The sequence below is a fragment of the Mytilus galloprovincialis genome, chromosome 8, assembly GCF_965363235.1.
Source record: "Mytilus galloprovincialis chromosome 8, xbMytGall1.hap1.1, whole genome shotgun sequence".
Lineage (NCBI taxonomy): Eukaryota > Metazoa > Mollusca > Bivalvia > Mytilida > Mytilidae > Mytilus > Mytilus galloprovincialis.
In genome coordinates, this window is record NC_134845.1 from 45471362 (window position 1) to 45578438 (window position 107077).

General features: G+C 31.6%; 2 protein-coding genes across 8 annotated transcripts; one reads left to right on the forward strand and one right to left on the reverse strand.

Moving 5' to 3' along the window:
• Positions 1 to 23303: 23303 nt before the first annotated feature.
• On the reverse strand, positions 23304 to 46657 carry LOC143042036 (protein Jade-1-like). The gene is made up of 17 exons (XM_076214256.1): positions 46527 to 46657; positions 44582 to 44661; positions 39326 to 39409; positions 38435 to 38499; positions 37340 to 37497; positions 36801 to 36842; positions 35510 to 35670; positions 35073 to 35131; positions 33308 to 33397; positions 31074 to 31136; positions 30161 to 30279; positions 29701 to 29806; positions 29012 to 29188; positions 26977 to 27113; positions 26464 to 26584; positions 25842 to 25967; positions 23304 to 24961 (listed from the first exon to the last, which is right to left on the reverse strand). The coding sequence occupies exons 2-17, from the start codon at positions 44622 to 44624 to the stop codon at positions 23414 to 23416; spliced, it is 3099 nt and encodes a 1032-aa protein (XP_076070371.1). The 5' UTR covers positions 44625 to 44661; positions 46527 to 46657; the 3' UTR covers positions 23304 to 23413.
• A 10574-nt stretch (positions 46658 to 57231) lies between these two features.
• On the forward strand, positions 57232 to 106601 carry LOC143042038 (uncharacterized). 7 transcript variants are annotated; one of them, XM_076214263.1, is made up of 9 exons: positions 57232 to 57371; positions 60722 to 60755; positions 63027 to 63120; positions 81502 to 82233; positions 92482 to 92581; positions 95863 to 95956; positions 96318 to 96526; positions 98533 to 98706; positions 102693 to 106601. In XM_076214263.1, the coding sequence occupies exons 1-8, from the start codon at positions 57233 to 57235 to the stop codon at positions 98703 to 98705; spliced, it is 1575 nt and encodes a 524-aa protein (XP_076070378.1). In that variant the 5' UTR covers position 57232; the 3' UTR covers position 98706; positions 102693 to 106601. The 7 variants fall into 7 exon arrangements, with proteins under 7 accessions (XP_076070378.1, XP_076070385.1, XP_076070382.1 ...); XM_076214270.1 differs by lacking the exons at positions 57232 to 57371; positions 60722 to 60755 and adding an exon at positions 61366 to 61412; XM_076214267.1 differs by lacking the exons at positions 57232 to 57371; positions 60722 to 60755; positions 63027 to 63120 and adding an exon at positions 67357 to 67386.
• The last annotated feature ends 476 nt before the right edge of the window (positions 106602 to 107077 follow it).

The window sequence follows — 107077 nt, forward strand, 5'->3', positions numbered from 1 at the left end:
GTACTGACTACTATTAAAGATGGGCTTCAAAAATATTGTGATGAGATATATTCTATCAGTGGTGTTAACCAGATGTGGATTCTCAAAAATTCGAAAGATCTTTTTTGCAGCAACATAAAAACTTTTGATTTTTCTACACTATATACTACTATTCCCCATGCTCAGTTGAGAGATCGACTTCACCATCTCATAAAACAGAGCTTTTTCTATAAAAATGGGAATCGTAGATACAAATTTCTTGTTTTGGGTTACAATTATTCATATTTTGTGAAGAATCACACTGAATCTTCCAGAAAGTATACTGAAGATGATATTATCAAAATGCTGGACTTTTTGATCGACAATATATTTGTTGAGTTTGGAGGATTTATTTTTCAACAGACAGTCGGTATTCCAATGGGTACTAATTGTGCACCCCTGCTGGCCGATTTGTTTTTGTACTCGTATGAAGCAGAATTCATTCAGAACCTTCTAAAAGACAAAAAGAAAAAGCATCTTGCGAAATTCTTTAATTTTACTTTCTGATATATTGATGATGTTCTATCATTGAATAACCCATATTTCAGCCAATACTTACATCTCATATATCCCAGTGAAATTGAAATTAAGGATACTACTGATACTAGAAGGACTGCTTCATACCTTGATCTTTTCCTCAATATTGACGCAGATGGACGACTTCACACGAAAATCTATGATAAACGATTTCAACTTCCCAATTATCAATTTCCCATTTCTCAGCAGTAATATACCCTCTGCCCCTTCGTATGGTGTTTACATATCACAATTGATACGTTATTCTCGTGCTTGTTCACACTATACGGAGTTCATATACAAGAGTGTGCTCCTTACGCAGAAACTGCTCCAACAAAGTTATGAGGAGGACAGATTAAAATTGACACTCCGTAAATTTTATGGACACCATCACCAATTGGTGGATCCATACGATGTGTCTTTGACCAAACTAGCTAAGGACATTTTTACGTTGTTTGTCATTACGTCGTCTAATCTCTTATTACCAAACGTGACTTATTCCCGATTGTGACTGTTTTGCTGAGTGTTAATTCGCATTACCATAAGACGTGTTACGGTACTTATCTATCCTAAATTCATGTATTTAGTTTAAATGTTTAATGTTATATTTGTTATTCTCATCGGATTTTGTCAAATGTGTTGACGTCTTTTGTATTATACTCATGTGTTATGGTAAAGAAAATTAATCACCGCCATCATTTATAAGTTTTCATTTTGTTCAACGTAATTTGTACGATCTTTTACGTTTGAAGTTAGATTCAAAACAAACCGGATAATATAGTTAATTCCTACCTTAGTTTGCTATTAATAAGTAACAGAAAACCCTGGCCGTTTTTGGCACAACTTTTTTGAACTTTTGGTCCTCGATGCTGTTCAACTTTGTACTTGTTTTGGCTTTCAAACTTTTGTATCTGGGCGTCACTAGTAAGTCTTGTGTGGACAATATGCACTTCTGGCGTAATTTTTTTTTTTTTTTTTTTTTAAACTTGTTGCCTTTTGTTAGCTTTTATTTGTGTGTTTATTTGTCAATTGTGTTCTCCTATTCATTTATATTGTAGTCCTGTAATGTTGTGTTGTCACTTTTAATGTTATATTTCACATGGCCATAAAAGAGGGAGGTTTAGCATGCCACAAAACCAGGTTCAACCCACCATTTTTTCCTTTAAAAATGTCCTGTACCAAGTCGGGAATATGGCCATTGTTATATTATAGTTCGTTTCTGTGTGAGTTACATTTTAACGTTGTGTTTCCGTTGTGTCGTTTGTTTACTATAATACGTGTCACGGTACTTATCTATCCCAAATCCATGTATTTGATTTTGATCTTATATTTGTTATTCTCATAGGATTTTGTCTAATGCTTAGTCTGTGTGTGTGTGTGTTACATTTTAATGCTGTGTCGTTGTTCTCCTCTTATATTTAATGTGTTTCCCTCAGTTTTAGTTTGTTACCCCGATTTACTTTTTTGTCCATGGATTTATAAGTTTTTAACAGCGGTATACTACTGTTGCCTTTATTTACATTGTCATTACGGAACCTTGTACCTTGACTATGCGGCATGGGCTTTTACTTAAATTCTTATTTTCTTCTATCTGCAAATTATATTTTAAGGCTCATTTCCACTTGCAAATTATATTTTAACGCTGATTTCGTGTCATATTTTTTTTTATTGATCTTATGACCAGTCTTCTATCATTGTCGTCTATAGATACATTCTTCTTCGTTTCCTATGTTAATCACATGAAACATTAAAATTATTAAATGAAACACTGCAGCGGTTTGTCTCCCTGTCGGAACAGTTTGCATTAACGACTTTGTATAGCACTCAAACGCTTTTTATAGTCTCCAACATGGAAATAAGAACAGCCTAATATGTTCCAATGTCTGTAATTATGTAACCCTCTTTCGCATTCATTCACTGTAGATTCTTAAGCATCCATGTACATGTAAACCTCCTGGTCACATTCGCTGCTTATCACGGCTAGGTATAACATATACACTAATGGATGGATAAAAACCCTCTTTCTATAAAACATTCTAATTTCAGAGCATGGGGAACAATCGATAGGTCTGCTCTAGAAAATATTACATCTTGAGCTGCAGAAAGATATCCTTTCTTGTCATCAAAAGGATTTGGAAGTCCTTTTAGCTGAGTTGCAGTACCATTAGCAATGTGTATTGTCGTGCATGTTGAACAATTGCTAATGTACAGTATGTTTTGGGACGGCGAATCTAGGATACTCCGAATAATAGAAATTACTTTTTGGGGGTTTTCGAGTCTTAGACAGTATGTAGCTAAATACAATTTACCAGATAATGCATCAATATTTTGATTATCTTCCAGAAACTTCTGTAACTTCTTTGGTTTTTTCTGCTGATTATCCTGAACATTTATGATCGTCTCCAAAAGTGTTAATGCAATTCGAATATAAACAAACATGCGCACAGCTTCGATGAAGCTGTCTTCGATTTCCGTTAACGGTTTGTTATCACCAAAGCTTACAAAATATTCAGAAAGTAACTCAAAGTCAGGAAAAACAATTTCTACATTTACTCCTAAAACACTGTGAGCCTTATGAAAATATTCCAATGGCAATCTGAATGTGTCAAATTCATTTATGATTTTAAAAGCCAGTTTTTCTCTGCATAACTGCAGAAAATCATCAACATCCATTTTACTCTCTCGCCACGGAGATAACAGATCAACATCATTGACACACTCCAAAACACGGGCTACCATATTGGCTAAAATTTCGTCAATGCTTTTGATCATATTTTCTTTAAAATGTAATTTTCAAATCTATACGAGAACAAATTTTTTCGACGATCAATGTAGTGCTCCAGATGAAGTTTTTCTATGCAATGTTTTAGAAAAAGAAGACACTTAATGATGCAACGAAGTAAATATTTTGGTTGCCATAGATGTTGAGGATTATTTTCAGACTGCCAAAGTAGTATTGTTTTCATGTGATATGAGCTGAATTCGTCTGGTGCGATAGGGTTTAGAAATTTCTTCAAAATATTTTTCATCAAGATAAAGCATTGAAGCTGTGTATAATTAAAATTCCATACTAGCTCCCTTTCTTGTAACAAAAACGACACTCTCCATTCTAATGACGATGTAGGTGACATTTTATCTCCAACAGCGACTACGTGACATTTCATCTTTGTAATTTTTCCAATAATTTCTGGAGAAGGCCATCCATGTTTTCTTTCTCTGTTAATCCACTCTTCGCCATCTATTGGCCATTCGTACAACGATATTCCAAAGGCGAAATCTTGTTCCAATGATGCACCTAGCTTTTCCTTAATTAGGCCATGTATGTCTTTATTAGTCGCAGTAGCACTTGGTCCATGACGGGATATTTCTGTTTTTGTAACTGCAGTCTTCGTTTTTGTCAGGAAATCAATCCAGAAATCAACTATTTTATCACTGGAAAGAAATGTTTTGTTTCCTTCGATTGTTTCCAACATATCATCAATAGCCTTTCCGTGATTGTTAAAAAGTGTTTTTATGTTTGGATCAAGTTTTACAGGAAGCAATCTAGCAAATCCTGGACGGCAAACTGAAGTGTCTAGAATAAAAACCTGCCCTTCGATATTTTTTGATTGGTCTCTATCCTTACAAGCCGTAATATTTGAATCAACGATCATTTTGTCGATATCGCTGTCTTCCAAGTTAGTACCTTCTACCGCACTTCCACCGTAGAATCTGCGTATTGCACATCTTTCCCGTATATAATACAAATACTCTTGTGTAAGTATAGAGTTCTTTTGCCCTTTAGACTTACAAGAGGATGCCATTGAAAAGAATGTTGCCTTTGCGACAACATCGGATACTTTTTCCAAGTCGAATTTATTGATCTGAAAATGAAAAATATACCGTGTTAGTGTCTTTTTTTGTGGCCATAACCGACATCAATTTACAAAACTTAAAACGAATATATTTCATGTAATAATTTCGTTTATTTCTACACACTTGCATGTGTCCTTTTTTTTATATACCAGTACGTTTTAATGTATGGTTGAATACCGTTACTGCGCCTAAAGGGAAATGTATGGTTATCTCATTCTATACCCCCACTAACCTCTCGAGATCCTGAGAGCATATGATTGTAAATTGGGCAACTCTAGAAGCTTAATTTTCAGCAATGCAAATTTGAATGCCTTTAATCTATTGGTCAATTCGAATGACTTACATGAATAAATACCGCGTTAATGATCCTGCTGTATTTTTCAAATAAAGGTCAAGTGATGGCAAAACAAGACAAGACAAGACAAGACAAGACAATTTATTTCAACTTAGGCACACATATGGTGCTACAAGAGGATAACAATTATACGTTAACAATTAACAGTAGCTCTCAGTATAGAAGTAAAATGTCAATCATAATACTTCCATGCTCTCAGAGACATTCGATTTGCGTTTGCTAATATAATTGTTGCCATCGAAACGTCCTGGATACTTAGACTCTTAATATTTTGGTAGAATGGTATTCATACAAAATCTTATTTTCTATCACTGAGTCAATGATTAAAAATAATCCTTAGATAATCACTTTGTTTTCAATTATGGTCATATACTGGCTCAGTCTGCAGTTATTCGGGATGTGTTCTGATCAGAGCGTCACTGATGATTTTGTGTAGACGAAACGCGCGTCTGACGTATTAAATTATAATACTGGTACCTTTGATAACTATTTACACCACTGGGTCGATGCTACTGCTGGTGGACGTTTCGTCCCCAAGGGTATCACCAGCCAATTAGTAAGCACTTCGGTGTTGACATGAATATTAATTATATGGTCATTTTTATAAATTTCCTGTTTAGGGACTTATCATTTTTTATCTGGGAGGGGGAGGGGGGCTGGTCAGAATACAGGGGGTCAAGTTTTTTTTTCTGTATGTGGAAAAGGGATGTTCAATTATTTCTAATAATTCAAAGTGGGGGGATCAATATTTTTTACACATGGAAATAAGTATTAAGTATAATAAGTACATACTTCAAGAGACAAAATGTCAAGAAGAACATTACAACAGTCAAATCGAAATATAATTTTAACACTATTCATATACAAATAGGTAAGACATCACAAGACTTTGGTGATATAGGAAACTGCATAATTTTATGTGCTTCATAATCCGAATAATTCAGTCGTTATACATGTATTTCACTCACTATAATCAATAAATTAACAAGCATTACTGCCTAGTTTTGTTTTAATCAGCTTAATAGTTTGAGAGAAATCAAGTGTAAATTAAAACGAAATCTACAGGGATTTGTGCAAAATTTTGTCCAAAAATACAAATCACGACGCATCATGAAAGAATATAGTGTAGAGCAAAAAAATCTCCAATAAATTATTAAATAATCATCTTATCTGCATACAAACAGTTGAATATACCCAAGATGATTCTGAGATGATGAACACAACTAATGTATCTTTTTGTTTTCATTACTAGATTCCTATGGGCCCTTTTATACCTCTAACTCCCTCAAAATGTGTACTTTATAGGCTAATAAATCAAAATTTACTATCGCACATTTATAAATGAAATGTGACAATTAATGAGTAATTGAACTGTTCAAGTTGAAAGTATGAACTATTCAAAAGTTTAGCATCTCAATTTAGGCTTCAATAATGCCTTACGTAAAACTTAAGTTTAAGCAGCGTTCAAGAGAGGGGCATATAATAGATTCCTATTAGTAAATAGTGTGTTGTTACTGTTTCAAAAGGTTATATTTTATAGTTACTTAGGATCAACTTTTCTTTAATAGCACAAATAAGAAAGCTATAATAGAAAAAAAGTCAGAAAATACTACCCAAAGCACTGGCTTGCTGTAGCTACTTACATTTATATTTAATTCATGAAAGAGGCCTCATGGAAGAGCCATACTTGAAGACAATTTTCCCTCAATTCACTGAGAATATTTTATTTTCTATATTTTTGGTGAAATGACATAAGAGTTTTTGCATGTTAAAATGTTTGCATGTTTAATAGAGGGGGGATAAAAAAAAATTAAATGTTCTTACTTGGGGGATAAAAAAAAATAGTGAAATATAATAGGGGGGTCAAGAGATTTTGTATGTTTGATTTTAAAATGACTCCCAGGTAAATAATGATAAGTCCCTTTAATACAAAACTTTGAATTTTTCGAGTTTTCTTATCCCAGGCATAGATTACCATATCCAGATTTGGCGGCACATTTTTTTCCGACGTAGTCGGTATAGTTTCGGTTTGTGCCCTTTGAACTAAGGATGCTTAACTATAGCAACAGAATACGCATGCTCGAAAATCCTTTCTATGATTGGACAAAATGCTGTCATGGTGGGTGATTTGGTTGTGTTTGAAAAAACGTCTCGTTAATTATATTGTGATGGAAAGCAAGTTAAAAACTATAAATATTTGACTAGATCTTACAAAGATTTATATTTTTATTAAAATAATTGTTTCTCCAATAGCTCATTGCATCCGTGACAGCTGTTTATTCGGGACAATTATATAATTTTTAATGTAAACTTTGTTGTACGAACGTACATGACTTTTAGAAAGCACCTACGCATGTGAGATTTCCGCGGGGTTTAAGTGAATGTAAACAGAAAGATACGAGGACCGGGATTACTGAACACAAACAGAGAAAACGTTATTTAAATGGTATCTTTGTGCTTCTGAAGGTTATCGAAATGATAGTTTTAAACATATACTCAAATTTAAATACGTCGGATATCTTTTTTAAAGATAGTTCTTGTTGAAATTTTGGGTCCTCAATGCTATTCAACTTTGTACTTGTTATGCATAATAACTATTTTGATCTGAGCGTCACTGATGAATCTTACATAGACGAAACGTGCGTCTGACTAATTAATTATAATCCTGGTACCTATTGCAGATTTGATTGCCTTTTCTTTGGGTTTGTTTTCAGTCATAATGTTGTCTGGACTTTTTTATCTTGTGATTTTTTTCTCCTGTAATTTTTCTGTCTCTTATTTTACATAAAGACAACAGCATAAGATTGAACTGTTGACCTAATCGATTATCAACAGGATATTTTCCCCCAAATATACCGTATTGAGTTTAAACACGGTATAGTAAAATCAAAGTATTGATTTCATAGAAACCTGTTTGCAAATCGATCGTGGTGAAATTCTAGAAAAAGCATGAAAAAAATCCCATCATTTAATGGTCTTTCTGTCTATATTGAAATTCAGATCGACCTCAAAATCTTTCAGTCCTTAGGATAATAATTGCTCAATATGTGTTAAGGTTGAATCATTTTTATCTAGAAAGTTTATTATCACCCATTTTCTTGTTGGAACATTGAAAAATATAGCTTATTGAAATTTAAGGTTAAGCGTAATATTGATGACAAACGAAACTGAATATTACTTTATAAATATATTTAAACATAACAGACCAACGATGAATTTGATGTTGATTGTGCCATTTTCTAGACTTAATCTTAGGCTAAATGTAAGTTAGTTATTTGCCTGTTTCTTAAGGCATTAGTTTCATATGCTGACACCGAATAAAGGAAGTAGTTCTAAGTATGTCACGTGGTTTGTTTAAATTATAAGAAATATTAGTCTCTATTACCCAGACGCATATACTTTGAAAAATAAAGTGGCTAGATGATCGAGACTAAATAAATATATGTTCAGACAAGCGAAAACCCATTGGAAATTAAACAAAAGAAATTTAACTCTTTGTAAGAAAAGGTATATATCTGAATTGTTTACATCTGTTTCTATGGGCTTTAAACGTTTAATAAAGATGCACAATTTAGGATTTTATGCATCTTCTATAAGTGTTTTACTTTAATTACAGTATGGAGATTCAAGATATTTGTAAAGTTTTGAATTATAGACAAACTTTCATAAAACTGTCGATGGTGGCAGGTTCAAATCGAAGTGGATCTTTTAGTGCATAAGCATGAATTCCGTCGAAAAGATCCACAGAAAGATAATAGATTGATCATTCGAAAGCATTAATTTAAATCACTGCAGTGCCGCCGGCGATAGTTTTTTTGGGGAAAATCCTTACAATGGACAATATTAATTGCACCGAAAAGAGCTAAGTCGAGTTCGCCTTTTCAAGTTCAGGTGTGTTTTGGTTGCATACTATTCTGTCTTGAAAACGTAGAAGTTGAAAGCACAAATATTGAAACATCATCTCGCTTCACATTCTATCATTTTTTTAAAGATTTAGGCTACAGGTTGAAAAATCACGGTAATAAAAAAATGAAATATATTGGTCAAGTGAAATATCTTCCCGAGTCATAAAAACTGTAGGTGTGTTCGGATAACAAATTTTAGCAAAAAGTATTTGACGACGGACTTTTTAACTGGATCTTTAAAAATGCGTAACTTCAAAAAAAAAATCATTTTTAGTTTGTGTAATCTAGAGAAATTAGTCTTCAAACTCTGATTTTGTTTAGTCTGCCCTTCCACGAAATATTTAATTCGAATTTTTATGTTTTTGAACTTATGAAGTTCTGAATACTGAAAAGTAAATACAATGATCCTCAATATAGCTAGCAGCTAGATAAAGGTAAATGTACGATAGGGCCCTCCCCCCCCCCCCACCCCCCAATTTCTCATTTTTCAAATTCTGTTTAAGTAAGCTACTTATCATGTTAAAATATTCCCCGATGTTTGAAGTTTGTTTGAATGAACTTTAAAACCACTAATTTAATCAACTGGGTGAGGTGAGGGGTATTAAACTATCTGTTATCATTCAAATATTGTAATTATTATTCCTTTGCAGGTGTTCCGTATAACGATTTTTAAGTTTTAAAGTGCCTGCGCCAACGTGACCCATGATTTTTTTGTTATTCCAATGTCATTAGCACTGTTTTTTTCTGTCTAAATCGCCATAATTTTCTCCGGGACAGGTACACCGTGTATCCATGGTATCATCGTACAGCGGATATAGGTACCAACCAAGCGGGCATGATCGATTTTGAACTGACACGATTATGGTGCCGTTTGATCAATATGAGTTCTGATCGTTTTAAACAGAAAAAAATTCATATGGGAAGACGTTATGAGTAAAAAAACATAAGTGTATAAAAAATTGGAATTTTTATGTAAGTAAACATTTTCTGAGTATAATGCAGAACATTTGTGTATCATTACAGATTATGTTGATAGTAGACCTCAGTTGTCAATAATGTTAATGTCAATATGTTTTATAATAGATGCATTCTTTATATAATTTTTAATGTTATAGTCCCTATCGTAGTATATAAGGATAGATATAGAAATTTGTGTGTGTCACTTTGTTTACATATTTAAATAGAGTTGTCGTTCATAAAAGTCTTCCTTTGATACTTTCTTGCGTATTAAATTATCTTGTAAATTTAAGTTCATATTTAACACTTATTATTGTTATGAATAATTTTCATAATGTAAAGTAAATAAGTTTTCTTCGTATATGTTCAGGTTAATATGTATTTGTAAATCTTTGTACAGTATCACGCCATTTATTACTATTTATTGATGATATATAATAATGTTTAGTCAACATGAAGCGATGACCACTTATGTGGTGGGTTAAACCCGGTTTTATAGCTTTTTATTTCGAAATCATGTTTGCTTAAGAAGTAGGCATTATAATTCAATAGACACATCCCTTCATACCTTACACATCGTATACTTGTAGACGGTTCAAGGGTTATTACGTTGTAGCTACATTCATCATGTCTAAAATGACATGTTATGATCTTTTTATCATATGCTTCAACAATGGAGAAAAATAACAGTTGGTTCTCAAAAGATCAAAAAGTGAGAAAAACATGCGGATGTTGGAAGTTAAATGTAATGAGTGTAATGCATCCGATATATAATCTTTCTCAACATGTATGTGAAGTTAGCAGCCGGTTCGTTATTTGTTATTCGATATTCAATATCCAACCGGCTGCTAGCAGTTGGTTGGATATTCAAATTTATTTGAAAATCATTAAAAAATATAATATTTGATTACATAAAAAGCATGATTTTTATAATTTAAAGGGGCGAAAGACACATAGGAAAACGTCTTTTGACCCCACCAAGTTGTCTTAAACTCTCGTTGTCCTCGAATATATAGACAATAACTGTTTAGTGTCTTTAAATATCAGCTGTATTTGTACGAGGCTAGGAAACAAGGTGTATGCGAGCTTTTAGCGAGCTACTACACCTGTTTCGAGCCGAGTACAAATACAGCTGATATTTAAAGACACTAAACAGTTATTGTCTTTATCCTGCAATTAATTCTGTATATTGTTTGTGTTTTGAAAGACACAAACAACTATCATATTTCGCATTTTTTTTCCGATTTGTAATCCCTTGAGGCCCGCGTAGTAATATCAAAATCACACATTACGCTGAAGACGGGTTCGCAAAAAAGAATCTCGAATGGTCAATAATAATACATCGCTTAAGGTGAATAATTATCTATTTTTACATAACAACTAATTTCAACAGTAAAAACAAATAACAAAACATTGTCAAATTTGAGACAGAAGTGTACGACTTGTCCTACGCTTCAGACTTGACATTCACTAAACATGCATGCTGAAACTGACATGGTTGATTTTGTAACACAATCATACACATTCAAGTTTTGAAATCGACAATTGTCATCGTCATTGGAATGCACCCGGAATACACATTCTGAGGTCACACAGGTTCAAACAATACTCAGTCCGGCAGTGGGCGGAGCTTTAAAGCGATATCTGTATAGTATACAGATACAGCATAGCGATATCTGTAGGGCTGTATCTGTATAGTAGGACACCTAATTGCAGGATAAAAACCCTTATCAACATGATCAATGCTTAAGTAAGTTGCATATTTGTCTTTATGATATTTAGGTTTTTATCAATATCAATATCATTTTTTGATATGATTAAAGTATTAAATGATAGGCACTGGCTACGGTTACATGGAAATGTAACAATAATAAAAATATTATTGTTACATTGGAGACTAAATGCCGGAATGCATGGTTGGGTAAGGACCTGTTTAATTACGAATATAACAATAATTATTGAGGCTACGGTTACATTGCGTTATTGTTACATGAAAAAAAAAAGGGAATGTACGATGGGACTTACTAGTAATATGTACTAAATAATAAAAGTTGAGGACATTTATTACATACATTTATAACATACAATTTATTTACTGTAATTTTTTATTTACAATGACAATTTCTACAAATCCAGTAAGTTGTTTTTAAAGTCCGACACATTTTTGATGAACTTGACGAAATTACGTCCTCCACGGATACGTGTACATACATAATTTCTTAGTATTTAAGTTACAGTTAGCAAACTTTGCTTTTGATTATCAATTTGCGTCAAGTTATAAAGCTGTATGAAATGGATGTCTTGATATTGTTTCAGTTTCGTTTAAATCGCATCCCAAGTTTTATTTTTTTCACCATAAACAAAATTGGTCCAAAGTATAATGACAGTAATAAGAGTAGGTGTACAGTTGAATACTTTTAAAAAAGTGAAACCATTGAACTATATTTTTCGCCTTTGACAGTCACACTCCATCAAAACCATTAATACGTAGTAAAACTATTCAAGTTGTACACCATTTGTTGAATAATAATACTTTATTATTTATCAGTATTAAATTACAAGTATTGTTTAGTACATATGAAAGAATGAAGCAATACAACTATAGAAGATTTTTAAGTTTAATCAATCTAGCTAGCGTACATTGCTGTTTTTCATGTAACAATAACGTACGTAATGTAACCGTAGCCTCAGTAATTATTGTTACAATTGTAATTAATCGGTTCCACACCCAACTTTGCATTCCGGCAATTAGTCTCCAATGTAACAATAATATTTTTATTATTGTTACATTTCCATGTAACCGTAGCCATGCAGTGCCTAAATGATATCCATTGCCTTGTTATTACTGGACACATTTTAACTTTAATCTACGAACTTGAATTAATTGGTACTTTGACATATTAAAAATTTCTCATTGGCACTCATACCATCCTTATCTTCATATCTTCATATCCATATTTTTTAATATAATTATATACATGTTAGATGCTGTTCCGTTTTATTTTCCTTTGAGGACACAATTAAATAACATTCAATACGAAAATTTGTTCTGCAGATGGACCATATTTCATAACTGTTGCTGTAAAATGCTGTCCACTTAGGAGACAATATTTCATGGCAATGGACATTATTTATTTTCTATTACCTTCTTATCTGACATAATAAATATTATAAAGTTCTTCATATTTGATTTTACACTTCCTTCTTATTGTTATTCTTTCATTGTCATTACCATTTGCTGGGAATTTCTTAGAACTTTAATTTCTCTGTATTCACTTCCATCCATTATTTATTTGTTTACATTTGTATATTGATCAATTTCTCATCAATCCTTCATATTTTAATTAAAATTCAAGTACAATAAAACTTTGTAATGACCTTTGTATTACTTCCCTTGGAGGACACAATTTAATAGCAACTACTATGAAAATTTGTCCTGTGAGTGGACACTATTTCATATTGTTAGCAGTAAAAATCTGTCCTTTTGAGGGACACCATTCCAGGGCAATGGACATTATTTAATACCAAATTTCAATGAAAAAGTGTTCATGTGGACACTTTTTCATAGGACACTATTATGTCATACACTCCAGTGATCCCCTATATAATCAACCAATTTTTTTTCCACGAAAAAAAAGGGGGAGGGGGATCCAGGGCCCCCTGGATCCGCCCGCCTATGGTAACTTTCTACATTATGCTGGAAACAAGAAAATCCAATCATTGTGTCAATTGTTTTTGTAACCTTCTTTGTTGTTTTTCACTGAATCCGTACAAATGAGGTGTATTTTCAAGAATTTGCAGAGAAACACCGAAATGTCATGCAATCGTAACAGAAAGGCGAGTAATAATAGCTGAAGCATGGGATAAATTTTTCATATCAGCATGCTAAACACTGATTCTGAAAAAATTAAATTAATGTTAATTTAACAATATTATCCTACTATAAAAAACAAATTATTTACTCTGAGTATACGATAATACTATTAGCACTAGTTGTGGGATATAGCATGGGGTGAGTCTGATAGGAACATTTAGTCCACACTCACTTTCAAAAACATTTAGTCCACACTCACTTTCAAGAACATTTAGTCCACACTCAGTTTCAAGAACATTTAGTCCACACTCACTTTTAAGAACATTTAGTCCACACTCACTTTTAAGAACATTTAGTCCACTCATTTTCAAGAACATTTAGTCCACACTCACTTTCAAGAACATTTAGTCCACACTCACTTTCAAGAACATTTAGTCCACACTCATTTTCAAGAACATTTAGTCCACACTTACTTTTAAGAACATTTAGTCCACACTCACTTTCAAGAACATTTAGTCCACACTCACTTTCAAGAACATTTAGTCCACACTCAAGTTTCAAGAACATTTAGTCCACACTCAGTTTCAAGAACATTTAGTCCACTCTCATTTTCAAGAACATTTAGTCCACACTCATTTTCAAGTAAATGACAAACAACCAATGGAAACCAAAATGATTAAATAAATACATAATTGCTTAAAAAGGACTAATTTATGAAAGAAAATAACAGACACAGAGTGATATATGAAGTCAGATACAAAGCTGTATATTGTTTCTAAATAAATAAATTTGTGCGGTTATTCATATGCACTAGTTTGTCTACTGTCTTGCAAATTGGTTTTCAACATTTATAAATTCAACCACCCTACAGTAGTCTAATATATGGAAAAACATGATGAACGGACAAGGTGATTGTTTTGTATATTAATATTATACCTTTTGGGTCAGGTGAGTTAAAAAAGCAAAATTTGAATTTTGGGTTCAAATAGGTTTAGTAGAAGGTGAAGATCTATAATTTAATTAAACAAGCATTCTGTGAGTATTGCATGGAAATACATAGTCCCCTACCAGTTAAAAATTAATTGTACTGTATAAAAAAATGCTTACTAGATCTATTAAATGTAATGATGAAAACTATATAACAAATATCAAGCGAAAACCTTCAAGCATGATGGAAAAAACAGTGTGGATTAAAGTGATTTTTTTAAGTCCAAGGACCATAACTCTGCACAAAATCATCATACCAGAACAAAATTCTAACTTCATCTGTAACTTGTCATGATAAAACAATGTACCAACTATTGAATCAATATCTAGGTTTTATGAAAAAAATGTGGAATACTGAATATTTGAGTGAATTTTCTAAGCCAAAGGACCATAACTCTGCACAAAATTATCAGACCAGAACAAAATTTGATCTTCTCTAACTTTTCATGATAGAACAATATACCAAATATCAAATCAATATCTTCAAGCACTATGAAAAAAGTGGGGGAAAGCTAATTTGCGGGACTGACTGACTGACGGACAGATAGACAGATGGGGTGCAAACATAAAGTCCTCTTCGAACCTCTATGGTAGGGGACTAAAAATTCAAATAAAGGTAACTATCCTCTTTTTTGACAAACAATGCTTTTAAATATGGACACATGGTTGGACCCCACCCCCCTTTTCAAAATGTATGAATCCACCATGTAGTTGTCAGTTTCTGTCTTCTTGATTTATTTGGTAAGAAATCCGCATGCAAGGGCTGCAGCTTTAAATAGTCCAAGGTTTTGTTGGTTTTTTGTGTGTAGCTGATCATTATTGCTGCATGAACATACTGCCTCAGCTATCTATCTATTATAATTGTCAAGATCAGAGGCAACTATGTTATTCATTGAAAATAACTCTTTAATAGTTTTTAGCTGGTTTTGGTCATATCAGGATATTAGATTTTGTATACATGATATTTTTGCTCTGTACATTTTATCAAGATAATATGACCAGACTACCAAAATTAGCCAAAAAGGTTTATTTAGAGTTAATAGCTTTAATGAACGTTTGGTCAAGTCGAGATAACAAGAATTTCTTAAGTTGTGGCCTGTCATCTATTTTCTTCCGTGTAGAGATATTTCTCTTATAAAAAGACCAATGAGTGTTATAAATTAATGATACAAATAACTCTAGAACTGTAAGTGACACCACTGAAATCAAACTTGAATTGTGTTTTGGGGTATTTAGCATTGTGTGTAAGTTTCATAACATCTGGTTGAGGAAACTAAAGTAAGAGAAAGTAAATGAAAAACTAAGTAATTTTTCCATTGAAAAGGGACATAAATAACTCTAAAACAGCAAAAGAGACTCCATCAAAGTTCTAACTTGGTCTGTGTTTTGTGGTAGTAAGCATTGTTTATAAGTGTCATAACATTTGGTTGAGGCAAACAAAAGTGAGATCATAACATTTGGTTGAGGCAAACAAAAGTGAGAGAACAGATACGAAAAATTCAGTAATTTTTCCATTTGTAAAGGGGCATAACTCTTGAACCGTAAAAGTGACACCACCAAAAATCAAACTTGATGTGTGTTTTGTGGTAATAAGCATTGTGTATGAGTGTTATAACATTTGGTTGAGGTAAATTTAAGTTAGAGAACGGAAAGAGAGAAGAGAGTATGTACATACAAATGTACAAGGGTAAAATCTCAATTATTTCTAAGCATAATTTTATACTTAGTTCTATGACTAATTTCCCCCATCTCTCCTGCTGATTTCTAAGCTTTGTATTAAATGTAACCACATATCTAAAGCTCAATTTGAAATCTAGATTTCTGTGGCCAAGCAAGGAATATGTCTCAGTTTTCTCCAAAAAGGCTTGAAATATCTAGAATGATTTTCTTGAATACTCATATATTTTGTTACAGATAATGGTATAAATTTCCAACAACTTTAATAAAAATTCCTATGAGGAGACACTACTCTGCCACTTCTCCTACCCTTTTCTGTGTATCTTGTGTGACACCACATTGGAATTATTATTTTTTTTAAAAAGTCTCCAACAAGTCTAGTTGTGTTTTTAGACAATAAATTCTAACACAAAAGTCTGTATGTTTTTTGTTTAATTTCGACCACAGATGTTTTGCATGTACAAATATTGTACAAATATACACAGCAGTAATATACATTAAATACATGCTCTATACTACACAGAACTATATATATTTATCTAAAATAGACATATTTACATTATAATTATTTATATTCTTTTAAAAATGCTCTTGCAAACTTAATGATTTTAATACAAAGATCCCAGGATCATGTATTGCTCGCATGGTTACTATTGACTAATGCTATTATTAGACCTCAAAAAAGAATTGACCCTTTGTCCCTTTACAAATTTAAATGGCCTGAAAAATGCAGAAAGCACTACTGAAACCCCCCTATATTGAAATACATTTTTTTAAGTGGAAAGCTCAACTATTGCAACCCCTAAAATTGAAATACATACTTTTTTATGCATAGAACTATTGAACACCTCCCCTCCCCCCCCCTAAAAAAAAAGAAATTAAAAAATATTAACATACATAATTTTTTTTATATGTACTAAGGGGTCATCCATAATTGTCAACCATTTTCCAAAGTGTACAAAACATACATTTTTTTCGACCACTCCCACCCCCCCTCCAACCTCCCTCAAAAAGTGTACATTAATGGTTTTCAGATTTGAAGACAAGAATCAATCATTCTAAATAAAAAGAAGATCCTGTCTATTATAGCTATATATAGTTTTGTTTAATATAAAAATTTGCATTGAAAATAAACTGAAACATATCTGACAGTTTTATTTTTAATATTTTTGAAAAAGCGTAAAGTAAAAATGTTGATTTTTTTTACCCCCTCCCCCCAAGTGTACGTTTTGTACACTTTGGAAAATGGTTGACAATTATGGATGACCCCTAACAAAAAACTGTGTACCAAATTAACAGATGGTCTTTGGAGGCTTTCTCCTATTAATATTTTTGCTACATGAGATGACTAATTTATGTTTTAATTTGAAACCCACTCAAAGCAAAGCATTTCTAGGAAACCTTATATTTTTAACTGCTGAAATTATTGAGTCAAAATATTTTCCATTACTTTAAAGTTTATTCAGTAGTACATTGATAAATCCCCAATAGCTCATACAGTGTTACTGGTCTTAATTAACATGTGAACTTACAATTATAAATTAATATACAACAGATCATTGTGATAGTACAGTGACTTTTTATGTCCAAAAACTTCAATAAAAATTTGAATATATTGTTTCAGCATATTAAGATTTTTTTTATCTTTACTATATATATAACTAACAAAAGTATAAATAAAAATGTTTTAAAAATTCAATATTTGACAGATTAACAATTCCACTAATGAAGGAGTTAAGCATCACCGAAGAGACACTTAATGGTCAAAAAGCACCTCAGGTGCAGTAACACTGGTATTGTTTTATACACTTGTAAAATGGAATTGTTGTTGTTATTACATTTTTATACAAACAAACAGATTTTAGGCTTTTCTTTTTTAGTATTGCTGAAAAATTATCATCTAATATACACTTGATAAAAATTAGAATTGTTTTTTTTAATATTTTTATACAAATATGTATCTTTAACTGTACCTTCATGTAAAAAAACCCACCTAGCAACATCTTTTTCACACAAAAAATGCTCAAATCATGATGAAACAAAACTCTAATGATAATTTTCCATGATTTTATGTATTCAACAATATTCATTTAAAGAGATGCCATTTTTGAGTAATGTTGCTTTTTTTAAATTTGAATACTATTTCCCTACAACCAGCTATGCCATTGCGATTTGGGGGAAAAGGGGAGGGGGATGGAGGTAGGTCAAAACAATATAACCCATTGCAATTGCGTAAAACTGTGCATGTCATCAGTGAGAGATTTTCAGAAAGTAATATTCCGTGATAGATAAATGCAAATAAAGAGAAGTTGGAAACTTGTCAGCCATAAAGCACAATATTAATTGTTTTAAAACTTCAAAAATCAGTTTATATCTAAATTACTTAATGCAGTGATCATAATAAAATAATATAGATTAAAACCAGGTGCTCCGCAGGGCGCAGCTTTATACGACCGCAGAGGTCGAACCCTGAACAGTTGGGGCAAGTATGGACAAAACATTCAAGCATGATACAGCTCTGAATTTGGATTGTGATCAAATTTTTGACATTACATGGTTTTTTTTTACACAAAACAAATGCCAAGATTTTACAAATCAATTAAAGATTTCTTCTTCAAACTTTTTAAATCTAAAATTAAATAGTTGACACAGCATAGGTTTCTGACACAGAATGAATGTGGTCTAATGAACTTAAAAGGTTTTTTTTGCCTTTGAGCAAATCACTATGCTGTTGAATATTAATCCTCTCAAAAAAATGTTTGAAGAAATTTTCTTTTTATTTATGAAATCTGAAATGAGAAAAATTTAACCCCCCCCTTTTTTCACATCCCCGTTTCCCTTTTTCAAAACTGATATCAAGTCAAATTTCTAATGGAGTTTGCAACAATAACTACTCATTTAAATACATCATAAAATATTAAGATGTAAAAAAACTGCTTGTTATCACTGAATGGTAAAGATTATTTAAATTTATCAGTTGGTAGTAAAAAGTGTATATATACATTGTATATTGTATATAACAAAGATTTAAGTTGATTCTGGACAAAGAAAGATAACTCCAATTAAAAACAATTCTTGCTATTGCACAATATTGCACAATATTGTGCAATAGGATATTTCTTGCTTACTATTCTGGACAAAGAAAGATAACTCTAATTAAAAAAAAAATTGCTATTTCACAATATTGTGCAATTAGATATTTCTTGCCATTGCACAATACTGTGCAATTGAAAAGACTTGCTATTGCACAATACTTAATATAATAATTTTAGATCCTTATTTGGACCAACTTGAAAACTGGGCCCATAATCAAAAATCTAAGTACATGTTTAGATTCAGCATATCAAAGAGGCCCAAGAATTCAATTTTTGTTAAAATCAAACTTAGTTTAATTTTGGACCCTTTGGACTTTAATGTAGAATTTGAAATTTGAAAACAGGACCAAAAATGAAGAATCTACATACACAGTTAGATTTGGCATATCAAAGAACCCCAAGGATTCAATTTTTGATGAAATCAAACAAAGTTTAATTTTGGACCCTTTGGACCTTAATGTAGACCAATTTGAAAACTGGACCAAAAAACTTCAATAATCAAGAATCTAAGTACATTTTTAGATTCAACATATCAAAGAACCCAACCGATTCATTTTTTGTCAAAATCAAACTAAGTTTAATTTTGGACCCTTTGGACCTTAATGTAGACCAATTTGAAAACGGGACCAAAAGTTGAGAATCTACATATACAGTTAGATTCGGCATATCAAAGAACCCCAATTATTCAATTTTGATGAAATCAAACAAAGTTTAATTTTGGACCCTTTGGGCCCCTTTTTCCTAAACTGTTGGGACCAAAACTCCCAAAATCAATACCAACCTTCCTTTTATGGTCATAAGCCTTGTGTTTAAATTTCATAGATTTGTATTTACTTATACTAACATTATAGTGCGAAAACCAAGAAAAATGCTTATTTGGGTCCCTTTTTGGCCCCTAATTCCTAAACTGTTGGGTCCTAAACTCCCAAAATCAATACCAACCTTCCTTTTGTGGTCATAAACATTGTGTTTAAATTTCATTGATTTCTATTTACTTAACCTAAGGTTATTGTGCAAAAACCAAGAAAAATGCTTATTTGGGCCCTTTATTGGCCCCTTATTCCTAAACTATTGAAACCAAAACTCCCAAAATCAATCCCAATCTTTCTTTTGTGGTCATAAACCTTGTGTCAAAATTTCATAGATTTCTATTAACTTAAACTAAAGTTATGGTGCGAAAACCAAGAAAATGCTTATTTGGGCCCTTTTTGGCCCCTTATTCCTAAAATGTTGGGACCAAAACTCCCAAAATCAATACCAACCTTCCTTTTATGGTCATAAACCTTGTGTTAAAATTTCATAGATTTCTATTCACTTTTACTAAAGTTAGAGTGCGAAAACTAAAAGTATTCGGACGCTGGACGACGACGACGACGACGACGACGACGACGACGACGACGACGACGACGACGCCGACGCCAACGTGATAGCAATATACGACGAAAATTTTTTCAAAATTTGCGGTCGTATAAAAAATGTGTTCATAGGACACATATGCCCCCACTCCATAATGTAGGAGGGATAGCATATTATGCTATATATATATATATATATATTTATCATGTTTATGAAGGACATGGGGTTTGGTTCTTTTACTATGTTCTAACAAAAAAAGCTTGGTTTTGGGGTATTTTTAGATCAAATATCTTATCTACTTCCTGGTCAATAACAAGATTTTAAATGTTTCGGCTGAGGCATAGTTAAGTTACTTTGTATCATACAGAAACCCAAAATTTAATTATTGTTCCCTTATAATCAATTTGATTAATCTGAAAGTACAAACTAGAAATTGGTCGATTTATTAATGAATGAAGTGTTAAACGACCTCGACTGGCTATACAGCCGTCGCATGGTTGGTTTGTGTAAAGTGGTCCCTAAGAGATCTTCACAAATCTTAAATGATTTATACGAGGCTAAATCACGTTGTCATCAAGAAATCAATTAGAGGAATAATATAAAAGAATGAAACTATATGCTGCATAACCTTTCACCATACAAGTTTCAATAATTAGGCAAACTAAAAAAGTTCTATTGTTATAATAAAAATGTCATGCAAATAATTCGTATAATTTTTATTACAAGAGAAAATTTCCTACATTGTTCAGAGTTCACAAAAGTTGAATGATAATTATCTGGACATCAGATCCAGTTCAAAAATTTTAATTACAGGTCAGCTAAATATTTCAATAAAGAGTCAATGATAACCAAAATTTCAAAATCTTCTTCTAATCTGAGGAGTTAGTGGAAAAATCTAATTTAACTGGTCCAAAAACTAAAGTGTTAATTGGTTTCACTGTTGGTGAATGTCATTTGTGAACTCAAAAGTTGCAGAATTACAAGACTACATTATAATTAGAAATAAATTCACTGTCACTACCCTGGTGATAAGATCATTAAATAAATATTAATATAAATTGTATATGAGCAATAAATCATCTTGTGAAGAAAAATAGAAAAATCAACCAAAAATGAATACATACCATTGCAGTAAGGCCAGGGTTTTTTAATTTGTTGGTTTACGGATTTTACCAATGAAAAAGTCGGGTCGGTCGGTCGGCAAAAAAAAATTAAAAAAATATGCTATTTTGTCATCATTTCTTAGATTTTAGTTCGATGAAATCAGCTGTCATAAACATCGCATGCCATTCTAATAATTTCCCGTAAACAAAAGGTGGACGGGGACTGCACTGATATCGTCATTTCACAAACATGAAAAACAGATTCCCGATAACTTGGTGGGTTGGTGAATTACGATCTTCAAGCACGAAAACTGATACAGAAGAAAAAATGTAAAAACGTCATACGAAAATAAGTTGCAACACACATGTCAACAAACGTAATGGACTCGTCCACTGGAAAAACGAGAATATCGGACTAATCTGTTGTCATGCATTCCCGTTCTTTTGGCCAAATGGACGATATTTTTTTATGATCTATGAGGCTAGAAAATTTCAAATGATTTGTTAATATTTAGTACTTTAACTTGACGTCTGCTACCTGTCCACATTTGGACAATTCTATTTCTATCAGATGATGCATCTTACGGACTGATGACAAATATGGTAATCGAATTGATTTTGTAATTGGTTTTAAACACAGGTTTCGTTTCGCAAAATTATTTGCACAAACCACATTTCAAGGTCAGTTATAATTGATTTGTCTATTTTTAGAAACGTAAACTGGAAGTTTTATTTTTTTCACTACAGAAAGTGTTATCAATTTTGATAGTGATTAATGCATTTCATTTCATAAAAAAACGAGTATTTTAATTATTTTTTAGGGATAATGCATTTGTTACGGTCGGCGGGAATAAAAAAGCATGAAAAGTGAATTTTATTTTTATTCTGGAAATCGGCAAAATCGGATCGGCGGATCCTAAACCAACAAATTAAAAAATTCTGGCCTAATGTAATTTTACACAAAACAAATAAGCCCTTTCAGGTTTTTTTTTATAACAATGAACTTGCATCTTTATTTCATAATCTTTTTTTTATAATAATCTTATTAATAATAAACAAAATATATATATATGAAACTTAGAAACAAATTTCAATATATAATGGAAAAGAATCATGCCATTGAGTTATATTTCCTGAAGTTCAAAAAATGTAAATATGAACATGTGATCAAGTGTGACAAAACGTACAATCAAGATTTTAACTGATATCCCAACCAGTTAAGAAAAAATATTATCCATTGACTAGAAAATATTACTGGCCCTAATTTTTTGTCTCAGTTATACAGCTTATCTATTACTTTTATTTTTGTGTTTGTTTTTTTTATAGCAATATATCATGTTTTGTATTCTTAATATTTTTTAAACGAAAACCATAAAAAGATGATGAACCCACTGAATGTATGAATATTATGCCATAAACATTGGATTTAGTAACAATGAAGTACAAATTTAACTTATATCAGAAAACATGTGTCATGTGCCACCAAAATAGAGTTAAAAAATTTGTCATTTAGTTGGAAATTTAAAGAATATCAAATTCCTAATAATATGCTCCAAACATTTTGATGTGATTATAAAAATTTGTTAACCTCATCTTCCTAAAAGGGTCTGCAGGCAATGTATGGCATATACATGTACTTTGTTATGTAATGGTTTACAATGTATAAATGAAAGACATAAATATGGCTTGTGTCAATGATTTTGAACAAAACGGTTTTAGCTGCCTTCATAAAACAAATTAATGCCATTTATGGACAAACATTTAAAAATTCTCTGCTATGACAATACAGTAGAAAATTTATCTTTAAAATCTAAAGAGTCTCTTGAGCTCTCATTATCACTGAAGACTTGACTTCTAGTCACTCTTTTTAACGGAGTATTATCAGAATCGGTATAAATATTTTCTACATCTACAAAACCATGGTTAGAATCGGTAAAACTTTTACGTGAGGATGGCGAATCTGATCTCATTTTCAATACACGCCTAAAACTTCTAATACTAGCAGGAGAATTCTCCCTACTACTTCTTGTACTAAATGCTTCCCTACTGTCAGAATCGTAACCATTGTCTGTTTTACGACGAGAACTTCTTGTAGCTGGTCCTGGAGAATTTCGATCCAATAAACCATTTTCACCATTTACTATATGTGAAGGTGTACGAGGAGAAGAACGGGAATTTTTGCACCAACCATTATCACTGGGAGTGCTAGCTCGGGATGGAGATATTTCGTTTAATACTCTTGATATAGATCTTCTCCCATTCACAGGAGACAAACAAACCGGAGAACTGATGTTACTATTCACACAATTTTCTTTCTTTTTTGATCGATCTATCATTCCATTGAGGAAATTATTTCGTAAAACTCGCTTATTTTCTAATAGTCCTTTTTGTACAGTATCTTTAATATAATCTGCAACCACTAATTTTGAACCAAGTATATAATTGTTCAATTCAGCTTTTACTCGGTCAGTGACATTGCCAGCCTTTGATGATTTAGACAAATTTCTAATTACATTAATTTCTTTTGGTTCATCTTTGATACTTATCGAAGAACTTCTTAATTCACGTGGAGATTTAGAATTTTCATTGGCAAACATATCAGCATCACATGTTTGTCTTCGTGTTCGTAATTCACGTTTTATTGGTGAAACTGATGGATCAAAATCTTCCTCATCATCATAAGCTTTGGTTTCTAAAGAATCTATTGTTTTTCTTCTTATCCGTTCATGTTTAGAAGTGTCTGCTTTAATCAGACTTATACCTGTAAAAGTTGTACTACGAAGACGGTAATCACCACTCTTTGTCATGTCCACTTCATCAGGGCTCATAATAAAAACATCACAGAAATTTCTCTCCTTCAACTCTTTTTTACGCTTATATCGTTCCTTCTTAGTCTGAACTAACCTATCCGGTTCAATAGTCAGAACATTCCTTAAGTTTTCAGTCACTAACTTTCCAGAAAATCCCATTTCTGAACCAGCATCACCCGCATCCTTACGCGGTGATAAGGATGATAGTTCGGGAATATAGTCTTGTGTGTCATCATCTTGCAGGAGAAAGTCGGTAAAACTTCTTTCCCTTTTTTCTAAATGTAAGTCCTCAATTTCTTCTTTAATGTCAGGGGATGTTTCATAAGCACTAGGGTCAAAATTATAGTATATATTCTGTTCTGGGTATAATTCCACTATTTTTTGTGCCTCTCTATCTGAGAGACGCATGTCAACTAATGCATCATTTAGTCCATGGAATGCTTCTATTCTAGATTTATAGTACTGTTTCTTCATCTTCTCTCGTTTGCTGACCATATAACACAAATTACGAACCTGTAAAATGAATGAGGATTGTTAATATGTGACAATCATCAATTAATATTGAGTATACATTTCTTCATAGAAGCTAATTAAGTGATGTCATTAAGTTGGATTGTAAAGAAAAAAACACCAGAAAAAATGTGTCTTGATCTAAACACCATATGCAAATTTTGAAACAGGACTGAAATTCATTTGTTTGAGATTTCATCTAATTTGAAAAAAAATGTATGATTTATTCTTTTTTTTTTCAACAGTTTAAACACAAACAGAATATTTTTGTATGATTTAAAATATTCTAACTTGCCCACATAAGCAAAGACAGCTCAGATAATTTGATCATATAAAGAAATGTAGAGAAAATTTACCTATCATGTAATGTTACAAGAAAACAAGAACAATGACTCCCATATTTCTTTTCTGACAGCACATACACATCTGGTATGAGCTTTTTCTCCTATGTGTTCAAAATGTTATGCTTATATTTTATTCTAGTCACCAAAATGTTTTACCATGGATAATTCTTACAAAGAGCTCACTTCTCAAATCTAATTTCAAAATTCTTAGGTTTTTTTTTTTATTTCCTGGTACACATGTGCTTTTACATGTATAATTCTTACAATATTTGAAAACATACAGCTTGAAAAAGTTCTCTGTGACCCATACCTTTTATTTATATTTTTCAACAAAAACTTAAAAATTATATTTCTGCAAAGGATTGAAAAATTCTACTGGCTTAAACTTATTAACCCAATCTACTACCAAAAATGCTGCAATCAACCTTTCACATGTGAAAGATACACCATAAATGTTTATAGATAAATATTATTCACAAAAATTAGCTCTATACTTGTGATTGATCTATAATAAATTTGCACTTTGTATAACTCATTACCCTTTCTAAATCTTGTCGTAGTTGAACAAACATTTTCATTCTGGACAATAAACTATCTTCTTGTTGTTTTTCAAAGAAATCTTCCTCCTCAGTTTTAGGTGTTAATAATGGTGCACCAAACATGGACTAAAAACAATAAAATTAGATTAAATATGTATCAATGTAAATATCAAAAGTTAATTCTGAATAATAATTATGGCATCCATATTCTCCTTTTCATAACCCTTATCAATCAGGTACAAAGAGTGATTAAACAAAATTATTATTGGGTGGTTGAAAACACTGCTAATACTAAATTTTAATGGAAAACGAACTTCTAATTCACCTATAATTTTATTTTCCTTAAGTTTTATCTGTATAAATTTTACCTACAAAGCACCACATTCAAAATAAATTGTACATGTCTTCCATTGTTGGTCATTTGAAAGTTATGACCTTTAACTATATTAGTTGTTTAGCAGTATATATTAACTATAGAATTTCATAATATTCAGAATAAAATTTGTAAAATAATCTGATGTGTTTTGCTTATTGTTGAAGGTTCGAGTGTGACCTATATTTGTTAAATCCTGTGTCATTTCATTTTTTTCATACAACTTAGTTTACCACTGTTGTGTCTTACCTTTCTTTTTAGTTTCCAATATTCATATATACTTTCTATTATGTCTATATCTAATTCTAATGTTCTAGATAGCTCATCTAAATTAATTATACTGTAAAATTCCTCTTGTAGTTTCTTTGTTCTGTAAAAAGAAAAAACCCAAAATAAAGCCTTTAAAAAGACGAGATGTGCTACTTAATAATCATTTCAATTCAGATAGACTTTAAATTTTACATTCTAGGGGAGATAACTCCAATCATATTACTTCAAAACTTTAAAAACATCTTCACTTCAACTCTTCTTTCATGATAGTGTGCTACTTTATGGATACTGCTTCAAACAGTTATAATGTTACCAAAATAAACAGACAAGTTTGATAAATAGCTGCATTCACCAAAAAAATATATTTTAAGTATACTTCACAGTTTTCTTCTGGGAAGTAATACGTCAGAATTTCTTACAAAGAGAGTGGAAATGATATTATCTTGATCTTTATAGAAAGGTGTTTAAGGTTTTATTTGAATTCAAACTTACTTTTCTGCCCTCATTCTAGCTATTTCTTCATCTGTTAGCCCCTTCCTTGGAGATCCAGGTGGACTTTTCCTGGGAGAATCAGTGTCGGACTCTGATCCTTTCCTATCACGATTTTTACTATGTCTGGGACAGTAACCCTGCAACAATGAAAATTTATAATGCTATTTTCCATCAAAGGTTTTTATATACTTGCATATATGTTAGACTCAGATCGACATCCGGCCTCTAATCGACGTCCGTTCCTCAAATCGACGTCCAAATCTGACGTCACATTCTCAAATCGACGTCCTATATTTGTATACTCTAATCGAACGTACTGTATTGCCAAAACGACGTCGATTGATTGTAGCAATCCATGTTCAATATCAATAAATAATAAATTACTAGACTTAGTTTACACTTATACATATACATGCTTTGTAGGGTTCTTATGACAACTAAATTTTCAAACATTTATACATATTTTCCATATACATTTCTTCAACCAGAAAACATGCATATTAATGTTTATCTTGATAAAAAGTTAGTACAATTGATCCACATAATAGTGTGTCATTCCTATTCATAATAATAAATTACATGCATGTAAATGTATGGCAATTAGTAAGCAACCCAACAACAAAGAAAACCAAACGAGATCTAGGAGCTTTATTGAGTCTTCAACAATAGACAAAATGAGAGTATTATAATTCGGACTCTGTAAAGTTTTTTTTCCAACAAATTTCTAAGTTTTACACATGGAGTGAAACGTAAACACAAGAAATTGGCATTATGTTTTATGTTGTGCAGTTACACCACTGTTTTGGGTTAAATGCAGTGCTCACACACATGTTTAACCCCGACATATTCTGTATGGGCCATCAGTGCATTGGTTTTCGATGGTTTATGTCTGTGATATTTGTCTTTCGGAAGAAAAAATTTGTAAAGAAGACCGTTAATTCTTTTATTTGAATTGTTTACATTATTTATGTCGTGGCATTTTATAGCCTTTGTGGTATGGGTTTTTATCATTGTTGAAAGCCGTATGGTTTATAATTGCTCACATCCATTTTATTTGAACTCTGGTGTATAGTTGTCCCTCTGGAAATCATATCCATCTCTAAAATTTAAAAATTGATATCACAACCTGTTTAAAAACTTAGTCTAGTCTTTTAATAATTTAAAAAAAAAAAAAACACTTTTTTTTTTAAATAGATCTTATTTGTCTCACATAATAAGGGACGATATCAAAAGTTCAATGAAGTATAAAAAAAAAAAACTGAATTCATATAGTTTTTTCACTGACCACACCCCCCCCCCCCTTCCCCCTTTCCCCCTATTAACTCATGATTTGGGAATAATAAATTGACCAATAATGATATATATAAAATCGATGTCAATTAGACAAAACTTGCAGCAATTTTCGAATTTTGAACCCCGCCCAAAAATTATTTGAGTTAAGTTTTTTTTTAAATGCTGATATCGGTTCACTTCAGTTTTGTATTCTGTGTCCAAAACGGACGTTGATTAGAGAAGCTCAAAATAGGACGTCGATTAGAGAATGCCAAAAAAATGGACGTCGATTAGATAGGCATAAAATTGGCCGTCGATTTGGAATGTTATTTTATTGGGACGTCACATTTGGACGTCGATTTGAGGCACAGACGTCGATTAGAGACCGGACGTCGATCTGAGTCTTACATATATATGGTAAGTACATGATAAGGTGCACATCAAAAGACAATAATTCATTTCTAAGGGTAAATCAAAATACAAGTTTATAAAATCTCTTTTTTTTATATGAAGTTGAAATCTAAAATATGGTTTCAAAATTGTACTTTTGGAGCTATTGTAAATATACTTATTTAAGTAAAAAAGTACGTTAACTAGGTACTTAAAGTTATCCCACATTCTATCAGCAATATGGGACTAAATGAAGGTATTAACAAAATTGATATCTAGAGATCACCACCAGACCTTCAACAATGAGACAAACAGCTTACTGTGCAACAAGCCTTAAGTCAACTTAAGGCTAGTCATCAACATTCATATTTACCTTTAATTTTAACCCTCCATCCAGATCAACATCATCTGTCAGTATAGTTTTCATTTCTAAAGTATTATGATGAGCACATGACACATGAAAGGCAGTTTTACAAGCTTTTACACAACATTGAATACAGGCTCCTTTCCTCTCTTTACACAAACAACAAATTAAAGCCCATCGACTAGCCTGTAAATACATAATTAATATATTTTAAAATGTGTTAAATATTCTGAAAACAGAGCTTGGAACTTTCAGTCCAACAAATTATGTTTAAGAGCAACAAAGTAAATTTGAAAATGGCATCTGGTTGTAATTCTTATAGAAATTCCCTATGAGGATAAACTAAGTGAAAATCTGGATAGTCTAATAAAGTTGTATATTTATCCTTTAAACAATGTATCAAACATGTCAAATGAGTAAGTAAAAATAATAGTTTTACTGTTTTCAATATACACTTTCGATTTTACAAACAAAAGCTAAGAGATCATTACTTTATTGGATATATATTTTTATCAAGTTTTTTTATAATTGAACAAATGCATATTTTCTTGCTAGCTTATAAATTTTATTGGATTTTTTTCAGGATTTAATAAATACATTTCTTTTTTCTTTTTAAAGAACCTTTTTTGCCCTACTTACACTTTTTTCAATGCCAAAAGTGAAATTGATTTACAAATTGTAGAATTTTGTTAACTTACAGGTATTTGAGATATTTTAGTAACTGGTTCCATTTTCTCAGCATCACCTATGCTGACTTCAGGTATCCACAGTGCACAACTTACATGGGCCCATTTAGTACCACTCCTGTAAATAGATATTTTAAATATCATGATGAAAACAACTTTTTAGTGTCATTCTTTGCCAGTTTTAAAGTCTGTTGAATTTTTAACTTTATTTTCTTAAGAGCACCCAAGTAGGTTTCCCATTACAGCACTTCTATAAAATCATGCAAATCAAATCATTGATTAACTTACTTGCTATATTTGTTTGGATGTTTGTTTACTATTTACTGGAATTTGATTGGACAATAAACATTAAATTCATTTCATGTCAATTCTTATTGTCCAATCAAGTCCCATTATATATAAAGTGGAAAACATTTTGTGTTTTAATACTGATTAATTGGAAAAGAACCTCATGATGACAGTAAAATCCTACCTTGTACTTTTCATTGCCCCACTAGACCTAGGACACAATATACATGTAGGTTTGATTCCCAGGGCACATGGTCTACACAACCAACTGCCTTCAGGGATCTTCTGTATACCATAGCATGCCTGTAAATATACATAAATTCATAAATAGAGTAGATGTTAAATGGTCACCATTTTTATACGAAAGTTAAACCATTCAATAGAAATTAACTTTAATTGTTTAAATATGGAATTTAAAATATCATTTTTTTTCACAAAAAGTTGAGACAGAAGAACAAAAGAAATTAAAATGAACAACAAATTTTATTATCAAAAACAGCTGATTTTATATCAACATTGGCAAGTATACAATAGACATTTTAAATATGCATAAACAATTATAAAATTTAGAAAAAAAGATAATTTTTCCAAAACAATTTCAAAACACATATCATAAATCAGCAAAAGTTTAAGGAATATAATGAGCATAACTGATACATAATTGACGGTAGGCAGGTTAAAGGAATATAGGCAGAGATCTCACAAACATGTTTAACCCCGCCGCATTCTTGCGTCTGTCCCAAGTCAGGAGCCTCTGGCCTTTGTTAGTCTTGTATTATTTTAATTTTAGTTTCTTGTGTACAATTTGGAAATTAGTATGGCGTTCATTATCACTGAACTAGTATATATTTGTTTAGGGGCCAGTTGAAGGACGACTCCGGGTGCGGGAATTTCTCGCTACATTGAAGACCTGTTGGTGACCTTCTGCTGTTGTTTTTTTCTATGGTCGGGTTGTTGTCTCTTTGGCACATTCCCCATTTCCATTCTCAATTTTAGATAACAGATTTAAGAATATCTTCATTAATGCATGAATAATGAATGACAAAGATTAACTACTTGTAAATTGCTGCTGAAGTAAATGATTTTTTTTGGCTTACCTGGTGGACACAAATATCACAGCCATCACAAAACACCATCTCGTTACATTCTTCACTCTCAGGCTGCAACATAAATCATAAACATTTTAGTAAATAAATTTTGATTAAATTCATTTAGGCATATGTATTAAAGATAAATTTCATAAATTTCAAGATTGTATAAAACAGATATTTGAACTACTTCAGAATGAAAAAGAATGTGTGCATGTCAGGACAGTAAAATGTTGATTTAACAATAATATAAACCCTTTCTAATACTAGCCTGTCACATTGAGTTAAGATTTCTTCTTCAAACTTTTTAAATCTAAAATTAAATAGTTGACACAGCATAGGTTTCTGACACAGAATGAATGTGGTCTAATGAACTTAAAAGTTTTTTTTTGCCTTTGAGCAATTCACTATGCTGTTGAATATAAATCCTCTCAAAAAAATGTTTGAAGAAATTTTCTTTTTATTTATGAAATCTGAAATGAGAAAAATTTAACCCCCCCTCCCCCCTTTTTTTTCACATCCCCGTTTCCCTTTTTTTCCAAAACTGATATCAATTCAAATTTCTAATGGAGTTTGCAACAATAACTACTCTTTTAAATACATCATAAAATATTAAAATGTAAAATAAAGTGCTTGTTATCACTGAATGGTAAAGATTGGTTGGTAGTAAAAGTGAATATACATTGTTTATTGTATAAAACAATAAAAAAAACTTCATCAGCAACATTTTATATTGGCAAATTTCCAATGAAGTTATTTACATAAAGTTATTGGCAAATACAAAATAGAAAATGACATCATAGTCATGTCTGGCAAATGTCCAACATACATTATCTAAAAACATTTTAGATAAGATAAGGAAAAAAAGCTTCATCAGCAACATTTTATATTGGCAAATTTCCAATGAAGTTATTTACATAAAGTTATTGGCAAATAAAAATAGAAAATGACATCATAGTCATGTCTGGCAAATTTCCAACATATATTATCAACTACTATTCTATACAAAGAAAGATAACTCCAATTGAAAATTAATTGCTATTGCACAATATTGTGCAATTAGATATTTCTTGCTATTGTGCAATACTGTGCAATTGAAAATTTCTTGCTATTGCACAATACTTGATATGGAATCCTGATTTGGACCAACTTGAAAACTGGGCCCATAATCAAAAATCAAAGTACATATTTAGATAAAGCATATCAAATAAGCCCAAGAATTTAATTTTTGTTAAAATCAAACTTAGTTTAATTTTGGACCCTTTGGACCTTAATGTAGACCAATTTGAAAACTGGACCAAAAATTAAGAATCTACATACACAGTTAGATTTGGAATATCAAAGAACCCATTTATTCAATTTTTTATGAAATCAAACAAAGTTTAATTTTGGACCCCCATTTGGACCAACTTGAAAACTAGGCCAATAATTAAAAATCTAAGTACATTTTTAAATTCAGCATATCAAAGAACCCCAAGGATTCAATTTTTGTTAAAATCAAACTAAGTTTAATTTTGGACCCTTTGGACCTTAATGTAGACCAATTTGAAAACGGGACCAAAAATTAAGAATCTACATACATAGTTAGATTCGGCATATCAAAGAACCCCAATTATTTAATTTTTTCTATTTACTTATACTAAAGTTATGGTGCAAAAACCAAAAATAATGCTTATTTGGGCCCCTTTTTGGCCCCTAATTCATAAACTATTTTGACCTCAACTCCAAAAATCAATCCCAACCTTCCTTTTGTGGTCATAAACCTTGTGTTAAAATTTCATTGATTTCTATTTACTTATACTAAAGTTATTGTGCGAAAACCAAGAATAATGCTTATTTGGGCCCTTTTTTGGCCCTTAATTCCTAAACTGTTGGAACCAAAACTCCCAAAATCAATCCCAACCTTCCTTTTGTGGTCATAAACCTTGTGTCAAAATTTCATAGATTTCTATTAACTTAAACTAAAGTTATAGTGCGAAAACCAAGAAAATGCTTATTTGGGCCCTTTTTGGCCCCTAATTCCAAAAATGTTGGGACCAAAACTCCCAAAATCAATCCCAACCTTCCTTTTGTGGTCATAAACCTTGTGTCAAAATTTCATTGATTTCTATTCACTTTTACTAAAGTTAGAGTGCGAAAACTAAAAGTATTCGGACGACGACGACGCCAACGTGATAGCAATATACGACCAAAAAATTAAAATTTTTGCGGTTGTATAAAAACTGAACAGTAATACAACTTACAGATCTACAAACTTCACAGACAATATCTTCATCATATTCTATTCCTAAGCCTTCTTCTGTCTTTTTCTTCTTCTCTGCTTGCTCATAATACTATAAATATAATTATTTCATTTTACCAAAAAAATTATAACGTACTATTTTAAACTTATTATACTAATTTTAAGTGATGTTTCTATTCCTGCATCACTGTTTGTTTGATTGAACATGAAATCAATGTTACCTTACTGTACTTATAAATAGAAGACAAACCATATCCCAATCAAATCTAAGATAAATAAGCAGAAAGATAGTTTGTACAAGATTTGTCCTGGTATTTTTTCCTTTATTTACAATAAATAATGTTGAATTCAAATAAAACTACACTTAAAATTCTTGTGATAACCTTAAATAATTCTGAGATTTCGTATGATTAACATAATCTTGAATATATTCAACCCTTTATTTTTTGGATGTCTAGCTATTTGACAATAGGACTCTTGACAAGTAAAGCGTTTCAAGAACCAAGATTAACGAAAAAATACAAAGTTGGCGTATATTGCTCAAACTCTATGCACAGGTACAAGACAAGATTTTTTAAATAATTGTATATAAAGTGAATAATGTGTTCAGTATATACATATATTAACAAAATCTTGTTTTGAACCTGTGCTTCTTTGAACCAACAGTCAGAATCGTTTCAGGATGGACAGACTGTATATTATTCTGCCGGTAATTAACTTGACAAATAATTTTTAAAGTGTAAAATGAGATCAATTTACTGCTCAAGTCAATCCAGCTTTTGTTGTAAAAAATGTTCTCACAAATGTTGTAAAAAATTGTTCTCAGGATGCAACATAAACGGCTGTTAATGCTTTTGAGCATTTGACTGTTTGAGTTAATGACAGCAAGGGGGTAGACAATGTGTAATGAGAAATAGAAAGCTTTTCCCAGTAGGCAGACATGGTGTATGATTCATGTTCATTTATAAATGAATCTGAACCGGCACCACATCTACTTTTACTCTTTCATATTTCTCTGGCTGGTCCCACAACAGTTTATACTAGAGAAGGAAAAAAATTCATGTCCTATTAATCTACAATTTTTTCCATAGATTTAATAAGGCAAATATTTCGCATTCTCACTCTTCTCAAAACCTGGAATTTTAATATTGTCAGAACCCCCCTCTGTAAGATTAAATTCTGTTAAACATCAAAACACATCTATATAAAGAGGTTGCAAGAGTATTACCCCTCGAAAAATCATATTAAACCGCTGCTTAGCATCAATTTGCAGTGTTTTTACTACTTAAAAAGAGGGGTAGGAATCTGTTCCCACGTGTATACCCTGTGTAACTGTGTGTCACTTACATTGTTAGGTTCAACGAGGCCAAAGATAATAATACCATGCGAGATTTTTCACTGCCATTTTTGCTTTAAGATAATTAATCAGCAAGAACATATTCCTATAAAGACCCACGAAATGCATAAAATTTGCATTAAATTTTATATTCATATTTCTTACACAGAACTAAAACAGAAAATTAAAAAAGCTGTAGATTTAAGTACTATTCTAAATATCAAAGAAACATGTAGGCACATCCAGTTATTATAATTGGAACCTTTTTCTGCTGTCATAGATAGAAAAAAATAAAAAGTTTTCATAAAATAAAATGTTTTACCTACCTAGGCTACCCTACCTAATTTTTTTCAGGATGAAATAGAATACACACTATTTATTTATTTTGGCCTAAAAGACATATGTGTAATTATTTTTCAATGTTAGATACCTGGTTTTCTAATCCTTCTATAACTCTTTCCATTATCCATTCATGAATATTTATTAATCCTGCAAATAATATAATCACATTTAATTATAACATAAGACAATATATATTATGATATACCCAAAATTATTTTAACTATACAACAAGAAAATAAAAACAGGAATATTAACTATGAATTAATCATATAATTACTGGTAAAAAACTTGCAGATTTAATATGCATTTGGCATCTATAGATTGGGAAAGATTGCATATTATATAAATAAATACTTCTAGATAATATTCCTTATTGATGCCATTCACTTCAAACCAATCAAATTTTTACAGACTTAAGTTTTTACTATTCCACTTCAGACTATAATTAATATGGTTGAATTCAGTTGACAACATCACCAATAAATAAATTATTCAAAAATAAGGTCATCACAAGGTTAAACTTACCTAATCCTAATCTTTCTGCATTCATACTATCTAACCATGACACATCCAGGTCATCAAGGTCATACCGTACCACTTGATCTGCTAACTGTTGCATTCCTGTCAGTTCATGGTCACCTTGTTTATATGTTTCATCTTTACAACTGTGTAATAGCTTTCTTGGCCTGAGAAAAGACAAAATTCAATAAACTCAACATAAAATCAAATCTAATATAACAAAGATGAAAAAAAAAGAAACAAGTGTAACTGTGAGCTACTGCTCACTGATGATACCCCCGCCGCAAGTGGATAATGTTAATAGTGTAAAAATATGTAAGTGTTTGGTAAACAGGAAGTTGCCGAGTGATGAATCTGAAAACTCATCACACAGTATAGCTGACTTATATAAACCCTGAAACCAAATTTCAGAAATCCTGGCATTGTAGTTCCTGAGAAAAATGCGACGAAAAATTTTCAACTTGGCCATCATGTGTAAAATGATAGTAGTGTTCAGTAAACAGGAAGTTGTCGAGTGATGAATCTGAAAACGCATCACACGGTATAGCTGACTTATATAAATCCTGAAACCAAATTTCAGAAATCCTGGAATTATTTATAGTTCCTGAGAAAAATGCGACAAAATAAAATGGTAAGTGTTCGGTAAACAGGAAGTTGTCAAGTGATGAATCTGAAAACGCATCACACGGTATAGCTGACTTATATCAAATCTGAAACCAAATATCAGAAATCCTGGTAGTGCAGTTCCTGAGAAAAATGTGACGAAAAATTTTCAACTTGGTTATCAGGTGTAAAAATGATACAAGTGTTCGGTAAACAGGAAGTTGTCGAGTGATGAATCTGAAAACGCATCACACAGTATAGCTGACTTATATCAAGCCTGAAACCAAATTTCAGAAATCCTGGTAGTGTAGTTCCTGAGAAAAATGTGACGAAAAATATTCATTGGACGGACGGATTGACTGACAGACTGACGGAAGGACAGACAGAGGTAAAACAGTATACCCCCCTTTTTTTCAAAGCCGGGGTATAATAACCAGAGCCTGATATTCTTGAAATCTTATATGAAATCATTCAAATAATACTTCTTTTAATATCAGGAGAATTATCCCTGAAAGCCATTTATAACTGTTTTGCTAGGCACAAATATTCATCAGGGTTCTCATTTAAGAATTTAGAAGGCGAGCTCAAAGACTCAACAATTTTGGCCATCGCAGTGGACAAAAACAATTTCACAGCTTAAATTTATTAAAGATTTCTTATCCACAACCTTTCACAATATTTTTACAGTACTTACATTTTAAAATCTCCAGTTGTTTTTGCTTTTTCTGCATTCTCCCTGAAAAAAAATAGATACTTTTAGACCAACATCTAACAAATGAATATATGAATCATGATTTATGTATCTTTATACATTTACATTATAAAAGTGTTGTATGTGTGTCATGGTCAACTTCAGAAACATTAACAAAATATTTTTTATCCCCATAATTTACTTTTATTTTCTAGCATTGTCTAATGCTACTTGTTTATAATAAAGTAGTCCCATTTGTACAAGACTAACTTTTTCCAACCTGAAGGATATTTATTCTTTATTCTTGACAAACCCGTCTTTGGTCCTACTCCTAAATGCTGCATAATAGAAGCAGTAAGTACCAATTTTCAAATCTTTGGTTTGATAGCAGCTATGATTCAACCCTAGACTTCCTGCACTCAAGACAAGCATGCTTCCACGAGATCCGGAAGACTTCAGTTTCTATTGGAGACTGAATTGGATAAATAGATAATGGTCCATGTATCAACTGATGAAATATTTTATTCTTATTTCAATGTTACCTGATTTGAGGTTCATGTTTAAGGTCTTCATTAACAGGTACTTGAACCCCTTTCTCCCAGTCTTGTTTCCAGGAATCTGTTATATAAAGGTACTCTTCTGGGACCAATTGTTCAGAGTCAGCAAGTTTCATAGCACTTATCAAATCTTTCCTAAACAACTAAAACAAATAAAAGCAAATTTTCAATCATGAGTATGATTTCACATGGTTGTTTTATACTCAATATTGAAGTACATACATTCAAACCATTTCAACAGTTTCATTATTTATGTACAATTTTAATTAAATAAATTTGTATCTATCTATTAACATATCTGTGGCAATATGAAAGAACTTACAATGTATTTTAAATGCTTGACCTAATTACTACTTTTGTAATACATATTCCAATGTTGCTGCATGGTCTGTAAATTCCAGGTGATTCCACAGAACAACTCATAATTGTTTGTAGGTATCAATCCTCTGCTGTTATTTAGATAAACATGGATGGTGTTTGTGGCAAATACTTTACAATTGAGGAAGCCAATCCAATAAAGAAATTTATACATTTCACATATATTCCCCCCGCCCCCCACCCCCATTGGAACAGCATTTCTAATAACACAAATAATTGCAACTGATTTTTACAGTTTGATTTTATGTTGTACTGTTACATCAATGGCCCAGGTTAAGCAAAGGAGGGCTCACAAACATTTCAACCCCTACACATTTTTTAAGTGCCCGTTCCAGCGCTCGAGTTCGTTGCTTTGTGTCTGCCATATTTTTTTCAAATTGTTTTAAACTATATAAATTAGGCCAATGTTTTTTGTCATTTGAATAGTTTTGCATTTTTCATGTCTGGGGTCTTTTATAGCCAACTTTAAGGTATTGGTAAAAAACATTGCTATAGGCTGTATGGTGGCCTATTATTGCTAACATCAACTTGATTTGAAACTCTTGTTTGATATTTGTCTCATTGGCAACCATATTCCATCTCTGTATCTTTATATTTACGAGTTTTACTAGAACAGATAGGTTTTAGTTTTAGATCCTCAAATGAATATCAAGATTACTGGTATTATTATTTGACATATTTTGTAAGTGACAAGTGCTATACCTCTGCAGGTTTCTGATGTCCAATTGTTGGTGCAGGACTTTTAAGTTGACCTTTACATAGTGAACCTGAAAATAAAAATAATTTCATTAAGAAACAACACAGAGTTTAAATCATTATTTTCCAACTTTTTATTAATTGCACATTAATTTTATTTCCGTTTATTACAAAATCAAATTTGTGTAACTTTTGTAACTACACATGTCTTGTATAAAACCGTTTAAACCAGTTTATTTTCAATACTTGTTAGAAATTCTTTTGTTAAAAAATGTTTTTTTTAATATCAATTGATGTTGAAATAATGAAAACATATTCATTCATACACAATCACTTCAAAAATATCAATTCCCACTAAAAAAAATCTTACTTTTGTAATTTTTCTAATTCATAAAAGGACTAGCATATATATGAATTTCAGATTCAAATAAAAAAGGATGATGAATGTTTAAAGTAAAAGGTATCTTAAATTCATTAAAATAAAAAATGATATGCAAAGGGAACTAACTGCTAATATTCTAAATTTTATTTAGTAATTTCTCTGATGTGACTTTTGTCATTTCACCAAAAAGCTTCTTTTTTTTAATTAAAAGATGATGTTTTACAATTCATTTCTTACCCTTCTATGCTTTAATTAGTTCAAACTTATCAATTTCTCCCAGTTTAAATGATGACATAAATATTGCTCATAAGTACATAACAAACTATGGCCAAAGGGAAGTAACCCTTTACTGATATTACTTGTTTTATTTTATAGCTTTAAATGTAGAGTCCAAAGGTTTTTAAGGGAAATTATGTTTATATAAAGTTATTTCCTAATAGTGGATGATAATCATTATACTACTCAATGTAAAAAGCATTTAACAACAAAGTTCATTTTTGAGGTGAGCAGCATACCTGATCCTTCTCCTGTAGTAAACACGGATTCATCCTCAACGATGTCTATATCTGGGCATGTCTTTTTTGTAGGCCTTTCTTCATCTACAAAGCAGGCAAGTCAATGAACATATGTTTTACAATTTTTTTATTGAAGCATAATAACAAGGTATGGAAACTAGTCAGCTGTTCATTGCTAACTTTTTGGTTTGAAAAGTTGTACACCAAATATTTAAAGTCATAAGAAACCTCAAATTCAAAAACAAGAGGCTCTCAAGAGCCTGAATCGCTCACCTGGTAAACAATGCCTTATTGAACATATTGAACCATGCCAGGCAAACATGTACAGCTAACAATTCTTCAATATTACAAATATATATGACTTACTGTTTATAAATAAAGAAAATGAGACCAAAACACAAACACTTAAAACTTAGCAATGGACTGTGAAAATGAGGTCAAGTTCAAATAAAACCTGCGTAACCGACATATAGATCATAAAATATTTTCATACACCAAATATAGTTGACCTAATGCATAAAGTATTAAAAAAATAGACCAAAACTAAAAAAGTTAACTTTGACCACTGAATTATGAAAATGAGGTCAAGGTTAGATGACACCTGTCAGCTAGACATGTACACCTTACAATCATTCTATACACCAATTTTAGTAGACCTATTGCATATAGTATAAGAAAAACAGACCAAAACACAAAAACTTAACTATAACCACTGAACCATGAAAATGAGGTCAAGGTGAGATGACACCTGCCAGTTGGACATGTACACTTTACAGTTCTTCTATACGCCAAATCTACTAGACCTATTGCTTATAGTATCTGAGATATGGACTTGATTCATGATTTGGATTTATTCCACTGCTGATAAGGGACAAGGGGCTCCAATAACAGCAAAACAGTTAAATGATTTCATTAATAACAGTTAGGCATGGACCATTTAACTTGTAGGGGGACATGGTTTTTTTTCTGGTCAGAATATTTTCTATTTTTTGGAAGTAGCACAACAAATTATTTTTTTTGCAAATTGCAAATTGAAAATTTCAGGACAGGTAGACCTTGACCTAATAAATATTTTAACTTCTAGTCTTATTTGCTCTAAATGCTGGAGTTTTTTTAGATATAAGCCAAAAACTGCATTTTACCCCGTGTTCTATTTTTAGCCATGACGGCCATGTTTTTAGACAAAATAGAAAATAAAACACAAACTTTATTTTATACACCCTACTGATCATTCAGTTGCAGTTTGGTTGAATTTGGTTGAGTAGTTTTAGAGGAGAAGATTTTTTAAAGTTAGCAAATATGATGAACAAATTGTGAACAAATTGTCATTAAAGGACAATAACCCCTTAAGGGGTCAATTGACAATTTTGGTCATATTTAACTTATTTGTAGATCTTACTTTGCTGATCATTTTTGCTGTTTACAGTTTATCTTTATCTATAATGATATTCAAGATAATGACCAAAAACTGCAAAATTTCCTTAAAATTACCAATTAAGTGGCAGCAACCCAACAATGGTTTGTTTGATTCGTCTGAAAATTTCAGGGCTGATAGATCTTGACCTAATGAACATTTTTACCCCATGTCAGATTTGCTCTAAATGCTTTCGTTTTTGAGATATAAGCCAAAAACTGCATTTGACCCCTATGTTCTATTTAAAGTAAGGGCGGCCATGTTTTTTGACGGATCAAAAATCAAAGCACACACTTTGTGCAGGATAATCTAAGGAACTATCATGCTAAGTTTCATCCAAATCCATTCAGTAGTTTCAGAGGATAAGATTTTTTAAAGTTAGCAAATATGATGAACAAATTGTGAAAAATTGTCATTAAAGGACATTTACCCCTTAAGGGGTCAATTGACAATTTTGGTCATATTAACCTATTTGTAGATCTTACTTTGCTGATCATTTTTGCTGTTTACAGTTTATCTTTATCTATAATGATATTTAAGATAATGACCAACCAGATGCTCCGCAGGGCGCAGCTTTATACGACCGCAGAGGTTGAACCCTGAACATTTGGGGAAAGTATGGACACAACATTCAAGCTGGATTCAGCTCTAAATTTGGATTGTGATTAAATAGTTGACACAGCATAGGTTTCTGACACAGAATGAATGTGGTCTAATGAACTTTAAAAAAAAAATTTCACTATGCTGTTGAATATTAATCCTCTCAAAAAAATGTTTGAAGAAATTTTCTTTTTATTTATGAAATATGAAATGAGAAAAATTGACCCCCTCCTAATTTTGTTTTCACATCCCCCTTTCCCTTATTCCAAAACTGATCTCAATTCAAATTTCTAATGGAGTTTGCAACAATAACTGCTCATTTAAATACATCATAAAATATTAAAATGTAAAAAAAAGTGCTTTTTATCACTGAATGGTAAAGATTGTTTTAATTTATCAGTAGGTAGAAAAGTGAAAATACATTGTATATTGTATAAAACAATGATTTAAGTTGATTCAACTACTATTCTAGACAAAGAAAGATAACTCAAATTTTCAAAGAATATTGAAAATATCTTGCTATAGCACAAATATCTATTCTGGACAAAGAAAGATAACTCCAATTGAAAATTGATTGCTATTTCACATCATTGTGCAATTAGATATTTCTTGCTATTGCGCAATACTGTCAATTGAAGATTTCTTGCTATTGAACAATACTGTGCAATTGAAAATTTCTTGCTATTGCACAATACTGTACAATTGAAGATTTCTTGCTATTGCTGAATACTGTGCAATTGAAAATTTCTTGCTATTGCACAATACTTAATATAATAATTTGGAATCCTGATTTGGACCAACTTGAAAACTTTGCCCATAATCAAAAATCTAAGTACACGTTTAGATTCAGCATATCAAAGAAGCCCAAGAATTCAATTTTTGTTAAAATCAAACTTAGTTTAATTTTGGACCCTTTGGACCTTAATGAAGACCAATTTGAAAACGGGACCAAAAATTAAGAATCTACTAACACAGTTAGATTTGGCATATCAAAGAACCCCAATTATTCATTTTTGATGAAATCAAACAAAGTTTAATTTTGGACCCTGATCTGAACTAACTTGAAAACTGGACCAATAATCAAAAATCTAAGTACATTTTTAGATTCAGCATATCAAAGAACCCCAAGGATTCAATTTTTGTTAAAAATCAAACTAAGTTTAATTTTGGACCCTTTGGACCTTAATGTAGACCAATTTGAAAACGGGACCAAACGTTAAGAATCTACATACACAGTTAGATTCGGCATATCAAAGAACCCCAATTATTAAATTTTTGATGAAATCAAACAAAGTTTAATTTTGGACCCTTTGGGCCCCTTATTCCTAAACTGTTAGGACAAAACTCCCAAAATCAATACCAACCTTCCTTTTATGGTCATAAACCTTGTGTTTAAATTTCATAGATATCTATTTACTTATACTAAAGTTATGGTGCGAAAACCAAGAAAAATGCTTATTTGGACCCCTTTTTGGCCCCTAATTCCTAAAATGTTAGAACCAAAACTCCAAAAATCAATCCCAACCTTCCTTTGATTGTCATAAACCTTGTGTCAAAATTTCATAGATTTCTATTAACTTAAAATTAAGTTACTGTGCGAAAAACAAGAAAATGCTTATTTGGGCCCTTTTTGGCCCCTTATTCCTAAAATGTTGGGATCAAAACTCCCAAAATCAATCCCCACCTTCCTTTTGTGGTCATTAACCTTATGTTAAAATTTCATAGATTTCTATTCACTTTTACTAAAGTTAGAGTGCGAAAACTAAAAGTATTCGGACGACGACGACGACGCAGACGACGACGCCAACGTGATAGCAATATACGACGAAAAATTTTTCAAATTTTGCGGTCGTATAAAAACTGCAAAATTTCCTTAAAATTACCAATTAAGTGGCAGCAACCCAACAATGGTTTGTTTGATTCGTCTGAAAATTTCAGGGCTGATAGATCTTGACCTAATGAACATTTTTACCCCATGTCAGATTTGCTCTAAATGCTTTCGTTTTTGAGATATAAGCCAAAAACTGCATTTGACCCCTATGTTCTATTTAAAGTAAGGGCGGCCATGTTTTTTGACGGATCAAAAATCAAAGCACACACTTTGTGCAGGATAATCTAAGGAACTATCATGCTAAGTTTCATCCAAATCCATTCAGTAGTTTCAGAGGATAAGATTTTTTAAAGTTAGCAAATATGATGAACAAATTGTGAAAAATTGTCATTAAAGGACATTTACCCCTTAAGGGGTCAATTGACAATTTTGGTCATATTAACCTATTTGTAGATCTTACTTTGCTGATCATTTTTGCTGTTTACAGTTTATCTTCATCTATAATAATATTCAAGATAATGACCAAAAACTGCAAAATTTCCTTAAAATTACCAATTAAGTGGCAGCAACCCAACAATGGTTTGTTTGATTCATCTGATATAAGCCAAAAACTGCATTTGACCCCTATGTTCTATTTTAAGTAACGGCGGCCATGTTTTTTGACGGATCAAAAATCGAAGCACACACTTTGTGCAGGATAATCTAAGGAACAATCATTTTAAGTTTCATTCAAATCCATTCAGTAGTTTCAGAGGAGAAGATGTTTGAAAAATTGTTGACGACAGACGACGACGACGGACGCCAAGTGATAAGAAAAGCTCACATGGCCTTTTAGGCCAGGTGAGCTAAAAATGCATATGTTTTTTATAACTCAATGGATAGTTTTTATTATAAAACTTATGTACATATACTTTTTTCTGAAGAACATTCTTTAATTTGTTCATATTTAGAAGTTTACTTTATTTTAATTGCTTCATTAACTATAATATACATTTTACTCATTCAATCGACTACTCGTAAGCTTTGATATAAATGCTTTTTTTCTGTTTTATATATATATATCATTATTCTTTATCATGTATATTAATTATGTGCATTATAATTGCATATCATGATTTATAAATATAGAAGGATGTGGTATGAGTGCTATAACCGATTGCTTCAGGTCACTCAAGTTCGCTGTCTAAAATAGAGTTACGCACCCTTGAAATTTTGTGCCTTAAAAATTCCTAGGGAGAACACTGTAGTAACAGTATGTGTATTGCCTCCAGCAATAAGAGAAATCCCTACCTAGTACCCTTAGTAAGCTATACAAAACCAAACATTATTGTGCTATTGAATTTATACTAAATATAAGAACTATAGCTTTCACAAACAAACCTGTGACACAAATTACAATTATTAAACTTACCAGACATGTCTTCCCGAACTCTCTTGCTTTTATTTGGTGGCATCTTGCTGTAAATTTTATCCTTTCCTTATTGAATATTTCTGAAAAAAAAATCAATGAACATTTCAAAATTTTTGTAAACCTTAATATCAGTGTTCTCCCCAGGCAGTTTTAGTGCTGCATTTTTCAGCGCTATCACAATTTCCCGCCGTTCTATTGCACTGACCGCAGCGCTATCCAACGCAAGTGCGTCGCTATATTTTTTTCATAATTTTTTTCAAATTTCAACTTATTTTTCAGTACCAGTCTAATAAATTTTACAAAATGGTGACTTTGGGAGATCAAAATAAACAAAGATTTCAACATTGACATCTATTGTTTTAATTAAAAAAATATATAGAGGCATATATGAATGAGATGAAATAAATTGACCACATTTCCTGACGACACTCACAAACTTTTTTTACGAACTTTAAACAAATGATGATTTTAAAAACGATCAAACACAGGCGTTTGTTACAATTTCCCAGGCTTACTATCCATACCAACCCCGATATAAATGAGCAAATCTTAGAAGTATTAATTATCACCTATTAGCACTAATAATTGTTTATTCAGCAATTCCACAATAATCAATTTTACCATTTGAAAACAATTGAGAGGATATGATTAGAAAAACAAACCCCAAGCTGATACGACTTAGGAAATTCACTTTCTTGATCATAGATGTCCAGCTTGGATGAAGCCATTTTGAATATTATAAAATGTTAAGGTCAGAAAAATGATAAATCATTATGTTAAAAATTGTCAATTCCTGTCAAACATGGTAAGGTTAACAAGACACTGTTACAGTCATGACAGTGGGGTACAAAACCTAACACAGAGACTGACAATGACTGTATTTTTGGTCCTACTTGTTCTGCAAAATTACCTGTAAGTGCTAAGAAATCTTCACATAGGCAGTCTGCTATAGACCCATCATTGAAAAAGACTTCTCTCTTGGGTTTTTTACACAGATACTATGAGAATTATATGAATTTACAATGGAGAAAAAAAAAAACTCTTCTTCTATATCCAGACAATAACATTAACAAACCAAGGGTTAACTTCCAAGAACACGATGAGGGCATCATTACAAGAAAAAACATCATTAGCATAATAAAAGAAAAACACATTTATAACAAATCAATTACTAACAAACCGCGCGCCGCGACAAAGTTACTGAGAATTGTCAAAAATTATGCGCTTCTCACAGCGCTATCGAAAAACTCTGGGGAGTACGCTGCTTATAATCATCTCTTCCACAGTTAAACTTTAGATACATGATTCATCATTATATGTATCTTTCAACTCACAACAAGCAAAAATAGATAGAATACATTAATTATATAGTTTTGACAACGTAATAAGAATACAAATGAATCTGGGTCCCAAATCAGGAGCCTTGGCCTTTGAAAGTCTGTTTTTTAATTTCAGTTCATTTATATGTATAAAAAAATTGATATGCAACAAAATTAATGTAAATTAGTCCGACCTGAAATTATCTGTGTTGTAATACTTAATGTTTCCACATACGTTATCCCTAGTTTAACAGTTCACTACTACAAACAATTATATCAAGGACAATAAGAGCTACGTCCTATGATTTAGAGATAATTTGGAATAACTGAACCTCAGTCATGTAAACAGAACCAATCAGATATAATTGGGATCTTCGTAAAGTGAAGAAGACAAAGTGCCTCTTGGACTAAAACAATCTATACTCACAGGGAAAGTCTTCAAAATTGACCAGAAGGTCACGTAAGAACCCACAGGTGCATTGAGACGATATAAACAATATAGATTTTATCTAAAATTTTTAGGAGCCCAATTTCGAGACGCAGAACACGAAGAACTGTGCAGTTTTCATACTCATTGAAGAATACTAAATGTATAAAGCAACTTTTTTTAGTTGTGACAGGTATACCTGATTCCCAGTTTTATCTGTAAAATAGCATTTTTTGGTTGAATTTCACAATTTCAGCAAAAATTGGCGCCATCATGGCGATTTTGGATAATTTGTGTTGACGGGATTTGAGCGAGATAAAACGATAATTGGCTAAAAACTAATGGTCTAAGTCGAACCGGGAGATATCGCGTAATAATTCCGTGCCATCCATGATTTTAGTTTGTCTTTTCAGCTTAGTTGGAACAAAGATTTGTATAGTATTACTACACAAATCCTTGGTTGGAATTTAATCATTTTTTGTCGATTTTGAATCTTATTAAAGATAGAAAAGAATACAATACAAAATATATATTCTATACTACTGTGGATAGTAAACTTGGAAAAAGTAAAATCACAAAAATACTGAACTCTGAGGAAAATCAATTCGGAAAGTCCATAATCACATGTCAAAATCAAATAACAAAACGCATCAAAAACGAATTGACAGTAAATAGCAAATCATATATTATTTGTGATATATTTTTGTTCAACCTGGTTGAATCCACTATTTTCTACCTAATGCCTTTACCAAATCTGGAATATGATAGTTGTTATCCATTCGTTTAATGTGTTTGAGCTTCATAATTCCGCCATTTGAAGTAAGCGTGGACTTTCCTTTTTGAATTTTCCTCCGAGTTCAGACTTTTTGTGAGTCTACTTTATACTGGCAAATAAAACATGCAAAGTGAGTCCGACAGCTCAATTTGGGCATAAGCAAAAATGTTCATTTATAAAACCATAGCACAAACTAGTGAACAGCACTAAACTAGATTATAAGCATATGCTTGCCTTCAGTCACAGGCACTTGTCTTAATATTTAAGGTATATAGGATCTTTTTCTGAGCTAAGTGCCTGTGCAGATGTGCCATGGTTAAAACCCATTACATCGGGGAATTTGCCAAATACATTTTATAAAATTGAGAATGGAAATGGGGAATGTGCCAAAGAGACAACAACCCGACCATAGAGCAGACAACAGCAGAAGGTCACCAGCAGGTCTTCAATGCAACGAGAAATTCTCGCACCCGGAGGCGTCCTTCAGCTGGCCCCTAAACAAATATATACTGGTTCAGTGATAATGAACACCATACTAAACTCCAAATTGTACACATTTTTAAAAAGTTAAAATAATACAAGACTAACAAAGGCCAGAGGCTCCTGACTTGGGACAGGCGCAAAAATGCGGCGGGGTTAAACATGTCTGTGAGATCTCAACCCTCCCCCTATACCTCTAGCCAATGCAGAAAAGTAAACGCATAACAATACGCACATTAAAATTCAGTTCAAGAGAAGTCCGAGTCTGATGTCAGATGCCTTTTTAATGCAAGAGCTAGCGTAATCATGATAGCCATATATATGTATTCGAAATGTATAACAATATATGATAAGGTATGATTTTTGTTTTTTCAAAATATATGAAAGGGTGAGATACTGGATGTCTCAATTTGAATGCCCAACCATACCACTCCGGCACTAAGAAAGGTGAATAATAAAATGCGATTCGAATAGACCAAATTTATAATTTTCTAGTCATTTGTCGACATGACCCCTAAGGTAGCAGTAGTACTCTATTGTATCATCAGGTTACTATATTATATATACACATGGAAAAAAGTATTGCAACACCTTGATTTTTTTAAATTTGAAAAATCAGCCTCTTTTTTTGGATGGAATATAATAAAATATTTGTATAATATTATTGAAACATAGTTTATGATAACATTGGCATTGAAACGAACAAAAGATGTTTGGAAAAAAAAAATGATTTATATAACCACAATTTTAATAACAAAATGGAGTGTTTTTTGTACACAAAAATGCATTTTACAACTTTTACTGTAGTCGAACCTTACAATGTCAGACATTTCAAAATTAATCTTCAGATGACTGTTCACATCATGGTTGATCGTTATACGCCAAAGAATTAGTACTTTGTGCGCAGCCACCATTCAAACGGATAACCGCATCTAAACGTCTTCTGATTCCTGCCAAAAATCGACTAATTTGTTGCTAAGGTAGCAGCAACCATTTCTGATGAAGAGCATTGTTTATTTCATGATGTGTTTGAACTGGGGTGTCCTTTCGCGCACGTTCCGCCCAATAGTATTCCATATATGCTCGATATGGTTCAAATCCGGGCTACGATCCGTCCAAGGAAGATGAACCGAGTTCCATTGGAACAATGGATCTTCCTCCACGATGCTAATTTTCAACTTTAGCGAGCTCTGCACTACATTGGATACGGAAAACTGTGTGTCTGTTTGTAAGCAAAGGTCTCTGAAATGGTCTTATCGCACGATAACCAGTAGCGATGAGTCGATCACGAACAGTTCTTGTTAAAAAGCTCCTGTATGCCCACCACTCTCTTTTTAGGATTGTATTGTATACAATGGGTTTCCTTCTGACCAACCTTCATTATGCTTGATTTTCCCTAGCAAATGGTATGGGGGGTCTTCTTTATCTCGGAAGGTCTTGAACATCGTTTAGTGCCTTATTTTTTTAACTCAAAACGACTTATAGTGGAATGGTGATGACCAACAATACGTGCAGTTGTTACAGCGACATCCCTGCTACTCTCATGCTGATAATATGCCATCTTGCTGCAGTTTAGAGTTGTCGAGGACCCATTACAAGGTGTCAATCACATAACTTTAAAAACTTTGTTATGTAAAGTGTTGAAAACAATGAGGATGAAAACATCTGTTTTGCTGTTTACGGGTACAGTAGCTGCATGTGCAGATAAAAACTTATTGATTCGATATTTATTGATTAAGCTCAGGTGATACTTAAATAATGTTTAAGTTGTTCTATTTTACCAAATTATATCACAAAAAAAATAAAAAGTGTTTTTTTTTATTTCAATTTCAATTTGGTATTGCAATACTTTTTTCCATGTGTATATATGTAATCATATAATGTCATATACGATAAGGAGATGTGGTTTGATTGCCAATTAAACAATTATCCACTTAAGTCCAAAGGACATGGATTTAAGCAACTACTAAGCTCTTCAACTTCGTACTTTATTTGTCATTTTCAACTTTTTTGGATTTGAGCGTCACTGATGAGTCTTTTGTAGACGAAACGCGCGTCTGGCGTATATACTAAATTTAGTCCTGGTATCTATGATGAGTTTATTTACCATACGGCATACGGCATTTTACAATGAGATAAATCCATATCACTAAGTGAAAAGAAAATTCAAACCATACCAACATGTGTAATACTAGTAAGGTAAATAAAACACGAAAAGGTCTAATTATGACAAATAATAAACGAGAAACAAATATTACAGGAAGCAATCAACGACAATCACTCGATACAGGCTTCTGAATTAAAGTGACATATATGACAGGGTGAAGCATGTTTTTGAGTTCTCCCCTTCTTTTAACATGATATAGTAGTGTAACAGGACAACGTAAAAATGTTCACAATTTATGACAAATAATAAACGAGAAACAAATATTAAAGGCATGCAACAACCAACGACAACCACTGCATTACATACAGGCTTCTGAATTAAAGTGATATATGGCACGGTGAAGCATGCCTTTGAGCGCTTCCCTTCTATTAACATAAGATAGTAGTGTAACAGGACAACGCAAAAATGGCTTTGCTCACAAGATTGACAAGAAGTTAAAGGAAGGAAGACCCCACCCCTAAAAAACAACAACCAAACAAAAAACAAACAACAAATAAAAACAAATAAAAATCAAAAACAAAACAAAAAAAAAATAAACAAAATAAAAAAACAAAAAACAAAAAACAAAAAAACAAAAACACAGCAAAGCAAAACAAAAATAAACAAAACAAAACAAAACAAAACAAACAAAACAAAACAAAACAAAACAAATAAACAAATAAAAAATAAAAACAAAAACAAAACAAAAAACCTGACACGTAGAATGACAGTAGACATTAAATAGTGTCCAAGATAACTAGAAGTTACTGAAATTCAAAGCCAATAACAACTAATAAAACAATCACGTTTTCCCAGAATAAGATATACAATAATTTTTTGCATGCGTTGCCTCAGTGACATGGCTATTCTTTCAATTAATTTTGATCATGTTGCTCCTCGAGTAGTCAAGTATATTTCATACATCCTTTGGCTATCATATTTGTTTGGTTTATGCGTTCCTGATGGAGTTGAATCCAGTTAATATATCAACGTTTTCCGACGAACCTCAAAGCCGGCCTTAAAGGGAAAATTCACGATTTTTTACTTATTGTTTAAATATGTTCATTATGACATAATATATATATTCACAAAGTTTTATCGCTATATGTGCAGTAATAAAGGAGAAATTCAATATTTAATGAAAAAATATCAACTACTTCCTGTAGGTCGTGACGTTTTCTCCTGATTTTTGCATGCTGGGATTTAAAATACAATCATTAAAAGTCTTGGTTTTTAATCATATTTTAACGTAATCGTAAGCGCGCCGATGACTTATGCTTTATCTAATAACCATCCGATAATAAGAAGATAAAACGCACAGACGTTCAATTGTACTCATTCGTGAAATAAATTATCTATGTTAAACGTATATATTCGAATTATTTTTGTAGACAACACAAAAAGTTATAAATTTATTTTTAATAAATGCATTTTCGGACTGATAAGGTGAACAAATTAAAGTACAATAATCTGTAAAGACAATATGTTGGTGTACTCTTATTGACCTTTTACTATCTCTGCTATGACTAGGTTTATACGATGTGTGTATTCACGGTTCTGTGGCAATACTCGTAGATGGCTTGTTGAAAGGTAAATTGTTATTTGCACTTCGGTATTTAACCACGCCTCTAGGGCACACCTTGCCAGGTGTGACTGTCTATTCGGATCAGTGGGAGCATTAATACACACATTAAATATACATATTCAAGTTGGTGACAAATAAAAATTGGTCGCCGTGGAATTATTTAATTATATTTGGTGCTATTATTTATTTGAATTCAAATAAGTTAATTTACTAAGAAATACACAATTTTCGGTTAAAGACGGGAAACTTAATTCATATGTCAGAATGAAATGATATACAAGTCTTGTCCTTGATTAATGTCTCATAAAAAAGGGGGACTTAGAAATTAGATATAGCTTTACTAAATCATTTTTATTTGTCTTTATTAGGCGAAAAATGTACGAGAACACTTACATTTAGACTTTTGAAAGCCATGTTAATTAATTAATATCTGAAACTATCTGAAGATAACTCTACCGAAGCGGAATATAATATGTACGAATAAAGAAAAAATACTTTTGTACTTAAGAGGTTTAAAAAGTTGACAGGAAATTTAAGGATCTTCATGGAATGGAATCGAAAAATTACGAATAGATATTCTTTTCAAGTGTGAATAACGTCAACCAAATTTATTCATAACCGGGAACGTCCTTAAAATCTGAGACTACTATAATAATCGTCGTCTCCCAACGTATATATATACTTAAATAACTATTTGACCAAAGATGTTTAAAATTAAAAGACAACGAATTTAATGTTATCTTTCCCTATTTTTGAATGTTATTATAAGTCTGTTCAACTTGCAAGAATACCCCTAAAGCGGACAAATATCCGACAAGCAGTTTATTCTTTAAATTGCTGTCATTGAATATCAAGAGAGAAAATAAATCCCGAAATTGATACTCAATAGTTTTCCTAGAAAATATTCACATCCCTTGGGGATTATTAGTGTACGTCCAGTTGCATATTTTTTACATGAATGTTGGAACAATTGTGATGATGACGAATTTCGTCCTTTATTCGAGAACAATCTAATTGATATATAAATCTGTGAGTTTACTATGTTCTTAACTGCGATGAACCAAAGCAAGTTATAAATTGACCTGTATTTAAATCAAATTGTTTCTTTTTTTTCTTTTTCTTCTTTTGGTATACAATAGTCTATCGAATTCGTTGATTACATACTGTTGGCATACGTGGACTAGTCTATTTACAAAACTTTTACCACAATTTACACAAAATGTATGTTTCTTTCTTATGTTCAATGTATACATGTATACATATTTTAAATTGCGCTACTGACTATAGTTCCGTAACTTTCTACCCAGGCGTATGTATACACGAATCGTCGACAAGTGCGCACATTTTTTTAAATCAATAATTCTGGTATGTTCCAATCTGTCCTAAACTATTGACAACGAGTATATATTACATTTTCCCAAATTAATCCTAGGAAAAATATGTAAATAGATTTGTATTTCTTCAAATTTTTTTTTTTGTATTTTTTTTTTTTTTATAAATAATATTCTTTACACCAGAAATGTTATTTATAAACAAGCGTATGAGTTCAGTAATGACTAGTATATTATATCACTTTCGGACACGCAAGACAAAAATGTATATTATACATGCACCTGATAGTTCAAAATGGAAAGTTATAAGTTACGGTCGTGTACACTGATCAATACCTACAGAAGTGAGACGATGCATGAACTTGCAAGCCCGCCGGACAGGAAATCGATTGAATACCTGCACGTGTCACCTTACACCCCTTCCAATACCTTTGGGAGTAATACCTTTAGCCATACTGGTGATCAGATGAGGGAAGATCCGAATTTATTTAAATAAAGTTTATTACTTTAAAGAATTATGAACGAATTAGATTTTCGAAAACAATTTCCACGGAACACTTATTTATGATTTGAACTTTGACTTTTTAACTAATTACAATATTATCAGTTTAAAAATAACAGACTATATGGTTATTTAAAAAGAATAAGACCATTTTCCGTATCAAGTTAGTCAGTCAGATAAAACAACCGTACGATTGACAAGATATCGACACGCAATTACGACTACATCGTTTACTGTAGTTTTGTTCCTTTGTGGTTTATAGACATATCGGGATTTTTCATCGGAGAAGGTGACAAGATCGCGGAGCGCAGAGAACTGATACTCAAAATTTAAAATCGATGGTGATCTCTTATTTAGCGGAATAAAACTTTTATATCTAAAAATTTGAGCATTTTTATACAGAATGGACATAATATCAATTTTTGATTTTTTTGCGAAGTTTCCCTTTAATCTATATATATATATATATTTGTAAATTGGTAGATACCACTGTCAGAGTGCTTCTATATCAAGTTTATCTATACATACACAACTGTATCAAATTCTCCGTTTTAAACTACATGTATCTAATAATTTTAAATAACGTCCAAACTCGTTAAAGAACAAGGTTGATCAAATATCTGAAGCATGAACTTGGTTATTTTTTTATATATGGGTTGCCATTTGACACTTGTGCAAACTGTTATTTTGAAGATACATTTGTTTTTGACAATTACTATAGTAACTAAATATGTGTACGGCTGTACGCGTTTGAACCCTGTTAGTCCTAGATCCTGCACACTTTGACATTGCTCAAAGCCGGCATCATGCTGTTCTTATACGACTTTTGACATCTTTACGCTTAATTCATTGGATGTGTACTGCATGGTTTATATTTTTGTCTGCGAAAACATGGTTTATATGTTCTTTATTTGTCGTTGGTTGCTGTCTATTACATTATTCTTATTGTTTGCAACTTTTGGACATTGTTTTTGTTTTTTTCTTCACATTTTTGAATGACGAGGTCTTTTGTTGTTTTACTGTATTGTACGAGTTTTGCGCACTTTGTCCCTTAGCAATTTACTTATACTGAGGTCATATTTTCCAATAATTGTCAAGTAAAGTTTACCTCAGATGAATTTAGCTGTTGTTTTTTTCCTTTTGTTTATATTGCTAATTTGTCCCATTTGGTCATATTACTCCTAACGTTTATACATATTCATACATCACTAGCTTTCAAATGTTTAGGTTTGAACGTATCTAAATAAAATTAAGTCTAGATTGTTGCTACCACAGGCAAACGATCAGACAAAATTGCCTTCTATAATGTTTGGTTCAGAAATCCATTACCAACGAAACGTTAACAGAATCAGCAAAGGCACACATTTAATTACTTGATGTAAATGCTCCATCATTAGGTAAGATGCTGGTTCTTCCAAATGCTCCATTAAAACTATTTTTATCAGCAATCAAAGCCGGGCTTCGAAGTTATTGCGAAGCTACATTTTCTAGATGTGGCGTAAATCAAAAGTAGATATCAAAAAGTTACAAAGATCTTTTAGAGTACATACAATCTAAGACTCTTTCATCTTGCAACAGTATTAAAACATTTGACTTTTCTACACTTTAATCTTGAGTATTCCCCATTCCAAACTAAAAGACAAATTTGAAGGATCGGTCCTGCTTTGTTTCATAAAAAATGAATAACAAGAGATACAAGTATCTCGTCTAATGGTTCAGGATGCTTGATTCTTAATTTACAACATGTTTGTTCCATTTGGAGGACGTGTTTTCAATAAACAATCGGCATTCCCATGGGAACAAACTGTCTTGCCGACTTGTTTCTTTATTCATATGAGGCTCTCTTCATACAGGAATTTCTAAGGAAGAAAGAAAAGAAGTTTGCAGTACCCTTGACTTTATTTTCCGTTATATAGAGGAGTTCTCTCACAATATAATTAAAAAATGACTTTTTCATGCGGAGATTGACTTCGTTTGGAAAATTTAAAAAAGTAAAATATCAAAAATATCTGAATCCAAGGAAAATTCGCAACCAAATCCTTTACAAGAAAGCAAAATCAAAAGGTCAAACGCATTGACAACAGCTATCAACTCCTAACTGGGACAGGCATTTACTTTAAAAGGTAAAAATGGTGGATTAAACGTGATTTTTTAGGTTAGGGACAGCATTAAAAGTCCAATGTAGGATAAAAAACTAAATTCGTATAGTCTTTTTCACTGACCCCTCTACCTCCTCCCCCCATCTTAACTTAATTCGGGAAACATTGATTAACCAATAAAGATATATATAAAATCGATGTCAATTAAACAAAACTTGCAGCAATTTTGACCCCCAAACTGTTTGAATTAAGTTTGTTTACCCTTCATTGATTTTTTGATGTCGTGCCTTATATGCTATATCCGTCATGAATGGTTGTTCAGTCTTGCCTAAACGTGCAGTTGCAAATATTTGATGCACATTCAGGACCGCGATGGAGTGGATTTGTATCTTTAATTTGAGTATCCAGAAAAGGTAATAGGAGATCCATTTCTTTAGTTTGATTATTTAAAGTTACAAAAGGCATTATTAATGCAGCGAGAGCAATTAACATATCTATATCACTTAGGTAACACAAAAGTTTACTAACATCTGGCCATCTTTGAAGTCGGATAGATCAGCTGAACATGAGTTTTCATATAGACCCATCGAGTTGTGCTTTAATTATGATTTCGTCTGAGATGGTTTTCAACACCTTTGTGTTGCCATGAAATATCAGATGTTCATTTTCTTCAAAATTATTAACTACTAAGTAAAAGTTGAATTAAGCCTATTTGAAACTCTTCACTATAACTTCGGTTACTCTACCCTGCCTCAGACATAGACTGCCGTAATCGTATTTGATACAACTTCTTGCACATTTAGGTTTTAAATTAAATGTTCTTCAACTTTGTATTTACATCTTGTTTCACTGATTCGAGCGCCACTGATGAGTTTTATGTAGACCTGAGTGACTAGTGCTATAGTAGTCTCAGTGTATAGACGAGACGCACAGCGTTCTGGCGCGTTAACAAATTGCCGGTAATGCCTGGTCAGAGTTATTTTTAGAGGACCTCATTGATAGCCTGAAGCCATAAACTGACAAGTGCATGTATATTCACTATGTATACAGTCACTACATTTATATATATAAATGACTTTTTTCATCATACCTTGAACCGTTGTTTTTCTTTTACTCTTATTCATGTATTATGTTAGTATTCTTGCATGTAATTAGATTTTAATTACGCTCTCTGCTAACCTATTCAAATCAGGGCCGTAACTGGGTCTCCAAAAACAGAGGAGGAAGGAGTCTGAGGGCCGCCGACTAAGACCCCCAGTTAGTGGGGGACAAGAGAGCGAAGCCCGCCGTCCGAAAATTGTAATATTAGGGTTCAGAATATGTCTTATAACCTCAATTTTTGTATCTTACTTATCGTTTCTGTTTTCATATTAACTGTATGGAGAAATGCATTCGGCAACCAGAGCCGGCTGATAGATGCTTATCTCGATTTTTATTCTATAAAATAAACTGAGAATAGAAATTGGGAATATGACAAAAACCCGACCTAAGAGCAGACAACAGCCGAAGACCACCATTGGGTCTTCAACGCAGCGAGAAAATCCAGCATCTGGAGTGTGAACATATAATTGAACTAAAATAAAAAAAAAATGTAACAAAGCTAGGCCAGATGCTCCTGATTTGGGACAGACGCAAACTGATGACGCAAAAATGCGGCGGGGTTAAACATGTTTTATAAGGTCTCAACCCTCCCCTATACTTCTATCCAATGTGGAACAAAGACACACATTCCAATACGCACAGTAAATCTCAGTTTAAAAGAGTTTAAAAGAATTCTTATTTTTCATTTTTTTTATACCTAAAAATCAGACGAGGCAGTCTGCCTCATCGGTAGTTTATATACGGCCTTGCAAATGAATCCTTAATAGCTATATGTTAGCGTCTTTTTTTAATCGTTTATTTCTGAATAAATAAAGTATGTTTTGTGGTAATTTCGATGTAAAAATGTATGTGATAGATATCGAAAGCGACCTGAAGTTGACCTCTTATGCACACCTACTTGAGAAGTGGGTGTGTCAGTCAAAATTGCCCGGATGTTAGGCGTGGTAATGGGCAAAACATGGCGACAGACGGGAAGATATCCGACACGGGTAACGGGGAAAATATCACAGAATTCGATTGCTTTGGTAAGAAAATGTTCATATTATTCATATACTGTAATAATATCTCTTTCACTTCACGTGTCATTCATTTTCAATCCGGATACAAATTGCACTGGCTGCTGAAACAGAAAGTCAGCTGATTAGCATAAAAACAATCGATATTCAATCTGTCAATAGGAATTTTCCTTTATTTACAACATAAACATGTTTTTGGTATTTCTTCCTGTAAACATACTTCAGTCGAAATGTGTTTAATTGCAGTTAAATATAATTAAAACAAATTAGTAATTGCATATCAGCTGATCCAGGTCATTGAATGTTGGTCTAATTTTTCTTTAGAATATGTATATAATTGACCAACATAAATACCACAAAATTATTGAATTTCGGGAGAATATTTAAAAACGAAATTAATAAGGTAAAAGACAACGATTTTTCTGTATATTTGAAAAAGAAGTTATGGATTGGTTGCCTTGTAACTGTAAGGGCTATTGGGAGAAAGTCCCAAAAGGCCCCTACATGTAGCTATATAAAGACTAAAGTTGTGATGGTTGACCTTTTGCACAGCTGTCAGATGACCAAGACAGTGTTGTGTATCATTTACATGTAGTTTTGTGATTTGGTTTTCTCTCAAAAAGAACAATATTCAATATTATTGTGAAAATTTCTATTAAAGTTGCAACACCAAATAAAAAAAGAGAAATGCATGCATGTCTTAAAAAATGTATGAAATGTTCACATTGGATACAAGTTTGCTTAAATCATATTAGCAAATGCCCTATTTGGACTGGTTATGGTTCAATATTGTGTTATTGGAACAAAAAATTCAACTTGGTATAAAAATTCTCTCCTGGTCATGATGTTTAATCAAATCCCAAATCCCAAATATCTGGTAAACATCCTGAACGTAAAAGATACTGTAAAACTAAAAATGTGAATTTTTGCTAAGTTTGCAATTATAATAAAAAATTCAAAATATTCCTTAGAAAAAACAATTCTTAGTGTAAATTTGATATGAAAGGTATATTAAATTGGAATCAAAGAAACTGCAAAATAAAACTTTGCAAACAAGTGTGGTTCAGGAAATTGTGAAATATTAGTAATAACGACTATATATTTATTATGCAGTCTTTGGGGGAAATAAATTTAGAAATTAGCTTTCAGTGTCCTCATAATTTTGTTTTACATGGTGATTTCATCAAAATTTTGAAAGATTCAAATGTATCTATAATGCCAAAAATCCTTATTGGATAAGTTACAACCGAAACGTTGAGAGTATTTATAAAAAAATGGATGTCATTTTTGTTACTCCTCTGACTAAGATTAAATGGAGGATGGTTGAGTTCCTCATACATGTACTCTAGTCATAGATTGCTCTGGCGTCTCCAGGAGTCAGAGCAATCTTGAACTACAGATACTCATGTTAGGAACTTAGTCCGTGAGTGTTTTAGTTGTTTGTTATAAGACACTGATACAAAATGTACATGTATAACAATAAGTGCCTGCTTTTAAAAATTCCAACTTTCAAAAGGAAAGAGTATTCATGATAAAAAGGACAAACAAACAAAATTTAAATAAAAAAAATTTAATTTTCCAAATGAGATAAGTTTTGAAATTTACATGAGTCATCGCATGTTAATTATACTGCATTTTTTATATTTTAAAATGTGTATTTACAAAAGATAAAAAGAATTGTTATGGTATAAATGTATCCGTACGTTTATTAATTAATGTGGATAAATTTTGTATCATTTCGGATGAGTGTTCCAACTTATTTGTGCATTACACATATACATTTCGACGAAAAAAGATCTGTAGATAACTAAAGAAAACTTGAATAGTAAACTCACCATATATAATCGTAAATTCCAGTGGATAATATTTATATTTAGACGACGCACATCAAAACCATACTCGATAACGCACATGCGAAAAACAACACTGTGCCCAATATTAATGGAAACACGGATCATACCGATAACGAAGTTGATTCGGGAAAAAATAAATTATACTATGAAAAAGAGAAAAAAAAACCAAAATGTAATGTATGTGAATAATCACAATAATTTATCAAATATATTTTGTGAAATGTCTTATGTTATGAATACTAATATTATGAATAAATAATATCTTTCCAAATAGTGCTTCCCTTAACTATTAGGTAAGCTAACATGAGGGATACTAAGTTAAAGCTGTAAACTTAATTAGTAAATTGTTACAGCAAATATGCAATAAAGATATTGTTACGTTGGAAAAAAAAATAATTTTGAAATGTTCCTAGATTTATGTCCCTTTGAACACATTTTATTTACTTGTGTACAGATTGATTATATAATACCTATACCATGTAATTAGTTGGAACTTTTTCAGTGAATCACAGGTAAATTATAAAGACAATTAAAGTAAACACTAATATAACATAAATGTAATAAATAAGTAAAGTCTAACCACAGTTATATTTTTAGAACTTGTTTTCCTTGATCCACAAACAAGTTGACAAATGTGAGGTTTCATGTCGATACCTTTTGTATTTAAAAAACAAGTGAAATAACTGATATGAACAAAAGAAGATTTGGGTTTATGCATTTTTTGGTTTCTCAGGCTTTATTTTCTCTGTGAAATCTAGGAGTGTATGCAGTGATGTCACAGGCTCTATTTTAATAAGTTCACCAGTCAAATTATCAAAAAGTCAAAAAGTAGCACCTTTTCATTGTCTTTGGGGGAAAAGGGGGGGGGGGGTATGGAAATATAATACAAAATTCTTATCAAGTGAAAAAAAAATAAGATTTTTTTAACTTGGAGGTTTGATAAAAAATTTCTGACAACAAAATTCAGTCTTGCTTTCTATTTCAAATAGAATTTTTAAATTATTTGTTTAGAAAAAGTTTTTTTCAATCTGATAAAATTCTAAAACATATTATGCTCCATTCTACTTACTGTTTCAATAATTTTTAAATAAACCAATGACATTTTTTAAGGTACATTTAATGAGGACAAAACTCCTCTAACATTCTGAAAATGTGTGTATAACAGAAAAACTTTTTAAAAGCAGCAATCCAAGTTCAACAGAACATGGGGTGCACAAGGTTGGTGTCATGATTGAAATTGCAACATCTTTGGTAATGCATGTAGATCCATCCTTGGTAATGTTAAAATTTTTATGTTTTTATCAATATGGCATATTTTTACCAAATGAGTAAGCTATTCAGTCTCCTTAAAGCCTCAAGTTATTTAGTAATCATCCCTTATTAATTTATATTTCCTTGTTGGTTATGGTTTAAATTTATGTATATTATGAAGGCCTAGAGGAATATAAATAATTGAATAATATTTTTTACGATGTTTAGTTGACTTTTTTTACAAATTTTTTTCAGATGGGGCTGAGCAGATCATGAGAACTCAAGAAAGGTATATATTATTCTATAGTGTTTAATGCAACCAAAAGGGTTCATTTTTCTGGTTGTTTTAATTGATGTGCACCAAAAAGTAACTCAAACAGAAGTTGTACCAGCATTAAATATGTCAGCAAATACAATTTGCAATTGAAAACTGTTGGTTTTGAAACTTAGGAAATGGAAAAAAAATCAAAAGTTTTACATTTTATTGAGTGTATTGTACCTGAAAAAAAAGTAGAGTCCTATAGCTACTGTTAATGTGTAAACCTGTATAAAGATATAAACAAAGAGTACTTAGATAAAGAATACATTTTTTTATTGCATACCTAAAATGTAAGTTAAAGGTACCAATACTTGAGATCTCTCAGGGTTAGAAGAGCTATTTTATTTGTTATTTCAGGGTTAAAGATAGAAAATGAGGAAGTCTGTGACACTTTTTCAATCATTTTATCAAGATAAGAAAAGTTTGAAGAACACTCGATAATCACATATTATAGTTTTTGACACGTAAAGCGATATAAATTGTTACATTTAAATAAGGTAGTCTAACAATTGACTGGTTAAGATATCAATACGATTTAAATATTCGACTACGATAACGGTATAGACTCAAAAGATTAAATTGATAGCGGACAACGTTCAGGTGGTCAGTGTATTTATAGGGAAAAAGGTGATCTATTTGGCTAGACATTATGATATATATATAATTATTGAATATTGATCATTACTTATAAAGTGATAAAGTAGGGGTTGATTTCCTTTTTCATTTCAAGTACTAAAAAATTGTATTACCGTATAGAAATTTCATTCTTATGAGTGTTTGTATGGATAATTTGTAAATTCAGATAGTAATTATTGAAAATTGTTTAATAATTTCCTGCATTGATAAAATGACACATTTTTGTTCAAACAAATAGACAGCAAATAAAATATTGTGAGTATGAAATAGTAGAATGTTTTGAAATGGAAAATGAAATGGAAAATTTGACTCCAAGAAAATGTAAGTGGTTGAGATTTTTTCCTCTTCTAGTATACTCCAATTTACAACAGCCTTTAGTTATGTTATGACCATAATTTCATTGTAAATTACCTCTAACAAAACTAAAACCAGTATTGAATAGAAAGGTAGACACAGACTGATTAACCAAATGTTCCTATATTTTTATACTGTGGATTCATATATTTTCTTTGATTGTAATTTTTGTGTGGATTTAGAGAAATATAGATTATTACATTGATACAAGTGGATTATCAGATTTATCCAATCGAGATAGTTAAATTATCAATTTTAAGGTCCGATCGTTGGCGAGGACTTTAAAATTTATAATTTAACTATCGAAATTAGATAAATCCGATAATCCACGCATTACTATGTAATAATCTGCTTCTCTAATGATAAGAAGATCAATTTCCTTCTTTTCCAAACCAAAATCCCCTTCGAGTGCCTTCCACTTTCCACGAAGTTGTCAATTTCATAAACACCTGTTAGAACATTTTGATCATTTCAGGGAGCTTAGAAAGGTTATGACCCTTTGACTCAGCAAATCATCTTCTGAGATCACCGACAACCACACGTTCATTATATTTTTTTTATACAATGGGTTCAGAAAGGGATATATTTCCATAGAATTAGAGAAATGGTGTTTACATTATACCATTAAATCCACAAAAATGGTATTCCAAGAATATAATGAATCCACAGTAAACTGATACAATGTTATGAATTGATGTAAGAGGCATTATTTAGGATGAAACAATTATAAAAAGAATATAGACTATATGATAGAGCATGAATGATACAGCAACCTAAATGTTTAAACTTGAGGTATATGTGTTGGTAAGAAGGCATCCCAACTACAAAAAATAATCTTCTAGAGGGAAACATACATCAAGAAAATAAATAAATAAGAATTGGAGGTCTCTTTCACTTTGTTGGTCTATTTCCTTCGAAACCTGCATCATTGATGAAATTTGAGGACTGGTAAAGAAATTAAAAGATAATAAAAGAGGATATTTAAGCAGGATCTTGGACTCTACATTCTCAAGGAGCTTAGAATTCAACAAACCATCAATCCACATATTTTAAGCTTTCATTTAATGCCAAGTCAGATAAATAACCTGTTATAGTTTCTAAGTAAAACTGGAAAAATAAGAGACTTTTTATGAAGACTCTTATTTTGAACTTTAAATTGATTAACCTATGCCTGGAGGGAATAACAAAAACTCAGAAAGGAATATGCATTGTTTCTGAATATCGCTTATAACAAAATCTGTTCTTTTTCAGCTCCTTGTCAATAAACAGATATAATGAGTTATTTGATGATTATGAAGCAATTCAGGTCACCATTAAACAAGAATATGATGACAGTTCAGATCAGGTAAGATAACTTGTCCAAAAGGCTGCTTTTAATGAGAACATGACATGGTGTTTGTCTTCAGTAACTTCAAAAAAAAATCTCCTCTAAAATCTGTTAAGGAGTCCTATCATGGTCCCTTACTATTTAGGATTGTTTGAAATTTTATATACACAGGGGTATGTGGCCATAAAAACCACAGTAACTATCCTTATTGCACAACAATATTCAACATTTCTTTTTTATTTGAAATAAAGGTTAATACATGTATAAAATTTGACATATGCCAATGTTCATGTTTCAGTTGTCAGTTTTGGATAGGTTTTTAATGAAATTCAATTAATGCAGCAGTCCATACACATGTTAGTGTGTCAAATCTTGATTTTATTTGACACCTTACAGGAATGTACACTTGCAAGTCTTGTGTACAATTTTTCAGTCAATTGAGGTCCAACATAATGGGACGTTTTAATTCCAAAGTATCTGATGATCAACACAATAACTGTTATCATTATGAAAAGTGTTGTTAAAACTCCAAATTAGACCATTCTGCAGTAGTGGAGTGTATAATCTCCAAGATTTGATAGAAGTACATTTTATTTTTTAGTTTCAGCAGTTTGATACAACCTCTGCTGTCTCATAGGTCCCCAACAATCTTCTTGAGGCCTATAGTCATATTACTTAGTCTCAAAGTAATAAAGCAGGGACTAATCATTGCTAATTCACATCCAAGTTCAAACCTTTCCAGTTTAAAAAATAATTGATAGATGTCAATCTTTTTACTATGATAGGAATAAGCATCTTTGGGCAACTGACTATGTCCTATTATAGAGGCCATACAACTTATTTATTCATTTTCTTTGAAATTTATAACTTCGCTTATTTCTGAGTTCATAACTTACATACCAAGTCCAAGTTACCTTCAATAGAAAAGATTATGTAAAAATACTTATATGGGAGTATCACAAAAGGTCACTGTGACCTGTTTTTTATGTTTCATTTATATTCAATTTATCTATCATTAGAATCTTTCTTACAGCCATACAAGCAAAAAGATATAATCATTCATGAAATACAATGCAGAGAATAAGTTTGTCACTTTGAACTCAATAACGGGTGGCATCATCCGACATATCTATTAACTGTTACCTACACCCTAGCCTTCCTTGGTTGCCACCTATAACATTAGTTATTAAAACCATTAGAATATTTCTACTGTAGCCCTGTTTCTTAGTGGATGAGTTCCTGTCTTTACTATATATGATGAATACCTATAAAATCTTAGCTACAGATAGTTGTTATAGCATTCAACAGTCGTGATGTCATTTTTGACATGCATTGTGGTTTGAAATTGTTAAGATTTTCTTTTTTTTAAATGCTGTTTTTGCATGAATTTCATGTATAACAAAATCTTTACATTAATCTGAGGGCCAATTAATGATGTAATAATAAAAAAAAGACATATATGCTGAATTTTGTAGTGGTCTTGTGATTTATGCTGTTGAAATGATGAAAGTTTAAAATCATAAGGTGGAACAAATCCAATCTAAATTTTATCCAATATTTGCTTTACTTCATGGACTTGGAGCCGATCTAACTGCATGATACAATTGTGTATTTGGACATGGAATAATTCAAAACAAATTCGGTAGCCATTTGATAGTTTACTGTATACACATTGCTACCTTTCAAAGACTGATGGTCTTTTGATCCAGGTAACTTGGTTTCCCAGTATAAATCTAGTCCGTGATTAAGTTAATCCACGGTATTCTGTAAGGATTTGTTTTATCTCTGGACTGTCGTCTTGTTTATTCAAAAAATAGTCTGAAAGTTTCACAGGCCAAAGTTTGATATACTGATGTAAGAACTTGGGCCTCTGAATAAATTTTCCTTCATTGACAATTAATTCAAAATTAATTGACCTTCCAAGTTGATTAAATTAACCTAGTATATCTGTCAAGTTGATTAAAAAGTTACCAAAAATATTGACTTAGAGAGTATTGAAGTGTTGACCTTTGTTAGGTTCATGCATTAGAATAACAAACCTTTCTTTAGCCTAGATCTTAACATCGAAATAATAAGGTTATGTAAAACAAACAGTGGGCTAATTATTTTATGGATATATAAAAAAATGTTATTTCAGTAATGGATTTCAGATTAGCCATAAAGGAGAGTACATCTTTTTCCTCTTCATAACCAATTGACTTTTTTCTCTGACCTTCTCAAGGTTTTTTTTACAATTATTTTTTCTCTGACCTTCTCAAGGTTTTTTTTACAATTATTATTTTCCCACAGTTAGTAAAGGTATCATCTAACAAGCCTTAATTGTGAAAAGATGTAAAAAATAAATAAATAATAATTTGAAAGAAATGATTTTATAAGTGTTAATTTTTTTATGATATTTATGTTGTCCTTGAATTATATGCAAGTTTTGAACATTTTGTCAATCATGGTGACGAGAAATACCATGCAAGTCTAAATTAAGAACTTAAAAGAAAAATTCTGCTTAAATTTGCTGAGTCAGCATAGTGACCAGAAAAGCTTTTTGAGGGCCAGTGTAGTTTGGGTGTCATGTGTTGGCTGACACAAGTTCTATGTTAAATCTTCATTTGACATGAAAACAAACAAAGGTTTTAATGGAGAGAGGTGATTAGGGGTTGTTATGATAGACAGAGATAGTCCCTGTATAAACAACAGGTATCCTCTCTACATTCACATCTTAACAAATTACAAGTTCATTTGACTATCAGTTGTACCACTTTTATTTACAACTTTCTTTTCTGCAAGTGATTAGCTATTCTGTGATTTACTTGTATGACCCTCCCCAGTTTACTTCACACCTCCTTTAACACTTTCACTAAAATTAATTTGGCTCGTTTAATTTTAATTAAATTTTGACGAAGTATTTACTTTGACCCTTTAACAAAATATAAAAAATTCCAAAATATTGAACCAATCGTTTTGTCAGAAAAAATACACTGGTTATATAGCGGTTTGACAAACACCAATTTCGATCATTAAGAAGCTTAATATTCCCTATACAACACAACGTAATTAAAACGTTTAGCTGACTTTACAGAGTTATCTCCCTGTAGTGTTAGGTACCACCTTAATTCATATGAAGTAAAAAATGTAAATGTTGATCTGATTTGTAAAATACAGACTTTACCATTTCTACATATTTATATATATATGAGGGTTTGGATTGGGTTAGCAGATCTAATAGAAAAATAAAGACTGAAAAAAATAAAGCATTGGGAAAAACTTAAGACAAAAATAAAGAATGAAGTAAATAAATACTTAAATATAAAGAATAAGGTATAAGATGCAGAAGAAATAAAGAATTGAGAAAAAGTGCCAAAATTTAAAAAAATACAGAATGGAGACCCCATCTAGACTTTCATAAAAATAGGAACAGAATATGGGTTAAGCTTATGTTTTTCTCGAAGTAAAACATGGTCTTTGCAATGTCACATTTAGTAACAAAAAAATGCCAATACAGTGAAGTTGAGTGAATTGAACAAATTATTTTTTGAACAGAATAACTGTAATGTATTGTTGTGTTTCTCCATAGCAAAAAAAAAAAAAGAAAGTACAAGCTTACCTGAATATTATATATAGTGGCCATATACTTGTATCTTGTTGTCACAGCTTTAAAAAGTAGCTAACATGATTTGTAGAATTAGGCCTGAGCACCATGGGACTCTTTATTGTATGATGTCCTGTTTTTGGAAATGATTCCATTAACATTGAATCTCATTGTTTGGTATTTTGGCTAGAACAAGTGGGGAGATATACTTGCATCATTGTAAAATGACCCGTCAGCTTATTTGTACACAGATTTGAAGGTTTTTTTTCTAAAGTGGTATTATCTTAAATTGCTTTTGTTGAGGAAATGGGTGTTACTGGAAATAAAATTGTAAGAAATAAAGAAATACAATAAAAAGTAATCATATTTTGTCATCAAAAACTTATTATCAGCCATCAATATATAAAGTCATGATAGATTTGTATGTACAGATTATATAAACAGTTTTATGTCAAGTGGCCACACCCTAACTCTTGAGGCAAACACACAGTAATTATATTTAATAACGTAAATACACTGAAGTTAATGTGTAGAAAATGTTTTCATTTTATTTGTTGATAATATATTTATATATATATAGTTATTAATATTTGACACTCAGATATAAATGGACTTAAAATCTCTTTGTGAAGTGCAAATTTTTAATTTGGATTATTAGTAAATTGCTTTGTATGTTGGGTAATTAAATGGAAACTGAGCAGGTAGGTGAAGACTTTTAGAATAATCAAATAAATTGCATGCCTTTTATAAAAGTTTATTGAATATGCTAAAAATCAGCTAAAGTTTGGATGTTTCATGTCTGTATAGTTGGCCTGCATGGTAAGTCAAATTTTAGAAATAATATTAAGGTGTTCTTTGCATTGAAAAGGACTAATGTTGCTTTTAAAAATCCCAAATAAAGATTAAGCTGCTGAAAAATGGATTTTTATATGTGAAAACATTTAAATATATAATTTCAATGATTAAATAGACATGTTATTGAACACACAAATGATCCAATATACAATATTCAGTGGGTATGCTACATGATAGTTCTCCTTATTGTAATAATCACTTATGCATAAGGATGAATATTTCCTTGTATTTTCTTTTCCATTTGGACGTAGGGATTACACAAGATATTTTTATGCCCCCACATACGATAGTAGAGGGGCATTATGTTTTCTGGTCTGTGCGTCCGACCGTCCTTCCGTCGTCTGTCCCACTTCAGGTTAAAAATTTTGGTCAAGGTAGTTTTTGATGAAGTTGAAGTCCAATCAACTTGAAACTTAGTATACATGTTCCCTATGATATAATCTTTCTAATTTAAATGCCAAATTAGAGTTTTTAACCCAAATTTCATGGTCCACTAAACACAGAAAATGTTAGTGCGAGTGGGGCATCCGTGTACTATGGACACATTCTTGTTAATTTTTATTTTTGAGCATCTATAAATGAATAAGTTTCCTGCTGTTCAGTTACATGGAGAAATGTCTTGATTTCTTAAACCCTGCAGATTGTAAAGATTGGTAAAGAAATGGTAAATTTACTTCTCCTTTCCAGCATAAATAGAAATCTTATCTTCCCTAGCTTGAGGTTTCTATCTGATCCCTTATACTCTAGTGACCAGTAAGGTCTGGATTGTATCCCTTGGCTAGCAAATATGTAAAAGCCTTTGCTGTTGTCCGTTTGGTTATGTGGGATTTATAAATCTTTAGTCATAAGTTAGGTCAGAAAGTTTGAAGAAACCTTGCAACAACTAATATAATTATTATTTCTTAGAGCAAGCAAAAATCAATCCATTTTGATTTTAAAGGGTCCATGCTAACTTTCTATAATTTTTCTGTTGGTTTTAATTTAAAAGTACTTATGCAATTTTCTTGCATGTTATGTTGGGAATCATTTTTCAGTAGAAAAATAAATGCTTCGTTACAGAAAGATATGGTTTATTAGTTAAATGACATACATGTACCAGTATTTAATGCAATTTACTTTTTATCAGATATTTATGACTAATATTCAAAAATTTTAAAGTAGGAAGAAGATAAACATCAAATTAAAAAATTGGTAAAGGTGCAGGGTTATCCATGTTGAAAATAAAATGTAGATCTGCTTCATTTCAAGACTTAAAATTTTGGCATCCTCCTCAAAGTAAGGTGACATAATAGTTATGGAGGTTTAGAATTATGCAATCTTTACAGATATATAGGGCAAGTGAAAGCAGTACTTTAATGCATTGGTATATTGTAAAGTAGGGATACTAAGTTCATTTCATTGACCATATGGTATGTGTTTTGCTTATTGTTGAAGGTCGTACATTGATCTACATAGTTACTTAATCCACTTATTTGGACTTGAAAAAAGTAATTGTGTCAGCCATCATATAGAAATAAGAAGATATGGTATAATTGCCAATGAGACAACTCTCATCAAGAGACCAAATGACACAGAAATTTACAACTATAGCTCACTGTACAGCCTTCAACAATGAATAACACCCATACCTCATAGTCTGCTATAAAAGGCCATAGTCAATGCTGCGTATTTGTATATAGAACTGGTTAAGAAGTTGGGAATGTATCAAGTTAGTAGTTTTACTGACTAAAGCAGCTTATGGTATTTAAGATAATCAGCTATGAAGCTTTCAAGTCAGTATTTGTGTATTCATTGATTGTCATAATGATATCTACACGGACAAAAACACCTTAACGTTTTCCATCAATAAACTTTCAGAAATCCTTTATATTAATTTAGAGAATTATCACCTTAAACTTTGTCATCTAAAGATGATGAAGTAATACTTTCATTCAATAAAACTAGAATTTTTCCATCAATAAATTATCAGAAATTGGTGATACTCAGAGAATAATTTAACACCATGAGATTGTTCATATATAGAAGGTGATGCAATTCTTCCATTCAATGACAATCTAGGACACGATGGCAAGTGCATGTACTTACTTAACACAAGGACATTGCACGATTTCTTATTGTTGGTTAACTATAAGTGGCGTGAAACGGTAGTTTTAGTAGCTTGTATAAAAAGAAATAACAAGTATGCTGAAGTGTTCAAAGTACCAGTGCTGGCACATGGCATGATCAAATATCATTTAGACAGAAGGCATTTGTTTGTTGCGGTGCAATTAAGTTTTCAGTAATTGTAAAAAGAAGAAATTTTTCTTTCCATAAGTAATATTTCAAAGTATTTGGATCATCAACTGAAGTTAAAAAAAAAGATCAGTGATATTAAAAGCCGAAATGTTAATGTTTTTGTCAGCCATAATAGTACATTCGTTTTTTGTCATTTACTTTAATTCTTTGTCCTAATTGTAAAAATACATTTTTGGTGTTTTATGAATAAAAGGAAATTTGGCATATACATCAATGAGACAGCATATAAAACTTCAACAAAAGACAGGTGTCAACAATTTGTCTGCTTTAAAAGTCCCGATAGTCTAAAAAAAATGAAAACAAATGTAGCATTGATAAAGAAAATGTTGGGAATACATCAATGAGACACTCAATTGAAATACAAAAAAAAATATTCTAGAGTACAGCAGACAGGTGTCTTTTTAAATTGACTAGCTCTAAAGCATCCCAAGTTTTTAAAAATTGAAAATAAATTTATGTTAATAAAGTTTAAAAGGGAGATATGGGGTATACAGCCATGAGGCAAGGCAAATAATATACTCAAAATACCAATGAGAAGGCAAACAAAATTGACAAAATAACCAAGGACATCTAGAGGGTAACATGCAGTCTTCAACAATAGACAGGTGTCTTTACAAACTGTCTCTTTAGTCTATCAAAATTGTACATACATTTTGGCATTGTTATATACAAGTTTAAAAGCATCTAGGAAAAAATATGAAAGTTATTGCATTAACTTTTGATTTCCACTATTGGAGTGTTGGGTAATGTGTTTTGAAGTCAGGTGACTGCTGGCCTTGTTATCGTACAGTATTTACAACTCCATAATGAGCCACATATAAACTTTTGGCAAACAAGCGGATTATCTTCATCTGTATTTTGGTATTTATTTTTAGCTTAATTCTAATATAAAATCGGAAACTGATAGGGTTTGGTCCACGGAAGAAGAAATCTTTATTTGATTACTCGTATAAACATGGGAAGGTGTTGGCTATAGATAACAATCAGTAGAAATACTTTCATCTTTTACCTGTTGGAGACATGCGTCAGGGATTCTCGCTTCGCCTAGTACCGTTAACATGGAGGACAGTCACCCAACACTTTTAATGTAAACATTGTCATTTGAACCACCGCTAAGAATCTGCTGTTATTATGATACACTAGTATCGCAGTCCATCATCGCTTAATTATACAAGATTAATTTGTTATCAGATGATGCTAGCTTAAGACTAGTATAGTCCACCTTTGACTCCTGTATGTCTAGGGGCGGGGCGTTATTCCATCTGTCAAATCATCTAAAGCTCTACAAACTATTAACTTTTATTGAGAGGGTGGGGTAAAGATTTTTTATTTTGACTAAATGAAGGTGTGGATCATTTAGTTGTAAGAATTATGGCCATGTCATTCAGTGGAATAGATTTACAGAACGGATATCACAGAGAAGGAAAATTAGGATGGAACTTTCCGTATTATTTCAATCCAGGGGTATGTTAGAATTTGCAGTGAATTGTTTAAATAAATATATGTTTTTTTGCAAATAGGTTTTATGAGCAATCTCTATTTTTTTAATAACTGAATGTATGTTTGTATGTGTTGCATACCAATTAGATCTTAAAACTGTTCTGAAGCATTTGCTTCGTTGGAAAATCCTTCTTTAAAACATATTTTTATAAGTTTAATGCAATGTACTGTAAATTCAGAAATTATTGCATGCATTTATTATTGAGATTTTGTCATTTTAGACCAAAATGCGATTTTTAATGTATTCATGTAGAGAATTTCAAAATGCAAGTTTAAATTTGTGAGTACAACTGCTGTCGCATTTTTGCAATAATAAATACATTGCAATAATTTCTGAATTTGCAGTACCCAGAACCTTGCTGGCTTCCACATTTCTCTGCTTTATTCTTACTTTCTGACTTTATAACTCAGTTCTAAGTTATTCCACTAAAAACCCATGGGCCTATTTTAATCGGTAATGCCTAACTGCAAGCACATTCCAAACTGCCTGTATGGTTTTCATAGTAACTGAAGTTCAGTTCAATTAGCAGGCTACATTATCTGTGTGGATGTACCTATTCATTGAAAAAAGTATTTGACTGTTTAAACTAGAACTACTTTATTTGAAAAAAACAGTATATCATGTTGAGAATTCAAAAAACTTCATAGAATTTGTGAAGGTGTTGATACTAAGAGCTGTGAAAACTGCAAATCATGGCATATCATGCATGTATTCTCAAAAGGTGAGTTGGTATTTCATTTTGAGCAACTTTAATAAATTTGTGGACACACATGTTTTTATTCCTTTTTAGTAAACTGTTTCAAAGAATTATAATTGATAAAGTAATTACTTCATTATCATTATTGTTAAAAAGCACATGGAAGATTTTTTGATAATTAATTTTCAAAGTTTGAAGCATTTAGTATTATTGTGTGCATGTTTTCCAACCTTTGAATAATTTTCTCGAGAGTAGAAAATGTTTTTGAAACCTAGTCAAAAGATCCTATGATGAGATTTTGTACTGATAACAAAGTTGTATTTTCACAAAAAAAGTTGTTATGGACTCAGTTTGTAATATTTGGAAGGTAAACACAAACTCATGATGGTGGTCCTGTCTTTACATTTTCCTAGTTTCTGTAAAGAGTTAGTCCAATGATTGAATAGTAATTTATCCACATGCTACTCGATCAAAGTCAAATTTATTTTACTCAGCTTTAAAACATTTCTGGTTGCATTACATTTATCAGTCTATTTCTTTCAATGATTACATATCTATCATAAACCTTTAGTTATGATTTAGTATACACAGAGGGATCAATTTTAGTTAAATCAATCTTTAAATCTTTATCAAGATAAATTTACTGGAAGAAACAAATTTTTTTTTTGAAAATATCTAAAAAAAATTAAAATAAGTATTTTGTTATTCAGTTGTTCTTGTTTTCTTGTACATTGTATTACATTTATCCTGTTGAGGCTTTTATATCTGATTATATGGTATGAGCTTTGCTCATTGTTGAAGGCTGTCTGGTCACCTATAGTTGTAAATTTCTGTGTCATTTGGTCTATTGTGGAGAGCTGTCTCTTTGACAATTATACTACATCTCATTTGTACGTTGACTTTTAAATGCATCGATTAAGATTATGATTATACAATTTGTGTGAAATTGTTGCAGCTAATATTTTTTTTTGTGAATATCAATTTGCTGATTAAACAGTTTGTAATGGGCTGGTCACAATTTACTACAGGCAATGCATACAATTGTGTGTTCCTGCATTTTTAAATGACATGCTGTATGTATGAAATCTACTTGGAAGTACAGCAGCCAATTTAAAGTTAAGAAAAACATATTTCTTTATTTTTTTTTAACTTTGAACCTTTGTTTTTATACGACCGCAAAATTTGAAAAATTTTTCGTCGTATATTGCTATCACGTTGGCGTCGTCGGCGTCGTCGTCGTCGTCGTCCGAATACTTTTAGTTTTCGCACTCTAACTTTAGTAAAAGTGAATAAAAATCTATGAAATTTTAACACAAGGTTTATGACCACAAAAGGAAGGTTGGGATTGATTTTGGGAGTTTTGGTCCCAACAGTTTAGGAATTAGGGGCCAAAAAGGGCCCAAATAAGCATTTTCTTGGTTTTCGCACTATAACTTTAGTTTAAGTTAATAGAAATCTATGAAATTTTGACACAAGGTTTATGACCACAAAAGAAAGGTTGGGATTGATTTTGGGAGTTTTGGTTCCAACAGTTTAGGAATTAGGGGCCAAAAAAGGGCCCAAATAAGCATTATTCTTGGTTTTCGCACAATAACTTTAGTTTAAGAAAATAGAAATCAATGAAATTTAAACACAATGTTCATGACCACAAAAGGAAGGTTGGGATTGATTTTTGGAGTTGAGGTCACAACAGTTTATGAATTAAGGGCCAAAAAGGGGCCCAAATAAGCATTATTTTTGGTTTTTGCACCATAACTTTAGTATAAGTAAATAGAAATCTATGAAATTTAAGCACAAGGTTTATGACCATAAAAGGAAGGTTGGGTTTGATTTTGGGAGTTTTGGTCCTAACAGTTTAGGAATAAGGGGCCCAAAGGGTCCAAAATTGAACTTTGTGTGATTTCATCAAAAATTGAATAATTGGGGTTCTTTGATATGCCGAATCTAACTATGTATGTAGATTCTTAATTTTTGGTCCCGTTTTCAAATTGGTCTACATTAAGGTCCAAAGGGTCCAAAATTAAACTTAGTTTGATTTTAACAAAAATTGAATTCTTGGGGTTCTTTGATATGCTGAATTTAAAAATGTACTTAGATTTTTAATTATTGGCCTAGTTTTCAAGTTGGTCCAAATGGGGGTCCAAAATTAAACTTTGTTTGATTTCATCAAAAATTGAATAAATGGGTTCTTTGATATGCCAAATCTAACTGTGTATGTAGATTCTTAATTTTTGGTCCAGTTTTCAAATTGGTCTATATTAAGGTCCAAAGGGTCCAAAATTAAACTAAGTTTGATTTAAAAAAAAATTAAATTCTTGGGCTTATTTGATATGCTTTATCTAAATATGTACTTTGATTTTTGATTATGGGCCCAGTTTTCAAGTTGGTCCAAATCAGGATTCCATATCAAGTATTGTGCAATAGCAAGAAATTTTCAATTGCACAGTATTGCACAATAGCAAGAAATATCTAATTGCACAATATTGTGCAATAGCAATTAATTTTCAATTGGAGTTATCTTTCTTTGTATAGAATAGTAGTTGATAATATATGTTGGAAATTTGCCAGACATGACTATGATGTCATTTTCTATTTTTATTTGCCAATAACTTTATGTAAATAACTTCATTGGAAATTTGCCAATATAAAATGTTGCTGATGAAGCTTTTTTTCCTTATCTTATCTAAAATGTTTTTAGATAATGTATGTTGGACATTTGCCAGACATGACTATGATGTCATTTTCTATTTTTATTTGCCAATAACTTTATGTAAATAACTTCATTGGTAATTTGCCAATATAAAATGTTGCTGATGAAGTTTTTTTTATTGTTTTATACAATAAACAATGTATATTCACTTTTACTACCAACCAATCTTTACCATTCAGTGATAACAAGCACTTTATTTTACATTTTAATATTTTATGATGTATTTAAAAGAGTAGTTATTGTTGCAAACTCCATTAGAAATTTGAATTGATATCAGTTTTGGAAAAAGGGAAACGGGGATGTGAAAAAAAGGGGGGGGGTTTAAATTTTTCTCATTTCAGATTTCATAAATAAAAAGAAAATTTTTTCAAACATTTTTTTGAGAGGATTAATATTCAACAGCATAGTGAATTGCTCAAAGGCAAAAAAAAACTTTTAAGTTCATTAGACCACATTCATTCTGTGTCAGAAACCTATGCTGTGTCAACTATTTAATTTTAGATTTAAAAAGTTTGAAGAAGAAATCTTTAATTGATTTGTAAAATCTTGACATTTGTTTTGTGTAAAAAAAAACCATGTAATGTCAAAAATTTGATCACAATCCAAATTCAGAGCTGTATCACGCTTGAATGTTTTGTCCATACTTGCCCCAACTGTTAAGGGTTCGACCTCTGCGGTCGTATAAAGCTGCGCCCTGCGGAGCACCTGGTTATCGTTTTTATACTATTACTATAGGGTGCATTTTAAAACTAAATTTTATTGTACATGAGTGTATACCTTCTATGTAAATTTGCTAATCAATCAATGACATTAAAAAAAGATTATGGTACTTAAAAAAAGTAGCTTCAACCTCTTTGACTAATCAATGCTCATCTTAAGTTGTATATGTCATGTAAAAAACAGATGTTGATCAACAGATGGTGTCTCTTTATATTTATTTACAAGTTGTCTTGCTGGACTCCTGTCCATTTAGAGTATAGATGTTTGACTATTTTGAGGTATGATATCTTTCAGTACTTATTTTATAGTTGGGTTGCATTTGCATGGCATATTTTCTGAACAAGCAAGCTATATGACTGACAGTGTTACCAACAGTAAAATCTTTATCAAGGAAGTTAACAGTTGTGGATACATAGGGGAGGAGTGGGTGAAGGGGGCGTAACCCATCTTTGATCTTGATTCAGATGATTTTTGAAAATAAAATCATCTACCAATGTTTTTGCATCAATCAACTTGTTGATATGTATTCTGTTTTCTGGTATAAACCCCCTTTTTTATGCCCCACCTACGATAGTAGAGGGGCATTATGTTTTCTGGTCTGTGCGTCCGTTCGTCCGTTCGTTCGTCCGTTCGTTCGTCCGTTCGTTCGTCCGTCTGTCCCGCTTCAGGTTAAAGTTTTTGGTCGAGGTAGTTTTTGATGAAGTTGAAGTCCAATCAACTTGAAACTTAGTACACATGTTCCTTATGATATGATCTTTCTAATTTAAATGCCAAATTAGAGTTTTGACCCCAATTTTACGGTTCACTGATAGAAAATGATAGTGCAAATTTCAGGTTAAAGTTTTTGGCTTCAGGTTAAAGTTTTTGGTCAAGGTAGTTTTTGATGAAGTTGAAGTCCAATCAACTTGAAACTTAGTATACATGTGCCCTATGATATGATCTTTCTAATTTAAATGCCAAATTAGAGTTTTGACCCCAATTTTACGGTTCACTGAACATAGAAAATGATAGTGCAAATTTCAGGTTAAAGTTTTTGGCTTCAGGTTAAAGTTTTTGGTCAAGGTAGTTTTTGATGAAGTTGAAGTCCAATCAACTTGATACTTAGTATACATGTGCCCTATGATATGATCTTTCTAATTTAAATGCCAAATTAGAGTTTTGACCCCAATTTTACGGTTCACTGAACATAGAAAATGATAGTGCAAATTTCAGGTTAAAGTTTTTGGTCAAGGTAGTTTTTGATAAAGTAGAAGTCCAATCAACTTGAAACTTAGTATACATGTTCCCTTTGATAAGATCATTCTAATTTTAATGCCAAATTAGAGAATTTATTCCAATTTCACAGTCCTTTAAACATAGAAAATGATAGTGTGAGTGGGGCATCCGTGTACTGTGGACACATTCTTGTTAAAATTGTGGATCAGTCTCTGGTTACTGGTATCATTAGCCCCTGTTTCAAAAACTGGATCAGTCTCAGTAATCATGAAAATAATGAAATCAAAAGTAGCAGTCTTTTATAAATACTATTTGTATTTATTACAGCCAAAAAATAAATCATTGTTTCCTCCAATAGCAATATAACTATCTGTTGAAAAAAAGAATTGCACTGATAAATGCATGCAAACATTTCCAAATTAACAGTATTTAAAAGTGAAGAACAGATCAGGAAGCTGGCAAAATCTTGATTGGAAGGATGTATTATAAATGTAATAACTTGTAGATTCTAACCAGATTCAAACCTAATAAATCACGACAAAACAACCAATGAGGGTGTTAGCATGACAAGACTTCCTTCTGACCCCCTTTATGCATGTCCATGCTTATTTTATAAATAGACGGCATAGGCACTTATGTCTTAGAATTTTTTTCCCTAAATACCTTAATAATATTTTCTGAGACAAGTGCCTGTGATAGACGGGTTCCGAAATAAGTCTTTAGTTAGCCAGATTGGGTGTATATCTAGTTTACACCCTAATATCATGGTGCAAAATTATAGCTTTCAACAATTTAGGAGGGGGTCTTTCATCAATTTAACCTTATTTCATGTCAAAGCAGGATAAATACAGGATATACTATTACATTAAATGGCATCATAAGAGTGTACCTTATACTTACAAATAGATAAACAAGTCACTATCATTGATACAAAAAATAATCTTCTTTTATTAGAATAATGTTGTACTTAATTCTTTAGCTTAAAGGAAAATATGACAATTTAACGTTAACATAAATCTGTGGCAAGTTGTCCTGTTTTGGGTTTATAAGTTTGACCCTGTATATAAGAAGATTAAATGTAAATTACAACCAGGACACACCCATTTGGAAAACGCCTTAAGGCGGAAACTAATCTGTACTTATAAAATAATGGTTCGTAACATTGCACAAATAACAATTAACAAAGGATAAATATTATATTGGAGAATGAAATGGTTGCTAAGACTTCAGAAATTGTAAGTTATGTTACTAATTTGTTTAGTCTTCCCTATCTGATGTCTGTGTATTTAGTCTTTTGATCAGCGTCTTGTTATTTAGTACTTCGTAAGGGAACTGTCATGGTATTGACTGCTTTTTGACTTTGTGTTTTTGTGTCATTAGGTAAATGCTATCTCATAGACAAAGATACCACATCTTCTAAATTCATTTCGTTTCATGAGACAACTAGCTAACATGTAAATTCAGAAATAATAACATGTATTCATTATTGCCATTGTAAATTCAGAAATAATAACATTTATTTATTTTTGCCATTGTAAATCAATAGACAGATTTGCCAGCTTGACAGTTTTAAATATGCAAATAAGGTGATCAGGAGCTTATTTTTTTTATGTGGTTCCAAGCTGTTCACATTTTTTTATGTCATAAAACATGGTAAAAATGTGCAACAATTTATTTATAAAAAATGAAGACTTTAGATATACTTTTAGTTTGTATGTTATCATTGTAAAATCCTGGTATTTGGAAACTATTGCGTCTTAGCTTGCTATGAAAGGTTACTCAGGGGAGATAACCACTTAATTGTAGGTTATCTGTGTTCTAATTGCTTTTATATTCAAACCCTGAATTTAAAAAAAAACTCCAAAACTGATGAAGGTGTTTAAAAATTTATTTTCTGACTAAATATAGCCATTTTCATTGTAATTTACCAAACTTATAACCCAATTTAATACATGTTTTCAAATTATATTTACAGAACATGCACATCAATTAAAAAAAAATGATACAACATTATATTTGCAGTTACCTGTAACCTTTCTTTAAATACTCTTTGCTTCCCAGTAGAAAGAACCTGTCACAATGCATAACCTATAATCACAAGACATATGATGCCTTTTTACAACCACTTGATGAAGATTCTAGTATATGACATTTCAAAGCAATCCAAAATAATTAACCTAAGAATTAGCCTCTAAAATACAAATAAAATTGAGAATGGAAATGGGGAATGTGCCAAAGAAACAACAACCCGACCATAGAAAAAAACAACAGCAGAAGGTCACCAAAAACACATCTTGACTGGCTTACAGATATATAAATCTTATAAAGATAAGATTTTAGTCAGGGCTATCAGTCACTTTGAAATTTTGAATGTTTATATTCAGTCTTGTTTTGACTGCTAGTCTGCTTCTAAGTAGGTAAAAGAGAAGAAAATGCACAATCCAACATTGCTCGTTATAGAGTCAGGGCACCATGTGAGAGTAAATTTTAAATTTTGATATTATTTGACCTATAGATGTGCTAAATTAAACAAAACATATTTTAATCAATTCTATGATATCCAAGACTGAACTTTTTTTCTTTATTTTACAATTCCTTATCAGTGGCGGATCCAGCCATTTTAAAAAGGGGGGGTTCCCAACACAGAGTAAAGGAGGGGTTCCAACTATATGCTCCCATTCAAATGCATTGATCGGCCAAAAAAAAGGGGGGTTCCAACCCCCGGAACCCCCCCATCTGGATCCGCCACTGCTTATTAAGTCTATCAGTTGCAACAGGAACATATATATTGACTATAGATCTTCTGTTCCCAGATTGCAACTGTTTATGTCTTCATAATAATTTTTAAATGACAATAAACAGATATTTTGAGGACATATTTATGATCAAATCCTTATTTGTCAGCACCACAAGCAGATTAACCTGTCTTTTCTGAGGATTTTTTTTATTGATTGTTCACTTCCAATTTAATTATAATATTGGGGCACATCAATTTCCTTGGACAGCTTCAATCTTCATTATTCAGAAAATTGGATAAAAAGGGGTGTGTCAAGTGGGTGGAACACCATCGATTTTCCATCCAGTGGGAGTATGGATCAATGCTGGAATGTCTACAGCAGCTGAAAAAACACAAAAAAATCTTTAACCTCATTAGAATTTGAGCAATGGATTGTATAAGTGTATGTCATGTCTAGTGTACACATTGAGAGCCTGGAAGGATGTATTACACACCCACGTTCTATGTTTATACACAAAATATATAATACTATCGTTTCAGCGAAGGATACTTTACTAACATGAAAATTACATCATTAAATGTTGAAATACGATCAGAAGGTACAGTTTATCTTTTTTCTTGATTTCTATATTTAACTGTCTTCTTATTACTGTTTTTATTTGTGTGGAAAATATTAGTTCAGTGGTAATCTTTTAAGTGGGCACTGCTGAACAAAGGAATTTTTATATCAATAATGCTTATAATCATAAGATGATCTTACCAGTAAGGCATTCAACCAAATAAAAGGTTGGGAGAGTGTACAATTAAAAATAAATAAATAAATTTAAGAGAGAGCCTTTAATAATTGTGACTTTGCTTTTTTGTTGTTGACATATGTAATTGTTTCCCTTTGTTAAAAGATTTCACTGATTTTAAGGATATGAAAGTCCTGTTAGTGTTGTAATATGTTTGATATAAATGCCCTGTTTAATAGTGTTGCTATATATTGTACTAATAGTATTATCTTACAATTTATTAGTCCTGAAATTCTTGTCTGTTTTTTCCTTTGTCCACTTCAACTAGCCAAATTAGTTTTTCTTTCTTTGACAAGACGTACTGAATTTAAAGGTGGATAAGTGGGTAAGCTAGGTACCTTTTAAGCTTTAAAGTCTAATATAACAGTGTTCAGTATTGACTGGCTTCCCAAATTAGACCTCAGCGTTACTATTTCTTTTCCAAGCAGAAACAACTGTCATTATTTTTAACTTGTTTGGTGTACAAAAAAATCCCCCCCTTTCAAAACAAAAAGACTATAAAAGAAACCTATAAATCGGAAATTGCATGAGATAATCACAGTGTCGGAAAACCTAGGCCCTCATCCTTGAATTGTACTCAGTACTCGGAAGTACATAATTTGGATGTGCTTGAAACACCAAATCCAGGATTTTGTTTGGTTGATTCATGAGACTGTCAGTTCAAAAATTGTGTTTGAAAGTTTTATGGCAGTTGAACACCAAATATGTTAGTGTGATTTTTTTTTTCTTTGCTACACTAGTAGAATTAAATAATTGGAAACTTATAGTTGTCTGTAGAGAATAATGTTGCGGTGCATTTGTTGCCACATGAAAAGTATGTGCAGTTCACAGTTGAATTGAAGATATTTCTTATGATTCCAGTTTATAACAGTTATAATTTTTCTTAGTGGAAATCAGAAAAAGAAACTTGAAGTTAAAGAATCAAAACGTGTTTCTTACACATGTATGACCAAAGTACATTTTTGTAAAGTTCCAAAATTACCAGTGTACCAGCTGGTGATTGAATCCCTGAGCTCAGCTTAAGTAGATCTGGAGTGTTATATAAATCTACTACTTACTAGGTCCAGGGTAACATTGCTACTTTCCAAATCTTAAGAGTTATATCAAAAAAATTTATGAACAACAAACTGTCAAAATAAACAGATTTAAAATTTCAAAATTTGAAAAAATATTTTTTTCACGTTTTTTTTCAACAGGTAGACCCAAATGTACGTAGTAGTGTATTATTTTCTTTAAGATTAACTTTTTACCAACAAATATTTATAAAAGAATATTATATTGATATTTTGCAGGTAAATACCATGACAGAAGATACATTACCAACTGCTGTAGTAAGCCAAAAACACCAACATAGTCCCATTTATAATAATTCAGACCATTCTGCATTTGACAATTCAATCACAGACAATAGTTCAATGGAAGAACCTCGATATAAGTTAATGAAATTAGAGGAAATAATGGACTCACATGGACAACAAGTGCTGTACAAAGATTCACATATGCCAGTTTCTGTGAAATTGGAACCGCCCAGTCCTGAAAGACAACAGGATTATATGTCACAAGTTAATTTTCAAAATGGATTTGAAATGAGAGACAAAGATGTCAATTTATCATCTCCATCGCAGATCAAAAATAACTTTCATTTAAAATTAGAACCACAGGATGGAGAAGGGAGTTTTTCATCGCCTGATTTAAGTCCTGATTCTCCAATGTCTTCTTCTAGTGGTAGTTATCTCCCTGGAGTTCCATCTCCAATCCCATCACAGGTGCTAAAAGACGAGGATTCAAATTCATTTAAAAATGGTACAGTGAAGGTGGAGGACCAACAAAAACAATTGCAGCTGATAAAACTTAGTCAAATTAGATCAGCATTTAGTAATATTAATCGAAGTAATGACAGACCCAAATCTGTTGGACAGATGTTTGCTTTAAAGAAACGAATCAAACAGGCCCAGCTGAATGGGGATTCCTCTCTGACAGACAATTCAAAAAGATTAGTCAAGATCTTGCCAGCTCCTGGAAAGGTAAATGATTTATGATATATGGCCTATTTTTATTGAGACATAGTTACTAATAGATATAGGACATGTAGAAAGATGTGGTATGAGTGCCAATGGGACAACTCTCCATCCAAGTAACAATTTATAAATTATGTAAACCATTATAGGTCAAGGTACGGCCTTCAACAGCATGCAAAGATACCTGGGTGAAAGAAAAGAGTCAAGACTAGGGCTGTTCCAGAATTGAATACATTTGTATTATTATGATTATTGGGGTCAGGTTGGTAGACACTTCTATTAAAATTTATTAAAGTGGTAATAATGCCAATACTCAATGAAAATTAATGCTAAGTGAGGTAAAATAAAAAGTGCTCCCCCCCCTTCCTCAATAATTTTGTTTCTGGAACAACCTAAGTAAACATGGTAAATCATCATACTATTTCCAGGCTTATTTTGGAGGTTACTAGCTGCAAATAGACAATATCAAAATGGTCTAAATGGTAAAATGTTTATGACATCATTCCAGGCTTATTTTGGAGGGTACTAGCTGCAAATAGACAATATCAAAATGGTCTAAATGGTAAAATGTTTATGACATCTTTCCAGGCTTATTTTGGAGGGAACTCTCTATAAGTAGAAGATATCAGATTTGTCTAAAGAGTGAAATGTTTTCTGACGTCTAAGTCTGTGTGAAGTACTTTTCTTTCTTCAACCAAGTACTTATTTTCATGGAGTTAATTCCCTAACTTGATTCCCTATGACTATGATGGCATAAAGATTTATTTTCTTTGTAAGATTTATGACATGATTTACTATCTTCGAGTCTGAAATGAGCAGATTTTAGTTTTTACCTTGTTACTGATGTGGCTGATAAACATAATAACATATTCATACAGTGGGATTCCTGAAAATGATGTTCTTCAAAATGATTTTAATGACAAATTTTTAGCTAAGAGTAATCAATTTAGAAGAAAATGAAGGCTTAGTATATTGAAACGTGTAAATATACACGTGTGTGTATGTATATAAGGTGGGTTGCATGATAGACAGATATCAACTTAAAATAAATGTTAGGGGGTTACAAGACCTTTCTTTTCAAAATTACAAAGGTTCAGAAGAAATTTTGACTTATAAAAGGATGTAATGACTTATAGTTTTATTAACCTTTAGGGAGTCTATCTTCTGCTGATTTTTCAAATAATCATGGGGGTTGTAGGCGGCAAAGTAAAATGTGATGAAAAATCACATTGTTAACAAAAAATTGTTATTATATATATATATGTATAAGTAAAACATTATGGTACATGTTATATGGGTAAATTATGGAACAGATCAGTACCATGTTGTTAGAGGTAAGCCTTGTATTGACTGTTTATTTATCAGTTGACAGTTTATGGGTCCAGCTGAAGCACGCCATCAGGTGAGGGATTTTCTCACTGTATTGAAGACCCAATTAATTTGGTGATCTTCAGCTGTTTTCTGCTCTTTGGTCAGATTGTTGTTTCTTTGAACTAGTCATTCCCCATTTCCATTCTCAATTTTGTTTGTTATAATAGAGTTTGCCTTCTATCTCTTTGTTTAGAAATATTTTTTATTTCAAGGTTTTTGGTAAAAAATATAATAAATGATCAGGAACCTTTTCATGGAGAACTTGGAAATATTGTGGGTCTAACTACAATTTAAAAATAAAGGGTTACTAGACATTCAAAAGTACTAGATTACATGAAGTTGTTGCAGCTTGATAATTTCGATGTTTTTTTACTATTTGCTTAAAAAGGTCACTTTGCTTGGTTGTTCTGTGTGTCTAGACTCTCAGTCAGAATGCATTCTAGGATGTTAGAGTTAGACTTTGTATATGAATTGTTGTTCAACACTGAGAGGTTGGAATGTCTGTGTGTTAGATCAAGATAAAAATGTTAACCCATGAAGTTGTGTAGGGATCAGAACTTTTGAATAATTTGAGGGATCTTTATAATGATACTTGGTATGATTATTGTGAGGAATGTCCAACACTAGAGGCTGTGTCTCAAATAAGTTTGCATATCTGTATGCAAGGTCAAGGTCACACACATAATTTCAAATATATAAAGTAATAGCTAATTCCGAACTTGTTGATGCCTGGAAGGATATGAATGATACCTGATATTATTGTTGCTAAGACTCTTATATATGTAGAGTACCCCGGTATACAAACTTTGGGGCTTCTTTACAGGTAGCATCTACCTAGAATGATTCTTAAAAATTATACAAAGCAGTAACAAAAAAATATGCAGTAGGATAAATCACAAATTAGGTTCTAGATTAAGGACAGACATGCTTAGGGCTTTTTTACCATTCTTCTTAGTTCTCAACCCTTCCCAGTTTATTTGGCCATTTCTCTTAAGAAATATTTTGTAATTATTTTTATTATCCACTTTCAACTAAAATCCTGAGTTAAAATCAGTGAGGCCAACGTTCTTAAATACAAATGACAGAGAAAACAAAAAAAAGTGTATATAATTGATTCTTTCCTTTGTTTTTGCTGGCTAGCTGTAGGAAGTTAGTTATAGAGTACACAGCTGACGTACTGTATGAACACTTTCACTTGCTATTTTTTCCATCAGCTCAGTATGAGACCAGTTCATTAAGGACAGTCTGTGGTTTAATGTGACTCTCGGTACAAACAACTGATCTTTACAAGTATCATACAATCCTCCTGTTCATTTTATGCCTCATTTGTCAGATGCTTAAATATCATATCATCAAAATATTAAATATTTATATGCATATTCAAATTTTCACACCTTCACACCTTCCGATATATTAAAATCGGTCAATGTATGTTTAAGTACTTATGGTGTATTTAAATAGTATTGTAAGTGTTACATCATTGTACAAAAGATGTTTTTACTTTTGATCCATGTTTTTTCCTGCCAAAAATTCAATAAGTGCAAAACTGACTTTTAAAGAACTCACTTGACCTGAGCCAAGAAAAGGAAGGCTGAAAGGAAGTCATGTAGTGTGTGCTGTTAAAGTGTGTTAGTACCCAATAAAAGGTGTGAAATAATGATAAAAAATTTGCTAAAATTATATTGTAACTTCATTTATTTTTCTTTCTACATGTACTAATTTTTGTGGATTCAGGAAGAATTGTGTATCAGCATACATGAATAAAAAAACATTGATGTAACATTTCCAATTGTATCACATCTTCTTATTTTTATTGATTCTGCAGTAAAGATTTACCCTTTACCCATAAGATCCATGAAAATTCAGGTACCCCACAAACAGTACGGTAATGAATCCTCAGTAAATATATACCTGTATAACATATGGTACTTAATTATAATTGCCTTTACAAATAAACAGTCCAGAAGCTAGTGCATTAGATATTTTTTTTGCAGAGAAATGCATTATAAACCTGTAGCAAATGAAATTGAAAGGCGTGAAATATTGGAAATATTACCTCCAAAAGTATGTAAATCTTCACTTTTGTAGGGCTAGGAAAAATTCCTGAATATACTGGTACATGAAATATTTGTAATGAAGCAAAGTACAATCTTTTCAACAATACTATTTAGGCACATTTAGTGCCTGTACCAATTTAAGTTTCCTGGACCATATGTTGTTTGTTGTTGGTTGTCTCTTTATTTACATCTATTTTTGTATGCCCCACCTAGGGCCATTATGTTTTTTGGTCTCTGCATCCATTCAATCTTTTTTCGTTCGTTGGTTTATTTTTCTATCCGTCCTTCTGTCACGCTTCATGTTAAACTTTAGGTTAAAGTTTTTAATCAAGGTAGTTTTTAATAAAGTTGAAGTCCAATCAACTTGAAACTTAGTCTTATGTTCCCTATGGTATGTTTTTTAAATTTTAATGCACAATTAGAGTTTCGACTCCAATTCCATCAACCACTGAGCATGGAAATAATAGTGAGAGTGGGGCATCAGTATACCATGGACACATTCTTGGTTTTAGAAGTCGTAGGTTGGTGGTTGCTGACACAATTGTCTATTGTACTGTCCAATATTTGGTTATTCCTGTTTTATTACTTTTACTGTGTGGGAAAAAACATAGTTCAGAGATTTATACTATCATAACAAATAAAAAGGCAAACAAATCAAGTGTTTAAATGTTAACATTTAAATTCAAAGAGCTTTCAATTCATATAAATGTTTAATTTTACGAACAAGTAAATTTATAAACATTTATTTGTTCATGACAAGGAGCATGTCAGATTAAATTATTACTTACGTACATGGCCTTGAAAAATTTACTTTCCTTGGCCTTAGACCAAAGGGGTGTGACACCTGGCGTGTTTCCCAAGAACAAAGCAAGCACGCCCATTAATAGTTAACCTAGTGTAATTTGATAGGGAGATATGCTACAATAAAGTGTCCTTATCACAACACTCAATCTAAATCATTGTATTATAGTCCTCAAGACGGCCTGGAAAGTACATATAATGATTATCACAATTTTGTAATGAGATATTCGAACCTCTGCTAGGGATGCACCCCCAGGGCGATGGCTTTTAAAAATCATTTGTCAGACATTGAATACATTGTTTTGTAAAGGCAGGAAATCTAATTTAAAATGTATGGTAGAGGCAGAGAGAAGTCCTTTAGTGATTTTATGACAATGCCAATTATGAAATTTTGCCGTGAAGGTTTTTGAAAATAATTGCAGGTTGCTGGTAAGAAAAATTCACTGTGGGTTTACGCATATAGATTTAACTGTTGAGTGAAAAATTCAAGTCATATTTAGGCAACACCAGGTAATTGTTGTGCTGTTTGGAAAAGTACTTTTGTAGTCAAAATTTGTTTTCCTTCTCGAGAATTATTTCTTCAGCAGTAGCAGTATTTTGTAGTTTAAAAAGCAAAAAAAAAAAAAAAAAATGAAATATACAAATTTTGTATTTTCCTTTTATGTAACAGATTTTCATCCTTTTTATTTTTGAACATATGCAACATTAAAGTTATCTTTCTATCAGAATTCCAGTGGTCAAGGTCATTTGATATAGATATATATACAGGAAATTAAGTTCCTCAATTAATTTTATGTACCACCCACAAGATATTTCTTTTCCTTCAGGAAATTTGGTGTAGGCAGATATTTGATATTCTCTATTGTTTTTTTTACAGGTTTTCTGGTCTGGCTTAATAATATTCAGACCTCTAGATGTTAGTGGGTTTTAATGTTGTTACCGGGTTGTAATTGTCTCGTAGGATTATGTGGGCTCTTTAGATGAAACTTAGACCACCAAGGTCCTATATTGTATTTAAATGACAAAGAAGGGAAAGTTATAAGACAAACAGTTATTACTGAAAAAAAAATGTCAAAACTTTTTTTTTTATTTTGAAATCATTTTTGAGAGGCTAAACACCCTCTTGGTGTATCAAATTCATGGGTGCTCCGTGAACATATTTTGTGTTGTTCAATCTATAACATGTTTATCTGACCAGTGTTAATACTTACCAGTATTTTGATCTATAACATGTTTATCTGACCAGTGTTAATACTTACCAGTATTTTGATCTATAACATGTTTATCTGACCAGTGTTAATACTTACCAGTATTTTGATCTATAACATGTTTATCTGACCAGTGTTAATACTTACCAGTATTTTGATCTATAACATGTTTATCTGACCAGTGTTAATACTTACCAGTATTTTGATAATCGCGTCTTACAGATACAACAAGTTTAAGTTAAACTGGAAGAATAAAGCAGGAAAATCTTTTTTTTTTTTAAAACTACCTAATTAGCTGTTTTTGGGAAACCTTTTGAAATTTGGGTCTGAAAGCTTTTCAACTTCTTACTTTATTTGGCTCTTTACATTTTTTGATGCAAGTGCCACTGATGAGTCTTGTGTAGACATAATGTGTGTCTGGCAAACAAAATATTAATATTGTACATTTGTATCTATGATGAGTTTACTTCATGCTTTTATAAGTTAATAAGAAATTTAAAAAAAAAAGTGGATTTGTCAGCATCTCTTCCATCTTTTCTGTGAGATGGTCCTTTATATTACTTCAAATTTTCATTAATTAATGTCATACAATCTGACAATGGATCTCAATTATAACAGAATAACTTGAGGTTGGATATGCAAAGACATCATGATCATTTAGAAAAAAAGAAAGTGCAGGTTTCAATCAGCGTTACTTAATTGCAATATTCATTCCAAACTTGCATATTTCTCTAAATTAATTGACGATTTATTGTACGATCGTCACAATTGTCTTATTATATTTATTCATCTATTGTATCTCCTCAAGTTGTAAAAAACAAAAGTTCTTTCAAATATAAAAGTTCAATTGTTCAAAATTTTGCTATAATTATTAATTATTGAATAAAAAATTATCATTTTTTTATGTTTTAGAAAACATAAAAAGTTCAAAACAGTTATTAAATCAATTTTGTTACTTTACATGATGTTGTAATTTAGATTGATCAAAGAAAAGTTTGAAATAAGTGAATTATTTACATTGAGGTAATAGTAATGCATCGGTAGACTAATGGATTTTAGCTTTGAAATGTGTTTAAATCATCACATAATAAAAAGCGATATTAAAATCAAAATGAAATTCGTCTGACGTAGTTGACTATCATATTCCTTAAAAGGAAGAAGAAAAAAATATGTATTCATATCGTAAGAGCCATTAGCTATGCTTGACATACTTAAATGATCTTTGTCTATGAAAAGGTGTGTCAGGATGAAACTTGCTACACCTACTTAAAATCTATCACTTATGTAGGTAAACTGTTTGCCAAGTCATCCCGATTTAATTGTGTATTTGTATACACATCAGGTTGTTTGGAATAATTTCAGTGAATTGGTCTATTGTTAGACAGTGTTTTGTGTTCAGGGATATATGTTTTTGTGGACTTTTAAAGTGATTGACATAGCGAGAACTAGGGGGTCTGATTTTGAGCTGTTAACTGTATTTAAACACCTAAGTTCAAATTGCTATCAGTATTTATGTCACCTCCTGGGTTGAATCAGGGATAGGTAACCACGTCCACATTTCCAAAATAAAACTTTGTATTCAGCCTCACAACTTTAAAGAAGAAAGATAGAGATAAGACATCAGAAGGAATAGTGTGATTGTTTTTATACCACAATCGATTTTTTTTATTCGTCAAATTTATAAATAACTTTTATTGGATTTTGTTTATTTTTACAACTTTATAAATAACTTTGAAATTGGATTGGACGATAAAAAAAGAGGAAATTACAAAAAGAGACGAGTTTCCCAAAAAGGAAGTTATTAAAGGATAATCTTGACAGTTGTGACTTTTGTTAACGGTTTTTACTTTGTGATTTTTTGGGTGAATTTTCAAACGGACAAAAAATGCATTTAACATATGCAGAGGAGTTGTATCTTCATCATCTTTACGGAAACTCTCATCATATGTCATATATAGGCAGTCCTTATGTCTGGGTGAGTAGTTAATTAATTAATTTACTAATTAATTAGGGGATATTGATTATTAATTAATTATGTAATTTATGATATTGGTGTCTAGTTAGTTGAAATAGCTTGAAAGTAATCTTGTGGTTGACCATATAACAAACAGTAACACAAATTATTTGAACCCTAGAGATATATGGTTTTCTTTGTTATGGAATGATAAAGGAGAATATTTTTGCTTCTGTATTTATGATATGACACTTGACTGTCTCCTTGTTAGGTATTTTATTGAGATAACAATGGGTGAAAATAATCTGATTAGATAACAATTTAATGAAATAAATCCTGAATTATTAAGACTTGTTTTTATCTGAATCGTCAAAAAGTGTTTGTTATATTATCTCCCTGCATTATAATTACAAATATTGGGTTATTAAAAAAGTATTCCAGTTATGATTGACACTTGTAATATGATTTTGATTAATGACATTATTGAGTTGAATGTCTTTTGAACTGATTCTTCTTCATGCTTTTCTTTATTATTCTTTTTCTTACAAACAAAGGAGGGAACCAGTTTGAACAACACTTGTTTTATCTCCCATACCCCACCTTACATGTTGCCTTGACTTGATTCAAAGAAATGAAGATTGATCTTGTTTGTTCCTTGTTGCTGTTTTATTGGACTTTTTGTACCCTAGGGTACATCATGGCAGCCATTATTGGTGAAGGAAGCTTGAGTAACTAGAAAGAATCTTTAACCTCCAGCAGAAAAGAAGAGATATTTAGCTTTTCTCTGTTAACATGAACTAGGCATCTCTAAAAGTGATCTCAGCACTTTTTTTAGCGATTAGTAAACTGACATCTCTACTGTTAGATATTATGGACAAAGACTGAGTCCTAAGAAATATTTAAGTTCCTATAACTATAGAAAAAAAAAAATCAATCACCAATATACTTTTAGGAGGTAATATAAGAAAAGGGAAAAAGAACAATAGGGGGTGGACGGGGTTGGGGTGATGTTTGAATGTTACTGTCTTCAAGGACCAATCATAAATAGAGTTTTTGATAACTTTTCTGTGTGAGATTTCATTTGTTATTGTATTATACTCATAGGCGGATCCAGGCCCCCCCCCCCCCCCCCTTCGTGGGAAAAATTTGGTTGATTATATAGGGAATCATTGAAGCATGACTGGAGCGGGCCCCCCTTAGGTCAGTCAGCGGGCCCCCTCTTAGGAAAAGTTCTGGATCCGCCACTGATACTTGTTTTCTGTACTTGATTTTAACTGGTAGATTTACAATCAAAGAGGATAATACATACTTTTATATATATCCTTGTTTATAAGTAGGAGTTACGAGGTAAACACACTTAATCGATATAAAGAATGATGAAACATAAGGAAATTGACGATGTCACTCCCCTTCATATGGTTTTTATTTATAAACAATAAGTCAAGAGTATATATTGGTATACCAATAAAAATGAACATGGTAAATCCATTGTAGGAAGTGTTGTGGGCTAGATTTCCTGATCGGTGTAAGATAACCTATATTGAAATATAAAATCAATACTTAAAAAACTAATACTGATAAGGCAGAAAAATACAACAATTTGTCAACAATTAAAATCGATAAATCGTTAAAATTACACTTTTCGGACTATAAACTTTAAATTTGCTGACTAATAGACTAAAATTTTGTCAATTTTAACCTTGGGGTATTGATTTGAAATGAAAGCAGGTGTTAAGACTTAAGCAGGTTTCTTAGTTGGTTTTAAGAAGACCAAATTTTGTCTGGATATTGAGAAGGAGATCTGAGGTTAATCAGGTTGATAGAGTGAACATGAGATAACATACTTCCAACAAAATAATCCAAAATCCTTGTAGAGGAGGTCTGAAAATTTTGTTTGAAAAAAGTAAAACATTGAAAAAGAAAAATGAAGCTTATTTAAGACACCAAATAAGTTATGTTGTTCAATTATAGGTTGAAAATTGATCGAAAGATTTAAGTTAAGAGAGATAAATAAATTAAAGCAAAAATGATGTATTGTTATATACAGATTTGACAGTCATGACAGTTGACTATTAGAAAGTTTGTTTTAGGTGTGATTTAATTACAATTATTGTCAATGTAAAATTGTTGCTGCGATATAGCCTTTTTGTGCTAATGCGGCGTAAAGCAACCAACAATCAATCAATCAATGTAAAATTGATAACCTGACTTGTCATTCTAATTCATACATCTCATATCTCTTCCTACCACACCTTATGGAAGGATTGAAGTTAGAATACTGATGGGCTGTTATATTATAGGATTGATTTGTGGATGATTTTAATAGTCTAATCATAATATTCATGATTATATGAGCTTTATTTCAACTAATGGAGAAGCATTTACCAGGCTAGTCAATGTTTATTGTGGCCTAAATTTGCATGTGTTTAGTGGAAAACCGTTTTGTTTTTTTTGGGTGCAGGGTGTAGGGTGTAGGGGTGGTAAGGGGATGAATATGCTAGCATGGTAAGAACCCTCTTGACCTCACTCATAAAATCAAATGGTCTTCCCCTAAGTGAAAGTGCGACCTTAATTGACAGAATTTCCTGAAGTAAAGACCAGAGGATAAATATAATCTTTGCCTTTACAAAGTGACTGTCAGCCGGACATTTCTTAACATCTCATAAAAAGATGATTTGTTTCTGATGAAAATATTATGTCAGACAATGTAAAAAAATCAAACAATGTCTGCATTCATGACATTTTTTTTAACTACAAAAATAACTTGTCTTGTCTAGTTTTTTTCCCCTTGCAACACAAAAGACTTAATCAGATAGACATAACTATTATATTAGTAAAGTTAATGGAAATATTTTTTTTTCAGCCTGTTCAAACAGAGCCAGTAGACTTGTCTGTGAATAAGAAAACGTATGACGCTATGATCTCAGGAACACCACCACTTCATGATTTAGGAGGAACGTCAGGTATGTATTATAGGAATATCTCACTAGTAGGGAAAACAGACTACAAGTATAATGCATTGAAACCTACATTTCATTTGATAGGTAGGGTTTAGTTAAAGAATCAGTTTAGCATGTATAGGCAGCCAAGTTGAGGGTTTATAATGGCCAGGTTTGGGTAGAGTAGGATGTAGTGTTATTACTGGCCCATCTGTTTAGGGTCCTATGAAGTTATGACAACAATTCTGAAGTATGTTGTACATTTTGCTGAACTAGTAAACATTATTGTTAAGGGGCAGCTGAATCCCACCTTCTGGTGCAGGATGTTCTCACTGCTGTGGGATCAGGTTGCTGTCTTGGACTGTTTTCTGTTCTTTAGTTTGTTTGTTGTCTCTGAAACATTCTCCATTTCCATTCTCAATCTATGTATATATCAGAGGCATATTCAAGACCTGCAATGATTTGCAAAATGTTGAAGTAAACTTATTCTTTCATGTAAAGCTTAGCATTTAAATTCCCTTTCTTAATTTTGAAATAGTTTTAATAAAGAGAGACTTATCTATATGAAATACAAAAAAGTCCTCAAACCAATATTATCTTGACCTATTTCTTTCCTCTTTTATTAAAAAAACAAACAAAGGAATCTGTACTTATAGATTTTGAATTTAAGATAGTGTCCTCCTGGCGACCTTCGTATAGTGACAAGCACAATTTCCCGATTATTTGTTTGTCAATGTTTTTGTGGTTTGTTTTGAAGTCATAAGTTGTTATCCATTCATCCATGTGTGATGTTTTGTTGTAATAGTAATGTTGGGTTAAAAATCCATACACCGTTGGATAATTAAAGTAGTGATTTAACTAATTGATGTTGACAATTAGTAGTTGTAAATTACCATGTAAATTCATTATGGTATCAAGGCATTATTTGATCCAGACGGAAATGTATTTGTTTATTTTTGTTTGCATAAAAGTACAATCATTGAAAAGGGAAATAAATCCATCAGGAAGTTATATATAATGGGACAAGATAAGGTTGTAGGTATATAAATCAGAAACATGGTTTGAAAACACAGCAAAACTTTCTAGAGCAATTATTTAGGTGCATATAGGTCATAGGGGGAAGTTCTTTGTGAAGTAAAATGTTATGAAACACCATTTGGAAGATCATGTATTGTAAATTGACATACATTATAACATAAATATGTTAATAGATTAATACACTTAGTAAGACGAAATACAGACATGCACTTTTGTAAATACATAATCTCGATAACAAGATATTTAATTTAAAAAAAAATCATGTTAAAAATGTTTAAAAAAAGATGAATGAAATAAAAAAAATATAAATGTTACGTAATTTTGAAAAATATGAGAAAATATGAGCGTTAATTTATGTCTTATCTTGCCAGGAAGGAAAGTTTGAAAATATATTTCACACATGCAACAATTTGTGTCTGGTTTATCTTTAATGACTTATCATTACATATAGGAAGTTAGGTGTGGAAATGAGGTGTGGCGATGTAGGAGATAATATCATAAATCGTTAAAAAAAATGACAAGTTATGATCTATATTTATACAAGCACCTGCTCGTAGGTAATCAGGCTTGTCATGATCATGTATGTTCTCCTGTTAATTAATTAATAAAGAATTATTGTAACTTATTGGGATTACTTATTTATGGAATATTACAGTAATTTCCATACATTTAATCTTGGGTAAAGATGAATAACGAATTTTCATTAGGTTTGTTGAAAGACTTTGTCCAAAGTTTCGAGAACCATTAATAGAATATTTCCTCAATCCAATGAAACTTATTTCTATGAGAATAAAATGAATTTAAGTACTTTTATATGAGGACAAAGTCCTCAATTACTATAAGAGAAATCAACAAAAAGAAAAATCATTTTGAAAATCATCATTCACTAGTGTTCTCAAAATCATATTTTTTTTAAAAACATTTACACTTGTACATAGGCTTTTTCATGAAGGCTGTCATGTCGTAAAGCATAGGATTTCCTGCAGATTTGCATAAAGTATCAAGAAGGCTCTTCAGACTTTGTCCTCTTTCACATGTAACACCTGCCTCATATCTGTAATTTTTTCTTCTACGTATGTACTTGTATAAAAAAGGTTTTAGTTGAATAATTTATACTGAATTAGCAAAAGTAACTTTTTTTTAGTAGCTACCATAACATTCAAATTTGTTCTTGTTAGTAAAAATTCAAACATATATTTATCTAAGTTGGTTGAACACAAACAAATGAGTTTTATGTTTACAAGTTTTCTTCTTAAAAATGAGATTTTATGCTTTGTTTATGTGAATCTTCCTTAATACACACCCTTTTCGAACACACCCATCACTTAAATGTTTTGATATTAATCTTGATCTGTCAGGTGTTTGTTATGATCATAATTATGATATACTTGTCAAATAGGATCGTAGGAATCTAGATATAGTAGACAGTTATCTTCTTTTTGAAATACTAAACTGGCTTAACATGTAGACATGCAACATTTAATCATAAAAAGATACCAGCTTTATGGCATCTGACATATTTTTATGATATAAAATTTCCAAAACTTAATATTAAATCGTCAAATGTGAAGGTTTTATGAAATTATTTTGGAGCTGAGTCATTTTATGCGTCAAATATAGTGTAGCCATCCTCACTAGTTAAATTAGTATTTTTTTGCTGATCAGAATAAAAGTTTGGTTTTAAGATGTAAATCAATTTTACAGGCCAATACATCCTATAGATAGGTTTCAGCTTGAGTTATTTCCCTTGCCCACCATTTTTGAGGGGGTTGATTTTCACATTTGACTTAGCAAATTGAAAAATGCAGTACGAACAAATCAGATTTAAGATTCTTACTTGATCTTCGTAAGGAATCAAGCAAAGCTAAAAGAAATAAGAAATGTTCTGAAAACAACTCTTTCTTTCTATATCGCTAGCATTCAGTTTAACAAGTTAAATTTGGCTGAGTTATGACGAAGTTTGTGCCTGCAGAATCTCCAATATTGCAACAAAATGGAGGTAAAAACATGCCCAGATAATTCAGCTGAAACTTATCTATCATGGAAGTGGATTGACTGTAAGGAGAATTTTCAATGCAATTTGACAACAAGAGTGTATTTTGCAATTTGAACTATTCCCTCACAACAAGCTACTTGTCTACTAATCAAACAGAATTATAACAAGGGTTCTAACAAGTACTGGGAAATTGATACTGCTGTCTTCAGATTTTACAATAATTGAAATGTTTTCTATTTAGTATGTAATCAGTTATTTCTGTCTATTTCAGATTTAGATGAATCTCCTACAGTAACATTAGAAACAGTAAATAAAATAGGCTCTGCTGCATTGTTATCTCTACAAAGGATAAAAGCAGCTTCAGAGTAAGTAAAAAAGAATTTATATGGTCAAAGAAAGATAACTCTTACAATGTTAAAGCTTAATTTTTATGATATATGCATTTTTAACATTCATAACTTTTCTTCGATCAACTTCTGCAAAATCAATATAGCATAATGTTACTTTATTGTACAATTGTCTTTCAGTAAGATTAAGTGATACATATATGCATCTAAGTTTTCTGATTAAACTAAGGGAGCCAGATGATATGTGTATTTGTAAATAAATTTTTCAAGTGTATATAAAATTAAAAAAACTTCAGAAATGTTTTAAATCATATTAGAATAATAGTCAGTTAGCTGAGCCTAAAGTCAAAAGTTATATTTATGTTTTTATGTTTTTCAGTAAATTCAAGTCGTTAGATACATGTAACAACAACACAGTACCATCACCTCAGCCAATCACAAATCCCTATCATTTATCCCCTGTGCCAAATTGTGACCCCTTTATTGATAGAGAAAAGAAGAGGCGTGTTCATCGATGTGATTTTGATGGCTGTAATAAAGTATATACAAAAAGTTCCCACCTAAAAGCTCATAGACGAACACATACAGGTATGACATTACATTAGATTCACATCATTTCCATTACCTGAAAAATGTTTTTACTATTCACTGATTTTTTGGGCTTTACACAATTTATGAGGAAGCTGCATCCCTATATCTGTTATAAAATCATTTTTTTATGGTAGGTTGTAATAATGTTCATCAATGAATAAAGAAAAGAGAGAATACAATGTTGATTTTCTCCCTACCGGGTATGTTGGATTGGACCCATTGGTGGTTTGGCTGTTGTCTGCTTTTTAGTTTGGTTGTTGTCCCTTTGGCACATTCCCCAATTTCATTCTCAATTTTATGACGCAAAAAATGTCATTGAATACAAGGAAGTTACCTATTTATATAAAAGAAAAACACTTTTATTTTTGTGCTTCATATATTGATAATGTTACATCATGGAGCTTGATTTATTGGAAAGGGTCGACCTTGCAGCAAGGTCAAGATGGTCCACAAGTTTCCACTCGAGTGTTGGGCAGCAACACCATTCCATATGGTCACATGACTCTTATCTCTAGTTGACAAGTACATGAAGCACTATTGCTGAGTCAGCACTCCTGACAAATTCTCTTTATTCTTTAATATGTAAAGGCATGAATCTTTAAAATGAATGGATTTTTTAAACCACTATATCGTATTATATCAGGGTAGCAATTTTATTCCCATTAATTTGTTGGTGCTTGTACATTGATACTGTAATTGTAAAATAAGAAATAAAAATTCCTTCTAATGACCTCATAAAACTTTACTACAAAACACTGTCATTGAGTGCCCGTCAGTGGAGGTATAAAATCTTACTCTCTTTATCATTTTAATTTTGTATTCTATGTACCAGCCTGTATATTTTAGAAAACGAAAATTAAGACCCTGTAATTACATACTACAATATTCACTTCATGAATTCATTAAAGGGATATAAAGTTAAAAGGTAGATAGATGTCTTTTTCCTGAAATGCGATCCACAATTACTCATCAAATTCTTCTGGATGTATTGTTATGAAAATGAAGATATTTGCCACTGAAAACAAAAATTTTTAAATAAGAGTGCCTTTGTAATTTAAAATCTGATTTTCATTGACGCATGCAGGTAGGTGTTTAAAAGAAGAAGACTGAATGAAGAAATGTCTGAAAATTGTTGTTAACTTTAAAAAAGTTATGTTTTTTTGAATTAATGACATCATCATATTTTGCCTCTTTGAAAAGATAAATGTATAGTATAATTAAAAAACCAAGCCTGGATTTTGAATAAAAAATGTCCATTTATATACTGCCTATTTAGGTTAAAAAAAATATTCCTACTTTGTAAAATTTTGGATTCATTTATAATGAGACATACAATATACAGTATATACCTATATCCCCAAGTGTTGTCTAATAAGGAAATTATTATATTTATTACTATTGTTTAATAATAGGGACTCTTAAATCATTGCAAACTAGATTTAAAAATCCTGTTTCTGAAATTAATCTACTTTCGTGGTAAATTGATACCTCCCCCAAGTAGAAAATTTCAATTTATAAATTTAAATGTCATTTAAATAAACATTTTGTAATTGGGTGCCTGTTATATATTTTTCAGTATTGTCACACCCATATGTAAAACTATGTTATCTGTCTATCAGCTAGACCCCTGTACTGTTTCCTTACAAAATGTAAAAAACATATTTTTTTGGCATTAAAGAATGTGGAAAATTCCTTCCTACTAGCAATGAAAAATAAATTAAACAAAATATTATTCAAAACATTTAAATCTAAGTTTTAAGAGAAGAATTAATTAAGTTTTAGGTAAAAACAGTATCTTTTTATAGAAACAATAAGTAACAGGATCAATTAGTGTTATTGACAGATTTTGAGGACATGATATAAAAATAAGATGTGGTATGATGGCTAATGGGACAACTCTAGCATGAAACAATATATTGCTTTTGTTTTTGAATATTATGCAGTTGTTTTAGATACAGGAATTTTCAATAATTTTTTTATGTATTTTTTTTCATCATTTATAGGTGAAAAACCGTATGTATGTAATTGGGAAGGCTGTACTTGGAGATTTGCAAGATCTGACGAATTAACACGGCATTACAGAAAACATACAGGAGACAAACCATTTAAATGTAACGTGTGTGAACGGGCATTCTCACGCTCAGACCATCTGTCGCTACACATGAAGAGGCATTGAGGTAACTATCTACAGTAATATGTAAAATATGAGCCTTGTCATGCTTGTTAATGCTGTTTTGCAACTATTAACAAATGTTACATTCAGAAATGTCCATTGATTTGAAATGGATAAATGGAGATGTGAGGTATGCATCAATGGGACAGAAAACTATGACACAAAAACGCCAAAAGACTTTGAAGGTCAACAAACAGCCTTCAACAGAAATATTCATAAGTGGGTATCCACTGTCTGCCTAAAAGTGGGCCTGCTCCAGACATGTTTCAGTGATTCCCTAAATAATCAACCAAATTTTCCCCACAAAAGGGTGGACACGGCCCCCTGCCACCCCTCCACAAAATCCGCCACTGATCTACTATCTGTACAATGTCAAGCCAATAATTTAATAGATAAATGCATTGAATAATATTAACAAGACTATCAACGGTCTGCCTGCAACACCACATTTCCATACAGAATAAGTTATGTAGTCCCTGACATGGGACATTTCCATACAGAATAAGTTATGTAGTCCCTGACATGGGACACACACTCGAACATGACTGCTGAAGTACAGAATAAGTTATGTAGTCCCTGACATGGGACACACACTCGAACATGACTGCTGAAGTACAGAATAAGTTATGTAGTCCCTGACATGGGACACACACTTGAACATGACTGCTGAAGTACAGAATAAGTTATGTAGTCCCTGACATGGGACACACACTCGAACATGACTGCTGAAGTACAGAATAAGTTATGTAGTCCCTGACATGGGACACACACTCGAACATGACTGCTGAAGTACAGAATAAGTTATGTAGTGCCTGACATGGGACACACACTCGAACATGACTGCTGAAGTACAGAATAAGTTATGTATTCCCTGACATGGGACACACACTCGAACATGACTGCTGAAGTACAGAATAAGTTATGTAGTCCCTGACATGGGACACACACTTGAACATGACTGCTGAAGTACAGAATAAGTTATGTAGTCCCTGACATGGGACATTTCCATACAGAATAAGTTATGTAGTCCCTGACATGGGACACACACTGAACATGACTGCTGAAGTACAGAATAAGTTATGTAGTCCCTGACATGGGACACACACTGAACATGACTGATGAAGTACAGAATAAGTTATGTAGTCCCTGACATGGGACACACACTGAACATGACTGCTGAAGTACAGAATAAGTTATGTAGTCCCTGACATGGGACACACACTGAACATGACTGATGAAGTACAGAATAAGTTATGTAGTCCCTGACATGGGACACACACTTGAACACGACTGCTGAAGTACAGAATAAGTTATGTAGTCCCTGACATGGGACACACACTTGAACACGACTGCTGAAGTACAGAATAAGTTATGTAGTCCCCGACATGGGACATTTCCATACAGAATAAGTTATGTAGTCCCCGACATGGGACATTTCCATACAGAATAAGTTATGTAGTCCCTGACATGGGACACACACTTGAACATGACTGCTGAAGTACAGAATAAGTTATGTAGTCCCTGACATGGGACACACACTTGAACACGACTGCTGAAGTACAGAATAAGTTATGTAGTCCCTGACATGGGACACACACTTGAACACGACTGCTGAAGTACAGAATAAGTTATGTAGTCCCCGACATGGGACATTTCCATACAGAATAAGTTATGTAGTCCCCGACATGGGACATTTCCATACAGAATAAGTTATGTAGTCCCTGACATGGGACACACACTTGAACATGACTGCTGAAGTACAGAATAAGTTATGTAGTCCCTGACATGGGACACACACTTGAACATGACTGCTGAAGTACAGAATAAGTTATGTAGTCCCTGACATGGGACACACACTCGAACATGACTGCTGAAGTACAGAATAAGTTATGTAGTCCCTGACATGGGACACACACTTGAACATGACTGATGAAGTACAGAATAAGTTATGTAGTCCCTGACATGGGACACACACTGAACATGACTGCTGAAGTACAGAATAAGTTATGTAGTCCCTGACATGGGACATTTCCATACAGAATAAGTTATGTAGTCCCTGACATGGGACACACACTTGAACATGACTGCTGAAGTACAGAATAAGTTATGTAGTCCCTGACATGGGACACACACTTGAACATGACTGCTGAAGTACAGAATAAGTTATGTAGTCCCTGACATGGGACACACACTTGAACATGACTGCTGAAGTACAGAATAAGTTATGTAGTCCCTGACATGGGACACACACTCGAACATGACTGTTGAAGTACAGAATAAGTTATGTAGTCCCTGACATGGGACACACACTCGAACATGACTGTTGAAGTACAGAATAAGTTATGTAGTCCCTGACATGGGACACACACTCGAACATGACTGCTGAAGTACAGAATAAGTTATGTAGTCCCTGACATGGGACACACACTTGAACATGACTGCTGAAGTACAGAATAAGTTATGTAGTCCCTGACATGGGACACACACTTGAACATGACTGCTGAAGTACAGAATAAGTTATGTAGTCCCTGACATGGGACACACACTTGAACATGACTGCTGAAGTACAGAATAAGTTATGTAGTCCCTGACATGGGACACACACTCGAACATGACTGCTGAAGTACAGAATAAGTTATGTAGTCCCTGACATGGGACACACACTCGAACATGACTGCTGAAGTACAGAATAAGTTATGTAGTCCCTGACATGGGACACACACTTGAACATGACTGCTGAAGTACAGAAGAAGTTATATAGTCCCTGACATGGGACACACACTTGAACATGACTGCTGAAGTACAGAATAAGTTATGTAGTCCCTGACATGGGACACACACTTGAACATGACTGCTGAAGTACAGAATAAGTTATGTAGTCCCTGACATGGGACACACACTTGAACATGACTGCTGAAGTACAGAATAAGTTATGTAGTCCCTGACATGGGACACACACTTGAACATGACTGCTGAAGTACAGAATAAGTTATGTAGTCCCTGACATGGGACACACACTTGAACATGACTGCTGAAGTACAAACAAAAACATGGTTTTGCTTGAATTTGATTTGATTTTGAAAATTTCTCTTTTGAACTGGTGCTTTTTTTAAAAATTGGTTCTGTTCTTAGTATGCTATTACTTTTGATTAATCATATCTCAAGGATGTGATAAGGAAATGTTGTTTGCAAGGAAATAAATGTTTCCAGAAATATTTATGTTACACATATAATGCACTTTTGGAAAAGGTTCAAAGTGTAAAATTGTCTGTTCACATCACCTCCATACACTGTTAGAAGTGATAGACCTCCACTCCTTGGGATGACTTAGTACAAACAGATAAAATGTTAACTGGTGTACTAACTGTCAGTATTACCAACAACAAAAAATGTCAAATCAAACAATAGTACCATTTTCACTCAGTGACAGTGCGATTTTTGTTTTCTTTAAAAAAAAAAAAGAGATAAAATTATAATTTATGAATGATAACTGTTGTTTGAAGAGTACATAGTATTAGGTTTACATGTAACCGGTACATATTGTTAATATTTTTCGGTACTTTGTACTGTAAATCGGTAAACTCATTGTTACTCAGCTACATGATACTGTTGTCATTCAATTTTGTTTTGCTTCAGTGATTTTATTGGAGGAATTAAAGGTATTTTTTGGATGAAGTCACTTCCCATTGTACTGAAAAACAAAATATTTTTACTTTAAATTTCCAAGATATGGACAGGAAAATCCTTATCCATTTAGAATTTGTTTTTAAATCCCAGTGGTTGAGGATTGTAGAGAATAACAATTTTCCCAGTGGGTGCAGATTGTAAAGAATATCCATCATTGAATATGAGTCTATATACATGATATATATCCATCATAGATTATCTTATAAACAGTACTTTGTACTTTTAATAGATTTCAAATCTAGCTACAAAATTTTACTAATGGCTACAAATTGTTCTAAATTCATGTTTTTCTTTTCTTTCCAGATCCATGCAATGGTTAATTTGAATTGTTCTTGTCAAACAAGAATACTTATTTTTCCTGTTAGCTGTATGAGGTGACATTACTTCACTGATGCTACAGATTTTTCCTGTTAGCCATATGTGTTGACATTACTTCACTGAAGCTGCAGACGGCGAAATGTGCAATGTTCCAGGCCCTGATCATGTATTGATACATAGACCCAACAATTTATATTTGTATCATTAAAAAACCTATTTACCTAGATGTCAGGGCTAACTGTTATTGGTGCATTACCATTTTATGTTCATCAGAGACACGATATACATACTTTCAGATACAAATGTTTATACAAGTATTTGAAGTCATGTGGACAGAATGTGTTGTCACATGTTGATCATGTGACTCATATTGTTAGAGCAGGTTTCTATATTACATATAAAATATTGGATTGGTAATTCATATTGTTTGATATTTAGTCTTTATACGCTAATCATGTTTAGTGAAATTTTAATTATTCTTTCAAATTGCATATGAAGTTACTTATTTCACAATATGTTTAGTTTTCTAAAAGTATTTAAACTTAAATAAAACTTCAATTTTTGAAAAATGAAAGTTGTGTTAAGAAAGACCACATCACCAAGATCACATTATTTTCATATGCTTTTTTTTTCATAAATTCCAGCTATTTCATAATCAACATTTCAATTATTACAATTTCTTTTGAATGGAGGTCACAATATTAAGCTATGCTTACATTATAGTTAGTAGATGCCAGCTTGCATGCTTTGGCTACAACTATAGTATATTTTTCAGATCTCTACGATAATCAAAGTTTGATGCAATTAAAGTTTTTAAAAAGCACAATTACTTTTTGTTTCATGTGTATTTTTATTCTGAAGCATGTCTTCCTAGTGAAAATATTCACAAATTTAGTTTGGCTTCAATTTTGAATATTTTATACAAAAGTTTATATTTTTGAGAACATGTTACAATAATATTACAGATTTCACAAAGTATACACGAGTGGAAAATTTCACAAAAAAGTTTTGCTTTATTGTTGAATTGTTTTGTTATGCTTTTATTTTTACACATAAGCAATAAAGTTTAACCGGTACATATATGTATATATATGTGTATTATTCACTGCTGAATACCTGATACACAACACAAAGAATTTTTTAAACAATATTTTGAAAGTTATTACATATTTGTTATATTGTTATTGATGAGTAGTTGTTGTAAGTTGTTAAAAAAATTACTGTTTTTGAAAAAATTGTATTGATATAGAATTTGTTTTTGTGTTTCCATGACATTTGTAAATAAGATTTGTGCTAAACATAAATCTGACTGCCAGTTTTCATGTTGTGAGAGTTTTTGAAGAGTTTAGTGTCAGTATCTGATCATTAAAATTTGGGCCTCACCCAATAGAACTAGATTTTTGGATTTTTTAGTAAAAAAGAATGTTGGGTGTCTGTCTGATACTTTTATTCTGATTCCTGAAGAAGTAAAAGCCCTTCCCTCCTATAATTCAGTAACAATTTAGCATTTTTTCAATGCAATGATAATAAAGTTTTTATAATCTTTAACATCACATTTCTTAGTACATTTGAAATAGACCCTTTGAGAATTTGAATAACAGCTCTTTTTAAGCCATCTGGGAAAATCCAAAAAAATAAAAATAAATTTTGAACAACATAATACCTTATTAATTGTCTGAGAGAAAATTCTTGCAATGAATTAAAATATTTTAATCATTTATAGTAAAGAACTTTTTGCTTTAATCTTACAAATTAATCTTACAATAAAGCTTTTTTAGTTGAAAATCCTGAAGGGAATTTGAGAACTTAGGATTTTTTTATTCGAGAAAATTTATTTTGAAATAATATAGGGATTGCTCAAAAATAATAGTACATTAACATGATTAAGAGGGTTAAAGTTGTATCAAATAAAAAAATGAATATAAAAACCAAGTTTATTAGTTATGGTGGGATAAAATAAAGAGTGCCATATTCATACACACACAGTTTAAGAACAGTCCTATATAGACATTCTACAGAATATTAGTTTACATTTTTCAAACTGCTGAATACAAGCAATACTTGTTTTTCCCAGAATGCAACATTTTTAATTGAGCATCAGTATTTACAGCCGATTTCATTGAGTGTGTAGGCAAAGATAATATCTTTGGTTAGCTAGCTTGTTAGCTGAACCGTGAAGTCATTATTAGGTTAGGTAAACTACCCTCCTTTAAGAGTAGACTAGTCAGACAGATAATCAATCTATCTGTTTGTTGGACTAGGCTACTTTGAAAGGAGGGTAGTATACCTGACCTAATAATGACTTCTAGGTTCAGCTAACAAGTAAGCTAACCAAAGACATTACCTTTGTCTACACACTCAATGAAATCAGCTGTAATCCCTTTGAAAATACTGATTTACTTATTATAATTGTTTAATATAAACTTTATATCAATGATACACTTAAAAGAGCAGATTTTCGAAATCAAATAAAAAGGGGGATTGGGTAGGATTGAAAGGTGTCTTGTGACAAAAGAGCATTGTAAAATCAGAATGATATGTCTCAGTTTGTTATTTTCTTGCCATTTTGCATATTTGTGATAAATTGAGTGTTTTTATGAAGAACTGAAAAGTAGAAATACAATGAAAAATGTACTAATCTGTTAACAAGTATTGGTAGATCAGAACATTGTAATATTTTTAAATGCAATTGAGTAAATAACAGAAATTGTTTGAATGAGGAAACAAAATGAAACCAGGAAAAACTGGATTTTCAAAGTAGTAGAGATATGAATGCTATTTTAATTGGCATTTGAAATTTAGGCATTGAAAAAATTTCATATTTCAAGTAATAAAGCAATATTTAATTTGGGATCATTCAAATAATGAATTTACCAGTTAATTTTCATCCTAAGAAATACTGTCTACATCAAAATATTTTTTACGCCTGTTTAGTTAAATGAAGAACTTCCAGTAACAATAACTTTTAGTGCATGAATTACAGTATTACAAATGTTTGCAAGACACCTGTAAAGATGTCAAATAATGATCATCTTAAAAAAGTTTACAATTATATAACTAGTGCTTTGTCAAAACAGTAATTAATCTTTTTCTTGCTTGGTAAACTTTTGTACGTAACCCAGCTCAGATGAGTTTTGATATTAACCATGAGACTGGAACATAATCATGCTTTCTTATTGCATTTTGTTTGATTACTTACCAAGAAAACATGGACTGTGTTTGTCTGATTTATGATTCATATAAATAAAATGTGGATTTGCATGGGGGTGATACATGCTAATCAGTAGATAGATGCATACCCTGTTGATGTACATGTACCCAGTATTGCTGCTATTGGAGTTCATGGGATTCTCTCAGTTTGTTTTTTAATTGATTTGTCTTTTAAAATTGATATATGAGATTTGAAAATCAGTAAGCGACAGTTGTCTTTTTCTCATTTAGTCATCTGGGACTGGAAGTTGACACTATATTAGATGCAATTAACTGACTCTCAAAGATAAGATTCGGAGAACAGACATTACCCATCTGCATTTAAACCAGTTTATTGATAATAGATTATAGGCCAGTTTATCTAAACAGCTAAAATAATAATGATTTTTATTTTCCATATCATTATAAGTAAAGTCTACTCCCGATGATTTATTAAATATGGTAAAGAATTTTGTAAACCAAAATTTTGGGGTAAAATATCAAATAGCAAAAACCTCCAGTATTTTAGTTACATATTTCAGACTAACACAGTACATCTTCTCTTGGTGTTTATAGTGTGCCAATGATGTGAGAATGATTTATCATTTTGTAGTAGAATTTATTTATTTAAGAATATTTTGTGCAATGTTGTGGATATGTTCTCAGAACTATACATGTCTATAAAAAATAAAGTAATATAAAATATTTACGTTTTATCTCTATATTGTTCATTTGATTAGTTGCTTTTTGGAATAATGTTGAAAATTATGAGGCCCCTCATGGGGGGGTCCTAGTAATCACATAATCACCATTTTTTTGCCAATATAATCATATTATCATTAATTATTTGCTTATCTTTAGTAATCAAATAATCATAAACTAAAAATACAGTCCTAGGTAATCAAATAATCATGAAATATTTGGCTTAATAATCAAATAATCATTAAAAAAACGGCCAAGTAATTACATAATCAAAAACCCCATGAGGGCCCTCAATTATATTGTGATTAATACCACATTTTATATGGTAAGGTTCAGGGCTACTATGGTGCCCACAAAGTCATTGAAATCATGTTACTGGTAGTGGTATTGGAAAAATTGAGAAATCAAAGTGCAAACAAGACTCAATGTCACAACAATTTGCACATTCTCATTGTATGAAATGAACTAAAATTCTTTGA

Bases quoted from the DNA above. Each gene is read 5' to 3' on its own strand.
- LOC143042036 (XM_076214256.1), bottom strand. From the start codon at position 44,624: ATGCCACCAAATAAAAGCAAGAGAGTTCGGGAAGACATGTCTG. The intron at 35,671-36,800 runs GTAAGTACTGTA...GTCTTTTCTCAG, and splicing joins ACAACTGGAGATTTTAAAAT to GCCAAGAAAGCTATTACACA. The intron at 26,585-26,976 runs GTAAGTTTGAAT...TTCTTTTTACAG, and splicing joins GCTAGAATGAGGGCAGAAAA to AACAAAGAAACTACAAGAGG.
- LOC143042038 (XM_076214263.1), top strand. From the start codon at position 57,233: ATGCACACCTACTTGAGAAGTGGGTGTGTCAGTCAAAATTGCCCGGAT. The intron at 60,756-63,026 runs GTATATATTATT...GTTCTTTTTCAG, and splicing joins ATCATGAGAACTCAAGAAAG to CTCCTTGTCAATAAACAGAT. The intron at 92,582-95,862 runs GTATGTATTATA...TGTCTATTTCAG, and splicing joins TGATTTAGGAGGAACGTCAG to ATTTAGATGAATCTCCTACA.